This window comes from Anastrepha obliqua, chromosome 1, assembly GCF_027943255.1.
Source record: "Anastrepha obliqua isolate idAnaObli1 chromosome 1, idAnaObli1_1.0, whole genome shotgun sequence".
NCBI lineage: Eukaryota > Metazoa > Arthropoda > Insecta > Diptera > Tephritidae > Anastrepha > Anastrepha obliqua.
Genome location: NC_072892.1, coordinates 93,961,629 through 94,076,294, shown reverse-complemented (window position 1 = coordinate 94,076,294; position 114,666 = coordinate 93,961,629). Strand labels below are relative to the sequence as shown.

General features: G+C 36.0%; 4 protein-coding genes across 8 annotated transcripts; 3 read left to right on the top strand and 1 right to left on the bottom strand.

The window, feature by feature from the left end:
* The first annotated feature begins 38,761 nt into the window (after nucleotides 1–38,761).
* LOC129252892 (vacuolar protein sorting-associated protein 72 homolog) lies at nucleotides 38,762–40,400 on the top strand. Its single transcript, XM_054891046.1, has 5 exons — nucleotides 38,762–38,996; nucleotides 39,055–39,187; nucleotides 39,254–39,539; nucleotides 39,608–39,881; nucleotides 39,969–40,400. Exons 1-5 carry the CDS (start codon nucleotides 38,863–38,865, stop codon nucleotides 40,174–40,176), a joined length of 1,035 nt encoding a protein of 344 aa, XP_054747021.1. The 5' UTR covers nucleotides 38,762–38,862; the 3' UTR covers nucleotides 40,177–40,400.
* Nucleotides 40,220–88,528, bottom strand: LOC129252891 (protein unc-80 homolog). 5 transcript variants are annotated; one of them, XM_054891043.1, is made up of 37 exons: nucleotides 88,495–88,528; nucleotides 86,073–86,345; nucleotides 83,680–83,706; nucleotides 80,525–80,545; nucleotides 76,991–77,317; nucleotides 76,715–76,925; nucleotides 76,544–76,635; nucleotides 76,341–76,478; nucleotides 75,961–76,271; nucleotides 75,710–75,903; nucleotides 75,445–75,617; nucleotides 74,942–75,054; nucleotides 68,533–68,640; nucleotides 63,921–64,062; nucleotides 63,352–63,790; nucleotides 63,081–63,278; nucleotides 60,492–60,780; nucleotides 60,326–60,431; nucleotides 59,657–60,274; nucleotides 59,337–59,561; nucleotides 58,856–59,267; nucleotides 58,681–58,779; nucleotides 58,480–58,617; nucleotides 55,199–55,506; nucleotides 54,942–55,126; nucleotides 54,493–54,855; nucleotides 54,218–54,428; nucleotides 53,827–54,159; nucleotides 53,550–53,765; nucleotides 53,167–53,470; nucleotides 47,765–48,069; nucleotides 47,275–47,700; nucleotides 43,262–43,480; nucleotides 41,747–43,204; nucleotides 41,495–41,663; nucleotides 40,779–41,440; nucleotides 40,220–40,724 (listed from the first exon to the last, which is right to left on the bottom strand). In XM_054891043.1, exons 2-37 carry the CDS (start codon nucleotides 86,253–86,255, stop codon nucleotides 40,500–40,502), a joined length of 9,948 nt encoding a protein of 3,315 aa, XP_054747018.1. In that variant the 5' UTR covers nucleotides 86,256–86,345; nucleotides 88,495–88,528; the 3' UTR covers nucleotides 40,220–40,499. The 5 variants fall into 5 exon arrangements, with proteins under 5 accessions (XP_054747018.1, XP_054747016.1, XP_054747015.1 ...); XM_054891044.1 differs by having other exon boundaries at nucleotides 40,484–40,724; nucleotides 75,496–75,617; XM_054891041.1 differs by having other exon boundaries at nucleotides 59,657–60,431.
* LOC129252893 (putative nuclease HARBI1) lies at nucleotides 71,844–72,667 on the top strand. Its single transcript, XM_054891047.1, has 2 exons — nucleotides 71,844–71,969; nucleotides 72,024–72,667. Exons 1-2 carry the CDS (start codon nucleotides 71,857–71,859, stop codon nucleotides 72,484–72,486), a joined length of 576 nt encoding a protein of 191 aa, XP_054747022.1. The 5' UTR covers nucleotides 71,844–71,856; the 3' UTR covers nucleotides 72,487–72,667.
* Nucleotides 88,529–106,581: 18,053 nt separating the features above from the next.
* On the top strand, nucleotides 106,582–113,101 carry LOC129252890 (myosin light chain alkali). Its single transcript, XM_054891039.1, has 6 exons — nucleotides 106,582–106,691; nucleotides 106,855–106,882; nucleotides 109,266–109,571; nucleotides 109,925–110,011; nucleotides 110,516–110,562; nucleotides 111,906–113,101. The coding sequence occupies exons 1-5, from the start codon at nucleotides 106,689–106,691 to the stop codon at nucleotides 110,557–110,559; spliced, it is 468 nt and encodes a 155-aa protein (XP_054747014.1). The 5' UTR covers nucleotides 106,582–106,688; the 3' UTR covers nucleotides 110,560–110,562; nucleotides 111,906–113,101.
* The last annotated feature ends 1,565 nt before the right edge of the window (nucleotides 113,102–114,666 follow it).

The following is a 114,666-nucleotide window of genomic DNA, read 5'->3' as shown; positions in this document are numbered from 1 at the left end:
TCCAAGTTTCCAAAAAATATGTATATGTAAGTATATTATTTTATCTCGCTTCACTGCATTGCGAAAAATTCTATGAACATGCTTTTTTTCAATTATGAACTTTTCACTCTTCCAAATATCGCATGCGTAAGTGTAAAATATCAGCATATGGCTTTTGTTGTCACTGCTGTAAAGAACAAGTAAAATAGGGCAAACTCTTACCATTGCTCTCAATTCCAAATTCACAAAGTTGCATTGGCAAATAAACTATTACAAAAACAAAAAAAGAAATTGGATACTTGGATTGGAGCCTAGGATATCAAGTAAAGGGTTTTCCAAAAGCAGGTGTTATTTTGAATAGGATTGCGCTATAGAGAGATGATTACCAATTTTTTATGGCCGGAATTGGATGGTATTGATCTGGACAACGTTTATTTTTAACAAGACGGCGCTACGTGTTACACAAGCAACGAAACTATTGATCTTTTACGGGAAAAGTTTCCGGACCGTGTTATCTCTCGAAGAGGTGATCACAATTGGTCACCGAGATCCTGTGATTTAACACCTTTTGACTTTTTTCTTTGGGGATGTGAAAGAGAAGGTCTACGCCACCAGCTAGGGTCGATTCCAACCCTCAAAGATGAAATTGGTGTGGCTATCGATAACTTAGGGCAGCCACTTTGCAATTCGGTTATGGAAAATTTCATGAAAAGAATATTGTCTTGTGAGCGTGATCGTGATGGTCATTTGCCTGATGTTATTTTCCACTACTAACGGCATACCTTACTCTTTGTAATGAAATAAACATCCGATCATTTATATTAAAAAATAGTATTTTTCTTTGAATATCAAAATAACACCTCTTATTGGAAACCCCTTTATTTGCAAGAAAGATAGATTACGAAACTGCGGCACCTATGAGAGTGTTTTTGGCGGTCACGTAGTAATTGTCAATCGATTTATTTATTACTTCTAGCGTTAAAATGAGAATAAATGCCTACTTATTAAGTCAGCAAATCAGGTCATTCTCTCAAATTCACTGAGATTGGGATACCGGTTCACCGATCTCGAAATCTTCTATATTCTTACCACTGCGAAGTATTAGTTTTTAAAAATTCCAATCAGGTACAGAAAAATGCGTTTCTTTTACACTTCTTTAAAACTCGTATAAAAAATGGGGCAAAATTAAACACCCTATCGGCAGATTTTTAATTTTTACAATTTGGCCTCGTACGTCAATAATATTTGACATTTGTGAATTAAGCAACTGAAGTGTATAAACAGACGATGGAGCGCGTAAAGGTCAAAATGAGAATTTCCATCGCCGAAAATCATTTTTTAATATAAAAGTTATTCAAAAACAAAATTGGATTTTTAGTTTTGTGCCACCTTATATATCCTGATTTACTCTCAACTCTGTAGTATTGAAGATCGCTATGACTAACAAAATTGTGTATAAAAATACGGTAGAGTAAAGTTGGCCCAAAGTGCTTGCTGTCTGTAAATTTACGAACTCAAACGTAAAAAATAAATACCCATTTACATATGTACATGCATGTAATAAAGATAAAAGCAGGTAATATCTAAAATTAAGATAAGATTTTTCCATTTCACAGCCTTTTCTTCCCCCAGTCGCTCTTAAAAATTGCCACTAAGCTTTGAAGTGTTAAAATGTAACAAAAAAGTTGTGAATTCCTTAGCAAATTTAAGTTTTAAATGTTGGCGAATTTACTTATTTAAGCTTAGTAGATAATTATTAACTTATAACTGTTAGAATATCTGCCGGCTTAATAAAGCATCCATTTGCTTAAATGAGATTTTTAACCAAGTAAAAACGAAAAGTTTTCGAAAAGTTGTTGAATTTATGCCGAATTGATTGTGCGAAGTTATGAATGTATTCGTAATTGTAGAGAGTAACGGAAAATGGCTGTGCTCTACGATTTACATATATGCATACATACATACATATATGCATAGTTATTGCCCAGTACGTACGTACCGTATGTATGCCTACTATTTATGAATAACTAGTTTTTACATACTTATATAAATTTATATGTAAAATTATAGTTTAGTTTAGCTCGTTGCATTTGCATTTTAGCAGAAAACAAATTTACTTGAATAAATAAATGTGTGTCCATATATATATTGTTATTTTGTATTTATGTAAATTATCAATTGTAGTTATGTAATATTACAAATGTGCAGCAAAACGAAGCGAATGTATGAAATGAAATAAAAATGGATACAATTGGTTTTAACTAAAAACACTGTCTTTTACTGCATTCGCTTGGTATGGGTCATTTCATTTATTACATTTGTATGCATACATTAGGTTGCACCTCGACTATGTGAAAAAAATGTGTATCGAATAGGGCACCATTCTAAAAAAAGGCAAAATGGTAAATATAATATGTTAGATGCTTCTTCTTTCCTATAGAACCTGTGAGAGTTGATTCTAGAGAAGCAAATCAATTTAAAATGAGAAATATTTTTGAATTTTAATTATTAACTACTTAAAAATAGTTCGCAGCATAACTGTTAAGTTATGATTATTAATAGTAGCCAAAACGAACAGGAACTTTCACAATTTCAGTCATAACCCAAGTCTTAGTAAACTGGATTCGTTCTGCTAAGCTAAAAGGAGTCACAATCCAGCTATCCAAGGAGATTAAATATCTTGGAGTAATCCTCGATAGTAAAGTCCTCTGGAAATCGCACGTTGAAACAAAGACATCCAATGCACTGATAGCCTTCTGGCAGTGCAAGGATGTTTTTGGAAAAACGTGGGGTCTATCTCCTACCAAGGTCCTACGAATCTGCATAATACCTATTATCACCTATGCATCAGTGGTTTGGATGAGTAGACTCCCTCTCGTGAGAGTCAGGGGGACCTTATCGAGACTACAACGCCATGTGGCCATCTGTTGCGTCGGAGCTTTTCTGAATACTTCAGGCCTCTGATTAGTCCACCACCCCTTGATGTGGTGGCCATCTGCAGGCTGAAACACAATGGGAATTAGTATGACCCCCGTACGGCATTGGACAACAGGGGAGACAGGGACTTCGATTCAACGATCCTTGACATGCCCATTGACTCTATGCCATCCAGGGTCGTTTTTGATAAGAGATACTGTGTGGTACTGCCAGAGGCTCAACTGTGGTCAAACTCAGAAAATGAGGCTGGGCAACACTGTTTTCGCATTTTCACGGATGGCTCCAGGGTCGAACACGGCTCCGGCTCTGGGGTGTACGTGGAATCCAGCGGGACAAAACTGCACTTTACTCTTGAAATGCATGCATCTGTGTTTCAAGCGGAGGAGTATGCTGTTCAAGAGGCGTTGAACTTTGTTGTGGAAAACAGATGGAGAGGCAGATCTATATGTGTCGACAGCCAAGCTGCGCTCATAGCCTTAGACAGCCCCCAACCACTTCAAGGGTAGTTGAGTCCTGTAAATCCAGGCTGAACTATGTCGGTGGCATAGTGCTGATGCTCACATGGGTCCCGGGACACGTATATTAGGTATCGCAGGTAATGAGATCTGTGACTCATTAGCCAGAATGGGCTCTGAGGACAACTTTTTTGTTAAGAAGCGACTACCTTGGCTCCTTGGCATCATAAGATATACCGAGAGATTTCTTCAGAGGCCGAGTAGATTTAAAAAAAATTAAAAAGGGAATCCGAGTGCAGTACAATGGATTTAATTGTATCTGAGTGCTGTTATTGCTAGTCTGTCCCGACCAAAACGAAAAACAAAAACTATGCGGTTGGTACATGAGCGATTCCAAGTATTTTGGACATTACTGTAATTTTTTTTGATAACAATTTTTTTCCTTGAGAATGTTGAGATTTTGGTACATTAAATGGAAATATTTTCGGTTCTTTTTAAAATTTGTATACGGTTTTCTTCTAATTTCTTAGCATAAAATATATATTTTTTTTAATTTTTTTGGAAAAAAATTTTATTTTGTGCTCTAAATTCTTCGATTTTTTTTTTATAAACTCAACAAACGAAAGAATTTGTTTCATTAAGAGCTGAGACTATGCGCAGTAAATTCAGTAAGTTTCATAGTGGGATCCCATTAATTTTTCGAGTTACCTGGTAGTTCAATAAATGTTGCGCTTCGATAACAGAGAGCTTTGCTACTAGCCCACATTTTTTTGTTATATTGGTACACTCCTCATATTAATGTACCTGAAGTTTCATTTCAATCCTCGATTCATTCTTTGTTTACCAGCTATTTGCTATCGACGTGTCAAAGTATTTTCTACGCGACGTGTCAAATATTTATTGCCTACAATGATTTTGAAAAAAAAAATAAAATAAATAATTGGATGCCGGATTCAGGATGTAAGTTAGCGCTCCACAATAGGCTACAACAACAACAATAGCAAAGTAAAAAGCGCAGCTCAACGGAAGCGCTCGTCAGCAAAAAGAATATTAGCAGTCTAAAATACCGGTCCAACAAAATAAAGAGTCACACAGCAGGCCACGTGAGGTTTTGGCAGTTAGGTAGTTGGGTATTTAGGTGCAGGCTCTTCAACAATCAGTTCTATTAGCTCATCTAAATATATCGGTTGAGCTTGCGTAGCAAGGGAAAAAAATTTATTTTTTCCAAAAAACCATGAGTTTTTTATTTTACTTGCACTTACGCCCTTAAGAAATGCTTACTTTGCCATGAATAGCACTGCAATGAATATCTAGCTAAATCATGCGTAAATGAGAATCCACACCAATCCGTGGCTTTCTAAAATTTGTACTCGGCTATAGGAAAAAACTTTTCCGTTCAAGAAGGCTTGCCACCTTCATAAATAGAACATGAACGCACAGATAACATAGCGATAATGTAGCGAAAATAAGTTATAACTCAGCAGGTCTTGCCGGATACTTATAAAATGGCGTGCAAAATGTAACGAAAGAGCCACGCAAATTTTTGAACATGTCTGTCAGATCGTACACGATAATGGGAGAGAAAATCGTTTTTTAGATGCATGTGATTGGATAAGGGGTGCATTACTCAATATCTATACTATACGGGCATCACTCCGAAACGACAACACCAAATGACGTAAACATTTTTATACATTCATATTTTCACCCAATGAAGGTTATAGGCATGTTTTATGATGGAACTCCCTTCCCATAGCCCCCAGACCGAGCCACCACTCTCATTCGTCACTAATAATAGAATATTTACTTAAATTTAATCTAAAAAATCTTAGCATTTCCTATTTCCCACTATTTATAGCACACTATAGACTTCATAATCCGCATAAGCTGTTCAACTATGACCCAAATGCAAAGTTCAAAAACGGGTTGAGATAGAAAATTAATAAAAATAATTTTCCTTGATATTTTTCTGATTGGTTGTTTTGATTTTATTCAACGAGGCATAGCAACGGATGCCGGGTATTGTAATATTATGGTTATTAATAAAAATTATTTTCAATAAAATTATTGTTTGTAATTCTTTTATATATGTACATATCCTAAATCCCTCAAAATTACTCCTACGCGAGCAGGGCCGCGTGTTAAAGCTAGTAATCATTAATTTCAAATCTCAATGAATACCAGAGTGTTGCAAAATCGACGTAACGTAATAAAGGCAATAATTTGCAAGATTAAAGCTTATTAATATGGCTTATCAAATATTAGATCATAAGAGCAGCCTTAGAGACAGTCGTAGCTAATTGAAATATAAATTATTTCTCTTAAATCGATTAGCGGAAAAAAAGAGCTATTTCTCAGCCTACAACGGTTTCAATAAAATTTGCGTACGATTGGGGAAAAGAAAATAAAGATTCACAAATAGAATAAAGAATTTTGCATCAGCAACTTTGACAGAGAAAACTTTGAATTCAAAAAGCAATTTCAAGCTATATATGTAGCAAGGTCGAAAATATATTTGATATTTTATTGAATACACCAGCTGATTTGTTTTTTTTTCTTTGGCCGTGTTCATTTGGCTGCCAGCACAGAATGAAAGGACGAAAAGCCGTTTCTTTCGTAGAATTCATCAAATGTATGACCACTGTTCAGAGCGATTCGTCCTTTCCTTTTCCTTTTCTATTTTCTTTTGCCCTGACATTCCAATGTTTAAAGCATTTTTGTTGGCTTAATGCTATCACCTTTAATAAATGCAGATTCTTTTATCAATAGGAAAACTAACTAAATACGACAAGGTTAGCAGCAGTTGAAAGACGTTTACTTGAACACCGGCTGATATTGGCCTTAAAATCTAACGGAGTATATCTTTTGCCAACAAGTGCTCAATTAAGTAGTAAAATCCTCATTTGGCGATTCAAAAAACACTCGTTATATAGCGCAGAAGCTTGGACGATACCGACATCCGATGAGGCGGCCCTTGGAGTGCTCGAGAGAAAGATAGTGGAAAAGATTTTTGGGCTTTGCTCAGCGAATATTGCCAACGATGACACTAATACAATACAGCGCATACAAAATCCAGCAGATCCGTCATATTGGCCATATAGTAAGTATATGAAAGTATTCGATAATAGCATCTGCAAAGACAAAGCACGGTCTCCTTTGCGAACTTCCGTACAACATGGCCTAAATGAGGGAGCCATACTATGAAAAGCTTTTACAGTTCGTCATTCCAACATCTATGAAATCCGGAAATGTTTATTAATCACACAATATTATTCTCGAGCACTACAAGAGCTGCTAAGGGTCCTGGAGATCGAGAACTACAAACCCTAAGGGCCTGTCATTATACAGGCCATCCAATCTGAACATTATAGGCATGCGTCAGCAGGAGAACCAACATTATGGCCAGCTGGTCTAAATAAACTGGCGGATTTGATTGACTTCATAGTTTTAAAGGGGATTGATAGTAACAATTTAGTATTAAAGTATTCGCTCGATTTATCCTCAGAACATTCCCCGATACTTGCTCGGCTCAGCTCCGATTTTCTTCATGTTCAGAAACCGGCCAATCTACACAGTATACAAACACATTAGCCTTCATTCCATATTTGATGAAACATTGCACCTCGATACACCCTTAAAAAACTGGCTTGATATAGAAAAAGCTTTAGCGTTTTTTAATAACGCAGTTCAACATGCATCTTGGTCATGCACCCCTGCTTCATCTAACCTCAATGATAAAAAGCGCGTAAGCTCGTCTAAAAAGCAGTTAATCAAAGAAAAGCGAAAGCTGCGTAAAATATTTAAAGAAACTCGACACCCTAGAGACAAACAGAAATTCAATGCTGCAGCACGTATCCTCAAAAACACGCTTCGAGAAAAGAATAATCGCGAATTTTCAAAACACCTATCTGGACTATCTGCACACAAAAATACTGATTATTCCCTATAGCAGGCTATGGACAACAAGACTTCCTTTACTAAGAAGTAATTTGAGCGGTTGGCTAAAAACTGACAAGGACAAAGCTAAGCCGTTCACAAAGCATCTTACATCAGTATTGACTCCGCATCCATCCACATCCCCAATAGACGAAACCGACATCTTTGAGTGTCTTGATGCACCTCATCAAATATCGCTGCCGATTGTACCTACAACAATATCGGAAATCAAAAAAAGCATTATGGCCATCAAAGCAAACAAGGTTCCAGGATATGACCTTGTAACCGGCAAAGCCCTAGGAGAACTACCGTACGCAGGCTTAAAATGCATGACGCAACTCTTCAATGCCATTCTGCGGAGCAGTTATATTCCAAAGCAATTCAAAATTGCGGAAGTTACCCTTATCTCCAAGCCTGGCAGACCAATTAGTCTTCTCACAATCCTATCAAAAGTTTTTGAAGAAATTCTATTAGCGCGACTTAAGCCAATACTAATAGAAAACAAATTAATACCAGATCATCAATTTGGCTTCCGCCGAGAGCACGCAACAATGGAACAAGTTCACCGAGTTTATAATACCATATGCAAAGCTCTAGAAGAAAAAAACTTTTGCACTGCGGCTTTCCTCGATGTATCATAGGCATTCGATAAAGTTTGGCACCCAGGTTTACTATATAAATTGAAAAAAAAAAACGTTGCTGCACAGTTAATATGAGGTGCTACATTTCTTTCCCCAAGGGTTCTTCAGAATCAAACTATCGATACCGTCATTCTGTCTACTAGTCACAACAGTTTTATGGCGACATATTTTTTTCAAGAAAACTTTAAAAAGAACTACTTCACCTATCTCGCGCTCTTCAAGATCGCCATATTAGCTTAAGTTATCTACAGGGTGGCTGATGAAAGCCGCTACCAAAAAAAAATTGAATAACTTTTTTTCTTTTTAAGTTATCTGTTCCATTTTTGTTTTAATTTGCAGATTGATCTTTAAAATTTATTAAAATGGATAACTGGGACACGCAAACAAGAATTTGGATAGTCCGCCGCTATCACGCACTGGAGTCCGTAGTTTTGGTACAGAGAGAGTACAGGCGGATGTTTGGCGGCGATCCCCCGAGCAGATGGACCATAATGAGGAAACGATCGCTGCTGTAGCTGCAGCTATACAAAGCAATCCAAGGGTTTCAACAAGAAGCTTATCTGCTCAACTTGGTGTCAGCCGACAGTCTTTGCAAACAATAATGCACAAAGATTTAGACTTATTTCCCTACAAAATTCAAATGGTTAACAAACTGAATGCAGCAGACTTGCCGATTCGCTTGGAATTTTGCCAGAAGATCCTGCAAATGGTGGAAGAAGACCAAAACATGTTAAACTGCCTTTTCATGTCTGATGAAGCCCATTTCGATTTAAACGGCAATGTGAACAAACAAAATTGTCGAATATGGAGTACTTCTAACCCACAGATACTCCACGAGACGGAATTGCATCCTCTTCGCGTGACAGTGTGGTGTGCGGTTTCTTCACGCTGTATTGTCGGGCCTTATTTTTTTGAAGAAAATGGTCACACCGTTACGGTTACTGGAGACCGTTATTTGAAAATGCTGAAAGAATTTTTCTATCCAGAACTACGCCGAAAGAGAATTCCTTTCAACTCTGTGTGGTTTCAACAAGATGGGGCAACGTCTCACATAGCCCAGACTGTTATGACAGAGTTGCGACGAAAATTTCCCAATAAATTGATTTCAAGAAACTCCGAATTTCGTTGGCCCCCCAGGTCGCCTGACCTTTCTGCACCTGACTTTTTCTTGTGGGGTTTATGTAAACAAGAAGTTTATAAAACAAAGCCAACAAATTTGGATGAACTAAAACAATCCATTTGGGCAACAATTGCGGCTATTCCTGTCGCAACTCTCAAAGCAGCAATGAACAACTTTTTACTAAGATGCCGCACTTGTGTCAATGAGCATGGGGGGCATTTAAATTCAATTATTTTTAAAACTAGTTAAGCTACATTTAATAAAATTTAATGACCTTCAACTTGAAAAAAAAAATAAATGAATTCCATACACTAAAAAAAAGTTATTTGAGTTTCTTAATGTAGCAAAATTCATCAGCCACCCTGTATATATAATATAATAGGTCTATGAATAAGTTCGTGCGGTTTTTTTCGAAATTTGAATTTCGGATCATTCCCATGGCTTTTAAACGTTTGGAAATGGTTGATTGATCAACTCCCAAAGTTTTTGCAACCTCTTCTTGCGTTTGAGCCGGATCTTGATCGAGCAATTCCTCCAATTCGGTATCCATGAACTTTGGCGGCGCGGCCAAAATCACCACTTTTAAAGCGTGCAAACCACTTCTGGCACGTTCGCTCAGCTAGAGCATGCTCACCATAAACTCCCACCAAGATACGATGACTTTCGGCTGCTTTTTTCTTCATATTAAAGAATTCCCCGCAAAAACACATTATTTGGCACGAAATTCGACATTTTCAAGTGTGGTAAAAATATTGTTGTTTACGCTTCAAATAAAAAACTTATACTGACGTTTGTGCCTTACGACAGTAGCTCTCCAATGAATGTTTGGAAATGTGGATCGATGGAATAATAATCAAGTTACGCCATCTGTTGTAAAACCGCACGAACTTATCCATATAAAAATTCAGCCGTTTTTCGCGTTGTAATGAACTTTACGGAGAATGGCTCAACCGATTTTAACCAAACTTTGCCACATTGAAGAGACACATGTGGAGAAGGTTCGTGTTTTAAATTTTAAGAATCGGATGCCAGGGTCTCGAGAAATAGGCCAAAACGTGGACCCGGGTAACCCTAGGATGTGTTTGTACAATATGGGTATCAAATGGAAGCTGTTGGTGAATGCTTTAGTACAGAGGTCAAAACGTGGACCCGGGTAACCTTTGGTTGTGTATATACAATATGGGTAACAAATCAAAGCTGTTAATAATTGATTTAATACGGGGTAATTTTCATACCTATTGATGACTAGGGTCTCGAAATATATGCCAAAACGTGGACCCGCCGTGCCTTTGCACCGAATTAAACCAAACTTACACACATTTTTAAGTAAGTATTGAAAATGGGTTTCGTAAAGTTTGGTTGTAATTCGGAACACCGGCAACGCGTATAGCGTTCTTTTGAACCAGCCATAATGTCGTTTACTTTTTTAACGCTTGGGGCGGAACTGAACTGTCAAATTGACAGTGTTAGTTACAATGTGTCAATATTTCTTTCTGATTTGGACGCCATAAGGAGAAGACGTAAGTGCAAAGTGTAAACATTTTTTGTGAACTTTTTTGGAGTGGATTTTGGAACAGTGAATAATTTCTTACGAAATTTGAGAATTTAATGTGAAATCCGAATGTTCAAATGAAATTATGTTTTGTGGATTTATTTTTTCGGTTCATATGCGATAAGCTACGATACACCATGAGTGAAAAAAATGGTAAAAAAAAATTTAAAAACAAAAGAAATTGTTAGAGGATGCAAAAGAAGAGCACGAAAAATGCGTAACTTTGATGAAAAAATTAATAGTCTTATCATGCAAATTGTCAACAATTTTCAGAAGAAAAGAGATGATTTAAGAAAATCACAACAAAATAAAATAATCCCGACCATGTGGACTTGGGCTTTTAAACACATATGCATCGAAAATATAATCCACAAAATTGAAAAAAAAACATGTTTTAAAATCTCAGAATACCATAATTACAATCATGTTTATTACAGTACAAATGCCAAGACAATCACGTAATCATATTGGTCGTTCGACAAATAATAATAGGCGCATGAGAAATGCCCGAAATAACGCGACATCAGAAGAACGTCAAGAACAAAATGAAGTAGTCACACGATTGATGAATAATGTTATCCAAGCAACTATTTTAATTGGCAAATTCAAGAATGAAGACGTTCTAATACCAAGAATTCCAATGATTCCACCTGAATTGCCATTTGAATTCAAGCGTTTGCAACTGCCCATTCGTTTAGCATTTGCAATAACTATCAATAAATCAGAAGGGCAAACTTTAGAAATATGCGGGATGAATTTAGAAGAACCAGTATTCGCCCACGGTCAACTATACGTTGGCTGTTCACGTGTTGGGAAGCCAACAACATTATATATTTACTCAAAAACAAATAGAAAAACAAAAAATATTGTTTATGCCAAAGCGCATGAATAAAGAATAAAGAAATAAATAATATGAAAACCATATCTTTTCTGTTCTAAACCATATCTATTCTATTTTAGTGTGCCCAGCGAAGCGGGCCGGGCTTGCTAGTATACTATAAATTGCTTATTGTTTAAATTTAAAACAGATTGCAATAAAATTGGAAATTTAAAAAAACATATATATAAATATATATTAGGACGGCCATAATGAGAAACTCTTGTCTGAAAAAGACATTTTTCGCCTTTCAAAGTTGATACTATTAACGGTATTAATGTAGTTTCCAAGTAAATGAATTCCACTAATACGAATTCCACTTAAACGTCAACAGTGACGCTGATGCCGGACTTGAATGCGCTGACTATTTGTTTGCTTCATTCGCCTCTAGCCCGCCTCGCTTTGTTGCTTTATTCAGTTCAGAGTTGGGCATTTTGCACCACCACTAAATTGCACTATCATTATTTTTTTAGTGGTAGTTAAAATAAAGGTTTCATTATCAACCCTGATGCAGTTCAAGTGAGGTAGAAGTAACCGTGCGTTTGTTAAAGCCGACGATGTCAATACCGCCAGCAAATTAGTTCAGCAGCTCAAACAATTTCTTAGACGCATCAATCAACTCAGATATCCTTTCTTGCAGTCAAATGCGGCTTAAAAATCGACAAATAGATGGTGATTCTACTTCTGCGAATCACTTCTAAGATCTGGTATTTTGTGAATATTTGATCGATCGCAGGTTAACCTAGTTCGAAGCCATACTATTATAAAAAGGTCCAATTAGTTCATTGGTGGTTGTGTTTAGCCTTTCACATAAGCTGTGATGATAAAGATAGAAGCAAAATAATTTGTACACTTAAATTCCAATCGGCAGACACGTATTCAGCCGACCATATTCCGCATAGGAGCTAAAGCATGCATCTCAACACTTTCTAGCCGCCTTATTTGAATAGCTCAGCAGGCAGTCCATTGGCCAAAAACGGTCGTAAATAAAAACACCCTTAATGATGAAAATTGGAAACACTTTATGTACGCATTTATTTCAATCATAACACTTATATTTTGACACTAATCACATTCATAAAATAAAAATCTTAAAAGCATGCAGCACCTCATTTAATATGCATATGCAAAAATTTTCATAATAATTCGTTTACATATTTATGCATATTATTCGGCATGCAAAACATTTCAAAGACTTTGCTGATTTGCTTGCGAAAAGAGTTTCACGTCTTTGGCGAAGATTTCAAGCGAAGAAGCAAAAGAAGTAAAGTTATGCCTTGCAATATTATTTATTTCAATATTTACCAAGCATATATTCGCATGCATACTCACACACACAATTTTGATAAAATATACTAACATATTTACTTATGACAAACAACGCTTATGAGAACTCATCACCAATGTCGCACAAAAGGGCTAATACTACACACATTCCCACGATTCTTAGTACAACTTGGCTTGCGCAGACACACTGATGTACATATATCGTATTAGGGATGCCAATCTGGAATCCCGTAATCCCGGTATTTTTAGAATAGCAAATTGAAAAATGCTTTCAGGGCTCGGGTATTTCCAGAAATACCTGTTCAAAATGGGGAAATGCGGTCATTCCACATGGATATACGGGGATGCCGCCGGAGATGACGCCAATGTATGCGTTGGGAACAAGAACGTCGAACACTGGAGAATGCAGTCGATAAGATGCTAAGCAGCGAGGAAACAAGGGAGATCATTAGTGGTTTCGCGAAAAGAATTCTCCGGATAAAAAAGCGGGACCTGGACGCAAGCACTTACGTATAGACCCTTGTATTGAGGAGGGTGGAACGCCACTCTGAAGGAATGCGAAAGCGGTTCCAGAGTGCGGGACGGTTCGAAACAAGTGGGAGTTTTCTAGTCTCCGGACATACCATTGCTGCGACGGCAGCTCTGATGATGCATTAGGCATTTTCCATCCCCTTACCCTCAAAGAAAAAAATAATAATTTAAAGACTTGTTTATTACAGAGCCGGCACTCGAAGTGTAACCAATTGAACAGGTAATAAATTTAGTTTGGAAAATTACTTTTATTCAATTCAAAGTAAAAAATGTGTGAAAATAATACAAAATTAAGAATAAATTTACTCTCCCTCGATAGGACCACCTTTTGCCTTGACAATGGCATTGAGACGGTCCAGAAACGAATCGCAAGCTACCCGAATATGACTTGCAAGTACTTTGTCCTCACAGACAATGGCTTTTTTTAGCGCCTCGAGACTGGTGAATCTTTTAGTTCGGACCTTCCACCTCCAAAATGACCCAAAGAGAATAATCCATCAGATTCACGTCTGATGAATTTCAGAGCCATTGTGTGGAGGTTATGAAGTTTGAAACGTTGTTTTTTAGCCATTCTTGGTTCACTCGAGCTTTGTGAGGCGATGCCGAGTCCCGTTGATACGTCCATAGTCTGGCACCGAATTTTTTGTCTGTCCACGGCTTCAAAGTAATCTTCAGAATACTTTCCCGATAATATTTCGCATTTGCATTGACGCCAGGCTCGATGAAACCGATTGGAGATCAACCATCTGCGGATACAGCGGCCCAAAGCCTTACCTATGGCGATTCCTGTCTCCTTGTGGCCAATCGATGACTCAAATTCTCGTATGACCGGTCGGTCAAATAAACCCTATCGTTTGAGAGTTTACGAATTGCTCAATTTGAAAAATTTTCTCGTCAGAAATCACAATGTTTGGCAATTGACCGCTTTCGGCCAAGCGAAGCAACTCTTTCACTCTCTCAAGTCTGACTTGTTGCTGCTTTGGTGTGAGATCATGCGCCTTTTGGATCTTGTAAGGCTTGACTTTGAAATCATTTTTCAGTATGCGGTAGATGCTACGGTCAGATATTTTCAGTTCTTTCGCCATTTGATTGGCACTTCGTCGGGGATTTCGCTCAAGTCGCTCCTTCACTTTTTATGACCTCCTCCATGACGTTTCGCGATGCTACCAGTATCATTGTAATGAGTAATTGTCCGATAAACAAAACTTTTATTTACTTTACGGTGCTCGAGCTTACGAACAATCGCTGGTTGTGATTTTCCAGCCGAATACAATGCAATCACACTATAACGTTTGAAATCCATTACTGACTTTTTTTTTGCCTTCACTCCCGGAAAAATGATTCCGCGCGCTTGTAAACAATACTCTGAACTGTCATTTAGCCAACTAACAGACAGCTGATGCCCGAGCATCAGTTGCGCGAGCGGTCTGAAGTTGGTTATGCTTCGAGTGCCGGACCCTGTATAGTCCAATATGTTTCGGTCAACAGTATGCACTTATATAATATTTTATTTTTAAACGCACTAAAAAGACGACATATTTCTAACTCTCTTTAAAAGTTGCGTTACATTTTACGAGATACTTGACAAAGATTCAGATATTTTGAAAAATTTTTATACAATGGTCGTTTGAAAAGTGTGGTACTACTGGTCCATATTCCTGTTATGTTTAGTTAGTAGCATCACTTGAAAGAACATACACCAAGTTTAAGCCAGAACGGTGTATTTGTATGTGACATTCGTTTGAATCGAGAAAGCAGTTGTGGTCGCCAAATTAATGGGAATAGTGTTCAAACTCGTTTCACATCCAGCCTATTCTCTACATTGGTTCCCTCGGATTCCTCGGACATCGGTCTTTCTCCGAAAATAAGACATCCTCCGAAAGTAAGTCCTACGGTGATTTTTGAAACTTTTTGTAAAATCAGACATCCCCCGAAATCCCTAGTTAAAATACTGTGACAAAAAGAATTCGTTAAAAAATGGTCTTGATTTATTAAGTATAAGTAATGATATGTTTAGTTTTCCTAATACTCGTATTTCAGAGAAATGTTTGAAACAAAAAATTCCGAGAAATTCATTGTTTACCTCTACAGTTCGTTTAATTCTTGGGACTTATCTTAAAAATACAAAGTAAAGCAGCAGTCTACATTGAGCGATATGATTCCGGCAGGAATGACTGGTTACATCGAGACACTTGACATTGCAATGAACAAGCCATACAAGAATCATTGGCGGATGGAAATCAATGAATATATTGAAAACAGACTGGGGAGAAATCATCGAATTTTATGTATGACGACGTCCCAGATGAAGATGGCATGACTGTAATTGATCAAATTTAAATTTCTGTATGATGTGTAAAATATTATAAATATTAAATAAAAATATATAAATATACTTTTATTTTCGCCCTTCCCAAAAATAAGCCCTAGCGCGTATTTCGGGCCAAAAAAGAAAGTAAGACAGTGTCGTATTTTCGAAAAAAGACGGTACTATTTATTCCCGAATTTAAATGATTGGCGGGGAAAAAATTTTGTTCAAAGGAGGTGATGGTTGTAGAAATGAATTGCTATTTTTCAGACTTAGACAAATCCTATTATACGGAAGGTACAAACTAGAACAGCGTTGGACAAAGTGTATAAGCCAAAAAAGCTCACCCCAACAATTAAGCAGTTTTTATTTTTGCACGGACATTTTAAACGACTCTCGTAAAAGTGGTAAATAGGAATTTGAAAATAAATGATCTTAAAGTTTCTTTTGCTTCACATATTGTCGTTATTCTATTTCTGTCCTTAGTACAAGAGGATATTTCTAAATGTTCGTTGCCTAAAAATTATCAATAAAAATATAATCATTCATACTTACAAGCGGTACCTCCGAAATTGTGTTCACACGTCTACTTTGCTGGAAATTTTGATTTGAAAGTGCACAGTTTCTTATTGGTACCTACAATCTTTATATAAAGGGAACCGCAAAATTAATCACCCTATAGTGTGGACCAAACAGATAGTGGACCCAACAGATGACCAATGGAGCCCGTGTAGGTCAAAATAAATATTTACATCATTCTAATTATATTTTTTTTTTATTTAGTAAAAAAGTTATTCAAAAACAAAATCGGATGAATTAAGTTTTTATATATATTTTTACAATTAGCTCAATGAAGCGACTTATGTTGCTTACTCGAACATAAAATTACGTGTTTTTGGAGTTGGCTCCTCACGAAGCCGATTGAGTAAAAAAATTCAAGAAAAATCGCACTAAAAAGTGCAAAATGAATCACTCTATCGTAAAAATTTCTTTTGATACTTGATAATTAGACAGCTTTAATAGACAAACATACAAATAAGGGAGCGCGTAGAGGTCAAAATTTAGATATCCATCACTCAAATTATTTTTTTTTTAGTAAAAAAGTTATTCAAAATCCATTTTTTTTTTCTTGATTACTCCTCTCGGGAGCATAGGGCCTCGACAAGACTCAGTCTTGCGTTGGTTTCGTTAATCTATTCTGATTTCTGACAGATGATTAGCCTGCCGCCATGCAAATACTGCGCGACTATTGTGCGAGTGTAAGGATGAAAAGGATAAGTTTTTAGCTTTGAGGAATGAGATTTTTTTGTTTGGTTTTTATAAACAGGGAAAGTGGATAAATTTGGAAAAGTGCGAGGACCGTTCTTTACGTGGGACTAGAACCCACAACCTCTGGGATGCCAGGCTAGTGCACTTACGCTAGACTACCGAGGCCGGTAAAAACAATATCGGATAATAAATTTTGTGCCACCTAGTACAAATATGCATAGCTTTGATTTTTGATTAATGTTTTTATATTAATTATATTTGCATTTCTTATTTCGGATATATGCGTTCCTTAAAAACATGGCTTTTTAAATTCAATTTAAAAATTTTCACTTTACGGTTTGTCTGCATTAATAAATATGTGATTGCTAAAAGTTTTAATTTTAAATGGCTCTATTTCTATTGCACTCAGTTATTCAATTTTTGAACATATTAAAACAGTTATGTCCCAACGTGAATCGGCATTCCCTTAGAAGTATCCCGAAATTCAGGGGTCAAAATTGTTCGCTAATAATTTGCATCCCTAGCACTTAAACATACGTATGCACATCTTTAATACTATAGAGGAAAATAATGTAATAAAAGTCTTGAAAAATGTGAATTGTCCATAAAAAATTGCATTCGGTCGTGTTGAATGAGCCACAAGCACCAAAAAACAAGAGTAAAATGTCGCAAAAACACAAAAACAACGCATAGAGTAATGCCACTTCAGGCTGCCACAAGATAGCTTAATGTTTGTTGTTTTCAAACGTTTACAACGTTAGTACACGCATAAAAATATTAGAAATGCTGATAAAGCAGTTATTTACTTACACATACATAGTAAATATTTTTACTTGCATGCATATTCAAACAAACGAGTATATGCAATACAAGAAAGCATATGCACATACACACATATTAGATGCGTATGTCGTTACGAATTTGTAGCGAATTCTCTAAAATGGGCTGAAAAATGCCAACACTCAGACACGCCATGAACTCCTCACACCTTATTTTCAGACAAATTAGTTGATTTGTCTGGAGAGGATTATTCCCGCATCCACATACAAGTATATACTTATATTATACCGCAATGTGTACGATATGTATGCCTAATAATATTAAATGAGATGGGCTCTGAAATTTTCATCCAGTTCATACTTAAATAAAGAGAAGTGTATCAATTTTATTTGGAAGCGTGTATATGTGGGTGTAAATGTGTATAGTATATGTATGCGTAGAAGCTCCTTTGCTTGGTCATCAGCCTTTATGCCAATGAGACTGCTTGGCTTTATTAATCCTCTCAATCTTAGTGCTTTGGCAGACTTTATATGTATTTGTAAGTAAGTGTACGATAGAATTTACATGCAAATATGTGCTGACACACACACACACAAATGTTCATACACTAACGCACCCGCTTTTCTAACTATGCATGTAGTAGCGTGGTATTTACTATATGTTAACAATATTCAAATATCAGATTATTGACCTGATTATTGGAACATAAAAATTACCCGCTTTTTCCATTTGTTGTTTTTGTTATATAAAATTTTATTTATTTACTTTTTTTATATTTCTCCAGTGGCTGAAACACACTTACATACCTATATGCAAATAAGTAAGCATTTATAGCTGTGTGAAGTATCATTTCATTACATTCCGTCTGACTGGACTTGATATCGCATTATTTCCATTGTATTTTTTCTCGAGTTCATATTATCAGCCTTTTTGTGGATTTTTATTTTTGGTATTTAGCGCTTATGTGCGTGTTTTGGCGCAGAATATCAGGCGCAGAAGACTTTTATACCCCCCTACCCCTCCATTAAGGTCAAGCTGAATAATTGCGATAAAAATAAGATAATAAATTTCAATATTTGAGGCACACAAACGTGTTTTTAACTCGCTCTAGAACTTAAATACAACAAAACAAATGAAAAAATAAAAGAAAAAATAAAAGAAAACAATAGTTGCGTAGCAATAAATGGGTTAACAGGAAGTAAATCAATCAAAAATAATTATAATAATAATATAATAAGACCTAAACAAAAGGAAAAAGCGAAAAGGCGCTAAATGCAAGTAGTGCAAATCTGTTTTCTTTGATAATTTTTAAACAAATAGAGAAATAAACAATAAAAGAAAAATACATTCTATTTTCACAATAATGACAGAGCGACTTTTGCAAGGTTTTGACTAATTGTTTAATTTTTTTTAAATATATAGTTCGTACTACAAACAATCCCTCTCACTCACAGCTTCAAGTTTTGTATTTTATAGCTCATGCAATTTTAATATAAATTGTGCCCATTCAAAGTGGCTCGAAATCCACGTTGACTTTTCATAATTTTTTTATCGTAAGTACTTTTTATTTTCTTCCATTTTCTTCTCAATACTCAACATTTTTTATGTAGAAAAAATTTAATAGAAATTCAACGAGATTTTTGAGAATATTGGCACAATATTTTATTACACCGATTAAAAAATTTAGAACCAGAAATGTATCTAAAAATTCGAATTATGAAGTTTGAAATTTTGATGAAAAATTGTAGAATTTTTTGTACAAATTGTGAGGCTTTAAGCTTTATATCTTTTGCGTTTTTTTAACTATGTTTTATAAAGCAATAAAAAAAAAGATTCAATTTTTATAAAACAATAAATAAAATATTAAAGATTAAAATTTGATTAAAAAAATTAAAGACAATGGTCTGCTATTATTGTAAACACAGGTGTATACTGGCCCTAACCACTATTAATTCGAAATCCTACGAATTCTTCTCCTATACTGCCGTTGCAAAATTATGAACCCACCACTTTTATTCGCCAAAATATACAACAAAATCGCTATAACGAAAGGTTAAAAACTTTGCTCAAAATTTTTCAAAATCCCATCAAAGCATGCAACTTTTTAACCACAATTTTTAGAATATTTGCAAAGTGCAAATTTTAAATGACTTCAAAATACCGTTGGTTTCTGGCTACTTTTTGTTAATGGTACTAGGCTTTTACTTCCACTTAAAAAAGTCGAGATGAAAAAGCGTGATGCCTCAGCGAAAACAAATTTTATTTTGTGGTCACTCGAAACTAACTAACTAAAGGGGTTATAAAACTATAGCACCTTGATAAAAAAGTTCCTGGAACAACCGCCAGATGACGCTTTAAGTCGACTGATTTGAGTTCTGTTTTTTTTCGTTAGGTTGCCAAATACTTCCTTAATTTTATTGCCATTGCTTGACATTTGTAAAAATTAAGCCATCCTGAGTCAATCTACCTCTGCACGTGTTTTATATTTTTTTAAGTTTGAAAAATGGGGAGCTAGCAGACGACTTGAATATTTCATGCAAAAAAGGAACCGCGTTGATATCGCTACAGGCATGATATCCAAGGCTGAGTCTAATCCAACATCAAATGCACCATTACTGGAGACAAGACGTATGTTTATGAGTACGACACGCAATTCACACATCAGGCGACTGAGTGAATGAACCAAGACCTAAACGACCACATCCTTTTCAGTCAAAAAGGAAATGATGTTCACGGTTTTTACGGATCTCCACGGCATAGTACACCACGAACTTGTAAGTTTTGATGAAATTTTGTTGCTTTGGTGCTTTCAAAAATTTTAGACAAAGTGGAAAACTCTGTATTATATGGTTTTGTGGTGTGTTTATAATTTTGCAACAGGGTGTATATGAGAAGAAATCATGGGGATACCAACTAGTACTGGTAAAGGCTACTAAATTGTTTTTAAATTTTTTTTTGTTTAGTTAAGGTTTAAATTGAAGACAGTATCTCATAAATATAATTTGCAGCAGGAACCAAAAACCAAAATAATTTTCGGACGTACAGCAAACCAGTCAAAAGATTTTGTATTTGATTGCCAATGTACGTAGCGGCGCTTCAATCGATTTATAAACCGACGTACATATGCGCTATAATTAGAACCAGTTTTGACCAGTTTTGTTTACTTTTCCCTCATGTTTTTTTAATTTTCATAAATTTTCTATATACGATTGCATGACGTTTTTTTTTAGTCTTACAAGAAATAAATGAAAATTAAGAAAAAACAAAATAAATAAAATTAAAAACAAAACAACCCAAATTTTGTTGTAGCATAGTTTATTTAATTATTTATTTATTTATAGGGTGCGTTGGCTGAGTGAACGAGTTACTCTCGAGGCAAAGAATAACTATGGTCACGAACTTAACCGTATTTTTCAAGCTATCATTCAAAAAGAGACCGTCCCTTATAAGTGTGTCCACGTTCCAGGTTGTGGAAGGAAATAAAACAGCTTGTTATCCAATAGAAATTTTTTTAATTCACTCGTTCTGCAATCTAAAATCGGCATTATAATTACCATTTTGCGAAGCATTAACTAGAAACCACAGAAAATAGCTTCCTAAACAAAATTTAATGAGCCACATCATAGCAGCAACCACCTTTACAAAACCTCTTACAGATGAAGATACTCTCACTCCTTCCACTCTGAATGAAAAGGCTTTTGCAACCACCATCTATTAAGATCAGTGCCAATATTTTAAGTTACACAATTTAAGTTTGGACACAGAATTATACCCACATGGCCAGTTTATATCAAGCTGTATTTGATTTTCACCTTCGCTCTTCTTGTTGATTAAAAACAAACGTGAAAACAATTCTTCAACTTTCCTCCTCTAAAATAAAGTATACGCAGTGGATACTCCACACAGCCTATAGTATATTTGTCCGTGCGAAATGTAGACAAAAAACCTTTTTTTATTAGGCGAATATATTCTATTTCATTTGATATCCATATTAATATTATAGAGTTAGAATAAGTATTTAAATCCATTTTTTGAAAATGTAGCCCTTTGAAGCTTTAAAGTTCTTTAAAAAGTTTAATTGATGAGAAACTGAAAAGAACTGAGTGTGCAACATAAAAACAAGGTGCCGCAAAATAAAGATTTCCATCGCTTTGTTAATTTAGTAAAAAAGTTATTCAAAAACAAAATTGAATGTTTAATTTTGTGCCATATAAAATCTATAGCCTCAAGTTGATATGAAATTTTTCATAGATAACAAAAAAAATTAATTTTTGTCGCACGGTGTTATACATACATCTGGGCATACAAGTATTTATGCATATCTAAAAAGTGTTCATTATATTTAGAAACCATCAATACCATAAAAACGCCCCCAATGGTCAAAATGGCAAGATGTGTGTGTGTGTGTGTACAAATGAATGTATGCATACATGATTACCGATTGAGGTCATTTGCCTCCTAAATAGATAAAAATCTATTCTGAATCAGACGAATAATTTGTGGTGGCCATCATGATGATTATATTGTACGAATATATTACAATAGCTCCTTAATTTAGGCATCAAGGTCAAGTACAATTTATATATCATTTTACAAATGTATTGGTTCTTGAACACGTAGTTTACACACAACTTCAAATATTCACATATGTATGTATAATAATTTTATATAGAAGGATTATAAAAAATTTACTATGATTATTTTTTATTTCTAGCACGCCGATGACAGTTGAAACCCCTAAGCAGAGCCAAATCCTTCGTCAACAGTAGACACGAAGTTTTCCAATCTTTTCTTGTATATAAATCTTTTCTGTGAATTAAATAATTTTTGTTTTTTGTCTGCAGCTTATACAATCCCTTACCAGCACTAAATTCTGTATTACACTACCAGGCAAAAAATTCTGAAAAAATATGAAAAAATTCTAAAAAGACTAATTTTTTTAGGTCATAATTCTGAACGTTTTAAGCACTGTAAAGGAAAAAATTAACAATTATGTATGGGGGCGATTGGTTGTTAGTCCATAGTACCAGTTCATTGGCTAGGCCTGCCATCTTAAAATTAGCTGGAGACAGCAGCATTTCCAAGTCAGCTACTTGCTTAAAGTCAGACGTTGTTTGAAGTCACCCACTATGGAACAGACGCTGCGGAAGGTTTTTGGACTTGATGCTTTTTTTAGGCTGTATCTTCTCGCCTTGTCGATACTGTTTATGACCTGGTAGTTTTTCTTAATTAGAACAGTGCAGATCAACGCTTCAAACCTTCACTACAGTCTGTGACAGCAGACGATGCTAGTCCGGAATTGCTTATTTGTTATTTGTAACTTATTTGTCGTTAACCTCTTTATCTAAAGGTCCTTCGCTATCCGAAACCATGCGATAGCCAACAGATGGCTTCCACAGAAAATATTTCCGTCATGCCGAAATGTTCTTTGATGTTCGGTACTTTGCATTCCCGGTTGGCGCTCTAGCAAATAATAATAATATCAATAGATGAAAACAGATGACAAAATATAGAAAGCTACATCCAATATCATGCATACAACGAATTACAATGCCAAGAACAGAAGGAGGAAGACGCGTTATAGACATTCACAACGGGAACTTTTCCCCACTAAACCTTTACAACACAGGTCATATAATAACATGTACAACAATAGACGAAAAAAAAACAATTTGGGCACAGAAAGAGCTACACGGTAGACACTAACACATAGTGCGGGACCAAAATATTGACCAGAAGAACAGCTACACCTGACTACAAAAAGGAGAATTTATACTGAAACTGGATTTGTTATGGGACAGAGACTTTGTCGCCAAGTACTGTCGTTCCGGTGGACGAGCGTCTCGCAACAATCCGCATCAAAGCCCGTTTTTTTAACATCTCGCTATTTTGCGAGCACGCCCCGATGGAAGAGAAGGACGATGCACCCAAAGATTCCTTCTATGAGCGCTCGGCACGTTCCTATGAGCGCTGCCCCCGCCCCGGCATCGTGCTTGGCGAATTCAACGCCAGCAGTCGGAAAATTCAGCCTGCACAACGAAACATCCGGTAACGGACAGAGGCTGATCGACTTCGCCGGGGCCCGAAACATGGTAGTCTGCAGCACCAGATTCCAGCATAAGAAGATTCACCAAGCCATCTGGCTGTTTGCTGCTCGAAAAACACGAAACCAGATCGATCATATTGTGATAGATGGAATACACGCTTCTAGTGCATTAGATATAGGTACGATCCGAGGAGACGTATTATCCGAAAGAAGAAACAAGAGGCCGAAATACGAGAGCGCGAGGAGCTTGAGATTCTGGCCAATAGGAACAACGCCCGAAAATTCTACCAGAAAGTTAGGTGGCGTACAGAAGGTTTTAAGACCGGGGCGTTTTCCTGTAAGAACAAAGACGGCGATCTGGTGACTGGCGTACAGAGCAATCTTAAATTATGGAGGGAACGCTTCTCCAACCTGTTAAACAGTGACAGCTGCGCATGTCACAGAGAATGTGAAGATCCCGATACCCCAATTGCTGACGACGGAATTATCGTTCCGCTACCCGACCATGACGAGGTGAGAATAGCGATAACGGGGCCAAAGAACAACAAAGCCGACGGACTGCCGCCTGAGTTTTCAAACATGGCGGCGAGGAGCTGGAAAGGTGCATACAGCAGCTCCTATACAAAATATGGTCGGATGAAAGCATGCCTGCCGATTGGAATTTAAGTGTGCTCTGCCTAATCCATAAGACGGGCGCTCCTGCAATCTATGCCAATTACCGAGGGATTAGTCTTCTAAATATCGCCTATAAGGTTTTAGCGAGCGTATTGTGTGAAAGGCTGAAGCCCACCGTCAACCAACTGATTGGACCTTATCAGTGTGGCTTTAGACCTGGAAAGTCTACCATCGATCAAATATTCACAATACGCCAAGTCTTGGAAAAGACAAACGAAAGGAGAATCGACCCACACCATATTTTCGTCGATTTTAAAGCTGCATTCGACAGTAAGGAAAGGAGTCACTTGTATGCCGCGATGTCTGAATTTGGTATCCCCACAAAACTAATACGGCTATGTAAGATGACGTTGCTCAACACCAGCAGCGCCGTCAGAATTGGGAAGGACCTCTCCGAGCCGTTTGATACCAAACGAGGTTTCAGACTGGGTGACTCGCTGTCGTGTGACTTCTTTAACCTGATGTTGGAGAGCATCGTACGAGCTGCAGAACTTAATCGCTCAGGCACAATATTTTATAAGAGCGCCGATGATATTGACATTATCGGCCTTAACAACCGCGCTGTTAGTTCTGCCTTCTCCAAACTGGATAAAGAGGCAAAGCGAATGGGTCTGGTAGTGAACGAGGACAAAACGAAGTAGCTCCTGTCTTCAAACAAACAGTCGGCGCTCTAGCGTATCGGCACCCACGTCACTGTAGACAGTTATAATTTTGAGGTTGTAAAAGACTTCGTTTATTTAGGAACCAGCATTAACACCGATAACAATGTCAGCCGAGAAATCCAACGTAGAAACTCTTTTGCTAACAAGTGCAACTTTGGATTAAGTAGGCAAATGAGTAGTAAAGTCCTCTCTCGACGAACAAAACTAACACTCTACAAGGATCTCATCATGCCCGTCCTAACGTATGGCGCAGAAGCGTGGACGATGACATCATCCGATGAAGCGACGCTTCGAGTGTTTGAGAGAAAGATTCTGCGTAAGATTTTTGGACCTTGGCAACGGCAAATATCGCAAGCGATGGAACGATGAGCTGTATGAGCTTTACGACGACATAGATATAGCGCAGCGAATAAAGATCCAGCGACTACGTTGGCTGGGTCATGTCGTCCGAATGGATGCAAATGCTCCAGCATTGAAAGTATTCGATGCGGTACCACTTGCTGGTAGCAGAGCAAGAGGAAGGCCTCCTCTGTGTTGGAAAGATCAGGTGGAGAAGGACTTGGCTTCACTCGTAAGCGGTTATAGCGGCAATTAAGAAGAAGAAGAGTGGTATATTTCACAAAAGATTTATACCCAATCTGAAACATTTAGAAATATACCCTAATATTCAGGATTCAAAAATCGGTGATTCTTAAAATGTGCAATGTAGTAAGAAAATTCTTAAATCTGTAACGAAATATAATAAATTATAACTAAAAGGAGAACTGAGAGAGTGGCGTGGCAATAATAATAATAATAATCCCAAAGACCTTTTTAAATTCAAAAAACCTCTTCAAAGCAATAAACACATATGCTATACCACTACTAACATACTCATTTGGTATCATCAAATGGAGTGACATAGCCATAGAAAAGAAAAAAATTTTTATTGTATTTTCAATGAAAAAATTAGGTCTATTAAGGACTAAAAAATAAGTGATAATAATTGACTACTCAACAATACTATAATATATCGATGAACAAATATATACATATATATACAGGGTTGGCCATATTAAACTGACCCATTGAGTAACCCTATAACTTTTTACTGTAATTTGAAATCTAAGGTTTACGTCAACAAGCCAAAGACACTAGGCGCACTTAAGGCCAATATCCGACGGGAAATAGCCGCCATATCGGCCGAGACGCTGGCCAAAACTATGGAAAACGCCGAAAAACGGGCACATTACGCTATACGAGCTAAGGGCGACCACTTGCGCGATATCATATTCAAAAAGTGATGTAAACGAATCTCCTTGAACTAAATTAAATGTTTTTCACAATGAAACACAAAAAAATGTTTCTTTTTCCATATTTTTTTAATAATCACATGGGTCAGTTTAATATGGCCAACCCTGTACATATCCAAATACGTGCTAAGGGCGACCACTTGCGCGATATCATATTCAAAAAGTGATGTAAACGAATCTCCTTGAACTAAATTAAATGTTTTTCACAATGAAACACAAAAAAATGTTTCTTTTTCCATATTTTTTTAATAATCACATGGGTCAGTTTAATATGGCCAACCCTGTACATACTTACATACATCGGGTATTTTATTACAGCTTGAAAACGTAAAATGATAATAGTTAATATACAAAAGAGAACTATTGTTAGAATGAACTTTTTTTTATTATAATCTGGTGGAGAATTAAATGGTATTTATTTTTTGAATATTATATTTGGCATATATCGGCCGCCACTGCGAGTTACGTAGTCCATTCGATCAGTAATCACCGAAAGCTCCATTGAAATTGTTCGTAAATTTATCAGAAATGAACCAAGATCATCGTTGAAATTCATGGAATCGGAGCTGAATACTTCCAAAACATCGATTTATCGCATTTTAACTGATCACTTGGGCTTACAAAAGGTCCGTGCACGTTTCATTCCGCACAAGTTAGGACCAACAACTGTGGACCAAAAATTGCTCAGAATTCAACATTCGTAAGACCTCATTATGAAAGCGAGAAAAGACGAGAATTTCCTTTACAACATTGTAAGTGGTGATGAAACGTGGTATTTCCAACATGAACCTGAAACTAAGCATCAAAGTGGCGAATGGAAGACCCCAGACGAGTCACCACCCAAAAAATCGCATTTGGAGAGGTCAAAAATCAACCCGATATTCATTTGTTTTCACGAATTCAAGGGAATTGTTCACAAGGAGTTCATGCCAATGGGACAAACCGTCAATGCAATTTTCTATCGTGGCATTTAGAAGCGTTTGTTTTATCGCATTTGTCGAATTAGCACCGAATACCGCGAAGGAGGAAGCTAGCGCTTATTGCATGATAATGCACCATCTCATCAATCCACTTTTGTGACTAAAGTTTTTACTGGAAATCGCATTTTAACCATCCATCACTCACCGTATTCGCCTGATATGGCTCCCTGTGACTTTTACTTATTCGAAAAATTGCATCCAGAAGACTTGTACCGACATCCTGAAGGACATTACGGTCAATGACCGGGAACACTCTTTCGAAAAGCTTTTAGATCGCGCAGTAAAGTGTATCGCGGCCAGAGGGGACTATTTTGAATAAACAAACTCGAAGTTAGCAGAACAAAGCTCCTGTCGTTTCTATTTTAGCTCGGTCTAGTTTATTTTGGACATCACCTCGTATTAAGCGCCATAGGAAACACGTAGTAGTATACATCCATAAAGGGTCTTGCAAAAGTGGCGCCTAGTTGTTGTTTTCAAATAAAACATATACAAATTTATATTCTGCCAGGAGTCACTATTTTTATCTAAAATATGGCTCATAACAATTAAATCTAAAACATGGCAACATTTAAATGTTCACCATGAGCACATCTATAGGTAAAATCGCAGTTCCCAATTTTTGTGACCCACTGAGTAGAAGTCAAACCACTTTTTGCCATGAAAACGATGCAAATAAAAGCTTCTTAAATAGTTATAAGACCTTCAACAAATTTAAAAAGAAGCCGTAAATAAACTTAACGCGTTTTAACCGGAAAAAACAAAGTCGCTATTATGCACATGCGTATGTAAATACATATACCATATTAACACTCACATCATAAAGTTTACCCCATCTTTGAGAAAAAAATAGTTTTATTGCGGAAATAATAATTTCAATAAAAGTTAATGGATGTGTAGATACGCCTAGAAAATTTATGATGAAAAACATTATTTCCTAAAAAAATTGTTCAAAGTTTTAATCTCACCAAAATAATCATAAAATAATGGTCAAGCATACATTATTATGTGATATAATGTCCTCAGTTTGTGGTTCAGTACAGAGTTTCTAAATAAATGTATGCACATATGTATGCATGGAAAAAACATCCCGCTGGTGTCTAGCGTAGCAACTCAACAGATTTTGTACCATTACCGCAGCCACGCCACTACGCCGCCATATTTTGTATGTACATACCTACATATATATAGAGGAGCACTTAGATAGTGAAACAAGTGAATACAGTAGGTTCTGTTTTTATGCGGCTTTTTTTATGCGGTTTTGAAATAGTGCGGTTTTTTTTTTTTAATTACAAAATGCATGTCGACCTATCGGGAATTGTACATATAAACAAGATTCTAAGCCAGCTAAGCAAAAACTCATCACAGATTACATCAGAAATGCTAACCCTACAAGTATGGAACCGCCTGCATAACTATCTAGATCAGACGTGTACATTTCCTCAAGTGACGAAAGTGATTTTACGCCAAATCCTAAACGAACGCGCAACATGTGGGTATTGTCTGATTCTATTTCTGACTTAAATTTATTTTTCGATTCTGACGTTTCTTAAATAAAGATATAATTTTCGAAAATACAATATTTTGTTTATGCGATTTTATTTAATTATTTCAGATTCATGCGGTCTATGGAACGTATCTATAGTTATAATATGGGACTAGTGCCCTTTTTTATGCGATTTTATTACATTACTTCAGATTTATGCGGTTTTAGCACTTTTGAAACGTATCTATAGTTTTACAATACTATAGAACTAGTAGCTTTTTTATGCTGTTTTTTTATGCTGTTTCTTGCGGAACGTATCTACCGCATAAAAACAGAACCTACTGTACATATTAGGGTGCTTCATAACACCAGGACTGAAAAGTTTCCAGGCTAACACTAATCGCACAGTCACAATTTTTTATAAGAGCATACAATTGTTGGTGTATGCCGATGATATTGACATCATCGGCCTTAACAATCGCGCTGTTAGTTCTGCCTTCTCCAAACTGGATAAAGAGGCAAAGCGAATGGGTCTGGTTGTGAACGAGGACAAAACGAAATACCTCCTGTCTTCAAACAAACAGTCGGCGCACTCGCGTATTAGCACCCACGTCACTGTTGACAGTTATAATTTTTAGGTTGTAAAAGACTTCGTATATTTAGGAACCAACATTAACACCGAAAACAATGTCAGCCTTGAAATCCAACGTAGAATTTCTTTTGCCAACAAGTGCTACTTTGGACTAAGTAGTCAAATGAATAGTAAAGTCCTCTCTCGACGAACAGAACTAACACTCTAGAAGGCTCTCATCATGCCCATCCTAACGTATGGCGCAGAAGCGTGGACGATGACATCATCCGATGAAGCGACGCTTGGAGTGCTTGAGAGAAAGATTCTGCGTAAGATTTTTGGACCTTTTCACGTTGGCAACGATGAATATCGCAGGCGATGGAACGATGCTGTATAAGCTTTACGACAACATAGAAATAGCGCAGCGAATAAAGATCCAGCGGCTACGTTGGTTGAGTCATGTCGTCCGAATGTATACGAACGGCTTTGAAAGTATTCGATGCGGTACCAGCTGGTGGTAGTAGAGGAAGAGGAAGGCCTCCTCTGCGTTGGAAAGATCAGGTGGAGAAGGACTTGGCTTCACTTGGTGTGTCCAATTGGCGCCGGTTAGCACGAGAAAGAAACGAGTGGTGCGGTTTAAGAAGAAGAAGAAGAACCTCACACGTGAGAAATTTCTCTCGAATTATATCGCTGAAACTGAGGCCTATTTTACGGCCAAAGATAAATCGTTCTACTAAAGTGCTATTGATATGTTTGAGGGGCACTGGAATGATTATGCTGTTCTGGATGGAAATAACGCTGATAAATAAAGCTAATTTTGAACAATAAAACGTGTTTTCTTTGCTATGCTAGGGACTTTTCAACCCATTTATTATTTAACCTTCTTTTATTCTAAAAAAACGGTAAGTATTTTTTTCTAATTTTTTAAATAATATCTACTTAGGTGCCGCTACCAGCAAATGAAAAAATTTTGAGAAGGTATTATTTTCAGAATTTGTATTAATTAAAAAAATTATATGTAAAATAACTGAAAAATTTATTTCAAGAAAAGATATATATATCTTATGCTCAAAGATATATATATCTTATGCTCTGGAAAAATTTATATGTACATACATTAGGGCGAGTCAATTTATTTCGATATCGTTCATGCGTATAATTATAAGAACAGTCCACTAGAGCAAGGCTCAAAAGTATATTTCTAGCCCATATTAATGTTGTTAGTAACTGGTACTAATGAAAAAATTATTTTACTAAAGGGTTTTCTAATAACAGGTGTTTTTTCAGTAGATGCCACCTTTGAAGCTGTCATTTTTTTATATTCGCCATAAGAAAAATGGAACGATATACGCTTAAACAACGCATGGAAATTATTAAAATTCACTATAAAAATGGTGAAAATGTGGCAGAGACGGTTCCTAAAACTCGAACCTTTGTGGGTCATCATGCGGTCTTAAGGCTTATGAAGTCCAGTTAACACATGAACAACGTCGTGTCTTTACCGATTGGGTCGTTGAAATGCTTGAGTGATGAGGCCCACTTCCACTTCGGTGCCTTCGTCAACAAGCAAAATTGTCGAATCTGGGGCTCAGAAAATCTAATAGTTATTGTTGAAAAGCCTTTCTATCTTCAACGTGTGACAGTGTCAACGTTATTGGGCCTTACCTTTTCGAAAATGAAGCTAGAGCAACAGTTACGGTGAACGGATTGCGCTATGGAGAGATGATTGTAGATTTTTGACGGAATTGGATGGTATTGATCTGGGCAAAGTTTATTTTCAATAAGACGGCGCTACGTGCCATATAAGAAACGAAATCAATGATCTTATATCAAAATAAAACCTCTTATTGGAAAACCCTTTTGTACTAGCGAGACGACTGATGAATAATAATGCAAAGTGAGGGCAACTGACTTCCTCCTGGGACATATTAACGTTCAATTCGCTAGATTATTGCAAGGAAATGTGATTAATGTGTAACCAGTGATGCGAACAGGAGTTTAGTCAAATCGCTAGTTTATAACTGTAGCTAGCTTACAAATGTAGCTACGTTAACTGCAGAGATACTCTTCATGACATACCCGCATATATTTGTTTGCTTTAGAGCCCCCACAGACTGTAGGCTTTATCGGATAAGTCAACTTAATTGCCGCCGAATAAATAGTTGGATGTGCAGCCCCTTAGCAATCAAACTAAAAAGTCTACTAACTATCAGCCGAATGATTGATCACTAAGGTTATACTTGTGCACGTGTCGGCATACCCATATTGAAATTATAATTTTCAGATAAAGAAAATTTGTATGCCCATAAAAAATGGGCAATTTTTTCATGCGTGTAGGTTTTGAAGCTTGGAAATTTTTCCGGTTACTAAGCGAGTGCTGAATATCATCATAACTAAGAGAGTACATAGGGATACTCCACAGGGGAGACTATTAAAATCTTAATAAAATTTAATGGAGGTGGGATAAAAGTGGTTGCGTACACTGATTATGTGGTGTTAATGGCATCAGGACTGTGTCCCTATATAATCAGTGGGATCATCCAAAGGGCGTTAGGCGAGCTTAACTCTTGGGTCACAGGCTATGGCCTAAGTTTAAATGCGCGTAAAACAGAACATATGCTATTTACCAAGAGATATAAGGTACGAATTTTTACCCTACCAAATATTAATGGGCAAACTCTCTCACTTTCAACCAGTGCAAAGTGCATACGGGTAATTCTGGACTCCAAACTTAGCTGGAAATTAAACATTGAAGAACGGATAAAGAAAGCAGAATTTGCTTCGAATATGTTAGAAAGAGGATGGGGTTTTCAACCCAAGTATACATTATAATTGCATAAGGCGGTTATACGACCAATTTTATCGTATGGCTCGGTAGTTTGGTGGAAAACTCTAGGGAGAGAGTACAACAACAAATTACTTGGTAAAGTACAAAGATTAGACACGGTCGGTGCAATTAGATCATGTCCTAGGGACGCTCTTAACGCCCTGGCCCACGTTATTCCGGGTCACTGGAAGGAAAAAACTTATGGCGATGGCAGTCTATTATGGAGACAAAGTCAGTATACCTCGGAGGGGACTGATTAAATTATTCCGTTGGTAACATTCAATAGGAACTGTGCCACTCTCTTTCCATATCAGGAGGAAAGGAGTAAGGGATTCTCACTTAACAATCTCGACACTACAGTCTATACAGATGGCTCTAAAGTGGATTGTGGTATGGGAGCAGGTATACATTCTCATAGACTTAAAATTGAAAATCTCTACATCTTCCTAATGCCTGCAGTGCAGCCAAGAATACATTTGCTCTAAAATACCTCCGAAGGATAGACCAGACGACATGCTAAATTAGCAGAACGTTATGGCCCACCTACAACCTCAATGAAACGGAAACATTGATAAACATGAAACGACGGGACGCCTGGGGCCTAACGGCAGACATAACTGGCTTTTGGTCTGTCCCAGAACAAGCAACCAAAATGGGCATCCCTCACAACATAGACTGTCACAGTTGAAAACAAGCAGAGAAAAAGAGAACAATCTTCCCTTTCCTCTGTGAATGTCCTGCCCTATGGAAGGACAGAATGTTAACTCTGAGCAAACCACTATTCGAGCGTCTCAACCAACTGCCTACCTGGCTTAGATGCCAACAACCTAATAGGTTCTTGAACTACACAGACTGGATTTAGTTATGCTGTAAATAACCGTTAAACAAGTTGGTAATAATTGCAATAATAACACTTTCGGGCAACATTTTATTCAATAATTGGACAGACGCGAAAATTTCCAAATTTTCCAATCGAGGTTTTTGGTACAGTGTACTCTCTCTTAACCGGACACCTAGGGACTGAAAAATTTGTCCGCATATGGGAGGTGTCTGCTTATTAGAAAAATGTAAAAAAGTTTAAAATATACTATGGGGGTTGTCCGCTCCAAAAAAATATAATCATTTGTGGCGTATATTGAAAAAAAGTGTCCGCTTAGGCGAGATCACGTTGTATATAATATTAATGAAATCCTTAATTATGCACTTAGAACAAATGCAACCCTGCACAAGCAACTGCCCGACGATTTAGTCTGCAGTGTGCACTCCCACCACCAACCCCATGGTGGGCAGAATTCAGAAAGTGGGGCCAACATCAGACCTTTAACCGGCTCTCAGCTATTTTGAAGGAATCCGCTGATTTGCTGACGTAACAGAAGTTATGACAGCGGTTTCTTTACGTCAGAACTGAGCTTTTATTGGTGATATACGTAAATATCAGCGGAGCTCTCACTCATATGACTTCGCAGCCATCTGAACAACGACTGATAAGACGATTGTAAGAAGACATATCGCACCCTAAATACAAGAGGGTCACAACTCAAAATTTTCCACACTTGAGCTTGACTTGTTTACAGTAGCACAGAAAACAAACTATGTGACATATCACGCTGAAATTTGCCATGTAAGCTTATAACAGTCCTACCAAAAAACAAAAAAATTATTTTTGCATAACATCTCGTTCATATTTGAGCAGAAGGGACATTTTGAGTTGTGACCCTTTTGTATTTAGGGTGCGATATGTTACATGTGAAATGGGCGAACATAATTCCGCTGCCGAGTCCCCTATGGCGTGTCGGTCCATGTTACTCTCACAATTTTGCTTCGGATGGCCAATCCTTGAATCTATTATCTTTGACCAACCCGACTATTTAGTTGGGCCAGTATGCGTGCCTAGATCCCAACTAAAAAGTCAGCAGTGTGCGCTGGCTCTTAGTGTTACATAGGGTAAAAGAACCCCTTAATAACATTATTATGCCAATATGGCGCGCTCCAAGGGATAACTTTATTTTTCAACAAAAACACTAGCAATAAATTACAAATTGTTTGCCACATTTGCATAAATTATGATTCCATTTCGAGTGAAGTGAAACTATGCTCTTGCGAGTGTATGAATGTTTGTATGTATGGTATGTGTCCATATGTATGTTGTTGTCTTTTATTTACAAACAGTTTTATACACTACAATGGATATGTATGTATGTGTGTATGAGCTCATATTTGTAGTAAAATCGGCTGATTAAAATTTCGTGTATTGCGTATTTACATACATATGTAAGTATCTTTTTAGCAGAATTATAACCCTTTTTCAGTTGTACGAAGGATTCATAAGTAAATGTTTAAGGTTTCAGAGTTGTAAGTAAGGTATTTGCAAAGGATTATTAAATGCTTCAGCTAACTAGAGTATGTTGTTGGCGCGATGAGCACATAACGAAAGTGGAAATGAAAAATTATTAAATCTCTCACATTTTAATTTTATTATTCAACCATTTTTGGAGTAACTGTACGCTCTTATTAATTTTAAAATATTTTTGGGTAAGTGAAATTAGGACATTTTAATACATTTTTTGACGTGATAACGTCTTATAATTCGATTTAACAGGCTGCACGCACGAAAAAATGTGTCGTTACCTTGCTCATTAGTGTTACCTTGCTCTTTAGTGTTACCTTGCTCTTTAGTGTTACCTTGCTCATATGTAGTTACCTTGCTCATTAGTGTTACCTTGCTCTTTAGTGTTACCTTGCTCATTAGTGTTACCTTGCTCATTTGTCGTTACCTTGCTCATTGCATTGCATAAACTGCAAGCGAAAGCGCGGAACGAACGCAAAGCAAACAAAGCAAACGAACGGCAACGTTCGACATCTTGCTCTCTCCTACTTAAGTGAGCGTATATGTATATGTATGTATATGCGCGTATGTACATATATAAATTCACGTATTTGTATTTGCATATGCCTTCTTATTGATTATTATTAATTTGATTCACTTGAAGAATTTAAAATAAAACCAAGTTTGTTAATAATACCTGTTGTTTTAATGTTATAATCATTAATTTTTTTATTATATATGAAGGAAAAAATGTATGGTAATATTTACCATATACCTTATAACATATGTTGTCTATACTAATAATATTATAAAGAGGAAAACTTTGTTTGTTTGTAATGAATAGGCTCAAAACTACTGGACCGATTTTAAAAATTCTTTCACCATTCGAAAGCTACATCATCCACGAGTAACATGGATTATATTTTATTTTGGAAATAGGGCTCGAGATATAGGTCAAAACGTGGACCCGGGTAACCTTCGGATGTGTATGTACAATATAGGTATCAAATGGAAGCTGTTGGTGAATGCTTTAGTCCAGAGTATTTTTCATGCCGCTCCGTGACTAGGGTCTCGAGATAGAGACCAAAACGTGGACCCTAGAATGTGTTTGTACAATATGGATATCAAATTGAAGCTGTTGGTGAATGCTTTAGTACAGAGTATTTTTCATGCCACTCCGTGACTGGGGTCTCGAGATATAGGTCAAAACGTGGACCCGGGTAACCTTTGGCTGTGTATGTACAATATGGGTATCAAATGAAAGCTGTTGATAAGTGCTTTAATACGGGGTAATTTTCATACCTATTGATGACTAGGGTCTCGAAATATATGCCAAAACGTGGACCCGCCGTGTCTTTGAACCGAATTAAACCAAACTTACACACATTGTTAAGTAGGTATTGAAGATGATTTCCGTATAGTTTGAATACCTATTGGTAGATAGGGTCTCGAGATATAGGTCAAAACGTGGACCCGGGTAACCTTCGGACGTGTATGTACAATATGGGTATCAAATGAAAGCTGTTGGTGAATGCTTTATGATATGTTATGTTATGTTATGTTATGTTATGTTATGTTATGTTATGTTATGTTATGTTATGTTATGTTATGTTATGTTATGTTATGTTATGTTATGTTATGTTATGTTATGTTATGTTATGTTATGTTATGTTATGTTATGTTATGTTATGTTATGTTATGTTATGTTATGTTATGTTATGTTATGTTATGTTATGTTATGTTATGTTATGTTATGTTATGTTATGTTATGTTATGTTATGTTATGTTATGTTATGTTATGTTATGTTATGTTATGTTATGTTATGTTATGTTATGTTATGTTATGTTATGTTATGTTATGTTATGTTATGTTATGTTATGTTATATTATATTATGTTATGTTATGTTATGTTAAAGTATATTATGTTATGTTAATGTTAACTCATTCTCTATATCCATACAAAATATCTATCAAACAAATAAAATTAAAATTTTCTTTTGAAAAATGCAACCATTCAATCAGTATTTTTTTATGACGTTATCACGTTAAACTATCGTCAGTAAACCGACTTTACAGACAACCTCTTTTTTTTTGATGTGATAACGTCTTATAATTCTATGTAGCCGGCTGCACGCACCAAAAAATGCGTCGTTACCTTGCTTGAACAGCATGTTATGTTATGTTATGTTATGTTATGTTATGTTATGTTATGTTATGTTATGTTATGTTATGTTATGTTATGTTATGTTATGTTATGTTATGTTATGTTATGTTATGTTATGTTATGTTATGTTATGTTATGTTATGTTATGTTATGTTATGTTATGTTATGTTATGTTATGTTATGTTATGTTATGTTATGTTATGTTATGTTATGTTATGTTATGTTATGTTATGTTATGTTATGTTATGTTATGTTATGTTATGTTATGTTATGTTATGTTATGTTATGTTATGTTATGTTATGTTATGTTATGTTATGTTATGTTATATTATATTATGTTATGTTATGTTATGTTAAAGTATATTATGTTATGTTAATGTTAACTCATTCTCTATATCCATACAAAATATCTATCAAACAAATAAAATTAAAATTTCCTTTTGAAAAATGCAACCATTCAATCAGTATTTTCTTATAACGTTATCACGTTAAACTATCGTCAGTAAACCGACTTTACAGACAACCTCTTTTTAACTACAACTTTAATTGGCCGCGTTTGTTTGTTCTCAAAACTGTACCAGGAAATATTTTTAGTGGAAAAAGTTTTTGATAATTTTCTATAGTCTTCAATTGAAAAAGTGTTGACTTCATATATTCCATTATTCAAGAGTTTTATCGTCAAATTTTCTTTCGACTCAGTTTTTGTTAATGTATATAGCTGTTGGTAATTACAATCTCCAGACACCATAATAGGTGGTGGGCGAGTGTTTACTTTAGTTGGTTTAGACGGCAAGAGGTCTTCATCATTTGCTTTAGAAAATGCCGGAGATGACTCTGCCTTTCTCTTCTTTGCTGGTCTCTTTTTCAAAATCCAGTCAATTTCGCGAGTAAGTTGAGAAGTGTGCTATATCATTGGTTTGGAAATCCTTTAATTGGACGGATTTAAGTTTCGAATTTTCAGCTTTTAGCTCGATTATTTCTTTTGATAGGTTTTTACACATTTCTTCCATGTTTTCTAGTTTTTTGGTGAGTTCATTAATAGTGCCTCGATTTTGTGACGCATTTCCACCGCCTGGTGGAGGCGTTCTTTGTAAACTCATTTTTATCTAAATGGCAGCCCTATTCCAATTGGCGTCGATAATGCAGTTTAAAATTAATTATAGATTTGATAGCGCATAGATGGCGCGCCACACCAGTAATTTATTTTGATTAACAAGAACAGCTGGTGGCCGCTCTCCTTGTTAGGCCGGAAATGTTTCTGCTTTTTTTGTGTTTTTTTGTTTTTTTTTTGTTTTTTGGTTTGGTTTGGTTTTTGTATTTTAAAATCAAGTAAAATCACATAAAATCAAATAAAATCAAATGAAATCAAATAAAATGACTGTGGGTATGTTATATTACTGACCCTTATAATACATTCACATATAAGTAGATTATATACTTTTTCGCGCTTAACTCAAAATCCGTTATTAAAAAGCGCGATTTCCCATACAAAATTTCTCTTCCAAAATCTGAGCTTATAAAATAATCATAGATAATAACGATACTTATTGACATACAACCCTGTGTTTTCTGTGTTATCAGTAATTATTATTACGAATCAAAATAAAAACTAAATGAAATGGATGCCGGTAAAGAAAACAAGTCTTTAAACATAATTCTAATAAAATGTTTGTTAAATACTATTAATTAGGGATTCATTTTACGGAAAAAAGCGTGTGTCCATAAAGGTTTTGTCCTCCTTTTACTTATTATAAAATGTAATGTAGAATATCCCATGCAGGGCAAGGTGCAAATATTTGCCTTTTTAGTAGTGCAAATATGCAAAACATACATGACACATGGAATGTTTTTCAAACTGTTGCTGATATACGATAGTCGACAATATGGACGATGCGATGGTAAATACATATTGGAATCAGTATTTTTGGTTTTCTTATAAAATTACCCAACGGATTAGTTAGAGAGACCATTACCTGCTGTGAACATAGCATTAGTCATTATCTTTTATCGATAAGTCGTGCTGTTTTTCATAACAAATTATCCAGCATATGGCAACGCCCCTACCGAAACAGCTGAGTGTAAACAAAAATAATTTTGTGGTTTCTGTGGCTTAGTGGTTTTAAAATTAATATAGTGGCAAAATTTGTACAATAACTCAATATAATGGCCGCTACACGTTCACGTCGCTCAAATGCCGGTAACCAAATTGCGAAGTTACTAAACGATGAGGAGGAAGATGAATTTTACAAAACTTCCTACGGCGGCTTCCAGGATGAGGAGGAGGACCAAGAATATGTGTACGGTTTAGAAAATATTAATGTGTCTAAAGAATTTCTAAAACTCAATATTTTTTAGCCAAAAAGAAGAGGAAGAAGATGTAGTGGATTCAGATTTTAGTATTGACGAAAATGATGAGCCCATTTCCGATACTGAGGATGCTCCCGATAAGAAACGAAAGCGCGGCGGAGTTAGCACAAAAGCATATAAAGTAAAACCTGACATATATTTTATTTCTGTATATCAGTCATTACTAATTGATATTTCTAAAATGAAGGAGCCTAAGCCTGTCCTAAAGAAAGATGTAGCAGCAGTACCTAAAAGAAAAACTGCAAAAATAGTGAGGAGACCCCGGCCTAAGTTTACAGTAATTGATTCTGGTCGTAAATCTATTAGAGCTTCTACTGCCATAAAAACACAAGCTACTAAGATTCGCTTAAAAGAAATGGACGATGCACGTAAGAAAAAAAGACGAGTCGTAAGGGTAGAGGAGTACATGCCATCCCAGGAAGAATTGCTTGAAGAAGCAAAAATAACTGAAGAGGAAAATATTAAATCATTGGGTATGACTGATTATGATTTAATATTACATGCACAAGGTATTTTTATTGGCATATCGATACGTTTGCAGAGAAGTTTCAAAAAATGGAATTGGAGAAAAAGAAAACGCGCCCCACGAAGCGTGTATATAACGGTCCGATGATCCGATATCAGTCAATGACAATGCCAGTTGTGCGAAAGCCTACTAGAGGATCGAATATGACTGCCGATACCGCCGATTCGACAGCAAAATGTGAACGTACATTCATTACGTTCGAAAATGATCTTAATGACAAAGTCTTCGAATCCGTCTTTAAACCGAAGCGGCTAACCAATAATTCTGGACATTTGTGTCCGATAACCAGGTACGTATTATTTAATGTTGTTTCACCAAATTATACTTGCCATAATTTAACATTCTCAATTAAAATAAAATTTCCTTTGGTATTCAGAAAACCGGCGCGCTACTTTGATCCTGTCACCCAGCAACCTTATTATAGCATGCAAGTGTTTAAGATATTACGCGAAGCTTATTATTTGCAGCTGGAGGAGCGTGGTAATACAGAAAATCCTGATGTGGCTAAATGGTTAGAATGGCGTAAGATAGTCAAAGAAAATCGCGCAAAAGTTGCCACCAGCAAAGTAACTTCCACTTCGTAATAGATGTATGTATCATGTATCGATCATTAAGAACAACCATATATTTTAATTTCATGTTATTGGCATATTTTAATCGCAATAGTTCTACAAAGTTACAATAAGTAATACAATTTTAACCTAATACAATAGATCCTATAGAAATGAAGTATGAACAGTACTTACGAGTACTGCTAAAAAATTATGAGTAGTATTTTGAAGACAATAAACACCTCCGACGAAGAACAGTTACAATTTTTTTATTGCCATACAAGACAATATTCGCTAGTATCTCATTTTGGACTATCACATCACTCCTCAGTCTGCGTCGGGCTAGACTGTGATTGTTAAATAAGCGTATCTTCATCGTGACCTTCAAATACCATGAGCAACGAATGCTGTGACGGCGAACGCCCCAGTGTCATGCCACCCAGGGAACCATCCGGCGAAAGCAAACCGGTCTGCAAACTGTTGTTGTCGCGATAACCGGATGTGGACGAAGTTTGGGACACCGAGTCCCACGAGATCTCGCCTATCGTTTTCGGATGCTCTTCTTGTGAAATTTGCGTTACCTGACATTTAAGAAAGTTAATATTTTGAATAAAAACTGCAAGCAAAATACTTACAATACTTGGTGGCTCCATGGGCGTGAGACGGCTACGCCTCAACCGGAACGTTTTGCGACTTGATGCTTTTGTGCGCTGCAAGCGCGAACGTGTGTGATCGCCGGAACTATCTTCTGCAGGACTTTCGGGTGAAAGTGGCGTGGTGGACGTCTCTCCAGACGAATGTCGGAACTCCACCGATGACACGAAACGCAACTTGGGGGGCTGGGCTTTAAACGGCGCCTGTTGCAATGATTGAGAATGAGAGAGTTGTGACATGACTGCCGGAGGAAGCGCGGAAGCGATTGTTGCCGAACTCGTACCGTGACTGGAGCCAGTAGTAGCGGCGGCTGCTGTACCACCTAATGTTGGCGCTGAGCCAGCAGCGTTTTCACCGCTTTGACTCTCACTTGTATGATGGTCACGGCCCGTAGAGCTGCTCGACAGTGATTCTCTGGGCGGATGCAATGTTTGTTGAGACAGCGTATCGCTGGGTGTACAAATACCACCTGACCCGCTGCGCGAATCGATAGGCACAGCTGAGACATGAGAGTGTGTAGCCTGACCTGTGGTGGTGCCCGTGAATATTGAAATAAGTGATGGACGTTGCTGAGATTTATGTGTTTCAGCTGTACTGGTTGCGGCGGGCGTATCGGTTTTCTTTTGATCAGAGCACTCGCGATCTAAACAAAGTATAGGATAAATATTTTGAGTGTAGAAAAAATATATTTAAATACCGTAACGCTTCTCTTCAAGCTCATCTCTTAAATCCTTCAGTTCTCTAGCCAATTCCAGCAGTAGCGCTCCCTTCGACTTAATACCACCTTGAGGTGGAGTACCGCGTAGGCGTTCTCGTATTATGAATTGCATATGTCGCTCATGATCACCAATGGGGGGTTGAGAAATCTTATTGGAAAAAATTGAGATCATTAATGAGTAATGAAAAATTTGAACATAATACATTAAATTCAAACGGCAGCAATACTTACTTTATGTAAAATAAAAGACATCAATGCGATGTACAGTGGCGTTCTGTGTGTGACTACAAACTCAAGGAAGCTCCATAGATCCGGTGCCGCTTCATTTCGGCGTCCAAGGTCTCGCATTACGCGCACTATTCGCGGCCACTCATTTGATAAGCGATTCTCAAAACAAATACAAACAATGCGCAGTGCCAGAAACGCGGCCTGATAAAGTGATCCCGAGATGCGCGCAGGCCGTTTGGCGTCACGACTGCCGGTAAACGTCAGCGAACCAGCGCGTAAATCGCCACCTACACGGTTTGTCTGTATGACTGCTTGTCCGGTGCGACCCGCCGGTGGACTCATGGCATTAAGTACGACGGTCAACAGGAACGTGACATCTGTCATCTTGAGCTCGCCAATATCAGATACACCACGACCCGAGCACACCTTCAAGCACAGTGGCATAATCAAATGCATTAGAAAACCTTCGGCCTTCTCTTGCGTAGCAAATTCGCTGCCGCCACATATTTGCACTAAGGAGAAACAATCCACCGGGCTGACCACTTGTAATGCAACCAAACGTACCACCGTCGAACAAAAGAAGGCCGGAGGATTCTGAGACATAAGAGCAGCACCTGCGCTTGACACCCCCTCACCAGCGCTGGTGCCTTCGTTCACAATCAAATTTTGCACTGTGCTAATAAGCGTCTTTATTTGCTGCCAGTGTAGTACATATGGATGCCGGACAACAGTCTCATGTATACCCTTCAGTAAGCCAGCAGCCGCCTCCCAGTCGGTGTTGCGCCGTATCGAAGGTTTTTTGGATATTTTCAAAAATACTTTGTCCACACGTCGTAGTATTGTGATTAGAGAGTTGCGCAATGCATCATTTGACCAATCGGCACGCGGAAGAACGGCTTGCATATATCGCTGTAAGCCGCGGCATGCCATAGACTCAGGATCGTATGGGGACACTTTAAGCAACGAATGCGCTATGTCGGCCAAGCGCATATGACATTTGGCATCCAGCACTTCTGTCGTTTTGTTGTCGTTCGGCAGCTTCTTGGACAATTCCATTAAGCGTGTGCTGGATTTGCTGAGAAAGTCACCGACTACCGAAAGTAGGACATCACGTGGTCGCCGATATTCGGTGCGTATCATTTCGGAATCTTCGCCAGAATCCATTATGTTTTTCGTACGTGGATCATTAACATATTTCGAATGAGATTCTTCTTCGAAGTCAAGGCCGGGCGAGCAGGGTGGACCGCGACTACAATTGCGCTGTGACGAGCCTTTATGTTCCGGACTAATGCGATATGGTCCATTATAACTTTTCGCCAAACCCTCACAATTGTGTACCATAGTTCGTATGGCAACGGCCAGTTGCAAAATGATGTCCCGCTCCGATTTGCCTTGCAGCGGAATGTAGCTTGGGGATTGGATTTGCTGCAAATAGCAAGGAAGAATAGCCTCCAATATGATCTGAAATACAAAAATGCGTGTAAGTAACTCAGTATTAGACCATCGTAAGTGTCCAACCAGCATTTGGTAGCCGCGTGTGCTCTCGGCGGAGTAGGACACCACCATGACGCATAATGTGATGCAGTCCAGTACGGTGACGTCGCCGTCTTCATCGTGATAACAAAAGTCTATAGCTTTCAGCGGCTTGGGCTCCTTCACTAGTTCGGCAATGTTCAGCGGATCTGGTGAAGGATCCTCTAAACTCAAGAGTAAGTTGAAGAGACAGCTTGATTGCACCTGAAGTAGTAGATGGATATAAAAATTAATTTACAGAACTTTAACTTAACAACATTTTTATAGCTATAATTCTGAATGTGCTTATGGGATTCTATGATCTATCGACATGATTTCATGAGCTTTCTAGAGGTACGGATACTTTGCTTGGGAGTAGATCATTTAAGGCACTTTTATGAGCTCGTAGGCTGATGTGTTGGCTGTAGCATGCGCTGTGGCACAGTCTAGGAGATATGGTCTAACAATATTAGATGGTTGTTGTTGTTTTAACAGCATAGGTAGCCCTGTCAGTGTAAGTATATCATCGTTCGTCTTCGTCTAGCTCATCTAAGGGTAGGCCCAGGAAACATGCTGTTTAGACAGGTTGGGTCCAGAGGGAGAAGGGGGTTAGAAGAGTCGGTTTGAGGGGGCATGTGAAGAGGTAGTTAGTGTCGTGCGGGGTACCTTCACATGCCGGACATGGTAGATGATTCGGACTAAGAGCTTCCGAGTTTCTGGTGCATGTAATGCTTAACAATTATTTCATAAACCTATAGAAAAGTACATACCGCTACTATAGCGAATGTGTAATAATATGGACCTTCGGCAATTGCATCTAAAATCCTTAAAATATTATGCGTATTAGCATATTGTGGATTATTAAAGTTGTCAGCCGAATTATAAAATAATTAATTGGAAGCCCACGCTATCTGCTCATTAGAATCATATCAATAGCATATCAGCCGGTAGAGCATTGCTCTTCCCATCAAGAGGAGAACTTCTGCTATGGAGCTGCCAGTGTCGCAAGGTTCAACTTCTATGTACATATATATGCATAAGTATGTATATTTGTCGTCACTATAGTAGCTACACCATCAGCTATTTATATTTTTCAATCCTTATCACTTTTATGAAGTGGATGGATGCTTTCGTGTGTGCTTTCAAACAATGGACTCTTCTTTGAGGTTCCGTTGGTAGCACAAAAATGACCAGGGGGTAATTTGATTGATTACCATTGGCTTTAAATAAGGTAATTCTCATCAGTTTCCTCGGAAATGTCGTGTTTTGATATCATCACTGTACTTCGTAGTGGTAAGAGATCACTTACAACATACAGTAGATGAAAGTTCCGTCTTCTTAACATGGAAACTCAGTAGGATTACAACCGTCTTACTATGACTCGCCAAAATTAAGAGTATTTTAAGCAGGGACCGAAACTATTTATGATTTTAAAATTTTCAATGAAAAAGAGTCAAAAGCTTTTAAAAACCGTAGAACAGTTTCGAATATAAGCTGCACATACTCGTATAAGTGCATATTTGTCGATGCTTTTTATGAATCTTTCACGATTTAAAAATTTTTGAGCGGTTTTTAATTAATCGCTTAGGAAAAACACTTACAGTAGAAGCCCGATAAGTACAATTGGAAAATTTCAGCAATGATTGCACTTAGCGAAAAATTGCACTTTTGCGAATTTCTCCTGTGGATCGAGGAATACCTAGGGAAAAATATTTTAACTCTATTCAATGCAATTAATGAGCTCAAAAGGTCGATATTCAAGAAAAATGAACACATATTTATTGAAATGAATACAAAGAGATCAATGTGGAAGGACAAATGAGTGTGTGCTCCAAAATTCAATTTTTTTTTTTGGAAAAACTTTGTTATTTTCGATTGCGTTTTCTCGTAACACTTTTCAAGTGCTTTTGATCGGATATCATGCAAACAAGCGATCTGATTGAATGACAGTACATCGTTCTGTTCACCCCATTTCAAAATTGTATTGACACAGCCAAAAATCGATTCATGCTGGACTTTTTCGGTTGTTTCTTCTTGAGTAGTATCTTCGGGTTCATTGGCTTCACTATCACCTTCATCTATTCCTAATTCCAAAACCCAATTGCGGATTTCATCTGTGTCTGCTTCACCCACATAGTTTTCGACCATCTCATTTAACCGTTGTAATCCTCCAACAAGAAGGGGGTCGTCAATTTCGATATCCAATGGCATATCGTCTGGATTAGATTCAATAATCGCGTCAACTGTTGGGCTTATACCCAATACGCTTTTCCAGCATTTAGCGATCGTTTCAGGGAGCAATTTCCCCCATGCTTGGCTCAACATGATCACGGCGGTTTTCAAATCAATTTTCTTCAATAGTTCATGTAATGAAGAATCTTTTTCACTAATTACGGTTTCCATTAGCAATGTTTTGTATTGAATTTTTGTCAAGTTAATAACACCTTGATCGATTGGCTGTAAAATCGCTGTGCAATTGGCCGGAAAATACATCACTTCGATCTCACCACAAACTAATTCTTCTTCGGGCGGATGAGATGGGGCTTGATCCAGCAAGAGTAATGCTTTGGGTGGAACATCATTTTCTTTGGCGAATTTTTTCACTTCTTCGACAAAATTATCAAAGAACCAGTTTTTGAAAATATCCCGCGTCATCCAAGCAGTCTTGTTGCTAGCATAATAGACGAAAATTTTTAAAACAACGCGGATTCATAGATTTGCCGATCGTTAATGGTTTTATTTTGTGGCTGCCATCACCATTTGCAAACAAAAGAACACTGATTCGATCTTTTGAAACTTTGTTGCCTGGAGCACTCTTTTCATCTTTCGAAACGTAGGTTTTATTTGGCAAAAGTTTCCAAAAGAGCCCCGTTTCATCAGCATTATATATTTGTGATGTTACATATCCTTTTTCATCCTTTGACAAACGCTTCTCGAGCTCTGGATGATTGCCAAACCGCAAAATTTTCCGTTTATTTCCAAGTGAAAATGAATTGTATGCATTTTCTTTTAATGAACGGGATTGTTTTTTTATTCGGCAAATCGTTGCGCAACCAACTTTGTATTCGAATGCAAGATCTCGTTGTTTAACGCCTTTTTCAATTTTTTGGAGAATCTCATCTCTTTCTTTCAATGTAAGAAAATGTAGATTCTTTTTCACTTTTCCCATGATTTTATTTGATGAAAGCAAAAAAAATGATTCAAACTCCGAACGATTGTTTTACTCTCAAGAACCAGCTTGAAACTAACGCGTGTTGAATGTCACAAACGATTCGATGCCATATTTTATGATATCAGCGCTACAATTTTACAGTTATTTGTAAAAATCAAAAATCACAAAGCGTGAGAACAGTGTTTTTGGTCGCAATAATTCCGAGAACCATAACTGTGCATAGCTATAAAGCTGTGTCTTCGCGCGTGATGAACGCAAATACATTGCCGTATTAAGTAAAAAATTTCTTCGAACAAGAATTCTTTTGCGCCCGAAAATTGCAATTTTTTATTGCTCTTTTCGAGTTTTCTATGGACTCAAAATCGAATTGTACTTTCCGCGAAATTGCAGTTATCGGTATTGCATTTATCGGGCTTCTACTGTATTATATTTATACGATATTTTCTTCATCAAAGTATTACTCATTTTGTGCCTTATTTTTATTGTTTTTTCCTCAAAGGCTCACCTATCTATAGATGTTGATGCAGTTCAATTCTTTAAAATGGCAAATGGTTTTTTGTGGGAAACTTTTGCAAGGCAGAAATGCATGCGTCCACTTTCACAAATAACTTTCTTATCACCTAAGGTTTCATGCTTGATTGGGTTTCGTGCCATAAATAAATCCAAAATATTTGCAGTTGTTAGTCACACGATAAAATTTGAGTTTGGATTGTTTTATATTTGGAGAAAAAGTGTGAGATTGTATTGGAAATTTGAGGAACCGTGGTTAGTCATGGCTGGCAGTGTATTATATATATTTATACACACATACACATTTTTTTAATTTGTTTTCAAAATCAAGTCTTACCTTGTGTGCCTCGCCGTAGGTACCTTCCTCGTCCGTATCGAGTATAGCTGACACCGAACCGAACATTTGCAATATGAACGGTTTCCGATTGAGCAAATAGAACTGTTTCACCGCATACTCTATAGTTGTAGTGATCAATTTATTGGTTTGATGTAGCGAATATACTTGTAACAGTGTTGGCATAATCATGAAATAACCATTTGTTGAGAATATGTTTTTAAAATTAAAAGCAGCATTAATATAGGTCGCCATGACATAACGCATAATGCACGAGTCTTCAGCATGCAGAATTGCTGCACCGGAAAGCACATTCAGGAATAGTTGTATGTCGGCGGAGTAAGCAAAGTTGCCAGCCATCGCTTCGAACATGCGCGCAATCAAGCGCACCCACATGAATTTGTGCAGCACATCAAGTCCAAGTAGCACCTGAATGGTAGTTAGCAAGGAATTAAATGAATTAAATATTTATCTATGATTCAAATTTGCATACCTTGCCATATTCACCACCTTGATGTAAATCAAGATCCACTTCGAGTGCCTTGCGCGGAAATGATGGCAGTTTCATTAGTTCCTCATGTAGAAAGACAACACGCTGCACCACCATATCCACATTCTTCAAAATGGCCCACGTCAGATGCACCTTTCCGATTTCGACGAATTTCTTTGTGAGCTCCTGCTTTTGTAATGCCAAGAAAGACTCCTCCGGCTTCATGAGTATCAAACGAACCTCCGGATATTGGGAACGTTTGAAGAAGTACAAATCACGTATATACCAATTAGGATTGAGTATTTTGCCTAAGAAGGAAATGAAAAATAATTTACGCTTGAGTTAAAGGATATACAATTTTGTAGGGTAAGTGCAATAAAAATTGTATAACTATTTATACTTAGTCGCGGTGTTTTGTTAATAAACCAATATTTCTCCGATTTTGAGAATTATACACCACACATATGTATACTTAGTCCTCCCACAAGTTCTGTTAAAAGTTAAGTCCGTTATAGAAATGAAATTATAATACTTTTTTTTAATGAAGTGAATTTTATTTAATCAAGTAAATATTAAAAAAAAATTAATTTTCATTCGAAATGGTCACAATTTGCTTTTACAGAAGTCATTCAGCTATTGCAGCACGCACGGTTTTCATGGATATTGACGTCGCTGCTAGAACCAAAGATTGGTTGACACTCTCCAAATTTCTGTGAGGTCTTCGACAGGCCATTTTGACCGCAAGGTGTAATGAATTCAGATTTCGACTACCAGATGGTCAATCTTCAGCGGCGATGAACCCAGGAATATTGTTTTTTAGCCACTGCTAATGGACGAGCGTAATTTTGCTGGAAGATCCAACGCTCTCTCTCCATTGAAGAGAGTACTGCTCAATTGCTTCACAACGCCTTCTAAGATATCCTCCTGGTACACTTTTGTCCCGGGCGTAACCCCTTTTTCGCAGAAATGAAGACATGTAACGCCTTTTCAAGACACTCCCCACTAAACCGTTACGGAGGCTGAATGGTGACCACGTTGAATCCTTGGCACAACTTTTTTGCGTCTTTAGAAGTTTTAGCATAGATTTTCCCGTTTTGCTTATTAAAAACTTCTTCAACAGTGCAAATCTTCTCATCTGTGAAAAAAATATTTTCATAGCCGTTGGCCACCTGCGACCGAAAAAGTTGCTTGCATCTGTCCAGTCTAATTTTCTTTAAGCGTGTTGTCAAAAGACGACCAGTTGAATGACGGAAGGCTTTCATGTGGGGATCATCTCTAATTAGTCTTGACATCGATCTGGTTGATACCTTCATTTCCTTGGACATGATTTTCTGCTTTCTAAGAGGATTTCTGCGAATTCTTTCTTGTACGGCTTTTATGGCTGCACTGGTTCGAACCATCCGAGGAAGACTACTTCATTTTTTGTCTGTCACTTCAGATGTTTGGGAAAAACGATTGATCGTAGGGTAAACAAACATTGCCGCACTTACTTGTATGTAATGCAATCACTGCAATGCGATTTTCCTTAGCTTCCCACTCTATTGTTAACAAGCGATGGCACCTTGTTGTTGTTGCACAATTGCAAGGGCCTACCGAACGGCAAATGGTTATTTATGAGGAACTTTTTGCTCTCACACTACTGCATAGTAGTCACGCACCAACCCATTCGGCTGTGGTGACGGCAAGTGTATAACTATTTATACTTATATGTATAAAGGGTTTTTCAATTGACGCGGGTCGATTTTGGCGCCCTGTGGCAGCCATTTTGTTTTGGTGACATCTGTCAAATCTTTTGTTTATTATTCAGTTGTTTATGCCAAATCATCATGGCAAGTTACACGATTAAACAGCACGTTCAAATGATAAAACTTTATTATCAAAATGAGTGTTCATTAACATAAACGTTGCGCGCATTGCGCCCATTTTTCGGTAGACGTGGTGGCCCTTCCAATTTCTTATGGCCCATATTGAACCATATGGACCTAGACGACATGTGGTTCCAGCAGGACGGCGCTACGTGCCACACAGCAAACGCCATTTTATTCCATTTCAACATCTACACGCCCTTATTGAAAAACCCTATATAAAATGATAGATCTGAATATACTCGTATTACGTAGGTGTTAAACTTAACTTTGGAAACAAAGAAAAATATTTATACCTTTCTGCGCTCAGTGCCAAATAAACTCTGGTCGCAGATCTGGTTTCGATCTTCACCTTGGCATACACTTATCAAACATTTTTTCTTGTAGTGGCACTTCTGCCTTGAAAAGTTTTTAGCAAAATTCGTGCATCATTTGGAGGTGGCCTAAAACTGTGAGTATCTCCATTTGTGGGACAAATCACATAAGCAACTCTGCAATACATTGGCACCCTATCGCACGTTTGGGTAGAATATCGATGTGTTCAAAGACTCAGATTCTGCATATGTATTGTATATAGGGTCCGCCATATAACTTTACGGAATTAAAAATGCTATAAAAAAGAAACTACTCAATATTTTTCCAAACTGTTTTTTTTATTTTGAAGTACAATCCTTCCGGTTAATGATGGAACACAACTTCATTCATATGGCTGCCTCGGCTAGCCATGCACCATCCCATACGATCGGTCCAATTTTTCAACACATTTTCGATTGTATGCGGCTGTATTTCAGCTATGACATAGCGTATGTTGGTCTTCAGTGCATCAATTGTTGCATCAATATTTTCGGGTGTACGCACGGTTTATGGTCGGTAACGCGTTGGTTTGTCAATTAGCAACCCAGTTTCTCTTACTTTTTTCGCAAAGTAACGCACATACGCTTCATTCGGTGCTTTTCTTCTTCCCATTGCCGTACGTAATTTTCGTACACATTCTGCAACATTACCATGATTTTCAAAGTAATGTCGCAATATTTCCCAGCGTTCTTTGAGCGTATACACAACCATTTTCGTTCAGCGGAAGAATAAAACTAATTTTCTGTCAAATCAGATGACAGCTAAGTGTTACCATTCTTCAAATAATACCTAGTTCAAATCCGTAACGATAGATGGTAGATAGTACAGCTTAGATCGTTGAAATTAAATCTAGGTTGGACATCGGCAGGCATATTTGGATCTCCACTTGGTCGATTTTTATTACTTCTTTAAGTTAGATAATACTTCAACATTCCGTAATATGCAAGTGAGGAATTTTTTCGTACAGTCTGTGTCAGAAGAAAAGAACCGGATATGAGTGGACCTCAAGCCAGCCACAAATCCGAACGATTCTCTCAAACTTCAATCAGATCTTAACAATATTTTAAATCGTCAACCTCTAAATATAAATAAATGTTTTCATGTTTCTTTTTCCAAGTCTCGAACTTCTATCCCTACATCTTATTATACCTGTAACAATACAATTTTAGAAAGAATGTTAATCATAGCACTCAAGTCGAGTTAATATACATGACTCGCATTATAGTGGATACCCATTCAGTGTACAGCATGATTCAGGTTTGGAACGTACCAGAAGTGTAAATAATAAATTCTGAATTGAAACGCAAGCCCGGAGTAAGAGATAATAACGTAATTCACATTATTGCGGATTAAGAATTTACCAAAAATCACAGATATTAGATATTTCATTTCAAGTGTTTAATTGGAAATCATCAATACAGGGTTTGATTGACAAGTAATGAGCCTTATTTTTTTAAGCAGTTTTATTAAACCTTTTGACTTATACAACTAATATTCTTCAAAATAGGACCCTTGAGCGTCAATACACCGCTGGTAGCGGTCCTTCCACTGCAGGAAAAATTTTTTCAATTCATCCGCCGGAATCGCGTTAAATTCTGCTGTCACAGTTTTTTGGATCACCTCGATGGAGTCGAAACGCCTCCCCTTCAGCTTTCTTTTCAGGCGCGGGAACAAGAAGAAGGGACAGGTCTGGGCTGTAGCGGGTTGGGAACCTCCATCTTGGCCAATGTTAAAAAATTCACGAACCCGGTTCACATCTTCGTCTGTTTTCGTCGTCGAAGGCCTTCCAGATCGCTGTTCGTCTTCGACGTCCTCCCGGCCTTCCTTGAACGACTTGTGCCAGAGATTGGTCTCCGTAAGCCTCCGTGAGTAGCCCAATGGTTTCGGTACTCGTTTTGTTTAGCTTTACGCAAAATTTGATCGAGTAACGTTGCTCCAACAATCGGTGCATTTTCGCCACTGCAAAATCCTAACACACTTGTAAAACAGTTTTCACGCGCGGATGTTGACTGCACCGCTGTTGCCAGCGAACTGGGACCGGTTTCTAGTGGAAGGGGAAGGTCCAACGATTATTTTCCCCCACCAGCCGATTCGGTTGATCGTTTGGCAGACGCTCCGCGCGGGAAGGCTCAATACTTTTCAATCAAACCCTGTATTGCTTGACATTTAATTTACCGCTGCACGTGTTTTCGATATGCGAGTATTAGAGTTTTAAAAATGGGTTTGTATTTGTAATAACGAGTCTGTATTAAATTTTGCGTTAAAAATGGATTCAATGGTGCGAAAATCTGTTCGAAAACTGTTTCGGTAATGCCAAAAGGTCAGACAGTTAATCAGAACTATTATTTGGGCGTAATGAGATGCTTAATGATGGTGGGATGGAAACAACTCGTGGATTTCGCTATAATAACGCATTGTTGCACAGTGCCATCATTATCGGTGAATTTTTGACCAGGAACGAAACGAGTATGCACCACCAAACTCAAACAGCCATCGAATTAACCTGATATATTTCACAGCGATTTGATTTTTTTCTGTTGGGTTGAGTCAATAAATCACTACGGGAAACGCTTTTTAGCATCCGAAAAGAAGTAAGGAAAAATCGAAAACGGCTCTCTATACCGAAAATAGAGTTCCAGAAGTATTTCGAGAGCTGGATCAAAGGCGAGCATACATTGCACTTGATGGGAGTACTTTGAAGGTGGAATTAACTTGTATTTTGAATTTTCTTAATATATTCCAGGAACTTTTTGATTAAGGTGGTATGTTTTTGATATCATCAGAGGAGCGATTGATTCACTATTTTTCGCTTTCGGACATGCCTTTTATAAGCACCCGTAAACATGATTCTTTTGTTTTGGAACGTGATAGCTCCTAATATTATATGTATGGACATTTCTAGGGCATTGAAAGAGCTTAATTTGCTCCATAGTCCCTTATAATCAGATTCTACTTAGTCAAAATTTTGGTTTAAGCTCTGATTGCTTGAAATGTTGAATTAATTATAAAGCTATTTTTAATTTTAAGCACATATCCTGTACGAAAATTGTTAAACATTCTTATTAAATAAATAATTGGAATAGAGTAAAGGCCAAGTGGAGTATTCTTGATCCATTATAAAGTTAGTAAAGGTTCTAGAACTCCAAACAATATTTCAACAAAATTATTAATATAACACGAACTTACTGCTTTTGTAATCCACCAGACTGTAATGATTTAAATTCTTTTCATCCACCGGATAATAGTCCAAAGCTTCTTTCAATAGTTGACAGAACAATGTATCCTCTTGCACTGGAAATTGCGAGGGTATGTTGCAGTCGTCATCAGTAGGCCCGTGAACGACAATTTTCTTTGCCGCCGGCACATTTGCTGTTAATAAAATAGAAGCGTCACATTGTTCCTTGCGTAAAATTTGCTTCAGGTCCTTAAACATAATGCCATGCACGCTATGAACCACCATCCAAAGCACCGAAAGAGCTGAACCGACAAGCTGCCATAGGCATGAAGGATGAAGAAATGGAGAATAGTTTACATACATATGTACCTACGAGTATACAATATATATTTACCTCCTGTTTGTGCTCATTGGACGAACGCACGTAGAACATTATGTAACCAATGATGGAGTTGTATAGCGCAAAGGCTGCCTGTTGCGGCAAACGTGGCACAAATCGTATCAGGTGTCGGAGCAATTTGAACATTTGATCTTGACGATCACGTGTTAAGCGTTCAAATACGTAGCGCAGGAAGAGAGCGGACTCTTCTACTAGACATACCCAGATGGCCTAATGAAGAATAGTTTGATTAATGCATTCTTCGCACTGATTGGTGTAATGTAATGTTTACCTGATAGGCAATTTCATAGACAGCATTTCCATCAGTGCCGATGGCCGCATCATCCAAGCAACCCACAATTTGCATAACCGACGAACAAAGCACCGATGGAAATAGCGAATGCGCATGATGCAAATGTATACGCGTGCCATCCAAGTCCTCTTCACCCTCATGATCTTCATGTTCCATGCCTGGCTCGTGGGATGCCTGCTGACTGATCGGTATGGTAGTGATGAGGAAACTATGTCGCTCGGCGCGTTGTTTGTCGCGTTGTTGGCGTAAAGCATTTCGTATAGCTTCTGTTTGTTGCATTTTGCGACTCTTCGTTGCAGTGACCAGAGAACGCTGGAAGTAAGCGCATATCGATGTATAGAGTGCTACAAAAAAAAATGTCCCGACTTACGTGCCTATCTTGATTGAGCGTCACATCCATATCTTTAGTCTGTTGCACAGGCATCCAAGGCGGATCGACGACCGGTAAGCTTTCGATGCCAATTTTGGGAGACGGCAGCGTAAATTCAATGCCGCCAGGTGGTACCTTGAAGGTTAGATCGTGAGCGTTTTCTTCCATGCGCGGCCAAACATGGAAGCGACTCTTCCAAAGCACCAGATATCTACAAGTCACATACATATATGCGTATATTGTAAGTATTAGTAAGTATATAATATAGTCTTCACCTCTGCACAGCGCCAATGCGCACATCGGGATCCTTGCTCTTCAAAGCGCGTTGCATTATGTCAAAGGCGAAATTTTGTGCCTTTACCGAACCCATTAGAAAGACAGCAGCGCTCGCTGAAGCGGTGTCTTGATTCGTATCAAGCAGCAGTTCCCAAGCGGCAGGCATTGCTTCAATAACCATTTCTTCAGTCAGTATGACTGCGCCTTTGAGCATCGTGGCGAAGGGATAATGGAATAGCGTACGTATATAGAAGCGTTGATACTTCAGTATGGCCGGTTCGTCCTGATCCTTTTTCTCCTTTTCCTTATGAAAGGTATCAGCTAGCTTCTCAGCAATCTCTATATCGGGGTCGTCGCTAATACTACAGATTTGCATTCAAATTTGTGAAATGGGAATATTATAATTATAGATCCTAAAACTCTCACTCGCTTATTTTCTTATATTTACCGATCACGCCGCGATATACTATCCTTGCGCTTAGATGGCGACGTGTGTGTAGAACTTTGTTCGGACACCTTTCGTGTTGAACGTGGGCGCGTTTGATGCGACTTAGATGTGGCGCTTACGGATACGGTTGGCTCTACAGTGGGATGCTCAATGTCGAAGGTAAAGCCAAATTCTTCGCCATAGACCTGTATTACAGAGAGTGATTTATAAACGAGTAGGAGTTTATTTATTTAGATATTTTTAATTTATTTCACTACCTTTCGTGTTGCCTTAATCAAACGTGTGCAGGAACGCATATGTCTTTTATAGCAATACGGATGACAGTATCCCTTGTGTGGACAATAGTAGTTGTAGCTGGTGATAAGATCAATCACTGCTTTAAGCCAGGGCATATTTTTGGCAGTGTCATCGGTTTCATTTGAGTCTGTTGGTGATTCTGGTTGTTGATCATCACTTAGTATTCCTGGTGATTCCTCACCACTGACCATACCTTGCTCGGAAGTGTCGCTGCGATCAGAAAGCGATGAAACTTTGCGACGAGACTGTATGGAATCGACGCGCTTGACTAGAAAAACAATTTGGAAACTTATTTAAAAAGTTCTAGTATCTGGAACTGTGAGCGAGAACAAAATAAAGTTATGGGGAAGGCGAAATTACTACAACAATTACACAGGCCAACAACCAAAAAACTGTTTCGATAATTTTAACTAAGGTTTTAAGGTTTTTTTATGCTGAAAACGAATATGACCTTGAAAATGCTCCAGCACGTCAGGATTTTTGGCAATTTGAGGTTAAAAAGTCAAAAAATGCAGATTTTGGCCATTTTTTTAATTTTTTTTTGGGAAAGGTAAAGTTGTTTTTTAATTTTCCACAACGGCATCTCAAAGTACTAGTCTTCAGCTTTAAAATCCATTTTTTTAAATATTTTTACGATTAATATAAAAAAAGTTATTCTATTTTGAATTGGAGACTTTTAGATATGCAAATTCGACCTTTCTAACTCTCTAACGCCCCTGTAAAGGGCGTCATATTCGTTGTCAGCATAAAAAAACCTTCAAGAAACACCCATAGCCGTTTTAAAAGCTGTAAAAAAGCGAGATTTTGTTGGCCTGTGTTATTGGATGAAGACGTATGTCGAACCCTTGATGATATGTCTAAAGAGTTGGATGTTGACAGTTCAATCGTCGGTAAACGTTTGCACGCGATGGGAATGATCCAGAAAGTAGATAACTGAGTGCCATAGCAATTGAGGAGAGAGATATCAAGAGACGTTTGGTGACGTGTGAGATGATTCGTCAACGGCAGAAAGATGAAAATTTATCCATTATTATAACCCTTAGCGTCGAAAATGTTTGAGCCTGCCAGGTGAACCAGGTCCATCCACTGCGAAAAAAAAAATTGCGCTTCAAAGGTTATTTTGTGCATCTGGTGGGATCGGAGGGGTGTCATCTATTATGAACTCCTTAAACCATCTGAAACCATCACTGGCGATCGTTACCGACGGCAGCTAATGTGTATGAATTGAGTTCTCAAAGAAAAGCGGTCGGAATGGGACGGTAGACATGAAAAACTGATTCTGCTGCTTGACAACGAAAGGCCACACGTTGCTAAATCGGTCCAGAAATATTTAGAGGTACAGAATTGGGAAATCTTTCCCGCCTTATACCCCAGACATTACACCTTCGGATTACTATCTGTTCCGATCAATGCAGTCATCCCTTATTGGAGAGTGGTTCACTTCTTACGAAGGCATCGTAAACTGGGTCCATGAATGGATCAAGTCAAAAGAACTCGAATTTTTCGTCAGAAGAATCCGTGTGCTGGCTGAAAGATGGAGTAAAGTTGTAGGTTACAATGGCATATATACATATATATATATATGGTATAATTGGCGCGTACCCCCTTTTTGGGTGTTTGGCCGAGCTCCTCCTCATATTTGTGGTGTGCGTCTTGATGTTGTTCCACAAATAGAGGGACCTATAGTTTCAGGCCGACTCCGAACAGCAGATATTTTTATGAGGAGCCTTTTCATGGCAGAAATACACTCGGAGGTTTGCCATTGCCTGCCGAGGGGCGGCCGCTATTAGAAAAATGTTTTTCCTAATTTTGGTGTTTTCACCGATATTCGAACCGACGTTCTCTCTGCGAATTCCGAATGGTAGTCACGCACCAACCCATTCGGCTATGGCGGCCAATGGCACATACTTCGCATAATATCAAGTATTATTTATTTGTTTAAATAATTCGAAAATTTTTAAAGTGAAACCTTTGCGGTCCTTTTAAGAATTAAACAATTTTTTTCAGTGTTATAGTATCAAGTATACTTTTCAGAACATTTTTTTGGAAGAATATTCGATTTGTTATTGCTTAATCGTCTTACCTTTCAAGTACAGTATCTCTCACTTTTGTAAATCTTTATGGTCTTAACCTTCGATCGCATTTGTCTTGTTTTTTGATGTACGAACAGAGTAAGGTAATGCACAGGCACATTCCAGATTTTTTTTGTCAACACTTTTTATGCATGTACAGTAGCGTTAGACCATGCGCGAGACTTATAAATGATGGCTATTCGTAAAGATCCCTCCTCTTACCACCATTTAATTGGACCAAATATTGAAACTCTATCTTTATTTTGATTGATTTAATCGCAGTAGTATTTGTAGTAGTCTCCTATGAGAAAGGAGTTATTTTCTTGGAAATCATCATCAGAGTGGTTGGTACTAAAAACGCTCCACGCAGAGATGTTATTCTGCTCCTGTTTTTAGTCTCATTTGTGCTTAACTGCCATTCGGCTAGCTCTGGGTTAGATACCCACAGTGGATATGCAATATCAAATGATAGCAAAAGTTTTTTTCTACTGGCAGCCATTAAAAAAAATTCTTATAAAAACTAGTGTATGTTGCAGATATTCGATATAAATATACCTACAATACAACTTACATATATGAAGTATTACAACAATTTTTTGTATATAGAAAAATCTGACATGATCTCTAAGCTAACTTCTATTCCACCACCTTTCTGAAAATTAGAGTGAAATGCGTTAGATTGCACTAAATACATGAAGCCCTCACAGATTAAATGTATGAGTAATCTAAAATTCACGATTCTTCAATTACTATCAATCACATTTGTTCCGCGAAATGGGTGGGGAAAAATATATGCTTCCGAATCCAACGAAGGACGGAAACTGAACTAGGTTTTGCTATCCATTTTCCTATCTCACTCATTTAGTCCACCGTGAACCAGAAGAAAAGCTTTTGAGATGAATTTTGAGCTGGACTGGATTATGTTACATGCACACATATTTTCCCTCTAGCGCACTAAAAATGTGAAGGTTTTTTGAATATTCGGTCGACCGACAGTTTTTATCATGGATCCTAGATGAACATGCAGAAGACTTTAAGCACTTTTTAAGACAAAGACAGCCAAAGCGAACTTAAGAACACTGCCTGTGTGTTTCTTAGAGTTTCTTTTGGCACGAACGATTACTAAACACATATTAAATTTAATTCAGCTATCGACAAAATTTACTCACAATCGGTCTCCAAATCTTTCCCATCTTTAGTGTTACGACGCAGCTTCAAAGATCGACGCTTAAATGATCCGCCCGTTGTTGTGGCCGTACCACGACGCAAAAGGAACGGCCGCACGGCGGAAGCTATTGGACGACGAGCTGAAAAAAGTACAGAAAGAAAATTATATTAATTATTCTACCATTAATTGCATTACCCCATACCTTCTTCACCTTCTTTCGTCAGTGTGGTATTGCTACTATTTTCTGACTCATTATCCGGCTCGTGTAATACAAAAGAAATCTTTCGCTCAGTTTGACCTCCTACAATACATAGCAACCGGAGAATTGGAAAATTAGCTTACCTAAACATGAGATTCGTGTTATATATACAACTTACCCACTGTGTCATTGCCGGCAGCAATGGACTGCAAACTTTGGGCCGATGTTTGGGAGTGGCCCATCGAACTTAGCGCCATAGACCAGCGACGATTAGCTTCGCGATATACCTTCTCCCAAGGTGCGTGTTTCTCTCGATGTAGCAATTTTGAAGTTTTGGGCAGGAGCACATAAGTGTCACGCAAGAATGCTGTGATTTCGTAGAGCAAGACACAGGCGATCAATTTTAGCGCATGCGGACAATCATTACCATGCGGATTAACCGATGCCTCGTCCAGAAAATCCTCTTCTTCGTCTTGTTGCAATAGTTCACGTTGACGCTCTGGGTCGGCGAGTGTAGCATTCACTGATTCAAATTGTAAACGTTCGGTAAAGATAATCTCCTCAAGACGAGCACCCAACATCTCGGCCCACTTTGAAAGATGAGGCAAATCTTTTACGTTATTTTAAAAGAAATCATTTGCTTGCTTAGTTTTCGTTACCTGGTGAAACATTTTGCCAGCAGCACGTTGTAAAATATGTGTACGGCGTGTGCTAGTCGCGGTAGTTTGATGTTTAATCTGATTCAGATTGAGATTGGTGCCTGAGGGTCGATAAGCGCTCAGATTGTGTTTCATCCAAGGTGGCCATTGACCCTTGTTGCAGAGATGTACAAAGTGCGCGCATTCCAGCAAGAAGGTGGCGCGTGCTACAAGTGGTGCTTGAGGCTATATGAGGATGTGAGTGAAATTATAAGAATATACATATTTATATATGTATTATGTATATATGCATTGTGTCTCAAAACTATTTTAAAACTCACTAAGTCTAGTACAGCTGCAATCAGCTGTGGGTCGGGAAATGAACCTGGCGCGCAGGTTTCGAGCAAAAACGACAAACGTAGCATGCCTAGTCGCACTGGTTCTATCGGTATTAATTTTCTCTCCTTCAACACTACCACTTCTGACTCTCGTGGACCATCACACATATCCGAAGAACTGCGTCGACTATAGTCAGCGGCTTCCTCAATTCCTCCAGCCTTCTTCTTACCTTTAACAATACCACCAAAGCGATTTAGGCGTCGTTCAACACGCCGTTTAGCGCGTTGTATTGAGCGTCCAATTCCGTCGCTGGTACGGCCCCTTTGTATCTTCAACGAAGCGTGGCGAATAAAAGTTGATGTAATTTCCGGATTAAGTGAACCGATTTCCAAGTCAATGGATGAAGCTTCTTTCGGAGTGCTGCGAAACCAACGCACCAGACCGCTCAAGCGACCAAGTGAATTCCGTTCCGAGCTTGATGTAGAATCGGAGAGCAATGCGCGTTCGCTGTGGCGCGGTGTAAGCGTTGGTCGCACACCGGTGGTGCGTCGACGAAAGTTACTCAATGGCGATTGACTGCTCTTGTAATGTTCTTCACAGGGTTCGGTCTCTAGCAGGCTCTGTTGGGCGAAAATTATTGAAACGTGATCTTGTGACAATTGAAAGCTTACCACAGCACAAGCTGATGAGGTACTACGCTTTTTCAGCAACAGCCGCCGCTGCGAGCGGTTATCATCATTAGGAATACTTTGAGCAACCTCTGCTTGTGGAATATGTCTAATGAAAAGGAAAGAAAATTTAATTCACATCTGAACACCCAGCCTGATATGCTCATACTTTATAACACGGGTTGTTTGTGCAATCGGACCCTTTTTATGCGGCCGCGGTGTCACCGCCAGTATACCACTTAATGCCACCAATCTAAACGGTCCACCATGCGCACCCTTCACATAGGTTATTAATTGACGTATATCGCTGTAAAGTGTTGAATTCTCAGGTGATTTAAGATCCTTAATTGCTTCGACAAAGCGCGTAACTAACGGCTTGAAAACGGCAGCAATCACCAGTGATTCCGGGCCGCCGCTGAGACCGCCGCTAAAATTTGTCGAGTAGCCGCCTTGGCCACCTGATGGGGACGTATCGGTGTTAACATTTTTAAATCCACCCGTGCGCTTATGTGCTATTATATTCATTTATACATACATACGAGTATACAACGAAGAGATTTGGTGTGTGTATATATTTCTCACAGAAGGAGCGTGACGAACAACAACAAGGGGATAGCATTATCAAAAACAAACTAAAATATTTACAGATAAAAAACACAAAACAAACACACATGGACCAGGCAAGGGGTTTAGTGAAAAAAATGGGGCCTGGAATTAAATAGCTAGAAATGCAAAGCAAATGCGGGATCAAAAATGAAAAGCGCTCACAAGAGTGAAAGGCAAGTTTTTGAAATATTTTTTAATAATTTATTTTTAAGATCTAAGTAATTTTTTACATAAGATAAGGTTGAAAAAGAGGTTGGTGTTAGCTATCATGCCAATCAGAAAATTTATACAAATTACAAGAAAAAATATTAGTTCATTTGTATATACAAAGTGACGCAAAATTAATCACCCTATCAGAAGATTTATAATTTTTGCAAATGACGTCTTACGTCAATCATATTTGTATATAAACAAACGAAATTGAGCGCGTAAATGTCAAAATAAAGATTTCCATATTCAAAATCATTTTTTTTTAGTCAAAACGTCCTCTAAAAACAAAATTGGATGATTCATTTTGCGCATCTACATATCTAATATATATAATAAGTATGTAGCCAAACACTGAGCTGCCTTTGTGAAAATATTAAATTATGAACATAATAATGCAAAAATTGAATTTCATGAACGTGGCTTAGTTCATAAAATTCAATTTGATATGAAAAAGTAACTAAATTCGGACGAGTCAAGGTTGGCGTGATAACGCCCGATTTACTATCGGTAAAAAACTACAATAAAATGATTCATCATCATCATAGCAATTACAGCTCGGCGTGAGCCAGTGCTTCTTTCGCAATCGCGCTCCATAAGACACGGCTCATCGCGTCGCTTCTTCTAGTATTTGTAAGGATCAACATCGTCTGCAAATTTTCTGGACGGCCTTCCACACTTTTTACTGCCCATAATAAGAGAGTTGAAGGTAGTTTTCGCAATCCTGCTATAGTTCATCCTGAGTAGGTGTCCAAACCTTCTCAGCCGCTGAGTTTTAGCGGAACGCACAATGTTTTGGCCTGATGTCAGCTGTTAGTAAAATGATTAGCCTACTTAAAATGCCATGGCTTTCAAGGCTTTCACTTTAAAAAGAAATCTCCCCATGTTAAGACAACCAAGTTTCGTTAAGATATCTGGATTTTTATTCAAATTACATTATGGAGCAATTTTTGGATTGTTGTTCAGAGCGTCCTGTATAGAATTCGTCTCCATCATCCTAATATAACGCTTTAAGTTTTTTCGAAATATGGTATGTATAAATCGAGTTCAAATGCCATTACTATTTGTAAGCAATGTTTTGCCAGAGAATTTTAATCCCCAAACTCTGTTTTTAAAGAACTTACAAGAAAATTAATTAAAAAGGGGAATGTTAGCAACCAAAATTTCCGTATATGGAAATAGGAAAACCTATTTAAATGTGTATTATTTTAACCACCAATGCCACTTCGATGAGTGCTACAGGACCATGTTTACAGCCTGTTGTGCCTCGAATTATATTTTATTTTAGTAAGATGATGGATTAGCCTACAATGATTGTCAAGGAGCAAATGCTTTTCGCAATAAATTCGGTAACGCCGTCTTGGCTGATTCGTGGCTGGATTGGCCATGAAATATGAAATGATTGAAAAGCTTTCCTATAGCTATTGCTGCCAGTCCAGTGCATTTGGCGATTAAAAATAGTTTCATCCAAACCGTATGTCGTTCGGAGAAGGAAGCATAAAACTACGTAATGTGACTACGTATGCTTCAGCAACGTTAGAACCTGAGCTTAGTGAAAGATAATAAGTGGAGGATTTGTACAATGCATTTCCCATTATTCAGATTTTATTTCGCTATAACAACAGGTTGCATAAGTGTTATATAACGCAATAACTTAACAAAATGTATAAATAATTTTTTATTATGAAAAAAGGATGAATAAAAAAACAAATTGTACTCTTTTTTTCAATATTGAACATTTCATTGAAATTGAAAAAAAAATAGCTACATATATGAAATTTGAATTTTTATTGAGCGAATTTTTGCCCACGGGCATTTAATATACATATATTATATTTTAAGGCAGCTCTGCTCTCGTCTCTTCGTATGCAAAACATGGAGTATAAAAACATGCAGGAGCTACTATTTTCACTAATGTATACTACAAAGGCATAAAAACACTCACTCAGTGGTGATAATAATGAACTTGGGTCCACACAAAATGCCACAAAAGCATGGAAGAAATCCACTAATTCATGCAAGTCGGATGTTTTAACCATTTCTTGTAGGTAGCGTTTAGTGCGTTGGCCAGCCTGCCGTAGTATCCGTGAAAGTATCTTTTGGCATTGGCTGCGCAGGAAATCTGCCGGTGGGCCGCGTACGCCTGTGTTGAGAGAAAAAGCAAAATAGCTAAAATACAGAAACTGCCACATAGATATCTATTTAATGCCACATACCATCATTGCAACCATTGTGACAGCCAAGTATCAACAACGCACGCTTTATAATACCCATCGATATTTCGTGCGCATGCTCGCCCAGCTTAAGTACGCCCATTTCCAGCAATAATTCACAAATATTCAATCCCGCTTCCAATACACGTTGCGAACAAATGGTCATATCACGTTTGAAGATATTAAAAACCGCCAACAAAACTATTTCGTAATCAATGCCGCCATCGCGTGTTATGTAAAAGGAGCTACCGGGTGCCTCTGATTCGTCTACGCCAGTGTAATCGATGTGTGAGTCGGTGTGCGAGCGCAGCATTTGGCCGCGGAAGCGACTTGTCGTGGCACCAGAGCCACCAACACCGCCGCCGCTACCACTTGTGCCACCTGCCACACCGCTAATACTACCTCCATTACTAAGTGCGTCCAACTGCGAGTCAATGGAGCCCTGCAAAACGACGGAACGGAAAGTGATTTATTATAGGCGTGGGGAAATAACAATTTATGTGAAGTGTGGATATACAAATCGGCGTTTACATATGAGCATGTGTGTGTATAAATTTCCGGCTTTTACTTACCTGTCGCTTAAGATAATCTGGTGACGGCGTAGGCGTATGTTCTGTTACGGTGATTATGGGGTTGCGCGGATAAAACGTCGAACGTGGGCCCGTAGATTGGGAGGGACGTATCGCTTTCGGGGGCTCTACATACCTGTAAAATCTGGTAATTTTGAACAAATGCAAAATGTACGCAATTAGTTGTGATGGCGTGATGTGCGGCAGTGCGGCGGCGATTATTGCATAAAAGTCCATTTAATAGGACTCTATATGGGTATGAGTATGTATCGGTCAAATAAGTGGGTAATGAGAAAAGAACGGACTAAAGTGGTGGGCGCAAAAAGCTGTGATTGGAAGCGCAAATTAGGCAAACTTTTGCAACAGTGCTAGATCACAATAAAAAGAAGTCTTAAATAGTGCCGAAATAAGAGTAAAAATATTTATATATAAATGGTAACTCTGCCGTGTTAAAGTATTAATAGCAATAGTAATTTTCTATTATTTTGTAATTTAATTTACTTAATGACACAGAATACTAGACCCGACCAGAGTTTCCAATATACTTATAGTTTTAGTGAAATGTAGAGAAGTGATTAATGGTTAAAAACAAACTGATTTTATACCCAACACTTTTCGGTTTATGTTCTGCAGAAGTGATATCTATCAGTGTGTAAGTCATAATACAATAACAAAATAATTTGGTAAATTCTGACAACTTTTAAAAACTTTTTGTAATATATATCGTCCCCTTAGTATTAAAATAGCCTATAAATTTTTTGATGTTTTGAGAAAATGAATTTCAAGCTTTTTGTCGAAAGTAGCTCTCACTCAAATCTCGTTATGTCTGTAAATATTTATTATTTTTTGACTGACGTTTTGACCCACTTTGTGGAACTAGAATTTGACAGAATTTTGACCACATATAAAATCGACAATGGAGAATCCAAAAATTCAATAAAAAAATAATAGCCTATGAGCACATAGGCTATTGTTATATTAAGGGGACGATATGTACTTTACAAAATTGTTGAATGAAAAAGAGTGATTCGCGAGTCAGTTACAAATTCTGAGTATAAAAATTAAAATTCCCAAAATTGCACACATTTTAAGTCGAACTACTGATACTGATTCTTGGACAAACACTTTTCTCCACACCGTGTAATGTGTTACAGTCTGTTGAAAACTTTATATGTGCACCAAAACGCCGCTTACAAGAGTATTAGCGAGATAAATGGTGATGTTGGTGCTGAGATTTATGGACGATATTTTGGGTATGAGATGTGTTAAAAAGTGGCTTGAGCCAAGAGTACTAAAGTTTTTAACAAAAATTTTCGCACTGCAGTTGTTAAAGAGTTGTTTTATTTGGTCCATCATTTTATCAAACGCATAATTGGGCTGCCAGACGTACTGATTTTTTGTTCTGAGTAATCTAATGCATTTAGTAGCTTACGGTTAAATACGAAATAAGCTTTAAGTGGTTTGTACATATTTTTATCGATAAGACATAGAACAGTAGATCAAACGTACAATCACCCCACAATGACGCTTTCAGATGAGCAGAAGCTTAAAAAAACTACAACTAAATCAATTCGAAATTAATGTGTTTTTCTTTTTTTGCTATGATATTTCGAATTATTTCCTTCAGATCAAGGGATCTTTTTGAGCGCACTGAAACGTTTGAGCAAAAATTTTGCGTCATAGGGTGTTGCAATTTTTGGCTACAAAATTCCATACTCGAATTTTTTGTAAAAATTCTGATTTAAAACTTTCATGCAAATTTGTTGCATTCTTATTTTAATTTTGCACAAGATTTTAAATTTCAACAACATGGTTTGTGTTGTAGTATAAATTATATTTTTATAAAAAAAAAATTAAATAAAAAATAAAACGAAACTTTGTGAATACAAATAAAGGCTCTTTTAAGGGGGGGGTAAGGGTTTGTATTTTTGAAAAAATAAAAAAATTTTTTTTCTCTTATCTTATTGTTAAACATTTCAAGAATATATTCCTAAAATTTTATGTCGATCTGAGCAAAAGTCTTGAAGTTATTGTTTATTTAGCCTCTTGTCCTTTATCAGAATATCTCTGGCAGCTACGGGTGTTTTTTAGCTTACAAACTTTCAAACGCGTTTTTCTCAAAACTGCTTTTTCAAAGTCCGTGTTCACTGTCATTTAAAAACTACTTGACCGATTCATTTCAAACTTAGTATACATTTTCTACATATAAAATACCTCCCCCCAACGTTTAGTTAACATTTTTTTTTAATTTAAGAGTGTTTTACACCCTCAAAATGGCGGAATTTTTTGCGGAAAATTGTAGTTTATATTTTAGATGGCCATAAAAAATTTTGAAGTGAAAAAAAAAATAATCAGAGAACGTTGGGGGGAGGATTTGATGATACTTTAACTAAATTTTAATGCTTTTTGATTTCAGATAATTTCCGACCGAGATATAGTGAACACCGCAAATTGTTTTTTTTTAAGACGTTCTGGGAAAAGCTTTGTCACCGGCTGGTTTTTCAAAATTTTCTCATAAAAAAATTACAGAATATTGTTAAAAGTATACTTAATAATATACAAAAGGTTTTAGTAAATTTGCTCAATCCACATTTAAAAAAAAAATTCACAAAAAAGATGTTTTTTTTACGCTGAAACCCTTACCCCGCCCTTAAAATACGCGCCTAGATGTTGATTTAAAATAAAACATGTACAATATCACTATTTTTATTTAAAATACGACTCTTAACCATTATATGTGAAAAATGACATACAATTTAAATGTTACCGTGAGCAAGTCTGGAGGTAAAATCCGCCAAACAATCGATTCATGAATGCCTAATTGTTGAGAACGTCGAGACATCGAACGTCCAGTTTTTGGTCTGTCAGTGCTTTTTCTATCTTCGACATGACCAGTTTCTTGAAAACAAATTAGATTCGGAAAAAATATCTGTCGGGATACAGGTTGTCGGGACACGAGTTGACGGGAAATATATTAGGATTCGGGTAAAGAAACGGGAATCTTCGGATGATTATTTCTACAACAAAAATACGAATTTTGTGATATGCCGTTCTTAAAGATTGACCATTTACATAATACCCAATGATCAGAAAGTACCGGGAATGTTTAAATCCTTCAAAATATGACCCGTCTGAAGCAACACACATGTGCCAACGTTTGGCCCAGTCCTCCATGCACCCCTGGTAGGCCGACGAAGGGATGGCCTTCAGCTCCTTCGTCGCATTCTCTTGAATCTCCTCTATCGACTGAAATCTCCTTCCACGAAGTGGTAACTTCAACTTGGGAAACAAAAAGAAGTCGCACGGGGCCATATCAGGTGAATACGGTGCTTGCACGTTGGTATTTACTTGGTGTTTGATCAAAAAATCCAGCACAATTTGGGCTCGGTGCGATGGCGCGTTATCATCATGCAAAATCCAAGAATTGTTTGCCCGGCCATTTGCGACGTACAGCATCTCTCAAACGCTTCAAACGGATAAATAATATTCTTTATTAACTGTCTGGCCCAATGGCAGGTACTCATGGTGCACTACGCCTTGGCAATCGAAGAAAACAGTCAGCATCACATTCCCGGTACTTTTTGATCATAGGGTAAGTTTCGATCATTTTAACGCGTTGTTCTATCGTGTAAAATTGTACATCTGTCTACTTGGCAAATGTTAAAGATGACATAAAAAGGGTACTGTCTAGAAATTATTCACTACTACCATCTTGGCGTCACTTTATAAAGTCTCTTAACCTATGGGGAACATATTTCGTTACATATACAATATTTATAGTATCGAACTAGTTTACGAGTATTTTCTCTATCTTTGAGTGTTGGGTATAAAATCCTTGGAACATAAATAAGCTATGAATTACTTGTCTACATACAAAAATTCTAAATAAAGTCTAGGAATGCAAAAAAAGTATAAGTATAGTGATAGGATTTTTAAAAGTCAAACCCAAACGTAACGAAAAACTAGTTCACTGTTTAAAGAAGACTCACCCGCTATCAAGAAGACAGCTTTGGACATATTAAGGTTAAGAGAAGAGTGCAAAGATTTAGTAAAAAATAGTACTCAAAAAGTCGGATTTACATAGAACTAGGTTTTTGGTGTAATTTAGTGAGTACTGTATCGAAAATAGTGCCGGTAAGTAGTTACTCAATGGAAGTTATGTTGGGTATATAAAAAATGTGTATAAATGGTGTTACAGCTGTGTGAAAAATGTTAAAAAGTTTGTATATCAAAACATAGGAATCTATCGTAATCTACATCTATATTTATAATACATACATACATATGTATAAGTAAAACGTTTGTGTTAGAAAAGTTTGTAGATATATAACAGTGAACAATTATTGGTATACCGTATAGCATAAGTACAAATTTATGTGTGAAAGTTTTGTATTAATTGAACAAGATTTAATAAATTTAAAAGATGTACGAATAGTTTTAAAAATCGTTAAAGCTCATCTACGGGGTGTGGGTTTATAGGCTCATTTAAATTGTATTGCAGGGTATAATAAGGGCACAAATCTATTAAGAACATAGCTGAATAAAAGAATATGCTAATATTAATTTATAAAATAATAATAGTTCTATCGAAAAACTTTAAACTATCAGCACTAACAGTTTTTGTAGAGTTGAGGCATTATTTTTCACTCGTGTTAGAAGTGCAGACCCTTCTGACTTTCTGCGTTCACATAAGATATGAACATGTCTTTCAGACGATTGATAGCTACAATTAATCAATTAAACGAAAGTGATCATCAATTAGGCACTGGGGCTATTCGAGAATGATTTATGTATATAAATCAATAATGCAAATGCGAATATTGTAGCAGATGATATCAAATATGGTTTCCAAACAAATAGTTTTAAACTATACTCAATGTGATTGGAATGCAAATATTAGAATTATAGTCATCGTGGATTTCTGACCCCATCAAATAAGGAAATAAGTTTTAAAATGTATGCACTAAAATAATAATGATAAATCTGTATACACCCTCTATTATAAAAAAATAACTTTCAATAAAATAAAATTAATTAATTAATTTCCTTTGGAACATTTTTGAAGTAGCAGATTGTCCATAGAATGGATTATCTCCAGAATACATAGAGAAAGTGATTTCATTAAAAATAATAAACAATCGTTTCTGAAAATCACTTAAATGGAATTGATGATTCCTCTGGTACTGTGTATCACATGAGCTGTACCATTGTCGTGAAAATTTAACAAATTTTTTGAAAAAAATTATTTATTCAGTTCTGAAAATTTTGATAAAGTTTTTTTTTGAACATTAAACATTTCTTTAATAATTCAGGATAAAAAATACTTAAAAAAATTCCTGTTTTAATTTTTTAGAATAATAAAATCTTTAAAAAGTTTTTTTAAGTTTTTTTTTTGATAAAGTTTTTTTTTGAACATTAAACATTTTTTTAATAATTCAGGATAAAAAATACTTAAAAAAATTTAAAATCTTTAAAAAGTTTTTTTTAAGTTCAATCATACTTTTTAAAAACATTTGTTTAAACAATATATTTAAAAGAAATGTTAAAATATATTGGGATACAATATATTTAAAAAATATTATATTATAATTTCGCGACTTATTCAGTTCTGAAAATTAAATATTTTTTATAAGGTGCGCAACTAAGTTCTCGCTGTTTTTTTGATGAAATGTCAATCATTGAAAGTATTGCCCATCCCTGACTACTACTTTTCCTCATCTTTCTGGTAGATCTCATATACCGTCGCGGTAAAACTGTTCATCTTTTGAGGCTATCCACGGATCAAGCCAATTTTGATGCCTTCATATGAATGGAACTGCTGGTCAGATAGACTATGTGCCATCGATCGGAACAGGTGATAATCGGACGGCGCAATATCTGGAGAATATGGCGGGTGGAGTAGCATTTTCCATTTCAGTGTTTCAAGGTAGGTTTTAACGGGTTTAGCAACATCGCTTGGAAATGGATTGGCGAGTAACTCCTAATACTGAAGCAAGCTCTTCTTGCGTTTGATACGGATCTTCATTGAGCAATGCCTCCAATTCAGCGTCTTCGAAGTTTTTGGCCTTCCTTTACGCGGACGGTCGCCAACATTAAAATCATCGTCTTTGAAGCGACGGAACCAATCTCGACACGTTGTTTCACCTAAAGCAACATTTCCATAAACTTTTTGTAGCTCTCGATGCGCTTCAGACGCCGTTTTTTTGAATGAAAGAGGAAAATCAACACATGACACCGCAAATGACGATTATTCGGCATAAAATCAGAGCTAAATCACTAATGTGTTGAAGCAGTTTGTTTACCATATATCTAAGCTTGGTTTATGACGTTTAGGTTATGTTAGAATCGACTAGCACACACTGCTGGCGGCAACTATTGACAAACAGGGGGGAACTTACAATAGTTGCGCACCTAAGAATTTTTTAGGTTACAAATTACTTACTTTTAATTGTCTTTTTAAGTTTTTGTCGCATAATAATTAAAAAAATATTATATACATATATGTGTTTTCTAGATTTGGTATTTTTTAAAATGAAATAACTTCGGTTCTTTTTAACATTAAAAACAAATGTTTGTAATTTTTTATAGTGAAATATACTTTAAAAGAAAAAATTTTTTTGAAAAGAATTTCATTTTTTTGTTAAATTTTTTTTTGGAAAATTTTGCTTTGTAGTTTTTTAAGATAAAACTCACTAAAAAATATACTTAAAAAAATTGAAAATGTTTTAGTGTTTGCTAATAGCTTCTCTGAACGTTTTCAGAATAAAATGAAAAAAGTTCTTTTCAAAAAGATTTAATATTTTTGTTAAAAACTTGTCTTGCCATTTTAAAAACACACTCTCTTTAGATTTTTTCTAATTTTCTTCATTAATAATCGAAACTATGCTCAGTAATCCCTGAAGGTTTCATAGTAGAATTTCCATAACTTCTTGAGTTATGTTGAAGTACATACGTGCAGCGAAGCAGTGAAAAATCAGTGCAAAATATGCTACTACTCTGACGTAGCGCTGATAGTTCGCTGAACGTCCGTTTACAAAACATCAAAGCGTCGCTACTTTGATTAGTAAGCAGATACGGGGTATTTTTTCTAATTGTTATTTATTTTTAATAGAGGGTGTATATTCCCTATGCTCCTAATTTAAGTATAACTTAAATATTTTTAAAGCAATATGTTGTTGCTGAATCATGAATCAAGTAAAAAGTCTGAGTGTAGTAATTAAATTTATAAAATAACTAATACAGGTACTTATTACTACAAGTAGTACATTTCTTATATAGAAAATGAGTAGTATATATAATTGAATTTATGTTGGTAGCGTGGAATAAGCTTCTCTATGAATGGTAAAATATATATGACGGATTATTCAATCATGGCCTGCAGAGTAAACACAAGTAATGATAAAATTGTGTTTTGAAATTCTAAAAATTTTGCGTTCTTATCTCAACCCTTTTAGCTGGTTTCGTGCTTTTTCCAAATGGTTGCCCTGTGAGCCAAAAAAGTATTTTCAGAAAAGGGTACATCCTCTCTTTTAATCTTTAATTTTGTAAAGGGTTTTCCAATAGCAGGTGTTAGGTGTTAAGGGAGATGATTAACCATTTTTTATGGTTATTTAATTTTTTTAATTATTTACAAGCAAATTAAGTCGCGCAGACTTGTTGATCTGCTCAGAAAAGCAACACTTAATTGGATGAAAAATCAATAAACAACAATTATCAGGCATGTTCTGAAAATCGCGCGATTTCAATTCGGATCCGAAATGGCAATTCGTACGATTTTGTTTTGGGTGTTCTGTAATTCGTACGATTTCATTTAAATTCGAATTTAAGTTCGAAGCAGCTGATTTCTCTTTGGCAATTAAATAAACCAAATGACAAAAGAATTCGTTGGCAAAAAATACGAAATAATTTCAAAATAAACGGATTTAATTAAAAAATTATCATGTTTTTTATGGCAGCTTATGTGTTAAACGAACAGGAGCAAGATTACCAAAGTAGAATAGATAGGCGGCGTTTAAGAGACCATTCGAATCCTCTCAGTGCACCGGATTCTACGTAAGATTAGAAATGGTTATACTTTGTGGCATTCATTAAGTTTTTCTACTTTAGATTTGTTTCCAACTATCGCCTAAACAAGTACGCTTTTTTAGAAGTGCTGAATGAAGTAAAATCTTTCGTCAAGGAAACGTCCATACCTATTTTATTAAAGCTGGCAGCAAGTCTTAGGTTTTTCGCAGAGGGTTCCTATCAACGTTCCGTCGGAAAGGATACAGATATTGCTATGGGTAGAAGCACAGTCTCAAAAATATTATCCGAAATGATCAATGCTTTGGAAAATGTTCTGTGTCCTAAGTGGATTAAGCTGAAAATGTCTGAAGAGGATTCTAGAAAATCAAAACTTCATTTTGTAGAAAAATTCGGTATTCCAGGAGTAATAGGGTGTATTGATGGAACACATGTGGCTCTGATTAAACCTTTTGAGAACGAGCATCTATTTTTTAACCGAAAAGGATTTTTTAGCATAAACGCAATGATTGTAAGAATGAATTTAAATTGTGTTTCTAAAATTTAAAATTTACTGCCTTTATTTTACAGATTTGTGATTTTGATATGATAATAAGAGCAGTAGATGCAACTCGGCCTGGTGCAAGCCATGACGCTTTCGTATTTAGTATGAGCAGTGCAAAACACTATTACCTATCGCAGTATGAAGCTGGTGACCGAGGGTCTTGGCTACTGGGAGATTCTGGTTTTGGTATAGAACCATTTCTACTGACTCCATATAGAAACCCAGGCCCAAGATCGGCAGGACACAGATTTAACCAGCAGCATGCAAAAGCACGTAACATCGTTGAGCGTGTTATAGGAGTATTAAAAAGTCGGTTTCGTTGTTTGAAAACTACCCTGCCATATACGCCGCAAAAGGTAGTGAAGATAATAAATGTTTGTTGCGCACTACATAACATATGTAGGAGTAATCAAATAGATGACATTGAAACAGAAACCGTATTAGAAAACAATCCAATTGATGAGGAAATTGCTGAAAATGAGGAAAACAGTAGTTTATATAGTGTTGGCAGAAATATTAGAGACTCTATTGCTAGAAATTTAATATTATGAAACATAAAATTTATTCATATTAAAAGTAAATATATACATAACAGTTCAATAAGATTCTTTTATATTTATCTTTTAGTCTCTATCTCAAGCATTTTAGTTTTAATATTAACTGTTTCCTGTTGCAACTGCTCCATTTTGAGGTAATGTCTTTGCTTTTGCTCTATACTTTGAGTCTTCAAGCGATTTTGCTCTGCCAGCAATTCATTTTGTTTCTCAACAGCACGACGAAGTCGTCGAATCTCTTCCCTTTCATCTTCCTGCGATTTTGCAATCTTGTGTTGGTTTTCGCAAATGTTATCTAAAGTGGTGGATATTTTCTCCATACAACTAGATTGCGTTGCCATACATGACTGAAGGCTGTCCTGCGTTGACACTCGTGGCCTTTTTGCAGCTCTCGGGGTAGCCACCGCTTCCCTACTTGTTTGGGGACGTTCTTCCTCAGATTCGATAGCGCTATTATTTTCTTCTGTCCCAAAGCTTCTAGAATGGCTTATGCCCTCAACGGCTGCAAAAATTCCACAAGTTCTTGCAACACATTCTTCGTTGCTCGTCAGTACATGCTTATTAAAGGGTCCACCTCCTGTTGCCCTCGATTCTAGATTGTTATGGGCAACCTTTTTCCGAATGCACCCCTTCCAGTCAGACCATATCTTGAAAAAAGACAACTCAAAAATATTTATTTTAATATTTGACTAAATACTTACTTTTTTCCATCCATTAACATCTTTTTGGGGCGGCCCTTCTGCATTTAGCAGCGTCGTTAGCTCTTTCCACTTTTCCTCAACAGCAACTCTGTCGCCCTTCGAAAAATTATTCGCCAAATCTGGATGAGATTCCATAAACTCGACTAAAATTAGCTCTTGCTTGGAGTTCTTATGTTTTCCCCTAAAAGTTTTTGAATAAGTTTTAAATATTTTAAATAAACACTTTTATTTACATAAATATATGCAGTTATTTTGAGTAAATACTCACATTTTGATAAATTTATTTCAACAAACAGTTTTAAGAATGTCACAAACCGCTAACGTTTAAGTTGCCGAAAATAAAACTGGAAAATTTTAACGATTTCGATTTCCAGAACAGGGTAAAAAAACGATTTGCTGATGTTCGAAAAAAAACGAAAACGGAACGATTTACAGAACATGTCAAACGATTTGAAAACGGAAAATGCGAAAATATTGCCCGAAAACGATTTGCAGAACATGCCTGTATATATTTATTATCGAGAATAATTACATAGATTGTAAATTTTTTTTTGTTTTTTTTAGTTAAAATTTCTTAACCCTAGAAGGCAATTCCGATTATTATACGCTAAGGCCCATATTCTTTATGCACTGTTTCCGACGTAAAACAAAAATTTGCATTTTTGATGTGCTTTGCTTTTGTTTATAATTATTGAATTTGTAGTTTTTGTCATAACATAAATTTTGATATGGGTTAAAATTCAAATTTTATAAAAATTCAACTTTTTTTGTAATAAAAATTAAATGTGTTTGTTTTATAAATAGATAACCTGGATGTGCTTATTATTTTTTGTACGAATTTTCGGGAAAATATTTGGCATTATTTCATTTTACACATTTTTTTAAGTTGTGGAATATATTCTGTAATTTATTATATGTCGCATGTGTTTTTTTACATAATTTTTTATTCCACGGGTTTTCAAGGTACGTTAGAACGTATCTACCGTGTGAAAAGAGTTGTGAGTACTTTTACATGCACCAATGAATTGAATAATCCGAAATGCTTCACACCGCAGGTATGCATGTACATGCCCTTATATGTATATGTTTGCATGTATGTACTTGTTTTTATGTTTACTAAAATGTATTAAATGTTAGCTCTACGTTTTATTAAAATATACGCGTAAGCGATTTACGTAGTGGAAAATTCACTCTAAATGTTACCTCAAACTCGGCATTGATTTTCCTTTGATGAGATTGCTGGCCGGCTCTCTGGTAATCATGGAAGCTGAGCGTGATAGCTTTTTCTCGCCGGTGTCTAGACTACGATGATATTCCTGGTGTAAAACGAAAGTACATACAAATCAGTTAGCCCATGTCTATCTACGTTTTTTGAAAATACGATAGTAATCAGCAAAAGCAATTGAACTTTGAATTCGTATATGTATAAGTATGTACACACAAATATGCATGTAAAGAGGAGGCTTAGGCTTTTAAGTTAGCTTAAAAAAGTGTAAACACAGTCTAAGAAACTAAGCAACAGCAAAAGGAGAAACTTGCTATTTTAAAAATTGTGCGCATATGAAATTTTTTAAAGAGGGGAAGTAACTAAGTAAATGGGATTTGTAATTTATAAATATGAATAGAATATAGAGGGGTGAGTAACGTTTAGATATTGAAAAGAAAGGCAGTAAAACAACAAAAAACTTAGTAAAGTTCAATCTTACTGCATGTTGCAGTGGTCTCTTGCCATTAACAGAGTTTGTATCTAGGCCTACTTTTTCAAGATTCTTCTCGGATTTCGAGAACATTTTCGTTTCAACAAAGGCGCGCAAATCTGCCATTTTAACGCGTTTCTTCTTCTCGCTACCACGACGCTCCGGTGTCGGACTGGGCTCTTCTGCAATCAAAAAGAAAACAAAAAAAAAAACGAAAAAAGAGGGAAAAATTAGTTAATAATCTACATAATTTCCCACTTGCTTCGTAGCTTACCAACTAAGCATGCTGTTATTGATGGTTCTGGTATCTCGATATAGTCCTTTGCCACGGAGCTACTGGGACTATCGCGACTATTGCTACCCGGTCCTTGGTACAGGGAAATCTCAATTTGTGGTATGGGTAGTGAATTGGATCGCTTGCGTGGCTGATTCAAGGTTATGGCTGCCTCCTCACCAATTTCGCTTAAGCTACAGTTTACAAGTGATATTTAACTATTGCGTATTTTATAGAGTTATGTTTTTTACCGATTGTACAAGTACTGTAGGCTCCAGAAAATACCCTCCTCCTGCCAATGCGAAATGAATAGACAACGCAGTACGGCCACGTCGAGGAATGTGGCCGCCGATACATCCACCCGCACACTGTCTGATTTATCCGATTCCGTCTCCTTCTCGACGGAGGCGCTGCGTTTCTCTTTTAACGATGCACCGCGCATCAATTCTTGTTGATCGAATTCAAATTTCGTTGCTGGATTATCCTTGTCGCGTGAGTGTACAGATTGGCGACTACCGCGGCGACTTTGCGATTGCTGTTGTTGTAGCAAACTGGCGTCGGCCTGTAGGAGAAATGTGTTGTTAGTATATCGGTTTCATAAGAATATTTATTCGGAAATAAATATGCCTACCGTAAAAAACGAGTTGTCCATTAGATGTGGTGCGGAGGGTAGCCGAAAAATTACTACACGTTCATCTTCCACACTTGAGGCCTCCTCGGGTATGGTTTCGGGAAAGGCGAATTCTTTAGGCGAGGACACCCACGAATTCTTCAGGAATGCATGCAATGATAGCACTTAGACTTGGCTGACATAGAAATATTTCATAAACTTACATCTTCATCTTGCCTTGTATGCTCCGATAGCTGACTCTGTGGAGAATCTGCTTTCGGCGAGGTTGCCACATCTACGTTGGACGATTGCTTCCCTAAATTTGGTTATATAGAATTTGTGTTCGTGCTTATAAAAGTACTTAATATAACTAATTATATACGCATTACACCTACGTCCGGGAAATACATCTGTGGATCCTTTCGGTGTGGGCGCACAAAGTAGATTACGCGCTTTTGGCTTTACAGGCGCGGTAAAGCAAGGCGCGCCCGGTGCCCGATTATCCCACATACCTTGCCACAATTTTATGCCATTTTCTAAGCGGAAATTTTGGAAATCTGACTCTTTTAAGTGATGTATAATGGGTGCGAACAAATAAACGAAGAGCTAGGTGAAGTAAAAAAGTAATATTTTCACAGCATTATGAAATAATAGAGATATATTTATTGTACCGTTATTGTGGGCACGGAAAACAAATATTGCTCTATCGATTTCTGCTTGGGTGAATCATCACCCAAAATTTCATTGCCTCCCTCGTCATCAGCACATTCCTCGGCGGCATAGAGCAATATCCATTGCATAGTATAGAGTAATTTCGTTTCGACTGGCCCGATCGCTTGCATATCCTTGACGCGATTGTGCAACAAAGCGGCAACGCAGTGCATTACGTGTGGCAGCGCTGCTTGCAACAGACGCCAGCGTGGTATGGCTCCCAATGCTTTGGTGAGCGGTGGCGACAAGCCGAATTGAATGTTTTGGACGAGTACTTTTTCGAAGGACTACAATGTTGGAAAGGATGCGAGAGAGGGATGTTTGCGAATGTATAATTTCAAAATTAAGTAATTCTATATAAATTCATTACCAAGAGTGCCCCCATTTAAAGTTTTCGTACATCAAAATACATATGTATACAATAATAGCAGCGAGATGTAGTACAAAGTTTTGACTTTTTATTATTTGTTTGTTTTTATCTTATTCTAAAAATGTAGTTCGTACTACAACAAAAAAAATTTGACGCAAGATTTCAAACTTTGTAAAAATATAAATAAATAAATCGGCCAACTACACTGAAAATGTTCCAGAATATTATCGACAATCCATTTTCGGGTCAGTATTTAGAAGAGCTTAGTTAAATATTTATGGAACACAGAGAACTACTGTTCAAGATACAAAACGTAATTCCAGAACTTATTAAAGAAGAATTAGGCAAAACCGTTGATATCTTTCCGGACGACGATCCGGAATTTGGTGAATACTTAAAATTGTAGAAGAAATTGAGGAAGAGGTAATAACGATTGTGATGCTATTGAAAAACTCATTCCCATAAAAAATTAAAAACCCACTAAAAATTATTTTCTGGTTTCTTGTTTTGTGCCAAGATAACTAACTTAAAAAATCGCCCATTGCTCTGTGAAAATCATATTCTAGGGATCAAAATAAGAAACTTTGCCGAAGGAACCATACCTCTAAAACGAATTCTGATGTCCCCCAATTTGGGTCGAACTTTTTAGTTTCTTTTCTCATGTAAAGCCCAAAAATGGTGATATTTTGAAATGATTGTATGGGGAACCCCCCAGGGGAGTTTCAGGGGGTGTGCCACTGGCATGGGTGGATCGGCCGTCCAAAGTTAGTGGGGGTCGGTCATACATTTGGACTCGATTGGAGCACTCTAAATGGGTCAAAATGGGATTTTTCGTTCGACCCAAATTGGGGGACATCAGAATTCGTTTTAGAGGTATGGTTCCTTCGGCAAAGTTTCTTATTTTGATCCCTAGAATACGATTTTCACAGAGCAATGAGCGATTTTTAAATCGACCCGCTCTAGCCGTCATACATATATAAAAAATATTGCTCATTGAAGATTTTAGTGAGCTGTGTTGCTTCTTCGACAAATTTGCATAGGATTTAGGGGGATATCAAACAATTTATAGTTTGGAACGTTGCCATTTTCTTATATTTTGCGTTGATAATTTTATAAAGGACACATGTGTTTTTATTTCAAAATGTTTAACTATTTGTGATAAGTGAAACAAAACGTATTTTGGCTTAATTTTTCAGAATAAACGTATTTAATTTTGTTTTTCAAGGCGAATCTATTAAAAGTGGTAGCAGTAGGCCAGCTGATTGGTTTTTACTTTCGACGTGCCCATTCGGATGCCAGCACAGAATTGAATTAGGAAACGTATTATTTATATGCAAATTTTTAATTTGAAAATTGAATTTAATATATGTGATGAATTTAAATTCCCAAGTTATTATTCACATTTTAAAATAATTTCAACATGACAAATAAATTGATTAATTTTTTCCGTTTTGCCTTAACAAATAAATCACTTCTTTATTTTCTACTTTGTAATGAATTCGTCTTGCTGATTCCAATAGATTAAGCTTACGACTTTCAAATACTGCGGCGGTAACAGTTTTTTTTGACGGCCGCCGTAGCCGAATGGGTTGGTGCGTGATTACCATTCGGAATTTACAAAGAGATCGTAGGTTCGAATCTCGGTGAAACACCAAATTAAAAAAAACATTTTTCTAATAGCGGTCGCCCCTCGGCAAGCAATGGCAAACCTCCGAGTGTATTTCTGCCATGAAAAAGCTCCTCATAAAAATATCTGCCGTTCGGAGTCGGCTTGAAACTGCAGGTTCCTCCGTTTGTGGAACAACATCAAGACGCACGGCACAAATAGGAGGAGGAGCTCAGCCAAACACCCCAAAAGGGTGTACGCGCCAATTATATATATATATATATATATAACAGTTTTTTTGGCAACTATACAAATTTAAAACTTTTCTAAAATACCACAACCTATAAAAGTATCATAAAACCCCTGTTTCAAGCCATGAATTGTAGTCCTCATTATTTAGCTATTTAAATGTAAAATCGACCATCGTAGCCGATTGGGTAGCGGACAAGATTCCAAACCCATGCTGAGCGTGTACCTACATGCTTGGAACAACAACAAGATGTACCCCACAAATATTGTTTTGTTTTCAAACATACTCACATACTCACATTCTACATTTGTTTATTTTGAGAAACAAGAAGCAATACAATATGATAAAATAAGAAACGGCATATATCAGTATCATTTAGTTTAATTTCAGTTTCATACATCACACCAACATTTTTATAATTTTTTTATATCAAAGTATAGCTCATTGTCTTACAAAAACCACATGAATCCAAATTTAAAGTTGATACAAAAAATAGAACAATTTAAGCCCAACTAGACAAATTTTTTGTATGCAGTTTTATAGCTTATTAAAATGTAGTATAATAAAGTGTAAATTAAAATCTGTTGAAGAATTCTGTTTATTAATTTTTAATTTTTATTATTTTTTTCCTTGACGGTGTTGCGCATTTTATGCGTAAAAAAAAGAGGAAAATAGTCAAAACTGGTCAAATTGATGGTGCGATATCATTTAAACGGGCTGTGCCTGCTTTTAGGGTAAAGCAGAAAAATACAATATAAATCTAAATATTTTTGAAATTCATGGATGAAAATTCAGGTCTATCGAAATGATTTATAGAAAGGGATAAATTTGCAGTGAAATCATTGTTAGTCGTCTACGACGTTTTCATTGGATTAGCTGAAAATAAAGATTCGACAGCTTCAAGGGATTCAAAGGGCTTCTGAATATTTTCCATTTCACCTTTTCAGAAGTTTCCTTCCCCATTAAGAAAAAAAGCTATCATTGCGAAACTCATTGCGCTTTTTTTAATAAAATACGAGTCTTTAACCACTAGGGTAGATGCAGGCAAAATTGCCAAAATGTAAACATTTCTTCTTTGTTATTTTTAAGTCATGAAATGCCGTAAGTTAGGTTGTTAAAAATAGTGGTCGAAAAATGTCAGTAAAACTACATTTTGTATTTTATCCAGATATCAACTTTATAAATGGTGCCTACAATTCACAGAACGAACTGATTCGAAAAATTCACTCATAATAAGGACACTCTTAGCATAAACTCATATTTATTACCTTGCAAGCTTCTTTCGATTCCTTTTTAGTGAATTGCATTCAGAAAGAAAATAAATTTATTAGTTTTAAAAATTAATTTTTAGTTGTAAACAGAGGTGAGATTTTAAACGCAATCAAAATCTAAATCTTAATCCATATGTATGAGTAAAAGAACGTCTACTTGTACAATTAATCAGAAAAATTCCATGCTAAATAAAAATGTTATAAAAGTAGTAGGCTCAAATAACTAGGATATTATACATATTCATAAATCCATTTAAAAAGTGAAATAAATACCTGTTTATCACTTCTTGTACGGTAAGGATTACATATATGTTTAAGTACATCTATTTTTTTTGTTTAATATAACTGCATACATACGTAAGCATATTGTATTTACATGCAAACAAAAACTTATCTGAAACACATTAAAAGCAATGTATGAACTATAGAGGCCGTTTTGCTATAAATTAATTTCTTTTATTCAATAATTTAATAGCTTGCTATTTTACATTTCTTTCCCTAGTATTTTATAGTATGAATAGTTTCTACTGCAGCTTACTTTGGGTTATCTGCCGCTAGCATTGTGCACCATGCATCAGCCAAAAGCACTCGTCAAATACCTATATAACCCAAACCCATTTCGAACCCATCTTATAGATGACTAGATACGTAACTCTCTCATTTTATATGAGAGCGCACCCAGGAACTACTTTGCGCACTTGGCAGACTTCCAATCTCTGGGCTGCTGAACAGCTGATAGATGAAATGGCGTGCCTGCAGAAATGAGGCGCCAAAAATATTGGGTATGGGAATAAGTTTCCGCCCTCGTAAAAGAGGTGTCGCTGCTGATACTATTTTTGTGTTCGCTCTAGTAATATACTGGTGATGTGAAGGTGTATATGTATGTGAGGACTTGATCGCAGTGGTTGACATTCGTTTGAAGCGTAAATATCGTATTTTATCTGACGTCAAAAATGTCGACGTTCGTCCCGAAAAAACAGGATTTGCGGGAGTCTTGCTTCATTATTACGTTTTAAAGAAAAGTGTACTTGAAACGTTCGTCTACATCAAATACAATTTCCAACGTGGCAATTTCGACGTGAGTATAAAGATAGCGAAGGGACACCGAAAAAATTCTAAGATACTCTACTATGGTACAACAATTATTACATGAAGACGTATGTCGAACCCCTGATGATATTTCTAAAGAGTTGGATGTTGACAGATCAACCGTGGGTCCAGAAGGCAGGTAACTGCGTACCACATCAATTGAAGCAGACGGATATCGAGAGACGTTTGGTGACGTGTGAACGGCAGAACGTGCTTTTTGAACGGCAGTTTTTCTGTATAGCAGAAATTCTTACTGTAGGCCCTTTTAGTAAGAATTTTTGCTATGCCCAAAAACTGCCGTTCAAAATTGAAGTGATCACTTCTTTAGCCTGATGTCTGATGATGGAAATATCGTAGGTACTACTCCTAGAGCACAGTATGAAATTTTTGCACGGCTAGGGTATAATCTTTTCCACGTTGATGGGCGGACTTGTAATATGGCATGCAAGGTCGTCAGATTTAAACCTTCTAGATTCCCTTTTTTGATGATATTTAATATTAGTCTAGGGTAATATTGTAAGTGATCTTGAAGCTATCAGCAGCTAATTTATCAAAAATTATATCAAATTCGATCCTCTGAGCGGGTTTTTTGAAAAAGCTCATGTATCTTTCAGACAAAGATGTTATACCAGCTTGAAAATTGAAGCAAATTTTAGCATCCTGTGTAGCATTTGTCCTCGTAACATTTGCTTAATACAAGGAAACTAAGTAGAGTTGAATTTTTTTCTATTCTTTTTGTGTGTACTCGGCGCATCAACAGCGACTAAAACTGTACAAATAAAACCAGGCTCTGTCCTTTATTTCAATTCAGTTTGTATTCGCCGGAATGTGATTAGTTCGATTGATGATGCCGTCAGGTTAAGTAGAGTGAAAAGAGTGAGGGTTAATAATAATTAATAATTAATTATAATTAAAGGCAATTGTCTAAGCAATACAATTAAAGGCATGCTAAAGGCATACTAAACAAATGTAGATATAGGCAAGGCATAGGAGTGTAGGAATTGAGATATTATAATATGAATACAGGGTAGTCAATATTCGACGGACCCATCTGGCAACCCTGTATCTTTTGACAGAGACATCAGATCGCTTAATGACATACCGCGTTGGAAGCGTCAGTCCAAGCAAATTTTTACCATGGAACAGTATATGCCACGCGAGCGCTCTCAAATTGTTGAAATTTACATTCAACAAAAGAAGTCAATTGTGAAAACTCAACGTGCGTATAAAAATTTAAATAATGTGAAAAGTACGTCTTCTAAGAACACCATTAAACGTTTGTACGAAAGTACGAAAGGTTTTCGACTGGTGATGCTCTTTCTAATCCACAGAGGCCAAATCAAATCCGACCACGGGCCAGTGTTGAGACGTCGCCAAGAACATCCCAAAATCGGCGTTCTCAGCAGTTGGGCATTGCTCGGACCGCTTTACAACGAATTATCCGCATTGATTTGCATTTATTCCCGTATAAGATTCAATTGACGCAAAGATTGTTGCCTGCGGACAAGCCTCGTCGATTGGAATGGGCCCAAAGAGTCATCGAAATCCCTTGGGGCCGTCGAATATGGGCAACCCTGTACGAAGTAGAACAATGTTATTATTTAATAAATAAGAGTACAATAATTAAGAGTGTAATAAATTTCTACATCGTAATATCATATATACATTTGTTATTTCCATTTTAAATTGATTTATTTAGTAGCGAAATCACCGCATAAATACTCGGGTAAGTCGCGCGTACGCTGTTTACTGGTAAACGGTGTGGTAGCAATAATCTACATCTTATGCCTTCGTTAACAAAAAGGAAATAAAAGTTAAGTAGGAGGCTAAGTAATGGTCACTACCCGGTGTCTACTGAAATCATTAGCTTCGTACTACTTACTCGTACTCGGGAGTACTTAACGCAACAGCCAGATAATAGTAATGAAAAATTCATGCTTTACGAAAATTCAACCAAAAGTGATTTCAAAGTAACTCGTCTAAGAAAAGAATGCATTGAAATGCATTTTCACAGCTTTAAAAACTACTTTTGTACGTACACATATGTATGTGTGTTAACTTACATGATGTCCTGGTGCATTTTGACAAAACTACATCAAATATGAGTATGTATCACAAGAATAACACATTATTTATGATGAATTTCAATTGTCGTTGTTTTTGTTTGATTTTGTGATGCATTCAAGATTAGAATATAGAGCAAAAAAAGAATACAATTTGTTTTGTACAATTTAAATAAATACATACATTTGTAATAAAGTGTAAGCAATTATATAATACGAGAAATACGAAATGGTTAAAAAAAGTTAGAAGAAAGTGAGAGAGAAAGAGAGAGAGAGAAAGATACCAAACACAGACAAAACATATATGCTTGTAGATACATAAGGCGCCTTCGATTCGCCAAGCGTTAGCGAGTGGATAATAGATGAAGCAACTGGTGCAAATAAACGTACGTTGGTAGCACTGCTAAAAATTACATGTGTTTGGAAGCACTCAATGAGTATTAGTAAGATCCCGTTCATAGGGAACCATTTGTTGCTTCAACTAGTCACTTGTGTCGTTCGTGCTTTGTCAACACCCTTTGAATTCTCGTTCTACTCAATGTTGTTATTGAGTGTAGACCAAAAACTAACAATTGCAAGGTTTATAAACACGACGGGCAACACCAAAAGAGAGTTCGCTAAGTTAAAGCAACAAATTTTGCTCCATATAAACGCGGACTAATGAAATTTGCCTATTATCAGAAGAGAGATTTGATAGCATTGGAAATAGTAAGTTATACCGGTTTTATAAAATATAACCTACTTGCTAGCGACGAATCTTACTCGATAACTTTGTTGTTGCTTTCACATGCAAATTTTTGTCAAGCGAGTAGAGCCCAAACGTAGCGAGCAGAAAAGTGGCGAACCGAAGACGCGTATAGACGTATGTCCTTAGGTATTAAACTTTACTAAAAATACAGGGTGGTCCACATAGTAGATTTACTTCAACCATATGCTAATTTGAGAGTGGCCGCTCTTTCCCGGTGGAAATCTTGGCGGAAAATCAGTATCATGCTTCCACGACACCAAATCGCTTTACGCTTGAGCAACATTGGGAAACGTTGTATGCTTATTTTTCCTAAGTCCTAAAGTTCTAAATGCGAAATCGGCCGCCGTAACCGAATAGTTTATGTGTGACCACCATTCGGAGGTGAATGGGTTCGAAACGCCGGGCACGAAACCTGAAAAGAAAGAACAAGTTTTTTCTAATAGCGGTTGCTCCTGGGCAGGCAATGGCAAACCTCCTGGTGTATTACTGTATGTATATTTCTTCGTAAAAAGCCATCTGCTGCTCAGAGTCGGCGTAAAACAGTAGGTCTCTACATTTGTGGATAGCATCAAGCTGCACATCATAAATAGAAGGAACAGCTCGACGTTTATTGGTATACATATCTTTTGACAAAGCGAATTTTCATCACGGCGGCTATGTTAACAAACAAAACTGCTGCACCTGGGGATCGGAAAATACATTCTCAGAGACAAGAAGTTTGGTACAGATTTTAGAGCGCATTTCACATCATTGCCTTATTTTTCTTTCAGGAAATGGGGAGTACTACATAATCACTGTTAAACAATTTCTTGTGGTCAAAAATTGAATACATGGACATGGACGATCTATGGTTCCAGCAGGATGGCGCGCCTTGCCACAAGCTTATAATTGATCTATTTTCATGCCAAGTTCGGTAATTGTGTTATCAGGCGTCTCGGCGATGTCAGTTGCCACCTCGGAACAGCGATTCAACACCGTAAGACTTATTTTATCGGGGGTCATGAATAACCCATGTTATGCGAACAGTCCAGTAACAATTCACGCTGATTGGGTGAATATCGAGCAAGCCATTCGTGATATAGAGCCAGAAACCATCACCAAAGCTAACAGGATGCGGTACTGTGAAACCAGTCGAGGCAGCCACATGAATGAAATCATGTTCTATATTTAATGGGAATGTTTGCTCTTTCGAATAAACCAATAATATACTAATAGAAATTAATTTTTTTTTTTTTAAATAAACCACTGAATGGACCATGCATATGCAGAATTGAAGATACGCAGAATTCACTTATAGATTTATGCCACTTTAGCCAATTTCTCACTTTAAAAAATTTTTTCTTAACTTTTGCTTTAACATTTATAGCGTTTATTTACAGCTCAAAACTTTTGCGAGTTTTTGGTTTCTTTTATATTTACAGGTGCTCGGATTGACTTTTTGACGCAAATGTGTAGCCTTTTTTGTTATGTAATTAGCCAATCTGTGAAACAGCTAAAGTGCGAGGTCTTCATTGTTGATTTTGATTTTCGACATATATTTAATTATATTTATTTTGCCACTTCTTTTACATATAACAATTAAAATTTTTTTTGGTTTTTAATTTTTGCTTCTCAAAAAATAAATTATATTAACGCAGAAACTCACCATACAACTAGCTTCATGGAGTTTGCCCAATTTCGGCCTTATAAAAGGCGCAATCTGACGCCACAGAAAGGTCTGCACCGATACCGGCAGACCAAGATCCTGCATACCATCATCCTGGTCGATGTCATATTCTTCATTGTTATTTATGTGTAAGTTATTGTTCGTTGTACTTGTGGTAACCATTGTGTTCGGGGCACACTTTCTTACTACATACGAGTACACTGATTTAATGGTGGTTGAGGCTAAAGGCGCTCAGTGGCATATTTTTGTAAGCTGTGAATAAGTAAAAAATGCATTGTCTTCACAAAAAACTTATATTGGGGTGGTAAGAATGTAATTTATTACTTTTCTCAAATACACTAGATATATATGAATGTTTGATTTGTTTTGATTATTTTAATGTTTCGACTTTTCCATCTTATAGCTGCCACTTTGACTTTATTTTAGAAGGAAGTTTCATTATATAAGTTTATATTTTCATTTAAACGAGCGCAAAATTTTCGACATATTTTGCAAATTTATTTCCGATTAGGGATATGCGAAATTCTTCATGTTGCCAAAAATGTAATTTGAGAAGAAAAGAAATTGAAAAAAAGGCTTTGAGCTAAATGAATGAATATTATATTTTTTGTTTACTTCAAACTTCAGTTTTCAACCATAATTCATGATCACTCAACGGTAAGTACATGATGAACTATCGATATGAATAACTATGGTTTGACAGCCGAGAATGGCAAACTGTGTTGACATTTCTGTTCAGTAAGGTTTTGCAAGTCAGCACGAATCGTTTAATGCCAGAACAACGCTTCTAAATTCTGAAAATGTACTTAAAAAAAAAAATAAATCTGTGTGTTGATAGAGCACTAGCGGCATAACCGGCCCATATTTCTTTCGAAATGAGGAAGGAGCTGTCGCTATGGTGATTGGGGAGCGCTATCAGCTCAAGCTGACTGAATTTATCTTTCCCAAAATTATACGGCACAAATTGCCATTCAGCTCTTATAACAAACGATTTATTGCAATATTCAAGCCACCATTGAGGTAATACGGTCAAAATTAAACTGATCGAACTCGAAGCTGCGGCAGACATACATATGCCGGATATCATATTCAAAAAATAAATGTCATGAAAACATCAACCAGATTTTATGAAAAAACTTCATTCCAATAATAATTCTGTTCTATATTATTATTTTAAATTCTCAAGCTCTTAAACAAAAACGCTCGATATATGAGATGTTTTTGTATTTGAAACGCAATCAAGGTGACCCTTTTTAAAGAAAATCGGTGATTATGAAAAATGAGCTCTTTAAAATAATATCGTATTAATGCAAAGCGATCCCCATTCGAGTATAAACCACATCGAAATGTAAATGTAATGTGAAAAAAAAAAAATTGTTATTATGATACATAAAAAATTGTGTATGTACGAATTGCACTATAATTGCTAAATGACCGCAAAGAACTAAATTCCACCACATGCCCCTCGTCCAAAGCATCGCAACCTAGAACCCTTGTATAAATAGTAGAAATAACAGCCAACTGTTGCCCGTGGCTCACATGCAAATTCCAGAAATACCAAACAGTTACGTGAAATGGGTGAAGAGGGTTTCATTTGAATTGCGCTCGTAAATCAACAGTTGGCAACAGGTGTTCGCGTGCGTCGACTCAACTCACAAGCGTTCATAATAAAATACTCATAACCGTGTATGCAAGTCGCATGTGAAAAAAATTGTGTGTGTGTCTTTGTTTACTATGTTTGCATGAATTTCAACCCCTGAGTGGAGTTTTGTTTTGATTTCATTGATAAGCCTTAAACAGCTGGTCAGCCGGCCAGTCAATGACTGATAATCAGCTGTTTGCTTTGTTGTTGTTGTTCAGCATTGCTCCACTTTTGACTTGGACGCAGACTCCGCATCTCGGTGGCGTTTGCTCCGCGTATACAGACAAAATTCAGTATCACATTATAGAGGTCGCTGAGGTAAGATGAAAAAATTTTTTTTTTGTAGGATTTTTCACTGAAAATTTTCACTTCTTACATAACCGTCTGAAATGTTCACTAAATTTCCACAAAAGTGCACAATTTTCCTTATCTACATGCACAAAATCGTTATCACTTGTCGCGGTTCTAATTGAATTTAAGTGTGGCGCACCCATTAAGCCAATAAAATACCAACACTTGTAGTTAGACGCCAGCGTGGAAAAAAGGGTTTGGCCAGTTTCATTTGTTCACTTTAATTTTTGTTATTTCATTTGCGGTTTTCTTCAATTTGCACTCAATTAAAGGCGATAACTTAATTGCTTCTTATGTTGAGTAAATTTACGGGCAAAATGACTGAAAATTGCTGTGTTAAATGCTTCAATTGCAATCGAAATTTGTGGCATGATATTTTTTTTAATATAGCAAAATGTATGGACGTACTGTTTACCGTGATTCAAATGTTGACGGTTTGGTGGTTCAGATGCGACTAACTGTTATTTCAGCCAGGAAGAGTACGACAAGTGACAAGTGTGTTTACGCGAAATTAGGACATCTAGTGTGAAAATACAGGATGCGCATGTGAAGAGGGAGGTAGATAATTTTGGGAAACTAGTTGGTGCATAATTTATTTATGTAGTTTTTTGGAATTTGGTTATTCATTTCAATGGTGTTTCAATAGTGAAATATGGTGCGTTAATTAAAAATATTTCAAAAATTTAGAAAAAAAAAAAAAAATTATAAATTTTTAGAGCAAATCTTGCGTAATACAAGATGACATAACGCGTAGGTTAGTGGGTTTTTATAAGGCTTTTCGATTATTAGATTACCCAAAATTTAAGTAACTCACAATTTTTGTTAAGCAATTAAAATTTTAAAAAATAATTTGCATGAGTAATTCAACCAAAAAGCAATGCAATTGAATAATCGAACTTTTGATAAATCATTTCCATGTGTGGTTTTATAAGTATAAAGTGTTGATTGATTAATTTTTTTTTTGTCATGCCATTGTTCTTTGCTTGCCATGTTTTTATGTATATATAAATATATATATATATGTGGATTGATTAATTTTTTTTTGGTTTTGTTTTAAAATTTGAAGAGCAATCTTTATGTAAGCGTGTGTGTAAAATGAACAGTTTTTTGCATAATCATTTTTAAAACTATTCAAGTATTGCCCGTTTTGAGTAATCAAAACTTTGGTTAATCGAATAATTGATTAACTGAGCAATAGATTATTAAACCCTTGAACTCGATCAATAGAATAAGCTCACATCCCTAGTGTTTGGAGAAAGTGTGTTGAGTAAACAAAATATATATTATAATAATTTATACAGGGACAATCTATTAGGTGCATCCCTATCAAATTAATGAAGGGGCAACTTTAACCTAAACCGATGTAAAGATGTAAATGAGCATAATTTTAGAATTCAGAGTCATCTAACAGGACATTGTAGATGATTCAATCATCATCTTACTAACATGGGAACATAAATGAACTTGCAAGCTCTATAGGAAGATACAACTGTCAAACAAGTTCTAACATAATGCCTTGGCGCTGATGCATAAGCGGTACAAACACCAGGACACCAGAGGAGGAAATGAAACAGGGCAAATAGTAGTTAGACAAATAGTACTAAAATTTATTGAGACAAATACATACTCTGAATCCATGAAGGGGGCACAATAATCTCTCAGGTCGTGATGCTTAATCTCCTCATATTAGTAATAAATAAAAAAACAAAAAGCAAGGAAATGACCAATTCCGACTTTATATACCCGCGAACATTTTAACAATATTTCATTTGGCCCGGTTATGAATTTTGGGAATCCAACAAACTTATTTACCGACGGACGGAAATTTAGTCTTAAAACATAAAAAGTGAGTTTGGTTTTATTCGATCTCAGTTATATCGGATCTGAATGAGGTGGGGACCAATATGTTTGTCAAGCTTAGGAGATTTTCGTTAAGCCATTATCGAGATATACGCATCTACTCAAAAATGGCCCCAGACATCGTATTTCTTTCTTTGATTTTTATCAGTTTTACTACAATGAGTAATTTTGCTTCATTTATAACAGAAATACCACATTTATTCTTCTTTCAAAATTACCAAGCCCACCTTGGTTATTTTGCGATTTCGCCATTTTCAGTATCCAACTACCCTGGGCAAAGAGATTCTTTAAAATATATTAAACGATTACTCTCTTCATTCTGAGCATTTTGGTATATACATACATACATATAATACATATGTATATATCTACATCCATCTCGATTCTTTATGCTGTTATATACAATTCTTATGTGAATAATATGATAAAACCATTCTGCCAAAATGCGCTCGAGTATAAAAAAGCAATTGTGACAAAAATAGCTTTTAGCTCATACGTTCTTTTTCTTGATTGTTGCGGTAACCGATATTCAACCGAAAATTTCTCCCATCAAAGAGGAACATTAAGACCCCCTCCATAAATTGGAGGAGAATTTTGGCCTAAACATCATTCACGATTGTGTGTACTTTATAAAAAACTTATTATATATTCTCAAAGGATATGGAATTCTTCTTTGCATGTAAAATATGTATATTTCAATTTGTTCTACCATGTACTACTATAAATTCAGAACCGTAATTTTTTGGGTACCAGTCTGGCCCATTTGACTTTTGAAAAAGCTAATTTTATTCGATATCGTTTTTACGATTAGCTGCTTACATTATTTCTGATGAAAAATAGCTTCACAAAAGCAAAAACTAAAAAAATGGTGTTTCATCAAAAATTTTATTTGTTTTGTAAACACCATTTTCTTTTTGTGAGTAAATAAATTTGTGAAAATTGGTAATTCTTATAGTCCGTTTCCTTTAATGGAGATTGAGAGAGATTTGTTATACTCGTGGTTGCTAAAATATACTTCAATTTCATGGTTCAGGCAGCCTTTCTCAGATTCATTCTAACATCCAAAAATAAAAGGTGGCACAAAATTTATCGCCCTATTGGAAAATTTATGATTTTTGCAAATGGTGTATGGTGTATGTCAAGCATATTTGACACTTGCGAACTAGACAGCTATAATATTCAAAAAGAAAAGCAATGGATTTTCATATCCATTTTATATACAAATGCAGCATATTCGGTTTTTCAATTTCTCATAAATTTAGTTTTTAAAAGACATTAAAGTTTCGAAGGACTAAATTTTCAAAAAATAGTTTTAAATACTTATATTCATTCCATAATATTATTATTAATAGTAAAAGAAAGAATATATATTCAGTTGGTAAAAAACATTCTTTTTAGTTTTCAAATTTGCTCATCTTGAGAAAAAAGTTGAGCTTCGATGTAAACAAAAATACTTGAACATTCCTTCTATGAAATAATGTAAACGCAATGGATAGGTACCATAAAAAATTTACATTTGTTCTGGTGAAAAGTACAAAGAAAAAATCGTTCTATATCTAGATATCCACACTTTCGTTTGACATCCATAATACTATCAATACCTTCCTATAGGTAAGTATTTAAAACAATTTAGTTCTTAAAAATTGAAATCGGTGAGAAATGAAAAATTTAGTATGCAGCATTGCTTTAATTCTATAGTTTCACGAATTATATTTTTCTAAAATAAATAATTGAAACTAAAAACAATTAAGTTAATAGTTAAAACTTGTCAATATGTGGTGCTTTTATAATAATTGCCGAAGATATATAAAACAATAGGAGATTCAAATAGCTCAGCACCCAGTGATCTGGTTTCTTTTTAACATAAATAAAAAAAAAATGAAAAACATATCCGCAAACTACATGTTCAAGTATATTATTCGCTGAAATATGTACGCACGTATGCACATATGTACTATATGCATGTATTCGAAAATAATTGAGCGACGTTATGAAATACTCTACAATGCTATATATTTAGTATTTTTGGACTTTTTTCTAATGTGTTTTGAATGTTTTCATCGTAAGGAAAGAAGATTTGGCACATACAGTGTTGGGTTACTGTAGAAATAATTTTTAAGTGTACATATACAAAATATACTGAATTCATATTTTTGAGGCAGCATTTATTTATGTGAGCCATATGCTCCATTGGGAGATAGGGGAAACGATGATGATGATGATGATGGAAGGAAGAAATATTAACAAAATATACCAAACTCATATTTTTGAGGCATTGGAAGATAAAGGAAACAATGAGAATGATATATTTATGGAAGGAAGAAATATTAACAACAAACTTCAGTAACCAACTATAAAAGAAGTGGCTACAAATCTAAATACGCATGCCGTAAATATATTCTCGGACAGCCAGGCGGCCATTAAATAAATAAATGTGTCTATACTAAGATAGATGGTTGCACAGGAATGCAGCCTTAAATGATAGTAGTGTCGTATTCAGTCAGGACCTTTGGTTTCCAGGGCACAGAGATATTGCGGGAAATTGTAAAGCCGAGGAGCTAGCCAGGAAAGGTACTGCTCTTCAACTGCTCAGTGATAAAAGTATGATACCACTGGAATACCTTTGGCTACAAGTAAACTAATAATCAAAAACAACATTATCCAAGAGGTCAATAGGTCATGGAGAGATGAAGATACATATGTAACAGCTAGGCTACTATGGGCGCAAATAAACAAGAAAAAGTCAAAGGAATTGTTTAGCCTCTCAAGATATGATATCTCGGAGGTCGCGGCTTGTGTCACCAGTCATTGACTATTTGGCAGGCATTGCTTAAGACTAGGAGTTTTCTCCCATGAATATTGTAGAAGCTGAGGAAGAAGCAGTTGAGCACTTTCTTTGCAATTGTCTAGCCTTAGCTAAAATCAGAGCAGGTTGTCTGTGTAAACACTTTTTCAATTCTCTTACAGAGCCTCATAATGGTTTCATGTCGACAAATAAACAAGGTTTCCGTGTCGCAGAGTGGTATCAGAACGGACCTGTAAAGTCTAAGTGAGTTGGCCGTAAGGACCGACTACTACCATAACCTAACCTAACTTCAATAAGGTTCAGGAGCTTTGAAACATTTCATTTCAATTATTTAATTAACGACTTGCTACTGCAATAAGAACAGGAACTGAACCTTTACAACGATAATAAGTAGAATACAAATAACAAATAGTACATAAATATAAATAAAGTGAGTGGAAAGAATATCAAGGCAATACGATTGCATATTAGACTACGATATATGTAAGCAAGCAGATAGCAAAACTCCTACTACAATACTATGCATGAGGTAATGATAGTATGAATACAGATCACTCTTGAAGTTGTTCTCACTTAGGTTGAGGGGAATTGAAGCTGGAATAGAGTTCCATATATGGACAGCGTTCACGAAAAAAAAGTCTTGCACTTTTTGAAAGACAATTTCTCATAATATCATTTCTCAGACAGTGCTTATAGAACCCGTATCGTATTCACAGTGTGACATTTAAAGTCGATGTTTTTAAAAAATTTATCCCAACCTTTAAAACATTCCAACAATACAAGCGAATTAATAAAATTTTTCTCGAAACCATAAGAAACATTGGGCGATTATATTTGTCGACGGGTCAAAAACCGACGCTTGCAGTCATAAATATAAAAGGTGTTACTACCTCTGTGGGGATTTGTCCAATATGTTATTGAATCTTTATAAGCGAAGCACCTGCACTGCTCGAAGCAATAATTTTTACCTCCCGGAAATCTAGCCAACACTTAATTTGTACCGACAGCAAAGCCTCAATCAAAGTTATCTTAAACCTATGATCGCGAAAATTTGGAATATGATTTCAATTCATTTAGGCACAATCAAAATAATGTGCGTTCCTGGGTACGCTGATTCCATGAAAAACCTGATGGTAGAGTAAAATAACGTTTTAATTAAATAGAATGTCTATAAGCATCCTTACAAAAACTTGAATCCTTCCTAATAAATACTTTTTCTCCATCTTCATCTTGTCACGAAATAAAAATCTTTACTCTACTGAGAATTGTTTACTCACTCATGACACATGCTCACTTCAGCAGCGAATCTATTTATAATATGTATGATAGAATAGAAACGTATAGTTCCTCGCTTTGAAGCTCGAGATATTTTGCTTTACTTATTACTTTACTTATTATTATTATTTTGCTTTATTCATTATTTTAATTTGATTTAATGTATTGGTATATAAATGTATACTAGTGGGGTAAGTGTATGCTGAAATCGGTTAATAGTGCACCAGGATTTATATTTTTTTATTGTATATAATAATATATGATATATCTCACCAATTTAAAATGGATATACAAAATATTTAAATTTTTGTAAAAAAAAAATATATTATTAAAAACAAAAATATTTTTAGCTTTAATTGAACTTCCTTTCCACAAAGGAATAAGAGAAAAAGTTTAACGAATCTGCCTTTAAATTTTGTCAGGTAATCAATTAATTATTAAGGGAAATCTTTTATTTTAAATGATATTGCGGCTTTCACAGATTTTTTCCATATAGTTTATTTGTTGCCAAAATGTATTAATTTCTGTAATAAAAAATAAATTTTTTTTTAATAATTGAATAATTTAATAAATAAATAAAATTTGTTGTTGTTGCATATGAAAATACAACTGATAGATAAACAGCGGAAACTTTATTCAATTTCATTATCGGATTATTTAAAATATCGGTCTATAAGTTGCGAATTAGAAGGTTACTTTCAGAGCTGGAGCGCTTATAGTAGAGTTACTTAAAAAAAATCACTCAAATTGAATCACATTCCAGAAGAAGTATTTTGTATTCACCAAAACAAGTGAGAGCCAGAAAGGTCCTAGTCTGGTGAATATGGTGTTATCGCAACCAACGTATTCACGCCTATCTTCACATTTACAAATTTTTAAATAATTTTTAAAAGGTGTAGCAGCATCAGCCCGAACACTGTCGTAATCCGATCGTTTCTCTGCCTATACTCCCTTCAAACCAATCGGTTGCTTACCGTCTACCTATCCATGATAGTTTCGCCACGTTATTATAGCTCGTAGTATATTACTACCTTCTCGTCTTACCAACAACACAACAATGCTTCGGCTCTAAAGGAGATGTGATGGATTAGACGACCTTTAGGATTGTCGTAATAATTGCGAGTTTTATTCGTAGTTACACCTTGACGCAGAAATAATCGTTTTGTGGCTCCTAAGAAGGGTTTTAAACCGTCTTCAACCTGTTACTATCTTATTTCCAAGATATAAATAAATATTTAGGCAGCCAAAATACTTACCCAATATTGAAATGTATCGAAAAAATGGCATGTTACTCGTAATAGTACCTACAAGAATTTAATGATAAAAACTAATGCATTGAAAATTTTCTTAATACAACAATTGCAAATGCATTCAATATTTTTGCTTTGTTTATAGATTAGCCCAAAAAATCATAAGGCTCTTTCTTATATTCAAAAAATGGATTTATAAGAATGAAGCAAATAATGCCAGAATTGCATTTCTCATGAGAGAAGAACTGAAAATGTATAATTGTTTTGTGCATTCAGCTCACTTGTCTCTCCACCTTTAGAAATTGAAGTAAGTATTTGACACCTTAAAGATTTTTCAATTTCAAGATATTTTATTAAAAACCATATCCACCAAGTCCAATACCGCGCTGCAAGAGTTCGAATTATGGTAAACGTGTTGTCTAATATATGAAATATTAAGAAAATAAATCGAAATAATATAATTGTTCGACTTTCATTAATTTGTGAGGGATATATAAGTATACAGTAGGTTCTGTTTTTATGCGGTAAATACGTTCCGCAAGAAACAGCATAAAAACAAACAGCATAAAAAAGCTACCAGTTCTATAGTAAAACTATAGATACGTTTCAAAAGTACTAAGAACCGCATAAATCTGAAATAATGTAATAAAATCGCATAAAAAAGGGTACTAGTCCCATATTATAACTATAGATATGTTCCATAGACCGCATGAATTTGAAATAATTAAATAAAATCGCAAAAACAAAAAATTGTATTTTTGAAAATTATATCTTTATTTAAGAAACGTCAGAATCGAAAAATAAATTTACATTGTCAGAAACAGAATCAGACAATACCCGCATGTTGCGCATGCGTTTAGGATTTGGCGTAAAATCACTTCCGTCACTTGAGGAAATGTACACGTCTGATCTGGATGGTGATGCAGGCGGTTCCATACTTGTAGGGTTAGCATTTTTGATGTAATCTGTGATGAGTTTTTGCTTAGCTGGTTTAGAACCTTGTTTATACAATTCCCGATAGGACGACATGCATTTTTTAATTTTTTTAAAAACCGCACTATTTCAAAATCTTAAGCGGTAATAGCCGCATAAAAACAGAATCTACTGTATATCAAGTTTGACTAGGCAACTATGACTAAAAATTACTTCAACTCTGATTTGTTATATGCGATGAACATTTCATCGTTGACTACAAAGAAGCATTAGAGTGAGCGTTATAGATTTATGTTTGATTTGTCGATAGAATCCATAAGTTAGGGGTAGATGCAAAATCACACGTTTATAAACGTCTCCATGAATTTTTTCACATTGACGCTGAGAAATAGCGTTTCACGGTAAATGGTTGTCGAAATCCATGCAAAATGCATTGCCGTGAAATATGTGTGACATTTAGTAGTGAAATTAGTGAAAAAGCATGCCAGCAATATTTTTTTACACCTATTTAAAATGCACATGTCATTTAATACGAATACTCCGAAGATACGGCATTTTTAAGCGAAACCTTTTGGCGAAGAGAGTAAATAAATCCTTTTTATACATTTTTTGGCCAATATATATTCGTTTGTGTATTAATTTATTTAAAACATTTTTCTTGCCAAAATTTGTCAGTTGCTTTGGGGACGATGCTTTTAATATAAATTTGTCGTTTCTTCTCATTTGATAATAAATGTTACTAGCATCATTTCACGGCAAGCCAAATGTATGTTGCTGGCGAAATTTTACGGCCGTGAAGTTAGTACCAGCCGTAAGACTTGAAAATAAAGCAGCTAAAAATTTTAATAAATTCATAAAATGTTTACCTCATTCTTATTAAATTCAATACCACAACCTATTCTGCAATAATCCTAAATAGTTCAGCATACCACTTGAAGTCCGAATGTCCTAAATCTAAATACTCGTATTACTTATAGTTATTACACACCCTGTATTTTAACGATGTGTACTTTATCAAAGATAACAAGCAGCATACTCCTACTCATAACATACGAGCATATTCGTGTTGGAGTGCATGTGCATCCACACAAACACGTATACACATTTTGCGTGTTTATCGTCGTCGTTTCTTGTGAAGTACATCTCGGCTTACAACCGAATGCCACCGGTCTCACTAGCGCACTGCTACAGGGTTGAAAGGCGAAAAGTCGCAAACAGCAACGCTAGAAAACTGGGTCAATAACGTTGTACAAAGAGAAGGAGGTGTGCACTTTCGTTTACTAATTGTTTGCTTTTACTCGCCATTTTAGTGATAATGGAATGAAGCTACTAGCAAACAATACACTCATAAATCGATTAAGATAAACACTGCGTATGAGTGATATGGAGGTAAGTATGAAAATGGAAGCCCTACAGCTTTACATTATTATGTACTCCTATCAGTTTCGGCATTTAATACAATTTATGGAACAGTGTAAGAGATACGAATATTAAAAATCTAGCAAGTAAGTGTAATGTTAGGATATAAAAAGATAAAATGTGTCATTCGGTGTACTAAAGTGATTAATAGCATTAATTTGATGAACAGAAACAGATTTAGGTATTTATTTATGAAGTTCGAGAATAAATGCATATAAAAAGCGGCTTCTGTTTTTGCACACACATAAACAACCACTAGAAATCTTTTGTGGGGGTTGATATTTAAATTTGGCTTGTTGGAAAATGCAACTCAACAAGGAGCCTGCGCAGTTCTGGTCCAGTTCAGATGAGTACTGTAAACAAAAATCAGCTGTTACTTGGCATTAAGCCGTAACTGTTTGTTGGATTGACGTGAACACCTGATAATAAACATAAGTAAGTATCCCATCAATTGTTTAGAAAATCTGGAGCAAAACAAATACCAATAAAAGTGCAATCAAAACAAAATTCATGCAATTTTTGAGTTTGCGTACCTTAAGCTGCCACGTTCATTGATAAAATAGCCACTGACACGTACTGTTAGAGGGGGGCAAAAATTTAGTGGAGTGAGGCTCCTTAGATATCGATCTAAGACAGATTTCATTAAGCAATTGCAGGCAGTGTAGGGAGAATGGGTGGTTTTTGCAGATAAATTCAAGTAATAGCGTGATCTGCTTAGTTATAGGAATTGTTTGATACAAATTTACACAAGGGACATCCTTTCACAAAACGAACTGGTTTAAACAAAAATTGACGCACACATTTTTGATTTGGCTCAAGTACTTTTTATGCAAAAAAGGAACGAAAAAATAGGAAATTGCTTTTTTTAGAACAATCAGCTGCTAAAAGCAGTTGTGGGATTCCAATTATTAACAAAGTCCTATTTGCTAATAAATAAGTTTAATTAATATTATTAAATAACTCAATAGGCATGAGTTATATGACTCCAAAATGCAATTAGGTGAAGTACGAACAACAATAGAAGGAGAGGGATGGAAAAGAGGAATGAAACCTAACCAAAATACTCTAATATGTTTTCTGATGGCTCGAAAATATCAGACGGAGTAGGGGGGGGACCTATTACGCAGAGCTAGGCATCAGACAGCCATCTAAGCTCCCCGACCACTGCAGTATCTTTCAAGCAGAAATCTTTGCTGTAGGTAAGGCTGCGGAAATAGCATTCGCAAAGACACCCAGCAACGCTAAAATAAATATATACGTTAACAGCCAAGCGGCGATAGAAGCAATAAACTCATATGAAATTTCATCTAAAAATGTTCTAAAAAGCAGGGAAGCCATAGAGAGACTAGCCGCAGAGAGACGGTTCTACATCTATTGGGTACTCGAACATAAGGGCATAGTCAGGTTTTTTTAAATAATTAATTGTCGGATTTTTTCTCGAAAATATGAAAAATATTTCCTGAGGCCGCCATATTGTTAATTTTGAAAAAAAGGTTCGAATCCGATTGATTTTAGATCTCTAAGGACTTGTGATGATCACCGCAAGGGACTTCTGAAGAAAGGGGTTCCACACAAACAACTATAACTTTTACAATTACTATTTTTTTTTCAAATTTTCAAATTTGCAATTGGCTAGCAAAAAAAATTATTGAATATCATCATTTTTTTCGGGCCTCCGACTACGCCTTACCTTTAACACTAACTCAAATTTAGTGAGGAACATTAAAAACAAATTATCAAAAATATCGGAAGTGGTGAGGTACGATTTAAGTTCCATTGTAGGTAAAAAAAAATTAAAATAAAATTATAAAAATAATTCATTATTTATATATAATACATTGCATTAAATAACTATAAAGCGCAGATTTACTGACAAGTTTTGACAATTTAAGTATTTCTCATTTGATTTTAATAATTTTTTTATGAAAAATAATTGTAGTTCATTTTACAAAAGCATATGGCATATATAAATCATAATTTCAAATTTTATACATACAAATAAAAAAAAGTTGATCAACTTCTCATCAAAAAAGTTTCTAGCATTTCTTATATGGAGAAAATATGCTAGACCGCCAGCAAAAAATTGCCAAAAATCATCGCTATTTTTGAGCTACTACAAATTTGCATTTTATTGTGTCAAAATTCCATGGGATATGAAACTGCATCCACGTTCTGATTAAAAAGTGTGAGATTTCAATGAAGGGTTTCACAGAAGTTGATACCTGGAGTAAGATGCTTTTTGTAGAAAAATGAGCTATATTTTCATTATTATTAAAATTAAATAAGAAACAAATATTTTGCCTGAACTTGTCAATAAGACCTCGTAATATACATAGTTATTTATCACAGTGTGTATGTAAAATGTGAAGACGGCACAGGCTTATGGATAATTTTATTTACAGGTAAATACCCTAAAATACTAAAAGCCCCAAAAAATATTAAAAGAAAGGAATTTCTGTGTCATCGCTGGTAAAAATAGTTCAACCAAAAAGGTATGTTGCGTGGTGTTAACCAATTCATTTGCTTGTGCACAAATACAGTCACACGAGTATCAAGATACTAATGCAATGAACAAATTTAATTAAAAGAAAACGGAAGAACTATGAGATGTACAAAAGTAAGGAATTTTTTGCTTATACACTTATAATACTTATGTGGTAAGTATGTATATATTCGTATATGTGTAAGTAAGCAGTGCTACGTAATTTTGTTGTTATCCATCGATGTTTATATACATATACTCTTACATTTGCTAGAGAAATAGCTACTGAGAGATATCTTTCAAAAATATTAAGAAACAAACAAGACGCAGGCATAAGCCAAAGTATTACAAACGTCGAAATAATCAGGGTCAATAAGAAAAAAAAATATACACATATTATTGCGGCTAAAAATTATACGTATGTATGTGTGTACTTGGTACGCACTACTTATACGACTGGGAGTTGTTGGGCAACGGACTAAAGGAAAAGTATTTTATATAATAAAATACGAGAAAATTGAACAGTACTTTGGTAAATACATATAAATACAAGGTGGCGCTAAATTAGTCATCCAATTTTTTGTTTAAATTTGCTGCGTACAATCGGTTGCAAGAAGAATTCGATGTTCTAAACAAATTTTTATATCAGAACTACATTTCTAAAGTAGAGAGTGGTATCAAAGAAAATAGTAAATCTTTTTGGCAGTTTATTAACGGTAGAAAGAAAACCACTGGAATTCCGGTTAAAATGCATTATTTGGGGGAAACGCTGTCGGACAATCAAACAATTAGTAACCTTTTAGCAAATTTTTTTTGATCGGTTTATGTTTGTCAAACTGCCGCCCGAATAGAAAATACCTCTTTTAACCGCTCACCAACAAATAAAAGTTTCCAGCTCTCATTTAATGATGTACTCAGGAACCTTTCGGCCTTGACAAATGACTCAACTCCTGGAGAAGATGGCTTCCCTCCTATATTATTAAAAAACTGCATCGTTAGTAAAATCATTAACAATTATCTTCAATAAATCACTAGCTTCTGGTGAACTTTTACATAATTGAAACAAATATTTTATCATATCGTATCTGCTAAATCACTTGCATACATAAACTCTTTGAAAAGCTAATTCATGATTTGATTTTCTTTCAAATTTCAGAAATCAGCTAATCAGCACGGCTTTGTTAAGGGTAGACCTACTGTTACGAAATTATGGTTATTAGGAAATTTTGTCTTAAAGTAATTTTAAACAGGCCAATAATGCGATGTTACATTCACCGACTTTTCGAAAGCGTTCGATAGAGTCAGCCATAGTATCCTACTTAAAAACCTGGGTTCAATTGGGCTGCATCCTAGCTTACTTAAGTGGCTTGCATCTTATTTAACAGATATAACTCAATTCGTTCGTATAAATATCGTAAAATCTGATGCCATCAAAGTTACATCAGGCGTACCTAAAGGTAACCATTTTTGGCCACTATTGTTCTTAATATTTCTTAATGACATTCCAAACGTTTTTGAAACATCCCGTTGCACATACCGGTATTTTGATAATCTAGGCGGCCAAAAGTCAATTTTGTAAAATGCATTAATTGATTTTAATAATGAATAAAATATAAAGATAACACAATAGAGTATTCACTTCACCCCCTCTCGCGCTTTTTCGTCGCGTGCGCTACCGCCGTATTGGCAGTCAAAAGTTCACTGCTTATCACACTACACATATCTCGCTCGGCGTTCGGCAAGCAGCAAATCTTCAAAAAAGTAAAGTGAACTTATTTAAAGTTATATGTCTCGTTTTAATGATGGAAATTGAAGCTTCAGGTATGTTTTTTCCAAATTTAATAAATATTTTATAGATTTTGTTCATTAATAACGTAATTTATTGAATTCCGTACAAGGAGAAATAGTGCATTTTTTACACATATTTTTTTTATTTGTTAAGCTGAAAGTTATACTTCCAAGTTCGTCCAAGCTTGAATTTTTTTTTCAGATTGTGTACATATGCTTTGAGATGTAGAATAAAGTAGAATTAGCCGCGGAAAACCGCAGATTAATTAATTGTGGAATTTCAAAAGTTTCATGGAACAGTTTTTTTAAAGCGTTGTCTATACTTGCTATTTTTTGGTTTGTTTAAGGTTCTCAAGGCACTTCAGGGGTTCGAATTGTGACTCGAAAATACCTATTCGACCGCATGCAAGCTCAGAATTTACCAAATTTGGACGAAAAATTAAACTCTTTACAACAGGAGCTTTTGTCAAGTGAAAAATACTCTGACGAACAGATATCAGCTCTTAAGCACAATTTTTCACATTTTAAATCACAAATCAAGAAAAAGTGGCTACAAGTACATAAAAAGGAAGATGTTTTCCTATCAAAGTACAAATCTTGGTTGGAAGGAGGTTTTGAATTAACTGTTGCAGCAATACCGAAACGATGTGGCCGTCCTCAGAAAGATTTCAGTGACTCAGGTGAAAGATCTAAAAGACGCAAAACTGCAGAACTCAGATCTACAGTAAAGGACAAAAACTTGATTATGCATGCTGCTTCAGTAGAGTTAATCAAAAGTGGGAAGAGAGATGCTTCTAAAGTATTAAAAGACATTCAAAACTCTCCGATACGTGCGACAAAATACAAAAAGGCATTTTCAAACACTAAGAAAAAAGAAATCAACTCTTTATCACCAATGCAAGCATTGAAAATGATGATTGATGCTGATCTAACAAGTGCTCAGTACGAAGTTATAAGGAACACATGTAAAAAAATTTTTCCCTGCTACACACTTATTCAAAAAGCAAAAAATGAATTGTATCCGCCTACTGAATCTATCAGAATTACATGCACTAGTGCCGAATGTTACTTACAGCCCTTGGTCGATGTTACAGTGAAACGCTTATTAACTTATTTGGAAGTAGTTCTTTCAGCCCTTGAAGAACAAGAAAGATTGTCCCTGAAACTTATTTGTAAATGGGGATGCGACGGCTCACAGCAGTCACAGTTTAAACAAAAACAAGAAAGTGATACTGATTGTGATTCAAATATCTTCCAAACCTGTTTTGTTCCATTAAGGTTAGTCTGTGGAAAAAGTGATAAAGTCGTTTGGGAAAATCCAACGCCCTCTTCAGCTCGTTTTTGTCGTCCTTTGAGGTTCCGGTTTGTGAAAGAAAGTGTGGACATAACTAAAGAGGAAATCGACTTCATAACTGAATCTTTGAAATCGCTGTCAGCTACGGATTTAGAATTAAATAGTTTAACCTTTAAAGTCAGTCACGTGTTCGTCATGACAATGGTAGATGGCAAAGTGTGCAACGCTGCTTCTGGCACAACTTCTACCAATAAGTGCTATATTTGTGGCGCTACATCCAAAGATTTTAATCAGCTGCATTTAAAGCACGATATTAAGCACGAATGCCTTGAGTTTGGTTTATCTGTTTTGCACGCCAGGATAAGACTCTTTGAGAGTATTCTCCATCTTGCCTACAAGTTGCCTGTTCGAAAATACAGAGAAAGAAAGACAGAAGCGGAAAAAACGCTCGAGAAAGACAGGAAACTTGAAATCCAACGGAGATTCCGTAACGAGACTGGCTTGCTTGTTGATATGCCAAAAGCTAACTTTGGAAACACGAATGATGGTAACACAAGCAGGAGATTTTTCGAAGATCCAAAGTTAGCTGCTGAAATAACCGGAATCAACTATGATCTCATTTATCGGTTAAAAGTCATATTGGAAACAATTTCACGCGGACATAAAGTGGACTCGGAGAAGTATGATAAATATGCATTTGACACAGCTCAGTTGTACGTTGAATTATACCCATGGCACCCGATGACACCGACAATGCACAAAATACTTGTGCATGGTGCATTAATCATAAAAAATGCATTGGTGCCTATTGGGCAACTTTCGGAGGAAGCTGCAGAAGCAAGGAATAAACATTTTAGAACTTACCGCCAAGACTTCGCAAGAAAATTTTCCCGAGAAAACTGCAATAGAGACATTTTTAATCGACTTTTTTTAAGTTCGGACCCTTTATTTAGCAGCACTAGAAATGTTAAGTTTACTCATTCCGGCCCAACCTAACGAATCTGATTTATCAGATAATGAAAATTTGTAATTTTTTCCTTTAATTTGTTTTATTTTGCTTTAGTTCTTATTGACGTAAGATTATTGATTGAATTAAATTTTTTTTTTTGGTTCAAATAATGTATTTTATTTGACACCTTCTGTGAAACTTGCCTTTTGATAATAAATAATTTAAACACTATTTTATATAATTTAACCTATAAATACCCAAAAAAAATTCATTTTCTATTTATTCTAGTGCAAAATGGTTGTATCTTTAAATATACCACGGTCATTTAAGGGTTAATAATATAATAGTTCAATAAAAAAAAGTCCATTGTCTAAATGATGATGAATAAAAGTATTTAAGACTATAAAAAACGTTAAAATAGTTTTGGCCGCCTAGATTATCAAAATACCGGTATGTGCGTTGGCAGATGTATGCAGATGGCCTGAAAATTTACAGTCGAATAGAGGACGTAACTGACTGCATAAGACTTGAAAACTTCTTAACTTTTAATGCTGGTAAATGTCAGTAGACGCAAACTTACGATTAATTTCTATTACAAGTTGGGCACTACCACCCTCAAAAAAATTTAAGAAAAGAAAGACTAGGGGGTCATATATACATCCAAACATTGCCAAGATCTTTGCTTGGCTCTGTAATAAGGAATTAAAGAAAGTTCCAGGATATTTGTGCGCTGAAGAATTTTTATTTTTCTCTTTTAAGGTCAAACCTCGAATATTGCAGCATTACTCGAGATCCATTCTATATGGGCTCACCTTTAAGAATTGAGAAGGTTCAGAAACGTTTCACCAGATTTGCTATTCATTCACTTCAATTACAAGGCCAGTTTGCCTGCATAGCATTGTCAACTTTAGAAATGCGGAGAAAAATTTCATCGGTAATGTTTATAAGGGGCATAGTTAGGAACCAAATCAAATGCCACTTCTTGCTGGAGGTAACATTTTATAATTGTCCCACTCGTAACTTTAGACGTAGAAATATGTCCATTTACCTTATAACCAATTTTAGTCGAAATGAACCGCTTGCACGTTGTATAAGGAAGTCTAACCAATTATGCAATAATTTAGATATATTCTCCTACTCACGTGAGACTTTCAAGTCAAAACTTAATCTGGAGATACATATATTATATTTATATTATATTTTAGGTTTAGTATTCGTAATCTATTTGGGTTGTCCTTTAATTGATGAAAGATTGAATAAATAAATAAATTACTTTTACACTAAAAAAAAAGGTTTTGAGTAGTGGAAATCTTTATTTTGGCATTTACGAGCTCCATTGCTTGTCCGTTTGTATACTACAGCAGTAAAGTTTACTAGTGTCAAATATGAGTCGCGTATGACGCAATTTGCAAATATTAAAAATCTTCTAATAAAAAAAAAACAAAAAAATAAATAAAATTAAAAAATAATTGACACGTACTCTTCTGTTAGGTGTTTGGCCGTGTTACTCCTCCTATTTGTGGTGTGTTACTTGATGTTCTTCCACAAATAGAGGAACCTACAGTTTTAAGCCGACTTCGAACGGCAAATGGTTTTTATGAGGAGCTTTTTCATAAATCTTCCAATAGTGTGATTAATATTGTACCACCTTGTATTTATATGTATTTACGAATACATACATATACATATGTGCTTACGGAAAATACAATTTCTAATGATATTCAACACTATAGATTCGCAACGACTGATTATTATTACTGTTGTTGTTTCATGTGCGTAGCAAAGTAAAAATAGCAGCGACCACTGAAAATGCCAAGAAAAACGAAAACAAAACAAAGCCTACAGTGACGAACTGAATGTCATGAAGAGGGTGATGGTAGTAGTGGTTTTGTGGCTTTCATTGCTTAAATGTTCTCACTCGCCTGCCACATCAACAAGTAAATCACCTGTCCTTTGCTAGCCGAAATGTAACAGCACCTTAAAGTGAGAATTTTTATGTGAGAGCGTGTGTTTGGCTAGCAGTAAAATTGGTCGCACACATCATCAGAAGAGACACATGTATTGAGCAACATACAAGGCTACCTCGTGTGAATGGCGCTGCTGGACGCAAAACGTTATAGGGAAATGTATAAATGCAGCTGAAAGTAAATTTTCCGCGCGCAACATATAGACAACAACATAGTTTCGAAATATCTAAAAACTGCTACCAGGCGCAAACGTATGTGTTACAGTGCCATTTTGTCAGTGTATGTTTGTTGTGCATATGGAGGCATATGTGAGGCTGTAGCGATCCGACCCAGCAACAAACCGATCGCCAACTAGGCGATTACTAAGCGAAATCACAAATACACCTCAACAATTGGGTACTTCGTGCGCCTGCTCGATTTCGTGTACATGTTCGTGCGAGTTATGGGAAACTTGTGAAAAACTTTTTGACTAGCTAACCGATAGGAAAGTACCTAACACGCGTGCTGTAGACGAGAAACGTTTAGTCGAGACAGAGCTCATCCACGGGTTAGTTGATTTTTTCTCATCCAACAGACAAAATGGTGAGTGGCTGCTGAGTGCTCCAGCTTTTGCGTAGAAAGAAATACATAATTTTTTTCTACATAACCTCAAAAATTTTAGCAAATATAAAGTTTTCGATATAAATTCAAATTACTTTGTAAGAACTTTGAAAGTAAATATTTTTCTCCATTTTTTTAATTTTAGGCCGATGTACCAAAACGTGATATTGAAAGTAAGTTCTGATGGATATAATTCGCTATTTTATATGAATAAAAAGATAGTGAAAATAATGTTGCTGGTAAATTATTATAATATCAACCTTTTGAAGAATTGAAAGGAAAAAAACATTAAAAAAATTAAAATTAACCTTAAACTTATTTAATGAATCCTGACGTGGAAAAAAATTAGAAAGTGTCTTATCGAATATAACCAAAGGCCCTCAAACCGGAAACTTACGTAACAATATACAGTGATAACGGAAGTATTAAGGGCTCCACAAAAGAGTAGATGCATATCAAAGCAGCTTAGCATCATTTTGGAATACCAGTGTGCACTCATGCAAATCTTTTTATGGACACATTTACATACATACACGTTCGCACTTAACGGTACCAACCACTCATCCGCCAACGCTTCTATATTAATAGCAACATCTACGTATCTACAAGCTTAGAGTGACCAAAAACAGTCTACAAAAAAAAATGCTTGAAACATAATGGTAACGAAATGATACGCGGCGTAATGAAACGAAATGAAAATAGAACGATTTTTGTGCGCTGTTGCCTTTTCCGACGGGCGCATTTATAGTCGTTTGCGGGCTATTTTTAACAAATGGCTGAATGCCGTAAAATGTGTTAGAAAAAACCCCAATCAATGTTCAAAAACAATTTTTTAAAAAGGAAAAAGTTGCACGAAAGAAAAGAAACATCAAATTCGAAAATAAAATGTGATCAGATTATATTTGAAATATGCGGCAATAAACATACCGCAGCAAAACCACAAAAAAGTGAACTAGCAAAATACGCGAATAAATTTAAGAACGAAGGACGAAATGTTAAAAAAAGAAACCAATGGGATATTCATAAATATGTACACATATAGTTGTGATTATTTAACATACCTGAAAGTAAGTGTGTATTGAAAAACATAAAAAAATAAACCTATGTATTGGTGCACTATCACACATGCTCTGCGATAAATGAGAGTGCAAGAGATCGGCGATGACCGAACCACAGAACAACCAACGCATTTCTAATTTTGGGAAATTTTTCTTATAGCTTTTCTTTCGCACACCTTACACACACTTACACATATTTAAACGCATAAAACACACACGCACACATGTATATGAAAATATGTTGACGTACAAAAAACACACACACACAATGCGTGTTCGCTTCGACGACTTGTTTGTTCGGGCGCGAATTCGGTCGCGTAATCGGGTGTCAGATTTCTTTCAAACGGTGCGTTTACGCAGAGAAAAATCATCTAACTTCTGAACAAATGGGCTGCCAAAAAGTATGCTTTGTATAAGTATATGAATTTTAGCGACCACCTTACATGTGGACGATATACAAATATGGCATATGTCATAAATACCTTTTATTTGTACTTGAATTTGAGATCCAAGTTCGATTGCTTGAATGATGAATGAAGTAAAGACATACTTTTTTTTATGGCGATTTAGCAAAATAATGAGAATTGTAGTTTAAAGTTTTGTGATGAAATTTCGGGCGTAACGGGTTAAGATAACTTTCGACGAAGAAGAAGAAAAATGAGAATCTTATAGTAATAATAGTAAATCAAAACTTATGTGGAGTTTTATATTATTATAACTTTTTTAGGTTTTAATACTGAACATTTTGCAATATTAGGAATGAATACTAAACTTTTGCGTCTTTTGTAAAGGGGGAGAATTAAACTTTCGGCAAAATATAGGGAACACTACTTTATTTCGAGTGATAGAGTCCGCTTTTTTATTTTAACAAGTAAAAGAATGGGATCATATTTTTGCACTAGGGCAATAAATCGGAAACGCATAGCTGAATGAAGAAGCGTTCGTAGTTAACTATGGTGTAAGAAAAGATAAAACGAACGGTAAAAAAACCGAGCAGTTTCGATGCTAACTGTGGAGACATGAAATCACAAACCCTATAGAGGGCACTCTATTTGTAGGTCAACATCAGGGCTAAGCATTATGAACGTAGTTTTTTATATGTTGTCCCAGAAATGGAGCTAGTCTTAACTCGAGTCCGAACGGTAGATGATTTTTTTAAGAAGCGCTTTTCTATCATTTGATATTTTATGACCAGAGATTCGAACTTAGGCACTTCCGACTGCTAGTCGCGCATCAACTCATTCGGCTACGGTGACCGCAAATAAAATAACAACATTGAAAAACCCACTTGAAATACTACAAAAAACAACTTTATCTGGACTATGTCATTACATTCAGTTACTTCACAAATTATAATGTAAAATAATTATAAAAAAATTAAATTAAATTAAAAAAAATGTTCCCAACATTATTTCCGCTTTCTTTAAGCATTTAAAATTTGTTGTTTTATATTTATAAAAATATTAATTAATTTTTCCTCTTTCCCTGTTCCTCACAGATATCGAATTCGTTTTCGAAATCATGGGCTCCCCCGGTGTGGGCATTGATGCCGTCGATCTAGGTGATGCCCTCCGCGCTCTCAACTTGAACCCCACCTTGGCGCTAATTGAAAAATTGGGCGGCACCAAGAAGCGCAATGAGAAGAAAATCACATTCGAAGAATTCATCCCCATCTACGCTCAAGTGAAGAAGGACAAAGATCAGGGTTGCTACGAAGATTTCATTGAATGTTTGAAATTGTACGACAAAGCCGAGAACGGTACCATGCTGTTGGCTGAATTGCAACACGCCCTGCTGTCCCTTGGTAAGTTTGAGGAAGAGAAAGTAGTGAGTGCAAAAGTATTTCGTGAAATAATATAAACTGTTACATGAAAGAGGGTTGATTTTAGATTAGAACTACCCGTTTTATTTTTCACTTCGGTAAAAAGTATTGAAAATAATAATTAAGTTTTAAAGTACAATATTTACCACATTCCCTTTGTTGAGTTGAGCGTCAAAATTTCTCTACAGTTTCACATCTATGAATAATAAAAATGTCATGTATTTGTTGTGTGAAAGGATTAGAATATATGCAATAATAATACGAAACTCGCATACGATTTTTTTAAATATTTTTTGTTTTGCATCGTAATTATACCAATTTTTTCCACTCTGCAGGTGAGCAATTGGATGATGAGCAAGTTGAGACTCTCTTCGCTGATTGCATGGACCCCGAGGATGACGATGGCATGATCCCTTACTCCCGTAAGTAAAAGAAAGTAACTAAAAAATTAGCCAAATTCATATCGAATTTACTCTTCTAAACAATATAAATTACCAGCATTTTAGTTGCTCTTCATTAGATTGTCTAATAACAAAAAAAAAAAAACCATATAAATATTTATGTATTGTGTGTATTTATGTATGTATTAAATTGGTTTTTGTTTTCCATATGTATTTTCATTCCATGTCGACTTATATGTACCTACGTTTTATGTGCCAACCGAATGTTCAAAAATCCAAAAATATACCCCACGCAATCGTTTTGAAATACCAAAAATTGCACCACTTCCAACTACACTTTACCTCCCAACACGTATGTGTATGATGCACCCAATCACTTTGTTTAACCCCCACAAACACACACCTACCCACACCTGCACAAATGCATACGCACAAAAATGCACCACTCCTGCGTGAAATACTTGTGTGAATTCTACCTACAACACCAAAACAATTCAATTTGTACAATGTGTGTGCCTCGCGCAGAGTTCATCCAGAGAATGATGAGCGATCCAGTTGTCTTCGACTAAGCGGTAAGTACTTTAAAATACAAGAGATTGGGGTTGAAAGCGTAATTTAGGTCAAAAGTAAAGGGTTAAGTTATTGAAAAAAAAATTGCTTTGTAAATTTACGAAAAAGTATAGCGGTGAAAGTTACGAGCAGGTATATTTCAAGTGCAAGTACAATATTATATAAAAATACTAACGAACAATTTGTAGGTCACAAGTGTCAAATCTGAGTGACGATTGACGCCATTTGCAAAAATTAAAAATCTTCCGATAGGATGATTAATTTTGCGCCAACTTCTATTTATATTATTGGAACAGAAATAAAATTTATCACAGTCATTTTCGAAATTTAAAAGTTTTTAATTGAAATTCGCTGAATTTTAATTACACTTCAGTAATCTTATATGCATTTCGTAAATTTTAGATAGTTCAAAGATTAAACTTTTTTTTTTCGTATGAGGTGTCGCAATTAAACTTCTTGTACAACTTAATAACCATTTCCGGATGCCTATGAAATAAAGTTAGTCACAAAATAAATGGCAGGCAGTCGTTCACAAAAAACTTAAAGAAGTCTGTATGGAGCAATTTAGTTAATAGTAGAGTAAAGAGCGAGGATAAGATTTTTGGATATACAGAATTTTAGATTAATCTTTTGAGTCCCAGGAGGTATTGAAAAAATATTATCGAGGAAACCCAAACAGCGCAATCGCGTTGTCTGTAAATGCGTGGGAAAAGTCCTAAGCAGCGCAATCACGTTTTATTTTATGTCGAGAAATACCAGCAACAATAAAAAAAAAATTATCTTTTAATGTATTATTGTATTATTATAGTATTATTTTACCGGTCGTAAAATGTACGAATTATATTAAAAGGAGCAGTGTGATGCTCCGATTTATTGGAAAAAGTGGTCAAAAACTGGACTAATCGGCGGTGGACATATGCCGGTTATTTATAATACAAAAAATTCATTCCAACAATATTTCTGTTTTATATTATCATTTTAAGTTCTCAAGCTTAAAAAGAAACACCCGATACTTGCTTCAGTAAATTTGAGCATGACTTCAAAACCGGTAATACACCGTCAGTTTCTCTAACGTTCGAATTGTACTGGATTCTCCCGTCATAAAATCTCCACCGCGCGTTTGTACTGCTTAGGTTAAGCTCCATGAATTGTATGTATTTATGTTTCTCCGTACGGTTCACTAAATATGTACCATTCACTATTCCCCACTGTTATGCATAATTTATTTTTATGGCTACACAATACCTATGTGAGCGCAGATTTATTTTTAATTTAAATTAATGTTATTAATATACCGTAATTAATTTCTCCTTTCTACTTCCTTCTCTCTTTTTTCTCCGCACAGCATTTCTCGCCAAAATGTGTGAAAGAGCAGATCAGCTATAAAAATACCATCCACTTATAGCGGCAACCATTCTCCATAGATGTTTTATTCATCTCTCTCTCTCGTATATTTATTTTAAATTAAATTTTAATATTTTCTGCTTATGAATACTCTAATTGTATTACAAACGTAGTGCGATTACTTTTGAACGAATACATTAAAAGAAGCAAAAACCAAAACAAATGAAGAAGAACTTAAAACAATTTTTAAATTATGTATATAAAAACAAAAACGTAAACGAAAAAAAAAACTAAAATTATAAAATAATTTTGTTGTTCATTTATTTAATTTTAATTACATGAAAAGCAATGAATTATAATATTATATATAGACAAAAATATATATATATATATGAAATTCCGTAAACTACAATAAAAACAACAAACTCGTGTAGTCAACAGTACGAAAGGACAAAAGCATACGTATACAAGTCACTATTATAAACACAAACGAAAACAAAATATAACTTAATAATAACAATAACAACAAAAAATATGAACTGGAAGAAGCAACTGACAATTGAAAGCGCCAACCGAAAAAGTTAGTTGTAATTTTCTTTTGTAATTTGCAATGTACATGAAAATTCTCCCAACAGTGTTATATTTGCTGCCGAACATGCGGCAAATTAGAAGGAACAAAAACAAAAACAACGAAAGATTTAAGTCGTCTTTACTATCTCTCTCTCTGTTCTGCATGCACTGACATGCAATGCAGTTTTATTTCATTAAATTATTTTCTTTTGTAAATAAACAAGAGTAAAATTTTACTTTGCGCAACAAAATGCCGGAAAGCAACACTCCCAAGCATCAGCAATACATAAATCTTACGGCAAACAAAGCCAGTTGGATAAAAAAATACATGTGGCAGCAGCACATCATAGGCATGCTGGAGGTTGCGCAGTGCTTGGAAAAAATGTAAAAAAAGAATAAACAAAAACGAAAAAAAAAAAAATGGAAAACACCAATGAAACAACACAGTTAATAAGTAGTTTTAAAAAATATTTACTCATTTTGGATTACAAAACCAATTAATATGTTATAGTCATTTCTATTTAAAACAGGCCAAAGAGTTAAATGGAATTATGAAAATAACACCAAAATACACCTCAAAAAGAATATCGAATAAAGTGTGTACAAGCTAAGTGTGTATGGATAAAATATTGCTTTAAAATTTTTGGGAAATTCCTATTTTAGTGGGTACATATATGTAAATATGTATGCAAAGAGCCTTTCTTCCTAGATATCAGTGGTGAATAATTTCTACACAGTACCCAAAATTCGTGATCATTTTGGTTGAAGTAATCGACTGAATGGGTTCACAATTCAAAGGTTGGGAAAAACATTTCAAGAAACTGGTTTTGTCCAGATAGAAAAAGGCAGTCCGAAAACAGGAAGTTCTGTTGAGAATATTGCTGCTTTAGCGCAAAGTGTTGCTGACCAAACTTCAACATCGATATCTCGACGTTCCAAACAATTAGTATTCATGAATCAAAATACATTTGCGTTCGGAGGCCGAGCATCTTCTTTAATTTTTTCTGACGTGGGCTCTACAATTATATAAGTTTGACTACAATAATAATGACTCGTTTTTTTTTTACTTTTTAACTGGCCAATAACACTCATCTCATTATGTATATTTGGTGAAGACACCCGAACGATGACTGATTTACGGCGCTGTTAGTCGTTTCGTATTACTGATGAAATCCATCAGACTTTTAATATCATTGCCTGTTATTTCAGCACGCGTAGCAAAGAGATAAGAGTCAAAATATTTAAATCTAAGCAGTGACAGCAGGGCAGTTAAGGAGGAAGGTCTGAGATAATTCTACTTTATCCTCTATACAACTGGCGCAAAAAGGACTTGAAGTAATGCCGAGTCTCACAGCATGTATACCTCGCGGCCAATGACCTGAATGGGCACTCATGAAATTTGAGAGCTGAGATTTTGTTGACCTCAAGAGTTTTCGCGAGCCCGTCCGCCCACACGTGGTCAGAAAGATTTCGAGACCTTCGAAGTTTGTGTACTTGCACAGTTGGGCTGAATTGACGCGAAGTCCGCCTCTCCAAGAGCAGACCACAGGTAGTCAACGGGATCCCAATCCTCTCGTTTCGCAGGGTAATCTGCTCACAGTTTTCCTGTCTAGCCAGCTCATCTGCCTCGCAGTTTCTTGCGATTTCGCCTTGACCAAGTACCCAGATAGGTACCTAAGAGCTCGAATACAATGGACAGTGAAGTCAGACCCTAACCAAATTGATTGCCGCTTGGCTGTCGGAGTAGATATTAACCTCCGTGACAGTTATTACACTAATGAAATTAAGCAGTTATTACAATTAGCTGCTTCTTAAATTGTAGCTACCTCGACTTGGAATACACTGCAGCGGTCTGATGGGAAACACCTTGCAGAATACACCTCCACCAACCCTTCCATCCAATTTCAAGTCATTCGTGCACCCCGCACACTCTTCTCTAGAAGGAAAGCGAAGCCGTGCCCTAGCTAGCCCTGGAAATTCACATAAGTAGTGGAAAATACTTTCCTTCACCCCGTCCGCTTGACAGCTTCTGCAGATGGGATTGAAGGGGAGGTTGAGTTTGGCTGCATGATCCCCTACTTTCTAATGAACTGTAAGGGTTGGGGTATGTTCAACAATGCATTATAATGCGCAACATACCATTTCAGAGTGAGCAGTGCGTTCAAAAATGCAAATATGGCAGTACTGCAAAT

What these genes read in the sequence shown, in the direction of transcription:
- LOC129252892 (XM_054891046.1), top strand. Translation starts at nt 38,863, where the DNA reads ATGGCCGCTACACGTTCACGTCGCTCAAATGCCGGTAACCAAATTGCG. An exon ending in GGAAAATATTAAATCATTGG is followed by an intron (nt 39,540 to 39,607) that starts GTATGACTGATT and finishes ATACGTTTGCAG; the next exon opens with AGAAGTTTCAAAAAATGGAA. An exon ending in CATTTGTGTCCGATAACCAG is followed by an intron (nt 39,882 to 39,968) that starts GTACGTATTATT and finishes TTTGGTATTCAG; the next exon opens with AAAACCGGCGCGCTACTTTG.
- LOC129252893 (XM_054891047.1), top strand. Translation starts at nt 71,857, where the DNA reads ATGTTTTTTATGGCAGCTTATGTGTTAAACGAACAGGAGCAAGATTAC. An exon ending in CTCAGTGCACCGGATTCTAC is followed by an intron (nt 71,970 to 72,023) that starts GTAAGATTAGAA and finishes TTTCTACTTTAG; the next exon opens with ATTTGTTTCCAACTATCGCC.
- LOC129252891 (XM_054891040.1), bottom strand. Translation starts at nt 86,255, where the DNA reads ATGGTTACCACAAGTACAACGAACAATAACTTACACATAAATAACAAT. An exon ending in CGCATTGGCGCTGTGCAGAG is followed by an intron (nt 54,429 to 54,492) that starts GTGAAGACTATA and finishes TGTGACTTGTAG; the next exon opens with ATATCTGGTGCTTTGGAAGA. An exon ending in CCTACGGCGAGGCACACAAG is followed by an intron (nt 43,481 to 47,274) that starts GTAAGACTTGAT and finishes CTACTACTTCAG; the next exon opens with GTGCAATCAAGCTGTCTCTT.
- LOC129252890 (XM_054891039.1), top strand. An exon ending in ACCAAAACGTGATATTGAAA is followed by an intron (nt 106,883 to 109,265) that starts GTAAGTTCTGAT and finishes TGTTCCTCACAG; the next exon opens with ATATCGAATTCGTTTTCGAA. An exon ending in ACACGCCCTGCTGTCCCTTG is followed by an intron (nt 109,572 to 109,924) that starts GTAAGTTTGAGG and finishes TCCACTCTGCAG; the next exon opens with GTGAGCAATTGGATGATGAG.